This window comes from Peromyscus eremicus, chromosome 8b, assembly GCF_949786415.1.
Source record: "Peromyscus eremicus chromosome 8b, PerEre_H2_v1, whole genome shotgun sequence".
Lineage (NCBI taxonomy): Eukaryota > Metazoa > Chordata > Mammalia > Rodentia > Cricetidae > Peromyscus > Peromyscus eremicus.
In genome coordinates, this window is record NC_081424.1 from 27,545,892 (window position 1) to 27,690,070 (window position 144,179).

A 144,179-nucleotide genomic window follows, 5' to 3' on the forward strand; every position below is an offset into this window, starting at 1 on the left:
CAGCTGTACAAGAAGAGCCAAGGGAGCTCCCTTGAGTTCCCTTCCCTGCCAAACCCCAAAACACAGAGGGTTCTAAGAAATCCAGCAGACTCTGCCCTGTGTCTAGGGCCAAACACTTTCTTGGTTTTCTGTGCTATTGTCCAGGGCTGCTTCTTCAACAGTGTGTTCTCTTTGACTCAAGAACTGTTGGCAAAATTTAGATCAGAACAGAAGCCAAAAAAAAAAGCAAGTGGGACTCCCATCTAATATTGTTCTAGACTATTAAGGTCCAATACACCAAACTAAAAGAATCTTTGAATGGTCAAGTCTTACTGAACCCATTGGAGATCTCCATGGGAGTGCGAACCACAGAGTCACAAAGTATTATCATATTTGTTTTTATTTCCATTGAATACATATTTTCCTTGATATGTGGAAATGAGTACATGTTACGACAAAAAGATGCTCTATCTTAGTTAGCCTTGTCTTTGCATAAAAATCCTCTTACAGCACTCATAGGTTCACAAACACACACACACACACACACACACACACACACACACACACACCCCTTCATGTATTGTACCAAACTAAATCTATGCGTGTATGTGTAGGGTATGCATATTAAAATAATATAATCAAAAGCAGATTGGTTTTTTTCCCCCCATAAGAAGTCCTGAGATCCCCTTAGCCAGTTTGGGTATCTGTTTTGCTCTGGTATTTTTCAATGTTCTTTACTATGGCCCTGATAGTTTTACCAGGCCAGCTACACTGGGACTTGTGCCATTCTTATTTAAAAGCCCTCATTACTATTTTCAGAATCATCTTTTTTGTGTCTTTACATGTTCAAGTTTTCAGTATTGGTTCATTTCTTTAGGGAGTTGACTCCTCCTCTAAGATGTTACACAACATACTTTCAGGCTGATGCATTTCCTAACCTGGAAATTCTTTCCCTCCTCTGCCTTTTCTCAGATAGGTGGATGGATAGAGGGAGGAGGGCAGGGAAGAAGGGAGAGGGGCCAATGGAGGGGAAGGAAATAAGCAAAAGAGAGAGATAGCAAATTAGCAATTTGTTGCGCAAATTTGGCAATAAAGTTATTTCCAGATGGGCCAAAAACTGTTCCATGGACTGAAACCTGACACCTCCATGAACTGGTACCCCTAGCTAGGAATATTTTCTAGCATATGTGTCGCTCAAAAAAAAAAGTAATTAATTAGTTCATTAAAACATATTGAAATCCCTCCATAAACCCAAACCTGGATGAGGTTGTTTTCTTTTACATATTATACTTGAAGAAAAAAAATATAAAGACAAATTCCAGGAGGGGTGGGGCACAGGACTTTTGGGGGAGGGGAGTATAGATGCATGTGTGCTCCCTGTGTGTGGAGGCCACAGGTCAAGGTCAGGTGTGCCCTTCAATCATTTTCTACCTTGTTCTTCGAGACAAGGCCCCTCCCTGGACCCATAGCTCAGCTAGACAGGCCAGCCAGAAGATCCCAGAGATCAAACTCTCCCCCACCTCCTCAGCACTAAGACTACAGGTTTGCTTCCACCATGCCTGGCTTTTCACTTGGGTGCTGGGCAACAGACTCAGGTCCCCATACATGGGCAGCACCCGCTGAGTCATTTCCCCAGGCTCTTTGTTGAAATTCCTAAAAGAGTAATGGATCACAACAGACTTGTCCTTTAAAATTAAAAATGGTAATATTATAATCTATTCATTTAACCAGAAGATAACACAATGTCTACATCCATTCTTTTCGAATGTGAGAAGTGAAACGCGGAGAGATCAGGATAGTGACAAAAAAGTCCAGTGAGACTCAGAACTTATAATGACAAATAATGCTTGCAGCATCCTTGTGAGACAACGGTCATTCTTGTACACGCGCATGTGTACGTATATACATAGACACACTTGTAAGTGTATGTATGTGCATGCGAGTGTTTATGCACGCACTGATTTGTCAACTCAGTTACTGACCTATCTTCTTTACCACAGGAGATGTAGTCTGACTCCACTACCCCCAAGTCACGGCTTGAAACTGAAAATAGTCATAAACTGTATGTGCACTGTAGTTTATCTCACATATACATATCCACGATGAAGTTTCATTTACATATTAGATGTAATAAGATATTTATAACATGCAATAATAAATAGGAAATTATAGCAAAATATTGCAATAAAAGTTATGGGAATGGCTTCTCTCCTTTTTCTCCTAAACTTTATGATTTACTTTCACGTTCTTGTTTAAAGGAAGTATTTTATGGCTTTTCGGTGTCATATCTGAATTCCCTAGCATTACTATTCTTGAGCTTTAGATCATTATTGAGTAAAATAAAAACACAAGCATTTCAATACTTCAAAGGTCAATGAGAGGATGGCAGTTGCTAATGAGTAATTAGCAGGTCTATATAGAGCATAGATACACTGCACAAAGGAATCATTCGTGTATGTGGCAGGGTCAAGCAAGATAGCATCAGAGTTCTTCCTGATGATCAGAACTGTGTAAAGGAAAGCTCATGAGTTGTTCATTCCTGGAATTTTTTATTTACCACTTTGAGAACAGAGTTGACTGTGGAGAACTGAAATTTCAAAAACCAAAGCCGCAGACAGACAAAAGGACTAATACACCATTTTGATGTTTCATTTGGTGAAGCTGCAACCGCACTGGAGCATTAAGAAATTTGCCCAACGTTGTCCCATGGAAAGGCAGATCTGAAACTTATCCCTCACAATAAGGTTTAAGGACCTGCTGCACTGCACTGTCCTGGATTACTTGACCTGGGAGAGGGTAAGAGAAATTAGCAGGAAGAGGCAGAAAGAAACAGAGAAATGGAAGGTTAAGCACACAAAAGTTAACCCACAAATAAATACAAAGCACAAGAAAGAAAGTTATCAACTGATTAACGTGCACACACACACACACACACACACACACACACACACACACACAGCTGGAAGTTTTCCTGTGTTCCACCCGGTCCCCAGCTGCTCAGACTCAAGTAAACACACATAGGCCTATGTTAATTAAAGCTGCTCAGCCATTAGCTCAGGCCTACCACTGCCTAGCTCTTACACTTAAACTCAGCCCATTTCTGTTCATCTATATGTCGCCACACGCTCCGTGGCTTTACTTGTGTGCCATTACGTGCTGCTCACTGGATGGTGGGCTGGCATCTCCTAACTCAGCTTTCCTCTTCCCAGAATTCTCCTTATTTGCTTATCCCACCTAATATATGCAATAATTAGTATATTATTATTCCATACTTCCTGCCTGACTACTGGTCAATCAGTGTTTTATTAAACCAGTGCACAAAAGCATTATCCCACAGCACACACACACACAGACACACACACACACACACACACACACACACACACACACATACACACACACACCTTCCCTAGAGGCCATGGGAACTGACATGAAACCTCAGTCATGAGGATTAAGCCATTGATGACATCATAAACGCATGTGTTATTAGGACCTAGGGACTAGCTGCAAGACAAGTCACTGGGTACATAAGTCTCTGTGTCCTCCTGCTATTTCTTGGTTGCCATGAGATGTGCATCTTTCTTGTACCATGCCCTCTGTCAAGATGCTCTGTCTCACACATGCTCAAAGCAATGAAGCCGAGCGATCACGCCCTGTAGCCTCTGAAACTCTGAACCAAAACAAATTTTTCTTCCTGTCAGCTGATTCTCACTTCCAAGGCTCTCTCAGCAATGGGCAGCTAAGACAGGAAATTGGTACCCAGAAATAGAGTTGTTGCTATGACTACACCTGAGCATGAGATTTAGAAACCTTTGGAACGTGTTTGTGAGAAGAATGTGGAAATTAGAAGTAGGCTAGAAAAATGCCTAGAATGTGCTGTAAGTAGAGCTTAATAGGTGATGTAAGTGATCATGCTCTGAACCCCAAAGACCAGAATGCTGACAGGAATGTGGACAGAAAAGATTATGCTCAAGAGGTTTCAGATGGAAATAAGCAGTCCACTCGGGATTGACAAGTCCATTCATGTTACATTGTGGCAAATAACTTACACCAGACGCATGCCATGGACTTTAGAGAACTGTGTAGAGAAAAGGGACCAATGAATCTGGTGGAGATTTCTAGGCAGACTATCGTTCATGCTCTTAGACAGATACTGCTGGCTAGTTTGAGGGAGATTTACAGTGAAATTGTAAGCAGAAAGAGTATAAATATTTGAGGGGATGTGGTACATCCAGAAAAAGAAGTGTGTATAAAGTTGTAGTGAAGAAGGGAGTGATTGCTACAAATTAGTGACATTATAAAGAAAAGCTAAATATTTTGCAAAGGCACAATAGAAGAGATGGCTTGAGGGCATCTCAGGAATTGATCAGATTTTGCCCGTTGTAGGCTCAAGGTTAAAAAGTAAAATCTCCTTTGAAAGACATTGGGGAAAAACAATTCCAGAGCAGCCTTCTTGCAGAGTCTCCTAGAGATGCATCTGCTGATGTGTCCAACTCTACGAATACTCAAAAGACACTAAAGCCATGATTCAAGCAGACTTTGTGACTCCATGAGCTGGTGGTAGACCTCGGCCTTATCCACACGATGCTGGGTTTGCAGGCATACATAGTGTTAAAATTTGTAGTCACAAACGCTTCCACCCAGATTTCAAAGGAAGGACCATGATCCAGGCAATGTGCAACAGGGTCAGAGTACCTACTGGATGCCCCTGAGAGGGTGATGCATAGAAACTATGAGGGCGATCTCTAAGCTACACTGGAGATTCCAAGAATGTGGAATGTGTGCCAAAGAAAGAGGAATGCTGTGTATAGAGTATACATCAAGATTAAAAAAGAGGTCTTTCTGCAGCCAGAAAGATCATGATGCCAAAATCTCTGGAGCTCACATTATGCCATCATGTGCTACTAATAACAGACATAGAAAGGCAAGCTACAATATTTTCCCTGCTGTGATTTGGTCTTACTTTAGGTTCATCCTTTCTCTGTGTCCCCATCACCTCCTTTTGAGATGGTAATGCTGTAGCACACGCCTTTAATCCCAGCACTCGGGAGGCAGAGCCAGGCGGATCTCTGTGAGTTCGAGGCCAGCCTGGACTACCAAGTGAGTTCCAGGAAAGGCACAAAGCTACACAGAGAAACCCTGTCTCGAAAAACCAAAAAAAAAAAAAAAAAAAAAAAAAAGATGGTAATGCTAATCTGGTAATCCCCATCACACCATTGTACTGATAGAAATACATGTAAAGCTTTTTAAAATACAAGTTCATGGCTAAGAGTTTGGAGTCTTGAGTCTCAGCAAAGAGTTTTGAACTTGGACTTTTGAACCGTGCTAGAGTTCCTAGATTGTAGGGAGCTATGCAGACAGGCTGCATGCATTTTGAATTTTGAGATGGACATGAGCCTCTGGGGGCAAGTAGTGAAGTACAGTAGTTTAGATATGCACTGCCCCATGTAAAAGCCCTTATGTTGAAAGGTTGCTGCATATCTGGTGGGACTAGCAAGATGTGAATGGATTATGAGAATAATAACTTCAACAAATGAACTTCTTGTGACAGTATTTAAACCACGTCCAGTTCAACATCATCACACTGGCCCTGTTTTTAAGATTTTTAAGTTCTGGCCCATGTTGCTGTCCTTTATGTTTCTGGACAATTTTCAAGCTGTAAATCTATCTGAGTACCTACATTCCACCAGTGTCCTATTTGCTAGTTTACAAAGGTGAGAATGGATGCATGCAGGTATATGACTGACAATTAACTAATTTTATTAGTACTAATTCCCCATCCTGAGCGAAGGCACACGAATTCAAAACAGAAGAGATAGTGTGGGTATTCATTGTGTAGTTAGGTAGAAAACTGTAGCAATTGCAAGACTATAATTTGCTTAAACAATGCTTAATAAAGGTTAATTCTACTATCTTCCAGGGTTTTGAGGATTATTCAGTAAAGTATACATTATGTACATAAGAGACATTCAACAAATCTCAGTAATCATTTTGAATATCATACCACAGAACATTGTAAGCAGAGAATAATAATGAAATAGCACAGACTGTAGATATAGTCAAATCTGTATATTCCAGATGTTTTAGTTCATAGATAAATAAAATAATATTCATAAACTTTTGTAATGGATTGTTAAACTTAGCTGGTCACTACCTTTCACCAACCTTACTGCTAAGAATGTAGTTACATTAGAAACACAGATTGCCCCATTTTGATGCAACTCACCTACATGATACCCCAACAACATATTTGCTAAAAGAGTAGATTCATTACATGTATTCTGTGACTGCAACTTTTTCCATAGTAGGGCTTGTTGTTCAGGATCATCTGAATCCATGTTCTGAGGCCATCTCTTATCACCTTGAGAGTTAATAGCTGTGTTTTATGTTAATAAACCAAAACTCAGCTTTGTGCATAAAAAAAAATCAACAAAAGGATGAAATTTCATAACCTGCACACAAAATCCAACCATGTGCTCCATTAACCTAGAACACACCTGAGGTACTAAGCAGTAAATGCTAGCTTTTCTACACAAGTATTTCTACATGACTGGCACACAAAATTTTGTGCTCTACTATTTTAGACAACAAGAATTACTAGAGTATTTCTAGTTTTCTTCCAAAAATACATCATCTAGTATCTTAAGACAGAATTACAACTAGATATCACATGGTTTCTTGACCCATGTGACCACAAAGAGCAGCACCAGGACCTGGAAATGAAAATTCCTTGACTCCACTCCAGATACACTGAAGGAGAGTCTCTAGGATGCTGCAGTCAGAGATCCATGTGAACAAACTCTCAGGTAATTCTGGCCAAGTTAGAAGAGAAAGTGGTAGCCTTTCGTGCGTGCGTGCGTGCGTGCGTGCGTGCGTGCGTGCGTGCATGCGTAATTATTCTAAATGAGACTTAGACCCAGAAAGACAGTGGTGTAGCTAGAGTTTTCCTGCCTGGCCCAAAGTCAGAACAAATCTCTGTCACCCGCCAGTCCCACAGCCGCTCAGACCCAACCAAGAGACTTATATTGCTTACAAACTATATGGCCGTGGCAGGCTTCTTGCTAACTGTTCTTATGTCTTAAATTAATCCATTTTTATAAATCTATACCTCGCCACGTGGCTCATGGCTTACCGGCATCTTCATATGCTGCTTGTCATGGCGGCAGCTGGCAGTGTCTCCCTCCCCCTCCGCCTTTCTGTTCTCTCAATTCTCCTCTCTGTTAGTCCTGCCTATACTTCCTGCCTGGTCACTGGCCAATCAGTGTTTTATTTATTGACCAATCAGAGCAGTTTGACATATAGACCATCCCACAGCACAATGGCATGCTTTTCTCATTCTTGAATGTTAGCTTTGAACTTTCAGACATATGTATTTCATGTGGAATACTCATAGAGGTCAGGGGATTAGTTAGGGGCCACAGAAAAAGGGGTGTTTACGGGAGAGGAGATAGAACACTTTAGTACGAAGGGTTAATGGGGAATAGTGGAACAGGAAGTGATAAATTAGGGTTTGGGAGGGCAGGGTAAAGTAGGGAATAGTAGGATACATCACACTAGGAACCTTTTGAAAAAGTCCTGGAAACCCACTGCTGCAGAAGATGAGAGACTTTATTTGATAAAAGGCTGGAGCCATGAAAAAGTATGGTAATTTTCTCAGTGGCAGAACCAAAATCACATGAAATTTTAATTCAGTATTCATTTTAACACTCCTGAGATCATGTCTTAAGCCAAAACAACAAAACAAAACAAAAGAAAAAAAAGACTGCTAGGTAGAATTTGGAGTCTAAAATATAGTCAGCATTTTTTTCAAAGTGTAAATTAACCAAAAGCTCCATAATTAAAGGGTTTGTGGAAAGGTTGTGGCTACTGGAAAGGAATCTTTCTTTCTGTCTGTCTCATCCTTCAGCTATAAGCATACAGACCACGCAAACTCACACACAATTATGCACAGGGGAAATTCCACTCTGGATGTTTGATTCTTACAATAGAATTCTTCTTGCCCATGCTGCGTCTTGCTCTTGACCTTGGAAAGCACCTTTAATAATTAATCCCATTACTTGAAGGCCAAGGGAGACAAATATCTCCTGGCCTACAGAGCTAGTTCCAGGACAGCCAAGGCTACACAAAGAAATCTTGGCTCAAAAACAAAACAAAAATAAATAAATAAATAAATAAACAAACAAACAAACAACAAACAAAAAACAGGTTAAATATGGGAAGGACTGGTGTTCGTTCTGAGACAGGGTCTCAGGCAGCTCTGGTTGACCTCAAACTTGCAGCCAAAGAGGACCTTAAACCCCTGATCCTCTCACCCTCTGCCCCAAGTTCTTTAACCTCTATGCTAGGTTCTCAATCTGTGGCTTGAGACTCCATTGACAAACCTCTGTTTCCAAAAACATTTACATTACGATTCATAACAGCAGTAAAATCAGTTATGAAGTAGCAATGAAATTAATTTTATGGTTGGGGGTCACCACAACATGAATAACTGTATTAAAGGGTTGCAGCATCACGAAAGTTGAGAACCACTCACTGGCTTAGGGATTCCTGTGTTCCTTCTTGGTCAGTTTTTTTTTTTTTTTTTCAGGAAAAGATCATAGGATTGTGCTTTTTCTAGGTTCACTGAGGTATGTTTGAAGTATGTTATTTTTTTATTAGCCTGCAATATAGAGAATGTTTTGATTCATCTTCTGTTAAGCCAACCCATTGCTTCTAAGATAACTTGGTTACTATGCATTATATAATTAAAATATTTTGGGCTCAGTTTTCTACAATGTGTTTGGAATTTTTATGTATATGTATATAAAGAATATTAACCCATATTTTTTTTGTCTGGGCAGTTCTTTGTTTTGGACATTTTTACTTGACCAGTTTTAGTAACAGTTTTAAAAAATAGCCTCATAAAACAAATTGGAAAAGATTCCTTGTTTTATTAAGAGCTTATATATGTTTAATATTATTTTCTCTTAAATAACTTTATAGATTAGTAGGTAAGCAAGTTAGGCATAAGTTGACTTGTGAAGAATTATATAATAAAATTTTCACTTTATTTAAGAGATAATAGGGAGATTCAGACTACTCATATCTTCTTTAATCAGCATAGATGATGAATAGCCTGGAAAGTCTTCCAAGGCATTGAGCTATGAAGATCATAGAATTACCATATCACTTCTCAGGATAATTATTCTTGAGACAATAAAGTAAGGAACTACTTTAGCAAACCGGGACACCACTTGGTTCGAGTTATGCACACAGACATGTCTTCTAATAATAATTCATTTCACAGCCAATGACTATTACCTGCACACACTGTACACACACACACACACACACACACACACACACACACACACACACCTATGCCATACAACACACCTACAACCTGTTAGCAATCCAGGAGCCCCACCTGTACCCCATAAACATTCACTCCAAAAATTGGAGTAAATTTCTCCTCTTAATGACTACCAACTTTGGACAGTTTTAATTAAGTTTATTATGAATATATTGGTTGAAGCGTTGAGAGTATGCTCTGGCCTCAATTGGTTCTGAATACATGCACAATAGGATTAAACTGTGTCTCCTAGTAAACTTTTAGAGAGAGCCTACTACTATTTACCATCTTATGCCTGTTCATAACTGGGCATGAACATGGTGGATAATGTACTATGAGAAGGGACATCCACAGTAATGTAATAATGTAACTTGTCAATCAACATAGAAAACCACTCCCCTTGGCAACTCTTCTTTCTCTTGAAGCCCATAAAAGTAATCCTTAAACAGTAACAAGGGTCCTTGATACCTTCATTCACGTGGCCTACTGTCACTCTTGACAGTGTGTTTCTGATTTGTTCTATCACCTTGTTTTGAATAAAGGTTTTTCTTACTTTGCATTCTCTGTGAGCTTTTTTTTTTTTTCTTAAATACAAAGCCAAAGACCTGGAAACACCGAGCCCAGCTCCTAACCACTGTCACACCTCTCAGAAATAACCGATGCTTTATAACATTTATACATGCTTATGTTGTTTCATTTGAAAAGTTAAGTACCATTTCTGTTTCTTCTTGGTAACCAAGGAAAGCCATCCACCAGTCCTTCAAGTAGTCTTTCCATGGTATACATTATTCCATGGTGTGTTCCCTCCTATGGTTTTGTTGCTCTGTTTCTTCCTATTTAAACTCCCTATCTTTTTTAAGCTTTTTTTTTTTCATTTTTATGTTTTCATTATATGTATGTGTGTCTGTGTGGGGACATGTGCAAATGTAAGTACAGATTCCTGCAGAGCCCATATGAGGGCATTGGATCCTCTGGAGCTGAAGTTATAGGCACTTGTGAGTTGCCTTGTATAGGGGCTGAGAACTGAACTTGGGTCCCTGAAAGAACAGTATGAGCTCTTAACCACTGACCCATCTCTCCAGCCCAAACTCCAAGTTAATAAATAGCATAGATTTTGGCCTGTTTCTTTTTCCAAAAAAAAATCTATCTGAATCTCTCTCTCTCTCTCTCTCTCTCTCTCTCTCTCTCTCTCTCTCTCTCTGTATACACTCCTGTGTGTTCTTGTTGTGTAGGTGCACATTCATGAGTGTGCACGTGTGCGTGGAGGACAGAAATAAAATTTGTGTGTCCTCCCTTAGGAGCTGTCCACCTTGTTTTTAAATACGGGATCTCTCTTTGGCCTGGACCTCACTGGTTAGGCTAGGCTGGCTGGCCAGCAAGCCTCAGGGATCCATCTCTCCCTGCCTCCTCAACACTGGAATTGCAAGCCCACACCATCATTTCTGTGTTTAGTTTGTTTGTTTGTTACATGTGTTCTAGAAATCGAACTCAGATTCTAATGCTTGAACAGCAAGCATTTTACCAAGCTATCACCCCAGCACACATCTCTAGCTTTTAACTAGTTTATTAGGCCTTTTACATTTAGTGTAATCATCTGTGTGCAGAGGTCAAAACTATCTGATTAATTTGTTTCATTTTGTTGGTTTTGTTTGGATCTTTTTTTTTTTATGGGGGTTGAGACAAAATCTCCTGTTGTCCCAGCTGGCCCTGACTTTTCTGTGTAGCCAAAACTGGTCTTGAACTCTTGATCTTCTACTGCCACCTCACAATTTCTAGGAATACAGCTGTGAACCGCTATGCCTGGGAAACTATTTGCTTTCTAACTGTCCCACTTAAAATTCTATTTTTTTGTCATTTTTTTAATTATCATTTTACTCTATTTTATTCCTATTATTGTTTGTATATATATATATATATGTGTGTGTGTGTGTGTGTGTGTGTGTGTGTGTATGTGTGATTGTATATGTATGTATATATATACTCATATGTACATAAATATGTTGCATAGTAATATATATGTGTGTGTGTCCGGCAATTGTAGCAACGGTGTCTATAATTTCAATATTTATGAAATAATGACAGTGCAACTTTAACCAATATATTTTCCTCTTAAAATATTTTAATTACCCTTTTATTTTGTGTTTGTGTATATGAGAGAGTATCCCATGACATATGGGTAGAGGTAAGATGACCACTTACAGTCATCAGTTCTCTCCTCCTACTGTGTGGGTGTAGTTGCTCAAACTCAGGTCATTGGGCTTTGGACAAGCAACTCCATCTGCTGAACCATCTCACAGGGTCTAGTGTCCTCTTGTGTCACCCAGATGTCCTTGAACTGTTGAACCTCCTTCCTCAGGATCCCAAGTGTCTGTGTTACAGGCATGTGTCAACACTGGAGGGTTTTGATATGTTTAAGCTTATACACTACCTAAAGACTATGAAATATTAAGTCCACATTCCTCTTCTTTCTTTTGTCCCATATCCAGTTCTGTCACATATTTTAATCCACAGCTGCTCTCAGCACCACAGCCCATTGTTACTGTGTTTGTTTTACCCAGTCGCTCTTTAAACTTAATGAAAACTTATTTAATCATGAAATACTCATCTTCTGTTTGCTCTTTTAGGGGCTTTCCATTTCTTAGATTAAATCCAAATTTCCTTCCAATGATATTTTCTGTCTGCCCAAGGAAGTGTCTTTTATAATCTTGGTGCACATGTCTGCTGGCAAGGAACTTCTTCAGCTTTTTTAGTCAGAAAAGCATTTTATTTTGCTTTGGCATTTGAAACAGTTTTACTGACTTACAAACTGTGCCTTGAGCATGTTCATTTCTGAGCTCTGATGCTTTTGCTCCACTCCTTCTTCAATCAAGAAGAGTCTACTGTCCCTTTGAAATGTTCTTTGTAGTGGGATTTCTTCTCTGATTGTTAATAGGATCATCTTTGTTTTTTTTTTTTAATAGATGAATGATGATGTGTTTGGACATATTTTTAATGATTTCTCTTGAGCTTCCTGGATCTTTGGGTTTATAGTTTTTGTTAAATGTAGTCGGTCATATTTATGAATGTGTTTCTAACACCTCCTCCTTCACTCATTTCCTCTAAAATTTCAACTGTATGCACTTTCGGTTACTAGATGTTGTGCTACTAGACACTGACCTCTGATGAATTTTAAAATCATATTCTGTCTATTCTGTGCTTCCTGGTGGATCTTTTCCACCACTGCTTGCATGTTCACCAAATTTCCTTCCAAGGTGCCTCCTCATCTTAATGCCATGTAGCATGTTTTTCATCTCAGCTGTAATTTTTCATCTCTAGACATCTCCTGTGGGTTATTTTTACATATTATATTTTACTCATCTTTCCATGTCATGTTCTACCTTCATAAACACACAAGTCGGATTTGCAAGAGTAGTGTATACAATATGACTGATCTTAAAAGTATTCTTTCTGGATTCATTTTAATTAATTTATTTTTCTCTTAGCTGAGTCAGGTTTTTCTGCACTTTGTGATAAAGTGTTCATCTTGATTAGTAATAAATATTGTGGGGTTTATACTATTGGTTGTTCTCATCTTTTACATTTCTTAAAATTGTGGTGGCTTTGTTCTGAAATGTACCTGATAATGAATAAGCTATAAAATAGTTAAGATTCTACTGTCAATTGAGTATGTATGTGTGGTGGCTATTGTGTTCCCCAAAATATTGTGCACCCTAATAAACTTATCTGGGGTCAGAGAACAAAACAGCCACTAGATACAGAGGCTAGAAAATGGTGGCACACACACCTTTAATCCTAGCATTCTGGAGGCATGGATCTCTGTGAGTTCAAGGCCACACTGGAAATAGCCAGGCATGGTGACTCACACCTTTAATCCCAAGAAGTGAGGGCAGAAAGCAGAAAGGTATTTAAGGCGTGAAGACCAGAAACTACAAGCTTTTAGCCTGGTTAAGCTTTCAGGCTTTGAACAGTACAATTCATCTGAGATCTATTTGGATAAGGATTCAGAGGCTTCCAGTCTGAGGAAACAGGATCAGCTGAAGAACTGGCGAGGTGAGGTAGCTGTGGCTTGTTCTGCTTCTCTGATCTTCCAGCATTCACCCCAATAACTGGCCTCTGGGTTAATTTTCATTAATAAAAACTTTTAAGATTCCTGCTACATGTGTGTACAGTGTAAAACCTACATGTTCAAGTTCTGCCTCTGAGCCTCACAGTACCCCGGGGACCAAGAAGTAAGTTTCTCTTGTTCCCAATAGTAAAACTTCTACCAGTGAAAACTGAGTGTCCCTGCTAGCTGCACCCACCCTGTCTTCAACTTAACATATCTTACCTCACTGTCAATTCAAGAATCATTCAAAGTAACCAATCACAATCTGCCTTGGGAACTAATGGATGCCCCTCCAACCTTCCTGTTATTGCAAAGCCTGCATTTTACAATCCTTTTCCTGTTCCTTATCCCCATGCGACCCTTCTGTCATCCTCCATGGCAATCAGTGTCCACTCTTGGTGTGTGCAGACATGTGACCAGTAAACCGTTACTACCATCTTCTATCTAATATCAGACATCAGTGTTTGGGGGTTCCTCTTTCACCAATATAGTAGATATGAAGTCATAAGAATAACAGCCAAGCCTGGCAGTGGTGGTGCACGCCTTTAATCCCAGCACTCAGGAGGCAGAGGCAGGCAGATCTCTGAGTTTGAAGCCAGCTTGGTCTATAGAGTGAGTTCCAGGACAGCCAGAGCAACACAGAGAAACACTGTCTCTACAAACAGAAGAAGAAGAAGGAGGAGGAGGAGGAGGAGGAGGAGGAGGAGGAGGAGGAGAAGAAGAAGAAGAAGAAGGGGAGGAGGAGGAGGAGGAGGAGGAGGAGGAGGAGGAGGAGGAGGAGGAATAGCAGTCAAGTCATCTTCATTCTATGCCCAACCCCCCACTTAAATAACACTGCTGGGGATGTCTTTCTATATGCTGTGAATATATGTTATTCCCACTGGTTAATAAATAAGCTGATTTGGCCTACGGCAAGGCAGCTTAGAGGCAGGTGGGAAATCCTAGGAGAGAGACAGGAAAGAGAAAAGTGGAGTCTAGGGAAATGCCAGCACCACCAGGAGAAGCAAGACGTGAAAGTACTGGTAAGCCACGGCCACATGGCAAAACTTAAATAGAAATAGGTTGAGTTATAAGAGCTAGCTGGCAAGAAGCCTGCCATAGGCCATACAATTGGGAGTTAATATAAGCCTCTGAGTGATTATTTTATAAGTGGCTGGGGCACCACGGGGCCAGGTATGACTGGAGGGCAGAGAAACCATCAGACTGCATGACACTCTTCTGAGAATTCTATCCCAAGACACTTTGATTATAGGGGCTTCACGTATCTGCTTCTAGAAACTTAGAAAATGCCCATTCCTCTGTAATACTAGGAACTGCTCTGTCAGCTCTCTGGTACCGGTTCACACTGTCATGTTGTTTTTCATTCGATACAGTGGCTGCACCTTCAGCCACTGGTGTCCCAGTTGGCAGTCGTAACTCCGCAGCTGCCAGCAGTGGTTGGGCTGCAAGGTGGGAATTCTGTTCCCTCAGGCTCCAGCTCTGTCACAGCCAGTAAAGGAAACTTTACCTAGATCTCTATCCCTCTATAGAACTCAGAATTCAAAGGTGGACGTGAAATTCTGCTAGTTCAGAGAGGCTGAACAGCAAACAGCTAACTTTCTCTCCTTGCTGTCTCTAAAAAGGGGCCGTCCTTCTGCTCAGGCCCCACCTTAAGAACCCTCACTACACTTAGTTCCTCCCTACCACTTCCTTGACTCAGCCTCCTGACCCCAGGTTAATTTTATTTAATCGAACAAATGTCACACATTTTTGCATCAACAAAAGCACCAGAAATAAATGTAACACACCTTTGCACGGTTAAAATAATATCCCATTGCCGGGCGGTGGTGGCGCACGCCTTTAATCCCAGCACTCGGGAGGCAGAGCCAGGCAGATCTCTGTGAATTTGAGGCCAGCCTGGGCTACCAAGTGAGTTCCAGGAAAAGCTCAAAGCTACACAGAGAAACCCTGTCTCAAAAAACAAAAAAAAATAAATAAAATAAAATAAAATAAAATAAAATAAAATAAAATAAAATAAAATAAAAAATAATATCCCACAACACTGATCCTGTCACTGTATGTGGGTCACTTCTCAGCTGAAGACAAAGGATTCTGAAGAATACACAACTCACTTTCTGTGACCTCACCACCCAGAATGACTTTCTTGCTTCCTTTTCTTTTCTCTGTCTCTTCAGTTTGGCAAAACCACGGGGCTCTGTTTGCATTCCTATTACCTTTCCCATGAAAATTACCTTTTATTTTGTTCTATTTTTTAAAAAACATAGCCACAAGGGTAAATATTAACAACTGGACTGTCCTTTATACCTGCTAGGAGAGGAAAAAAAATCAGTTTACTCCAATGGAGAGACACTGGGTCTATCAGCCACTCCAGGACAGGCCTCAAGTTCAGGAGTAGCTATCCACATATATTTTGACTTTTTTGTGTGTGTTCTTTTATTTGATTACAGTTTGTAGGGCTTTTTTTTTTCTTTTCTTTTTTAAGTTCAGAGGTTACTTAATTTTGTTATCTTAGTTGGAGGGGCATGTTTGTGTTTTTTTTTTTTTTTCAAAAATAACAAAGTTGAGCAGGTATGGAGGGGGAGAGAATCTGGGGACTCGAGGAGAATATGATCAAAATGTATTTAAATTTAAAAAAATTGTTTTAAATGATAAAAAAACATAACAAATAGAAAAAAGAGCTAGCAATGCACAATGTATTTGTTTGAATTTGTATCAAATGGGGACTTAGAGTAAATATGTATTAAAAGAGCCTCATTTGATTTTAAAGAGTATTTCATTTTACTGTTTTTCATATTTTAAAGTTAGACAATATGCAACAGAAAAAAAGGTCATTTCCACAAATACACCTCTGTGGCTCTTGAAAGCACCCTGCTACTCTTTCTCCCTGTGAACTCTTGAAGGAATTTTGGGTATAATTTAACCTCTTTGCTTTCAGTACCTCATTTACTCCATTCAGTATTTATGCCAGGAGGATTCTGGCGGGAGGGGAGACACAAAGAGAAAGCATAGTCTTTGGTCCCTAGATGCTTAGGATGTCAAATGAAAGTAGACTTACTGACTGAGCTTTAGGTGAAAATGTGTAATTGCTGAGGCAAGGTGAAGTAGGTAAGAAGGTAGAGATTTCCAGGTAGTTGTTTGTGTCCGTGGTTCTTTTTTGAGATGTACATGTAACCTTCATATATCCAAGTAACACTAATACACGAGTTACCCCTTATCTACCCCATATGAAGTATGACTCAGATAACACGTGTATAAGTAGCAATAATTTTATCGTTAATGTACCAATAATACATAACACCATGAAAAAAATTACCTCCAAGCAACAACCTTATAGAATCAAGGATCTTCTCGTATTTGCCTTCTCTCAGGGATCCTCATCCTGCACTGGCTGTTACCTAGTGTCCTTCACAACTCTTTTCTCGTGTATCTGTTTTTGTAGCTGTTTAGCAATGGATGTGGGTAAAATCTGCTCCATATTAGTTCATCTTGAACTATTTTGAGTTCACCAAAAAAGAAAGTTCCAATTTAAACATTTAACTATATTTTAAACAAAATATGTTCATAGATCTCTTAAAATATTTATTTTTCAAATAGAAGTGAAAGCTAATCTCTCCTAAGAAGCTCTCAGATACTTTCATTCTTTTGTAAAATGGCTTATCTTTTCTTTTAAAGATGCATTCTGAGGTGTTGATAAGGTGTGTGTGTGTGTGTGTGTGTGTGTGTGTGTGTGTGTGTGTGCGCGCGCGCACACGCACAGGGGTGTATGTACACATTAATGTGTGTATAGGTGTGTGTGGGGGGTGAATGTGCATATGTATGTGCATGAATATGGAAGCTAGAAGTCCATCCGAGGTCGATGTCTGGTGTCTTCCTCAACCTCTCCCCACCTTACATTTTAAGGCAAGGTCAGTCACTGAAACTGGAGTTCAATGAACTCAGGATCCCACCTATCTCCGCTACCCAGTGCTAGGACCACAGACGCACGCTGGCATCCCTGGCTTTCACATGTATCCTGGAATGTAAGCATAGAGCCTCAGGCTTGCACAAGTACATTACCAAGTGAGCCGTTTCTCCAGCCCTCATGTGCTTACTTTTTAAAAGACTGATATTTTCACCTACCTCTGTTATTCTTAGCAAACTCTGTATCTGTTTTTCTTGGCAAATTCTCTCCTTTGGTGATTATGTTTCTTGATATTATATAGCACCACATATATATCTGTTTCCTATAGTTCCAATATCCATTTCATTTCAGATATGAGCTCCATGAACCCAAAGTGACTATTTTTTCTTCTCATCTTTGCCAAAACATTATTTTACTCAAAACTAAAACGTATCACCCTAATGCTTGCAATCTTACCAAATAAAAACCTAAACAATTTGGACTATGTTATTATGTATGCAAAAAGACAGTACTTACTAATATTGTTTTATTCTACCTCTGTTTCAAAATGCTACAGAATTTTTCTTTCTTTTTTTTTACTAAGAAACTTTTTATTCATTTTACATACCAACCACAGATCTCCCTCTCTTCCCTCTTCCTGACCCACCAACCCCCCCAGGTCTCCCACTCAACCCAGCCCCCATTCCCTCCTCTGACAAGGTAAGGCCTCCCATGGGGAGTCAGCAGAGCCTGTTATATTCAGTTGAGGCAGGTCCATGCCCCTCCACATGCAGCAAGGCTGTGCAAGGTGTCACATCTTAGGTAATGGGCTCCAAAAAGCCAGCTCATGTACCAGGGATGGATCTTGATCCTACTGCCAGGGGCCCCTTAAGCAGATCAAGCTACACAACTGTCTCAATTGTGCAGTGGGCCTAATTCAGTCCCATGGAGGCTCCACAGCTGTTGGTATAAAGTTCATGAGTTCTCACTAGCTTGGTTTAGTTGTTTCTGTAGGTTTCTCCATCATGATCATGATGCCCCTTGCTCATAGAATCCCTCTTCTCTCTCTTCAATTGGACTTCTGGAGCTTGGTCTGGTGTTTGGCTGTGGATCTCTGCATCTGCTTCCATCAGTTACTGGATGAAGGCTCTATGATGACAGTTAGGGTATTCATCAATCTGATTACTTGAGTAAGCCAATTCAGGCACCCTCTCCTCTATTGCTAGTAGTCTAAGCTGGGGTCATCCTTGTGCATTCCTGGGAACTTCCCTAGCGCCCAGTTTCTCCCTATCCCCATGATGTCTCCCTCTATCATGGTATCTCTTTCATTGCTCTACCAATCTGTCCCTGTTCCAGCTCGATCATCCTGTTCCCTCGTGTTCTCATACCCCATCGCCTTCCTTCTACTACCCCCCCATTCCCAGTTTACTCATGGAGATCTCATCTGTTTGCCCTTCCCAAGGTGATCCATTCATCCTTCTTAGAGTCCTCCTTGTTTCCTAGCTTCTCTAGAGCAAATCCCTACAGAATTTTCTTATTTTCCATTAGTAATGTGAGCCACAGACCCAAGGTTTTTATACTGGGATGTGGTTTACATAATATCATTTTTGTATGTGAATCTTTTTATAAATTTGCATATTATGTTTACATTATTCCCCTCTCCTTCAAATTCTCCTGGGCCCTGCATCCCCCTCTAAAATTCCAGGTTCCTTTCTCTTTACATATGTATAAATGAATAAATATATAAATACAATGTGCTGAGTCTACTTGGTGTTGCTCATATGTGTATCTTTTTAGTGTTGATCACTTGGTATTGGATAACCTAAAGCAGTGGTCCTCAACCTTCCTAATGCTGTGACCTTTTAATACAGTTCCTCATGGTGTGGTGACCCCCAACCATTAAATTATTTTGTTGCTACTTCATAATTGCAATTTTGCTACTTTTATGAATTGTAATATAAATATCTGACATGAAGGATATTTTATATGCAACCCACAAAGGGGTTGTGACTCACAGGTTGAGAACCCCTGGCCTAGGGTGACCATCTCCTTGGTGAGGTTTAAGAACTATATTCATCTATGGATATAAGGGTAATTATTTACAATGCACTTAGGAATATACTCTTTTAGGAATGTGGTATTAGTAGATTCTCCTCTAGGGTTTATGGCCTCAATAGTTATGAATAGTTGGTTTACAGTAATTATATTTAACATATTATTTTAAATCTATTTGCCATATATAAATTCAGCTTCAGGAGATAATGCTCCTCATTTTTTAACCTGTCACTATTTGTCAAGTGCTATACTATATATGTTACAGATACACTTTTTTTTTAGTTCATGAATAGTTAAATAGATAAAAGGCTTTACCTACCTTATTAATATCCTGAGTAATAAGATTTACTTAATAGCTATGCATTGACTAAATTCTGCAGAAGTGATATCAACTTTTCTTCTTTCTTGTTATGTAAAATTTAAAGTTTGAGAGCATGGTAGACTTGAGCAAAACCTCAACCAATTTTAAAAAAGAAACATAAAACAAAAACATAAGACAGACGGGAACTATGAAAACAGCATTCAAAACATATACCCCTCCATCTAAAAAGTCCATACAGAGAAATCAAAAGTATTAAGCACTTTTATAAAATTAAGTAAGAATAAGAAGAAAATTATGGTTCCAAAATAAGTTATAAGAAACAAAAGAATTGCATATGAAAAAAATCAAAAGACACAGATGAAAAGAATGAAGTTGGGCATTTTATGTAGTATAGAGCATGTAGCAGCAAGACTGAAAACTACAGCAAGAGCTGGTGTTTCACTGGTGCTCACTGCTCTTTGGGGAAAAGTTAGCTTAAATGCTTTTATAAGATGGCTAATAGAATTGCTAGCTTGAAAGACAGAAAGAAAGCTCGAGGACCACAGACATAGAAGCGAAGCTATTAAAAGGAAGGGAAGCAAAGCTGAGCTCATGGTCCATGATGAATTCAACCAGCTATACCAGTCAGGGAAGAGATTCTGATTCACCCAAGAAAAACCAAGTATCAAAATCTCAATACACCTCACTCAGAATGTGATAGTTAAAGCAGACTGTTTTCAGGACTAAGGAAGTTTGAACAAAACTTTCACTGGTTTAGAGACCCAAGGAATGCACAGTCTTCTCAGGCTCAGGTAAAACCTTTGAAAAAACCAATTCCTTTCCTAGCCAAAAAAGAAGTCTCAAAAACTGCCAAAAACAAAAAACATATATCCCATGATCATTTCGCTATGAGATAAAAAGCTAATGATGAAAAACAATAGCCTGAGAATGCACACAAGCAGATCCTGATCACATTTACAAGTATCTGGACATGGAAAAAGCATAGTACTAGGTAAGCTATGAGTGAGCACTGATAATTATTAAATATTAACTTATTAATAATTATTAAATTATTATCTACAGTTAAACTCCTTTATGGAAAAACTAAAAAAATACAATTATGGAAATTTACAGGATAATACAGTCTTGGAACATAGAAGTTGATAATCTAAACATCCACCAAGAACTTAAAAGGTGGGAAAAATTCAAAAACAGATACTAATAAAACTAAAATCAAATATAAATTAATGGGAAAACAAAAAACATAAAATAATTCATTAAAAGTTTTATAAGATCATAAAATTGGAATATTTGTAAGAAATCTTATAGGAGAGAATGGAAAACAAAAACAATTAGCAGGGATGAGAGAGAGAGAGAATTGCATTGGAAACTAGCTCTTTTTTGGGTGGTGGGTCAGCTCCTGTTATAGAGGCTCTGATTAATATAGTTTATTGTAGCTAGAGTTTTCTTGCCTGGCCCACAGTCAGGACAAATCTTTCTCATCCACCAGTCCCACAGCTGCTCAGACCCAACCAAGTAAACACAGAGACTTATATTGCTTAAACTGTTTGGCCTAATGGCTCAGGCTTCTAGTTATCTAGTTCTTACAACTTAAATTAATCCATTTCTATAAATCTATACCTTGCCACATGGCTCGTGGCTTACTGGTGTCTTCACATGCTGCTTGTCATGGCGGTGGCTGGCAGTGTCTCCCTCCGCCTTTCTGTTCTCTCAGTTCTCCCCTCTGTTAGTCCCACCTATACTTCCTGCCTGGCCACTGGCCAATCAGTGTTTTATTTATTGACCAATCAGAGCACACATTTGACATACAGACCATCCCACAGCAGTTTATATTTTCCTGTTGCTACTGATTCTGATTTCTTTACACTTGGTGCCACTGTCCACAGACTGGCTAGTAGTGATACACAGATGCTTGGCTCTAGGCAGGTATAACCAGACAGCTCCAACACATCACTGGAGAGATCTCAAAATACATAATAATAAAACTGAAATTATGGAATTATAATGCAGTAGAGACGTAAAGCGTTGTAATGGGGTCATTGTCCATTGAAATGAAAAGTGAGACAAGATGGACAAGTTGTTTAAAATATATCTGTAATCTGCCAAAATGGATGTCAAATGTAACAGGACAGAAAATGAAACATGAAGATAGAGAATAGTTTAAAAATCTATGCATTATTTATCAAAACAAAATAAATAGCCCCACATGATTTATAAATAAATTTTTACCAACTTTTAGGTGGGTTCCTAAAGTCTAGGTCCTAGCACAGAAGCATCAGTATCACCTGAATGCGTGTTATAAGAAAATTCTCGAGGCCTGATTTGTACCTACTAAATTAGAAACCTGAGTGTGAGGCTGATGAATATGCATAAAGACTCATGCTGGAGTCTGAGGATTACTATTTCAAGGAATATATCAACCCAAATTTATACAAGCTATTCTAAAGAATAGAAAAATAAAAGAAGCCCTAGCATTGTCTCATTTTATGACAATATAGTATCCATTCTGGAATCATACATAAAATACTATAAGTAAGGAAAAAATCTTAAGTTGGTGTTACACATAATATGAACTTTCTCAACCAAATATTAGCAAGTGGAGCCTCCAATACTCAGTGTGTGTTTATGCGTCTGCTTGCCTCTCTGTCAGAGTGTACAATGACTGTTGGGAATGTCCCATAGGGCGTTTACTCATAATCGGATTGGAGCTGTCTATATAAAAAGGTATTTCTGTATCAGAAAATATACTATTGCAACAATAACCAATTAGAAGTGAAAAGTCACATGATAATCTCCATAAATGCAAAAAAAAACACTTTTATATTACAATATCCATTCGTGATAGTATTTTCAGCTCACAGCAAAGAAGAAATAAAAAGTATTAACTTGATCAAAGCTACCTACTATAAGCCTTCAGCAAGCACAATTTAATGAAATCATAGCTGTTACTCCTTTAGATCAGGGATGATATGAGTCCTCTACATTCATCCTTGTATTGCAAGTCCTTATTTGTGTATCAACATATTAAAATGAAATAAAATGTATATAAGTGTAGATGAGAAATAGATTATGTATAAATCAGTAAGTTCGGTGAGGTTTTTATGATAAGATCCGCATATAAATATCAACAAAGGAAGAAACAAGAGGAGAAATGTAGGCATGGTCTGCTAGAGTCTCCAGAGGATAAACTGAGGAAAGTTGGAGAACGGTGCTCAGAAGTGGATGATGGCCAAAATTATCTTGTTTAATATGAAGCTTTACAAAAAAGAATAGGAAAAATATGCTGAATCTATCCTGGAAGGAAAAGTAGGTCTAGGCACCTCCCTACTTCCAGTGATAGAGAGTGCATAGAGATGTAAATTAAGACAGAGAACATCAGAAAATCCACATGGTACTAAAAGTGAAAAACAAAACAAAACCCTGAAGGAAGGGAGATAAAAGTGTCATGTGGCAAAGGTAGACAGAGGAGATATGCCAGGAGACTCTGCTCCTCATGGCACTGTCCTGGATCAAATGGCAAGATAGAGTTACAAAGACCTCTGCTGAGTGTGCAGTTCAGCCAACATTGACCCTCTGAACGACATGGTGGGAACCTGGAGCAAGCATCAGCCTGAGAAAAAATCATGGATGAATGAAGGCTATTCAGTGAAAAATGAATCGGTGATTATTTTTGTCAGGATAAATGGTAAGACATTTAGCTTATTTGGTAGAGAATTTGTGCTAGTTTTCAAAGACTAATTTGAAAGAGTGATATATGCAAAAAAAATACCAAATTTGCTGTAAAGATAAAGCAATTGAACTGAATAAATGTCTGTTTTCTCAATAACTTAAATGTTTCAGTTCAGACTCTGTCATAAAAGCTAGCTGTGTGGCAGCGTATCTAATAAGAAAACTATTGGAAGCACTTGCTGATGGTGAGTTTATGAAACAGACCAAATATAATATGATCTGAAAGAGTGAGTTTTCTGTCTTTGCCTTGTTTTGTTTTTGTTTTTGTTTTTTTGTAATAAAGTTCTCCCATAAGACTATAATCAGATAAACTGAAGACACTGAAAAAACTCTGTCACTCTAGATCTGATAATTTTATGTCTTGATGAAAAATGACAATACCATGCTGCAAATAAGGCTCAATTTGCCATTTTCTTAAGAGGCATTAATGATATAATGTCACTGAAGAGATGGCTTCTCTAGGGTCATTCAAAGATACAACTAAATCAAAATATTTATAGAAAGTAGTAAGAAAATGTTAAAGCAATTTTCTTTGTCTGCTGTCAGTATTTCTGATACAGTTACTGATGGTGTTCCCATAATGGTAGGTGAAGGAGAAGACTTGTACAATTAGTAGAAGACAAACTCATGTTAGAGGAAGTATCGCTGTATAGTACAACAAGAACATGTATGGTCATACGTGTTAACAGTGGGTGATGCTGTGTGATCGTCATCAAAAGAGAATTTACTAAGGGCCAAGAGATGAAATCATTGCCAATTCCAGGAAATCCTTGAAAATGTTCACGATGCTGCAGACTCCCCATGGGAGACCTTGCCTTGGAGGAGGTGGGAATGGGGCCGGGGGTTGGAGGGAAAGTCTGGGAGTGGGAGGAGGAAGGACAGGGGAATCTGTGGTTGATATGTAAAATGAATAGAAAATTTCTTAATAAAAAAAATTTTTTAAAGAAAATGTTCATAATGACTGTGATGAAATTACTTACTCTTCAGAAAGAATGTGATTTACAAACTTGGTGGTATTTGTGTGTATGTTCACACATTTGTGTGTGTGAATGTGGGCATGCTCCTGTTGCAGTGTGTGTGTGTAGGTTAGAGGACAACCTTAGGTGTCAGTTCATGCCTCTTGTTTGTAAAATGGGACTTTGTGTTTGTTTGGGTTTTTTGTTGTTGTTTTGTTTTTTCTTTTTCTTTTTTTTTTCTTTTTTTTTTTTTTTTTTTTTGGCTGCATCTTCCAAGCTAGCTACCCTTCAGGCTTCTTGGAATTCTCCTGCCTCCATCTGTTCTGTGACACTATTCCTGGAGCAACCTGAAAAAAATATCTACTCACCTGAAATAGGGAACCAGTGTTAAAAGTAAGGATAACACCGAAGTTCATTGGGGTACTAATGACTTTTACTTGGGGTAGCTTTCAGACGTATGGGTGAAGGGTTGCTACAGGAACAGAAATCACTTAAAAATAACAAAAGCCCACCACGGTAAATGGCAGCTCACAGAAGCTGTAGCCCTGGAGCTCACTCCATAACTTAAAGGCATCTTGACAAGTCTCTCTTCCAAGCAGTTCATCTTGACTGCCTCTTCTAGGAAGCCTGGCGTATCTGAAAGTGTCACCCAGCAGACTTGACTATTTATCTAGTCTTGGAAAGAAGAATGTCTCATTTATCTGGTCAGTTTCAGGGACTTCCTAAAGCTGCTGAGTTGTTTACTCCCTAAGTTTTAATGAGTCTCCCTTTAAATACCCCCCTGAGTCTTAAAGATCTTCCCCGCAGGATGGAATATTTCACTTCCCTTACATCCCTAGCCTTAAAACACTTTGTCCAAAATAGAATGCATCATCTGAGAAGAAATTAGCATATAACACCGTCTCCCATCTTCCCACAGTGGCACTAGGATTATGGTCATACTATGCATAGGGCTTTTCATAGGGTCTTGAGACTTCAACTCAGGTCTTCACACTTACATGGCGAGCACTTTCACACATAAACCATCTCCCCAGCCCAATCTGTAATGTGTAATAAAGTCTTTACAGTATCAAGAACAAAACTGGCACCAGATTTGGAAATGAAAACTGGCTTATGAACTCACAGAGACTGTGGCAGCCTGCATGGGGCCTACATGGGTCTAAGGCAGATGGGGTAGTAGAGCTGAGAAGGGAAGCAGACAACCCCATTCCTATCCCAAAATCCATCTCCAAGTAAAAACCACTAGCAAAGGAAAAGTTAGTAGAGTCTTCAGTGGAGTCTCACAGTATACAAACCACACTCGAAGGCAGGTCTGCTGTGGGATGGTCTGTATGTCAAGTGTGTTGCTGATTGGTCAGTAAATAAATCACTGATTGGCCATTGGCTAGGCAGGAAGTATAGGCGGGACAAGGAGAAGAATTCTGGGAAGTGGAAGGCTGAGAGAGAGACACCAGCCGCCACCATGACAAGCCGCATGGGAAGATCCCAGTAAGCCACGAGCCATGTGGCAAGGTATAGATTAATGGAAATGGATTAATTTAAGATATAAGAACAGTTAGCAAGAAGCCTGCCACGGCCATACAGTTTGTAACTAATATAAGTCTCCGTGTTTACTTGATCGGGTCTGAGTGGCTGTGGGACTGGCGGGTGAGAGAGATTTGCCCTGACCATGGGCCAGGCAGGAAATCTCTAGCTACACAGGTCCCATGCCCAACACAAAATAAATTCAGTGTTATTTTTGAAGGTATTTTTGTCTCACAATGCTTCATCTGGGCTTTATTTAATTATTTATTTACTTACTTACTTACATGTTTATTTATTATGTAATTTAATCTATTTTTTTAATCCTTACATAACTTTTGCCTATCTATTATGGCTTCCAATTTTGTTTCTATAGGTTTTGTGTGTGTGTGTGTGAATTTGTGTGTCTCAGCATCTGCATGTGTTTCTTCTCCTTTTTCTTTGGCTCTTTTTTAATGTTTGTTTTTATTTTGTCATATTCTTATCATTATTATTATTTCTAGATGCCTGTTTATGTTCTAGTGAGAGAGAGAGAAAGAAAGGGTGTGGATTTGGGTGGATGGGGAAGTGGGGGAAATTGGGGAGGGGTTGGAGCAGGGGAGACTGTAATCAGAATATATTTATGAATAAAACATATTTCCACTTAAAGTAAATAAATAAAAGCAAAAAAGATGTCAGCCAGAAAACAAAACAACAACAACAAAGAATAACTAGAACAATTCAATCAATAGGTCAATGAAATAAACTAACAGTTTTCAAAAGAGAAAATACAAATGACCAATCACCTTATGAAATACTGTTAACTTCATTAGTCACTTGAGAAACACAAACTAAAACAACATTGAGATTTCAATCTTACCCAGTCAGGAAGGCAGTCATAAAGAAAACAATGAGCCAGGAATGGTGGTGACACACGCCTTTAATTCTAGCACTCTGGAGGCAGAAGCAGATGGATCTCTGTGAGTTCAAAGCTAGCCTGGTCTACATGGTGAGTTCTAAGCCAGCCACACAGAGCTGCACAGTGAGACTCTGTCTCAAAGTAAATTAATTCCGTAACTACATTGAAGCTCTTTAGAGAGAACAAATGATATTGGCGGAAGAGGTGGCTTGATGGTGAAGAGCACATGCTGCTCTTGCAGAGGACTTGAGTAGGATTCCCAGCAGCTAAGCTGGGAGGCTCACGACTGCCTAAAAACCCAGCTCCAGGGGACCCAATGCCCTCATTTGTACTCCAGCAGCCCTGCACTCAGCCAAACCCACACACAAACACACACATATCCACATAATTAAAAATAAAAAGAAGTCTGTAGTAGGTCCACATACCTTTAATTCTTGCACCTGGGAAGCAAGGCCAGGTGGATCTCATGCATTCCAGACCAACCACAGCTACATAGTGAGACCCTGTCTGAAAAAAAATAAATTAATAAAAAATAAAATTGCAATTTTAAAACAAATAACAATTGCCATTGAAGATACAGACAAAAGACTATACTTATACACTAGTGGTGGAAATGGAAATTAGTCCAGAAATTGTGGAAGTCAGTGTGGAGGTTTCTGACAAAACCAACAATAGATATTCCATGTGCCTCAGCTATAATATTCTTATGTATTTATCTAAAGGATTCTAAGTTAACGTGTCACAGAGACACTTGCACATCAACATCTATTTCAGCAGGTAAGTTATGGAACCGACCTAAGTGTCCAACAACAGAGAAGAAGGAATAGAAAAAAATATAATGTATAAATGAATATTGGAAGCTTTTCAACCATAAAGAAGAACAAACTTTGCAGAAAAAAAAATGTGTGCAACTATAGGTAGTTATATACCAAGCAAATTAAGCCAGCCTCAGAAAGACAAGCATATATGTTCTCTTACTTGTGGCTCCTAGATTTATAGAGATACAAAAAGGTATGTGTGCATATGATGCGTAGCAGAAACAAGACTGTACTGGACAAAAAGGAGACTCACGTCCTAGAGGAGCAGCAGAAGAAGTGTGGACAGAGAATATGCTTGAAATGACATACACCAACCAGTCTGAGAATGTTCTCATGTGACACAGTGCACAATGAAACCTGAAAAGCTATAAATTACAATAATTTTATAAGACGAGGCCATGAACATGAGAGAGGGGTGGGCATAGGAGAAGTAGCAGGAAGAGAAGGGGAGGAAATGATGTAAATACAGTGATCATGTGTGAAATCTCAAATAATTATTAATTTAAAAAAAATCAGTAGGTGACCAGTACAACGACTCATGGGTAAAGACACCTATCATCAAGCCTAATGATACATACGTGTTTGGTACCTAGGATGTGCATGGTGGGAGGAGAAACTGACTCTCCCAGGTGGTCCTCTGACCACCACACATATGCTGCGCATACTTGTGCTCACACTCATACACACATATACACACACAAACTCCAAACACACACACACACACACACACACATACACACATACATACACACACATATACACAAACTCCAAACACACACACACACACACATACAAACTCCAAAGACACACACATACACACACACACACACACACACACTGAACACACAAATTAATTAGTTAAAATTTATCAATCAAATAAATCTATCAAAAATTAAAATATAATTTTATTATATTTAAATAAAAATATATTATATAATAAAAATATAATTTTTAAATGAGCAAGAAGTGTCTGCAATAGCAGTAGATCTTTTCAAAATGCATTTAATCTTTTTAAGTCACTTGGGAATACAGCTAACAAAATGAAATAGCATATGCACCTCTAGCGACTTTGTATAATATGAACCCTAAGAAGCAGCACATCGTATTTATGAAGAATGATTCAGCACTTAAAACTTTCATTTATTTTAACATTAGGGTTGCCAGATTGGGCAAATAAAAATACAGACTGCAAGCTAGGGATGGTGGTGCAAATCTGTGATTCTAGCACTTGGGAGGTGGTAAGAGGTGACCATCGTGCACATAGGGAGAAAATAAGATCATAGCAAACCCTTCCCCAAGCCAATAAAATAACTGCCCCCCCCCTCAAAAAAATCCACCCAACCAACCAAAAAACAAATAAGAGAAACCCAACCCAAACAATGGGGGTGGAGGGGGAAACCGACAAACAAAAGGAAAAATCAGTTACATTTTAACTCAAGGCTAGTGAGATTCAGGGCTAGCTAGTTCAGGTACCTGCCAGCAAACCTGTTGACCTTTGTATCCCCAGGACCTGGACTCTCGTGGAGGAAGGAAAGACCTAACTCTTCCATGTCATCATTAGATCTCCATGGAAGCACAGTGTCACTGCCCACACAAACTACACACACACACACACACACACACACACACACACACACACTCATACACACATGCACACACACACACATACACACACACACACACAAACTCCAAACACACACACACATACACACACACTCATACACACATGCATACACACACATACACACACATGCACACACATACACAAACTCCAAACACACATACACACACACACAAACTCCAAACACACACACACATACACACATACACTCATACACAAACTCCAAACACACACACACACTCATACACACATGCACACACACATACACACACATGCACACACATACACAAACTCCAAACACACACACACACAAACTCCAAACACACACACACATACACACACACACACTCATACACAAACTCCAAACACACACACACTCATACACACATGCACACACACATACACACACATGCACACACATACACAAACTCCAAACACACACACACACAAACTCCAAACACACACACACACACACACACACACACAAACTCCAAACACACACACACACACACACACACACAACTCAAAATTAATAAATGTAATAAAATTTTAATTGAGTTTCAAGTGGGCAAAGAAAATTTTCAGCATTTCTGTCTCCTCCAAATTGAATTAGTTCCTCCTGGAAGGAGACTCACATGAGTCAGGAAGTAAGATCATTAAGAGGCTCAGGAAACTCAACAAGCTTACAAGACTCATGAAGCTCAGAAAGTTATGACTCACAAAGCCACTGCCCTAGGCTATGTTAGCACTGAAAGTTTGATGGGGCAGGGAGGATTCCATTCATTTACTTCTGTCTGCACGCTAGACAGGGAGCCCGAGAGGCAAGTCAGTGACCTGTGAGTAACGCCTCACCCCTGCCCCTGTGAGTGACCCTTCACCCATGCCTCTGTGAGTGACCGCTTACCCCTGCCCCTGTGAGTGACCACTCACCCATTCTCCTATAAACAGCCACAGTGAACTCACTGATTCACCAAGGCAGACTTGGGTGGAATTCTTTCTTAATTCCATTTTTATTACTATAACTGGGGTAAATAGACATTAGTTCACATCTTCCCAGGCAAAGTCACATAGCATTAATGTAAGATTCTATCTTGGTATAGAAATAAAACTCAGCAACAGGAAAACTTGGGGAAAGACCATATCTATAGAAAATAAATCTTCCATGGTGATAACTTGCATCAGTTAGGATTATTTGGGTGCAAGAAACAGAAATCAATCTAGCTCAAGAAGCACAAGAAATACATAAGATTGAAGAATTTGGGCCCCTAGATGCAATCAGAGAGTCATTCTTGAAGTCAGGAGCCAACATATGTCTAGAGAGAAAAAACCAAAGGACAATTATAACAGGCTGGAATAATTAATGCCAACTGCTTTTTATACCATTCTCCACATTCCTTGTGAGTTCTAGATTTCGAGGAAAAGAATGCACTGAATTGGTATAGTTTGGGCTATGTGTCCATCCCCTGACTGGAGAAAATGAGAACATCGTGTTTAACAATCTCATGCCTGTATACATAGGGAAGAGGCGTCCTTCCCAGTGTGAGTTTGGGGCACAATTTCAAAAGAAGGGGAAATGGATTTTTGGCAGACATAAACAGCAGATGTCCACTGCGTGACTGAAAAACACAGATTATAAGAAACGTGCCAATGTACCACAGAGTTGTGAGTGCATGCTTGGTGCAAGATCTTTTTTTTTTTTTTTTTTTTTTAAGTAAAAAGTTCTGTTGAGATGAGTCATTCTGGGAAATCATTAGAGGTAGGACACAAGATGAAATGGGCACACATCTTGATGAGGAAGAGTCAGTCCTTTCTTACTCTCTGTGGTTGGAATAATCAGGGTGTCGTTCTCAAGCTAGCCCTGCTCATAGTGGCGACTAAGAAATCTCTACTGGAAAATAGTAACAGTTACCCCTTTAAAGCTTGGGGTATTCATGACTGATTGCCATGTCTTCTCAAGTCAAAGAAGGTACCTTTGCATCAATCATCAGTATTTGGTTCACAGCTAAGCAACGTCCATCCTTCCAAAACAAGATATGAGGAAATATGTCCTCTGTGTCAAATGTATATATTACAACAATTAAATAAAGAGCGACCATGAATTCAAAAGGAGGGGGCATGGGAGGGTTCAGAAAGAGAAAAGGAAAGGCGGAAATTATGTAATTATAATCTGAAAAACTAAAAAAAAAAAAAAAACTTTAAAAAATAAAAGCAAAGAAAAAAAACAAAGCAATAAAATGTCATTTGGCCTGCAGATGAAAGGCTTGCTTTGCCCAAGATCAAGATGTGGCTTCTCCAGGGGTGACCACAAAAGTATCTGTGCCCAACAAAATAACTGTCATGACAGTCAACGGTAAGGGCTTCAGTGGGAAAGCTAGAGCAACAGGCAAGGTTTATGCCTGTGTTCCATGTGAACCCTGCACATGGAGTGAAAATTATCTTAGTCTATCCTGTTGGCTTGCTTTTCGTAGTGCTGGGGGCTGGATGCATGTGTTTTACTACTGAGCAAGTGCTACTGCATCTCCTATGCATTTACTACACGCACGTACTGCTGAGCTACATGCTCCAAGGACCTTTAACTATGTTGAGACAAGGCCATACCACTAAGTTGGCCAAGCTGGCCTTGAATTCACTGTGTAGCCCAGGTAAGCCATGAACCTGAGATTTTCCAGTCTCAACAGCCCAAGTAGCTCAGGTCACAGGGGTCCCCACCAGGCCTCACTCAATTTGGACATTCTTGTATAACTAATTAGCACTAAAATATTAAGAGAAAAGCAGAAACTGAGTATGGAAGCCAATATGGAATTCCGGCATCCTGGAGATTGAAGTAGGAGGATCATCAGTTCTGGGTCAGCCAGGGTACACAGAATGAGACTCTATGGCAAAATAAGAAAGAAAAAGAGAAAAAGAAAACAGAAAAATTATATTGTTTGCATTGCTTTATTATATATTATATATAAAGCCTGGTATAGATTTCACTTGGGAAATATTTGCTACTAGTATTTTCCAGAAGCCTTTAATTCCTCTTTCAATGTATGAAATCTTAACTTTTTTTTTTTTTGGTCAAACATATTATCTTGTTCTTCTGCAATTGGCTTCAACTGTTTTATGCTTGGAAAGTACTTCTCTACAGAAGACCAATGCCTATAATTCACTTTTATCTCTTATTTGTTTCTGTTTTTGTTTTTTTCAATACAGAGACTTAAAGCCAGGATCTTGGGTCTGCTAGGCATATGCTGTACCACTAAGCAACATGCCCTATTTTATAATTTGCTTTTCCAAATCTTCCTATAGAGAATGTGTTATTATGCTTGAGTCCTTGGCTCCAGGTTTACACAAGCTCTTGAGTCTTAATCAGGAGTACTCATACAAAGACTGATTAGCTTGTATTTTCATCAGAAAGGCCACGGTATAAAGACTGAAATACTGCTGCTAATCTCTACTAACCATCAGAACCTTTGGTAATTGGTATATGAATGATGTAAAAAGATTTTGTTTGGTGAAACAGACTTTTATTAGTGAAATTAATAGTATCATGCACACACACACACACACACACACACACACACACACACACATATATATATATATATATGATTAAAACTTTCAGGGATATGAGATACTTCCTGTCTTTGTATGAGCAGTATTCAAGAATCCTATATCCTGTTCACCTCATAACAGCACCAAGACTTGACTCTAATGCGATTGTCCTGCCTGATTTCTAGCAGTTCCTTGTGTGACTGACTGGAGTTGTTCAAGAATCGCTTTTGTGAACAACTCCAGTCTACTAAAAGGATTGTTATTAATATTTGCCCTCTTCAAAACTAATCAGCATGAATAACCTAAGAGCTGTACAAAAATCACATGATCTCAGGCCAGTTAAACATCCACCATCCACAGTTAAATGTGTCGTTTAATTTGTTTCATGGTTTATCTTTTAATTTAAAAACGACAACAACAAAAAACCCTCTTAACTTCCCTGGAAATTTCTATCTCAAACATCTACTGGAGGAGAGCCATTTACATGAAGTGGTGAGGCAAACTGACACAAAACAGGAGGTCAGAAAGATTGTGCCAAGTTACAGAGGCCCAGGAAGACTACCACTCCTGCACTTGGACCAGCTATTACCATGTGGGAATGTGGGTCCAGGATTGCTGTTTGCATGGACTTCCTTTCTTCCAAAAATTCTTGAAGCATTTATATTTTGGTGCAAATACTTTTAACTTATCAAACACTAAGGAACAAACTATGCATTTGTAGCCCAATAACACTGCAAGGGCTGCCAGTTTATCTTCAGTTTATAATGTAAGATATATGTGTATATATATATATATATATACATATATATATATACATATATATGTATATATATCTTTCTCTGTGTTTGTGATTTTTCTCCAAAACTGTCTGCGGAAAAGACCATAGTCCAGCTAAAATCTTATCCTGTAGCGATTAAACACTCTAAATGCGTGTTCCAGGAGCTATCTTCATGTTGAGTATTGCCTCAGTTAGGATTTCTATAGCTGTGAATAGACACCATGACTATGGCAACTCTTATTAAAGGAAAACATTTAACTGGGGCTGGCTTACAGTTCAGAGGTTTAGTCCATTGTCATCATAGTGGAAAACACGGCAGCACACAGGCAGACGTGGTCCTGGAGAGGTAGCTGAGAGTTCTACATCTGAATCTACAGGCAGCAGGAAGCGAGAGAGATGGGGCCTGGTTCCAGCATCTGAAACCTCAAAGCCCACTCCCAGTGACATATTTCCTCCAACAAAGCCACACCTACTCCAACAAGGCCGCACCTCCAATAACACCACTCCCTACAACTCTATGGGGTCCATTTTCATTCAAGCCACCACAAGTATATGAATTCCTTTAACATTTTCATGACAACCATACAATACTGAATGCTAAATAATAATTTTACTATGATTAATTTTTTAGCACTTATTAAACATGAGACAAAATATACCCATCTACCTCAAAACCAACATCTCTTCATGGATTCTGTTTTCCAATATTATCATGCCTCTTACTATTGGCACATTGGGGTAAACTCAAAAATATATTTTTTTTCTTCTCCAACAACCTTCTCTGATATTTTGATGTGAAATTAATTTTCTATGTGGTTTTTACTAATATGTAAATATGCTCCTGTATATTTGTTGTTCATCTGGCTATTTGACTTAAGTCTCCTCTGATTATAAAATTTCAATTTATTCCTTTAGATTCTCTAATCATATAACTCAGTATCTGATGTATTCAGTTTCTGAGCTATAAAAAAAATGAAGAATTTTCATTCATTGAAAACTTTAACATGCTTAAGAGTAAAGAGTTATGTCCTAGAACTATTTTGAGGTAATTCTATGATGATTGGACATGTGTTTTGCAACTCTAGTCAACTTTGTGTTCCTTAAAAATTAATATACCCGCCAGGCGGTGGTGGCGCACGCCTTTAATCCCAGCACTCCGGAGGCAGAGCCAGGTGGATCTCTATGAGTTCGAGGCCAGCCTGGTCTATAGAGTGAGATCCAGGACGGGCACCAAAACTACACAGAGAAACCCTGTCTCAAAAAAAAACAAACAAAAAAAATTAATATACCCAAAGCTTCTGTTGATAGCAAAGGTATGCATCTGCTTTGTGTGCCGTGATCAATAGATACACAGGAGCCTGGCTGCTCGGAAGGGAAGGCAGAAAACAAACTGAATTAGTAAGGTGTTACCTAAAACTGTCAGCTGCCCCACAGCAATATTGCTATCTCATTGCTCATACACAACGCTTTTTTGTATCCCACACTCTCTTCCTGGTGAAATTTACCAAAGACTTCCTGTGATATTGTACATTTATTTATTTTTAAATATATTGTGTTTAATGTGATGTGTGTGTGTGTGTGTGTGTGTGTGTGTGTGTGTGTGTGTGTGTGTGTAGACGTGCCACAGTCCCATGGTGGCGGTCAGAGAAAAACTTTTGGGAACTAATTCTCTTTCTCCATTATGCATTTGGGGGAGCAGGCTTGCTCAGCAAGCACTTTCATTTAAGACAGGTAAAAACATGCAAGATAGTTCAGCCTGAGGCCCTGCTTGCTTTTAACTATGCATAGCCTTGCCCACCCCTTTCTTTTTTATGGTGTGTGTGTGTGTGTGTGTGTGTGTGTGTGTGTGTGTGTGTGTGTGTTGCATATAAGCTTCACATGTGTAGGCATGTGTGTGAGTTCACATGCATGTAGGTATATACACTTATGGAGGTCTGAGGTTGATGTAATGAATTGTCTTTGATTTCTCTTCCACATTAATCACTGAGGCAGGGTCTCTGTCAAACCCAAACTCTCTGCTGAGGCTAGTCTCCACAGCCATCTTGCTCTGAGTTCACGGTGTCTCTGTCTTCCGAGGCTGGACTCACAAGCAGGTAACCATCCGCCCGGGATTATAATGGGTTCTGGTGATCTGAACACAGGCCCTCAGGCTTGTGCTGCAAGGGTTCAGCCACTAGGGATCTCCTGAGCCTAGCTACCCTCTTGTAACAAGGCTCTTGGCACCTTGGATCCTTCACCTGCACATGCTATACACATAAACCTCTCCCCAAAGAATTCACCTCGATATATTGGACCCCTACCTGCACGTAGCTGCTCATTTCTCTGCCCCTAGTAACAATCAAATTTAGACACTTTCTAGTCACGTATATTCCCAACATATCTGGTAGGAAGAATGAAGAGGCCCATCTGGTCTGGATTAGTGGTTTTTTTGTTTTGTTTTGTTTTTTGCTTTTTTTTGTTCTTGTGCAGCAAGGCAAAACTGTGTCCTCAGAGGAACTTTTAGGGAGAATGCTCTATTTACCATCCTCTGCCTATGAATAATGGACATGCATTTATTAAAGTCAGGGAAGAGACATTTGAAGCAGAAATAAAAAAAGAAAGAAAGAAAGAAAGAAAGAAAGAAAGAAAGAAAGAAAGAAAGAAAGAAAGAAAGAAGAACTATATGCCCTAATCTATCAGTCAATATAGAGAACTACCCAAACTATGCCCCTTAGTAACCAAACTCTTCCTCTTGGATACAATAAAATGAACTTTGAACAATAATCAGGGCTCTTGAGTACTTTCACTCATGTATCATGTCAATCTGGATAGCATAGCTCTCTCTAGTCATAACTGTAGCACAGTTCCAGATAAAGTTATCACGCTGCATTTTGCAAATCTGTGTGCATCCTTATTTTCAATTCTCTGGATAAGTCATGAAGGACTTGCAAATGCCCCAACCACACATAACACTTTACCCTGCTGAGCAATCTCACTAGCCCTGTACCTTTGTTTTTAAATCTAGGTAAAAGGATTTGAGTTTTCAATTCTACTTTGATTTCTATATTTAGGTTTTTGTTCCTCTATTCTCTTTCCTTTTATTTTTTAACTTTCATCATTTTTTGGTAATAGTTATAGCACTATAACATTTTATTTGAGGTTAACTTTTGCCCACATTTGAAAACTGCTAATGCCCTCTGTTCTTGCTATTCTTGTTTTACTATCATCCAAAATTATAATCTTGATTTGATTGTTGGCTCAGAGTTTGACCTTAAACTTTGAAATAATAACTTTTTTCTAAGTCAATAGTTTGTGATTAATCACTAACTAGCTAAGAAGCACTGTGGTCGGAATATATGACCTGACAAACTTTTGACTTGTGAAGTATCTTTGTACATGAATTCCCTCCCTCCCTCCCTCCTTCCCTCCCTCTGTCCCTCCCTCTCTCCCTCCCTCCTTCTAATAGATCACTTCTATTTCTGTCTGTTTGGAGCAACTCTTTCATAACAACCTAAATATATATTGTGTAGCAGGAATCTTAACAGGTCTTATTAATAAAATCAAACCTGAGGCCAGATATTGGGGTGAATGATGGAAGAGCAGAGAAGCAGAACAAGCCACAGCTACCTCACCTCACCAATTCCTCAGCTGATCCTGTTTCCTCAGACTGGAAGCTTCTGTGTCCTCATCCGAATGGATCTCAGCTGAACTGCTGCTGGAAAGCCTGAAAGCTTAACCAGCCAAATGCTTAACCAGCCAAATGCTTCTAGTTTCTGGTCTTCACGCTTTATATATCTTTCTGCCTTCTACTATCACTCCCTGGGATTTAAAGGCTCCCTTTCTGGGATTAAAGGCATGTGTCACATGCCTGGCTGTTTCCAATGTGGCCTTGAACTTACAGAGATCCAGAGGGATTTCTGCCTCTGGAATGCTAGGATTAAAGGCATGTGTGCCACCATTTTCTAGCCTTTGTATCTAGTGTTCTGTCTCTGACCCCAGATAAGTTTATTAGGGTACACAATATTTTGGGGAACACAATACCACCACAATATTGTTCTACTGTGGATAAAAATTGAATCACAAGTCTGTGGGTTTAATTCTAACTTGTGCAGTTTCCTCTTATTTCCTTTCTTTCCTACATTATCAAAGACCAATGGAGATGCATACATCTCTTGAAGTAGGGGTTTTCCTTGTTTGTCTCTCACTTCTACCATTTTAGTGGGACTGAGGATGTAGGGGAGCCAGGGATGTGCTAGTTTGTGACAAGAGTATGTCTTGTTTTGAGTCAGGTGCAGGAACTTTACAACATGCACCAACCAGGATGTTCCTTGCAGCAAATTCTGCCCAAGTGACCCCGAACTCACATAGTGGATTAGCTGGCTTTCCATTCCTACACAAACTCCAGGAGGGAAAAAAATCAGCTTGCAAAGACAAGTTTATTTTGGCTCCCAGCTTTGAAGGTTTTGGTCTCGGGGAGTGGTTTCATCCCTTGCCTTTGGGCCTGTAGTAACACTTCCTCACAGAGGAGTGTGACAGAGAGCAATCCATGTTCCTCGGGGCCAGGAATGAAAGAGAGACCAGAGTCTCAATTGTTCTTTGCGTAGCAGGCCTCCAATGACCTAAATCCTGCTAATAGCCAGCTCTTTTTAAAGGTTTCTACAACCTTCCAATCATACCAACCTGAAGCCTTACCTTTAACACATTCTGTTTAGAAGGACATTCCAGATGTGAACCATAGCATAGGTGACATGACCTCACATAACTGAGACTCAGAAAATAAACAGCCTTTAAGAAGCGACAGTGAGGCCTCTTTTTTTTTTTTTTTTTTTGGTATTAATTTCACCTTTAAGCTGGTTTTCCTCACAGTAGAAATATGAATGATTCAGCTGCAGGTGTGACACACGTACCAACGGAGAGTTTGTATCCTATGTTCTCTTGCAATGATAGTCCTTTCTTATCTCAAATGCTCACATAATCTTTACAGTCATTAGCGCATTGGTGTACATTCACTGGCTTAAACCATTTCATAGGCTCCACTTACAAAAATCGTGTTTCCTAGAATTTCAAAGATCCCTAGCAGAAATAAGGAACAAGGAGGTCACAGGGTTCTCCAGAGAAAAGAACCAGTGGGTATCCATAGCTGCAGAGAAAGAGATATGTTATGCAGCAATAGCTCATGTGTGTATGCTGGCTGTGCCGTTCCGCAATCTGTCATCTGCAAGCTGGACACCCAGGAAACTGGTGTCATCTCAACCTAAGTGTCTGAGAACCAGAGAGTCTCGTGGTGTGACAGTATAACCGTGAGAGCTAAAATTGTCCACCTCTGACAAATTAATGGGTAGTGGTAATAGCTTACCTCTGGTTTAGGGTAACACGCAGGAAAAGTGAAGTTGACATATTTTATATGATCAAACTGCTGTTGTTTGTTAACAGCAGCTCTGATCCCAGGACTCTTCACGTCCTTACTGCCTTGTGGTTGACTTGTGCACACTCTTCTCAGCCAGGCTCTCTCACCTGCCCTGGATTCTGCACTCGACCATATCCGAGCACTGGTTCCCACGTTGAATTTCAGATGTTCTTCAGTGAAATTATTATCATAACAACTTCTATGAATGGATAAGAAAAAAAAGACAAAAGATAATTTAATGCATTATCCCATTAGGTAAAAGAAAAATGTGTGATGGTATTGTGTTCCCTAAAATATTGTGTACCCTAATAAATTTATCTGGGGTCAGAGACAGAATAGTCACTAGATACAAAGGCTAAAAAATGGTGGCACTCACACCTTTAATCCTAGCATTCCAGAGACAGAAATCCCTCTGGATCTCTGTGAGTTCAAGGCCACATTGGAAACAACCAGGCATGGTGACACATGCCTTTAAACCCAGAAAGCAAGTCTTTAATCCCAGGGAGTGGTGGTAGAAAGCAGAAAGGTATATATATATATATATATATATATATATGATGTGAGGAACAGAAACTAGAACCATTTGGCTGGTTAAGCATTCAGGCTTTCGAGCACAGTTCAGCTGAGAGCCATTGGGATGAGGACACAGAAGCCTCCAGTCTGAGGAAACAAGACCAGCTGAGAAGTTGGCCAGGTGAGGTTAGCTGTGGCTTGTTCTGGTTCTCTGATCTTCCAGTGTTCACCCCAATACCTGGCTCAGGTTTGATTTTTATTAATAAGACTCTTTAAGATTCATGCTAAAAGAAATGACTGCCTAATTATTCCTGACACCGAGCTAGAATCATTGGATGGTGGTAAGACAAGGAGCATCAAGCCATAGGGTGGGGACCACGCCGCGGATTGGCGCTGAGAGTCATGCTTTAATGAAAACTGGAAAAGTTGCCTTCCCCAGATTCCTGCTTGCTTTATTCCTTTTCATCTGCTAGCTCTAACGACTGATACATTCCTGAGTCTGTTTTTGTTCTGCTTCCAGACAAACGAGAAAGCCATGTCCACAGCTATCAGAGGATTGCTAGCATGTGGAAAGAAATCTCGCTCACAGTTACTTGGTACTTGACAGGGTTCCAGGTCGGCACTCCTTTAAATACTCAAAAATTACACAGGACCCTAAAGATGTTCTATTTGTGTGTCAATATTTACCAAATAAGGAATCAAAACTAAGGGTGGTTTAAAATGTATTAATTCACTTAACAGTCATGTTATTGCTCTAAATATAAAAATAGCATGTTATGAAAAGTAAGTATATTTCCAAAACAAAGATAATTGAATAAGAAAAGTGGCACTACTTTTCATTTTCCAAATCTCTTTCATGCCTCACTTAATAGACACAAATTCTCACATCTGCTTCTACATTTACTCTTTTGCTACCTCCTATATTTTGTAGATTCTGAGAAACACTGGATGTTTGACAGAACTGAACAAGGCCACTGCAGTTGCTGTATTATTAAACAAATAACTCCCCCCCCCCCTGTACACCCTCTACAAGTGTCAGAAGAAGTTCCAGGGTTCATTAAGGTTTCTCAAACCATGGCTTTCCACCACCGCAAGAGTCATGATTTTTCTCACGTACATTTTATGTGTCTTTCAGAGGGGAGAAAAAGTACACTTTATTCTTAAATTGAACCAACAATGTGAGAAAATCTGGTGCTCAGGGAGAACAGCACAAAGGACGGTAACCGGGAGATGTGTGGTATCCATGACAAGCTTCCGTGAACTGGTAGGAAGAAGGCAAGAACAAATGCAGGCACTTCCTAGAAGCAGCTGCATCTCCTTTATCTTTAATTCAGCGACACAAAGCAGAATGCCAACGACAGGAACATTATCACAGAGATGTGTTCAATCTGTTAGGCTCTAATTTTATTCTTTAAGTAACTGATTTGAATGCTTCAGCCTTTAATAATGACTGGGAGCTAAATACATTAAAAAAAAAACCCATTCCTGATGATTCCGAAAGATGTCATCCTGCATAATACAAAAATGGGAACTCACCCATCTCTTTCAGGAAGTTGGGGATGTGGTAAATGGTATTTAGTAAATTCAATGATTGTCTACACCTACAATTACTGACAAAGAATAAGTTCATTTTTTTCTTTTATGTATGTATGTATATATGTATGTAAGTATGTGTACCTACCCACACGAACATTTTCTCATGTGTGTACATTCATTCATCCATTAGGCATTTTTGTGGGGAACTTGTCTAAATAATGGCAGGCATTATTCCTGGCAATTGGCATATGTGTTTGTTATTTCTCCTGTTGCTGTGATAAAATACCCTAATAAAAGGGACTTAAGGAAAAAAAGGAGTGGGGGGGTGGTTTCGGCACACAGTTCTAGGGTAGAGCCCATCAGGCAGAAAAGTCATGGCAGCTGGAGCTAGTCACATTGTATCCACAGTCAGGAAGCAGGGCGGGTGAATGCTGATGCTCGGCTCTCTTTTTATTCAACCTAAGCAGGCATCAGCTCACCAAACGGTTCCACCCACATTTAGGCAGTTCTTCCCACTTTTATTAACCTAATCTAGATAATCCACAACAGGCATGCCCAGAGATTTGTTTCCATGATGACTCAAAACTCGAAGCAAGTTGACAAGATCAACCAACAACATACCACACAAATAGAACACAGATTCTTGCGGGTGTGAGTTCTATGCTGTGGCTCAGGGAAGAACACAGTAAACAAGGCTAAGTTAAATAATATACTTCTACTGCAGGATATGCTGAATGGTTGCTCCTGGCGGTGAGGCAGACAGGAGGCACTTAAAAATGTTTACTGAATGAAATAATTACATGTGAGACAGCCAAGTTTCTCTCTTTAGCTGCTACCTTTTGTTTGTTTGTTTTAATGATTTCATTTTTATCTTTACTACTTACTGAGTATAATCTAAAGAAACAGTGACAGAGAGCATGAAGAGCCAAGCACAGGATTTGGCTGTCGAAGGTCTTTAATCATCCACCTCCTTAGGTGATTTGTTCTAGAGCAGCACCCCCAAATAATAGTGCATTATATCAGTTACATTAGATGTACCCATACTGCTGTAAGTATGAAAGAGAAAACGGAAAGGAGAAATATAAGCAGAAATTTACTAAGAAATGTTAGTAAATATGATGATTTAAAATAGAGAGGCAGGGAAAGGGCTGCAAAGATATTTGAGCACAGAAGGAGAGAGCAAGCCATCATGGGAAAGGGTGCTCAAATGGGGGGTGGGCAGCAGCCAGCAAAGAATGTGGTTGGGAGTTCGTGTAGGGTATTGTGGGAACAGGAAGCTGGTTGAGAGGTCTGGGAGCTAATAAAGGAGGGCGGGCACACAAAAGAAGGACTTTTGATTTTTCTTTGTGTTGGGAAGACAAGGAGGATTGTGAACAGAAGAGTGGTGTGACCTCATATCTTTTTAATAGGTTTCGTTTAGAGATATTGTGATTGAAGTCAATGTAATAAATAACAGGATCCCGAGGGTTTTTTTGAAGATGGAAAGAGGCAACAAATTGATATGGATTCACAACACGCCCCCACGGTTGGGCGTGGTTGCGCATGCCCGGCGGAACCTAGTCACTTCGGCCTAGTCATTTCCGGGTCAAAACGTCTCGGGTGACGAGGACCCCGTGGCTTTGTGTGGTTGTGTCAAGCACGCAGCGCAACCATGGGATCTACGTGCATGCGTGGAATAGCCACATAGGCCTGTGTGCGCAGGCATGGCCCAGCCTTTATAAGCTGGCGCCATGATCCCCTGCTCCATCTTTATTCACGTGTCTTTTCCACAGGGCTGTGCACATCTGTCTCTCTCCCTTATCTTAATAAAACTCTTGTTAGTGGATTCTGTCGTGTTTCCTGACATTTCCTCTCAGGGTAAGAGCGCCGCAAATAACCAACACAAATTACTTGCAAGGAAAGATAAAGAAACTAAAGATGGGTTGAGACACAGATACATAGAAGCATTTATTGAAATGACAATGATTGTGGGCATGGGGGGAGGGGCTTAATCTGAAAGAGTATTCTAGTTAGGTTTCTGATGCGTCGTTTCTGTCTTATGTGTTTCAGTAGGCAAACAGAAAGGACCTCTCACCACTTAGAAAATCTATGCCTCATATGCACCCAGGGAGACTGAAAAGGCCTTTTCCTAAGAGATGTAGGGGCCAGGCAACATATTTATGTTCTGATTCCAGCTTTCTCAAACTAGAATTTCTTCATGGAAGTCCTTTCTTAATCCAGAAAATGAATCGGAGCATGCATCCTCATGGAGCCTCTACCTGAGTTCGAATCCCAGCTGTGTGCCCGTTCTGGAAAATGGCAACAGCAAAAGGACCCACAGCAGATGATTGTGGGGTTGCATGACTGTAAAACCTGCAACCCAGAATAATGGGTAGTACTGCTACTGCTTCTTCAAGCCTGAATCGTGATGTAAGCATCGAACTTTTGCTACTGCTATACACACGGATTGTAATACCACAGGGGTTAAAAATAAAAGGATATGACAAGGAAGTAACCTTAAAAGTTAGATGACATGTCTCCCAATATTTGCACATTCATTAAAGTTACAAAAAATAGTATTACTTAGAAGAAAACATATTGAAGTAGCTCACTCCAAGAGACTTTAACACGTGTGTGTGTGTGTGTGTGTGTGTGTGTGTGTGTGTGTGTGTTTCCCTAAAGAAGCCACACTTATGTGGAAGATCCCGTGAACTGATTGGCTGACTAAACTTTGTAATAGTGGTACAGGAGAATGCTGCAAACAGGAGCCAAATATTTGCCCCGCCCCATATCGTCACCACAGTAACCACTTGCTCTTAATTCCTATGTCATCTGACCTAACGTCTTTGTGACTGGTATGTACTGTTAAAACCTAGCTGACCAGTAGCTTCCATTAGTCTTTTTTATTCCCTGTTTTTCCCATGTGGTACTAGGGATTGAACCCAAATCCTAAGCATGATAGGCAAACACCCTACCACTAGAGACCTAGTTCATTTTCAACTTTGAAACTATGAATGTTATAGCATTCAAACCTATAGATAAACATGCTTCCTCAGTCACCCACCTACACAAGATGTCCTATCCCTACCAAAATATTTGGCAAATACATTGATGTGTACTTGTAGCACAGATCCTAAGTGTTTTTAATTAGGTCCTAATTCCAGACCCTTAGATAACCCTTACACAAAATACTAACTTTTTATTAATATTTTCAGTATTGATATTTTTAGTATATTTAGTATTAGTTAGTAATACCTACTAACTAACAAGAAGCTTCCAGGAGACTCCAGTTTTCTCTCTCCCTGGCTTCTCCTCCTCCCAGTCATGTGTAGTAGTCACATCTCAACCTTTAATGGTTTCCTACTGTATACATAATCCAATAGAAGTTCCTAAGCATAGAATTTCAAGATCATTGATACAGACTTTTATAGCACAAATTCTAATTGGTCTTATAATAAAAACCCAGAGTTTTTTAACCAGAGGGGTAAATGCTGAAAGATCAGAGAAGTAGAGCAAGCCACAGGCACCTCGTCTTACCTCAACAACTCCTCAGCCTGAAAAGAGCTCTAGTTCCTGTCTCCTTCTGCCTTCTATTTCTCTCTCTGCTCAGCCATATCACTTCCTGTCTCCACCTCCCTAGTGCTGGGATTAAAGGTGTGAGATCCCAAGTGCTGGGATCAAAGGTGTGTGCCACCACTGCCTGGCTCTGTTTCTCATTTAGACTGGATCAATCTTGTGTAGCCCAGGGTGGCCTTGAACTCACAGAGATCCTTCTACCTCTGCTTCCCAGAGTGCTGGGATTAAAGGTGTGTGACACCACTGCCTGGTCTCTGTGGCTAACTAGTGCATTAGCTCTGCACTCTGACCTTCAGGCAAGCTTTTCTTGTTAGATCACAAACAAAATACCACCACAAAGAACCTTCTCTTTTTGTGGCTATAAAAGTTCATGAAATACGTCCTAGAACAACAGATCGAGTATCCTGAATCCATGCTTGGGGATTCATGCCTGGATTCACAGTTACTCATGGTTGTCTTCATATGAATAAATTCTTCCTCCCTTTGGAGCAGGGGCTGTGCTTTGTAGCTATCATATTAAGCACTCGAAACACTTTCTGTCCTGAATTGAAACAGTTAACGAAACCTCAAAATGCAACTTTGTTGCAAGCACAATGCAACAGTTACAGAATGCGGAAATACTTTCAAAGATGAAAAGGCCCGGCTAGTCCACCTTGTTTAACTACAACTTGAGAAAATTCACTGGGTTCTGTAAAAGACCATGTTCGGGTTAAAATTAACGACTAGATTTTGATGTTTAAAACTATAAGTTTGACATAAAACTAATCCACGAAATTTGTCTAGATTCTTAAGACGATTGCTTTCTTCTTCTAGCCTCCTACGCTGTTGCTGTTAGGGTTCAGAAGACTTCTTGAGACCCCTGCACGCTCCCTCCCCCGTTAAATTTCCTAGCTATTTGTGAGGTGAATAAATCAGAGCGTTCCAGGGGACCCTCTAGTCCACGCAGTGCCTTGCTGATGTTCTTGATAAGGAACAAGCAGTACTGTGTCCTTAAGGGCACTTTAAAATGAAACTCAGGACTTGGCCCATGGGCTTCTTGGGGGGTCAGAAGGCTAGAAGATTTCAGGGAAAGCTCCCCTTCCTGGTCCTGAACTTCTAGCTTTCCTCCCGCAATGCTCTCCGGTGAGACCACCACGTCCACGCCGTGTCAGAGCCAAGCGGTGATAAGATACGCCATGCACACGGCATAAAGAGGGAGGGGGAGAGGGAGGGAGGGAGAGAGAGGGAGGGAGGAAAGGAGGGAGAGAGGGGAGGGAGGGAGGGAGGGGAGGGAGAGGGAGAGAGAGAGAGAGCCGCCCCACCGCAGCAGAGGGCAGCGGGGTGCGCGAGCAGAGCGGGGACGGCGGGCCGCGGGCGCGCGCCGGAGCTCGTCCTCGCGGCGGCGCGGAGTGGGGGGGGGGGGGGCGTGGCTTCCGCCGGCGCGGCCCCGCCCTCCCCCCCCAGCGCGCCGGGCGGTCACGTGGCGGCCGCGCGCGCGTCCCCGTCGGCTGCGGGGCTCCGAAGCCGAGGAGAAAAGGCTGCGAGGCGGCTGCGGCGGTGGCCCGAGAGGTGGGCACAGCGGGCGGGACCGGTGGGGAGCGCGGGTGTCCGAGGGCTGCGGGGCCTCCTCGGCGGGCGGCGCTGCGACCGCGCTCGGCCTGCGGGGCGGCGCCCGGGGTCGGCGGCGGGCGGCGGCGGCGGCGGCGGCGGGTCGGGGCCGGTAGGACAGGGACGCCCTTGGCCAGCGCGGCCCGGACGGGCGCGCGGAGGGAGGGAGGGAGGGAGGGAGGCCGAGCTGGCGCAGCCGGGACCGTGACGGGCGCGGCCCCGGCCATTACTGCGCAGGCCGGGCTGCGGACAGCGGAGGCCGGCTCGCCCGGGCCTCGGTGGGCCACGGGCGGCTGCTGCTGCTGCTGCTGCTGCTGCTCCTGCTGCTCCTGCTGCTGCTGCTGCTGCTCCTGCTGCTGCGAGCCTCTAGGTCTTGCCCAGCGCCCGGAGCCGTCCCCTCCACCTCGCGCTGGCGGAAGCCGCTGAATGTTCTTGTTTTGATGGCTACCAAAACCTGAAACCACCGGGAGGTGTCGGAATACGCGGCGGGGCCTCCCAACCCGGGTGCATCTTGAGAAGCCCCGGCTGTCGTCGCTTTGTTCTGGTTGCTGGGCGTGGGGTTCTCTCTCTTTACCCTCCACCTCGTCTTGAGAACGCACGGGATCCCCATTGTTGTCGCTGTCTTATTTTGCTGAACGTTTTTTTGTTTTTTGTTTTGTTTTGTTTTGTTTTTTAAGAGTAAGGCTGTGTTACGTTGTTGTTGTTGAGGATGGGGAAATGGAACCCGTCCTCTAATTAGGTAAGATATTCCGGACTGTAACTTAGCACACTCATTCTGACAACTATATTTTGTCTTTTCTCCGAGTGCTGTTTAAGCACTTCTCAAGTTTTCAACATTTTCTTTTCCTTTTACGACACCGAAATACTGGAGAACTTAGGGAAGAAGAAAGCCAAAAGGAGATAGAAAAGGGTTTGTTCTTTGATTGACATTTCAGGTGCCAGGGTGTGTTCACCCCGGTGTGTGTGTGTGTGTGTGTGTGTGTGTGTGTGTGTGTCCTGTTTTACAAACGGGATGTGCACCTGGAAGTTGGGTATTGAAAGCTGTCTATCGTCATCGACTTTGAACACGTAGAACATTGTAAACGATCTATATTAGACTTTTAAAGGATTTGACATGCTGGAAACAAATGAAGAAAATGACCCATATACAAACTAGCAGTAAAGCGTCTGGGTGCTGTAGAAGAAACACATGAAAATAGGTCAAGTAAATCTCATTTTTAAAGAGAAAACTCAAGAGTGACTACCGCCACACTAAAGATGAGTTTCGGGTGTTTTGGGGTCTGGGATATGGTAGAGTGGAACACTTGGGTTTATGTCCCAAGTGGGTTTGTGTTATGTGGGCAGAATGAAAACCTTTATACTTAAACATTTGAAGGTTTCTGTGTTTTGTTGGTTAAGAACTGAGTAGAGTTGCAATTATGGGAAAACGTCCCAAATAGCTGGTCATTAGATAAAGAGGAATGCAAAACAAAACAAAACAAAAACAAAAAAAAAATCTTTTAGATGTGTCAAGTGGTAACGTCACTTTTGAGTTGTTTTGTTTTTAAAGGATCCAAGATGATTCCTTGACTTGGAGGAAAATAGTAGGAAGAACTTTTTCGTATTCACCTGTTTCAGACACATTTTCTGTTAGCCATACATGTGTTTGAAGGATTTAACCAGTTGCTCCTGGTTCTTGCACCCATTTTTCTGCCCATATTAGAGATGGAAGGTACTGTCTTTTTCTATCCTCCTGCGGGATTGGGTTCTTGATAACAGAGTGAATTTGTGGAACTGGCTGGATTAGAAACAGTCTTTTTGAGATAGACACTGTGTTTACACTGGTCTACAGCCTCTTTTGCTTATTGGTACAGTCTCATGTAGCTTTCTAGTTAATTAATACAAAGCCTGTTGCTAAGGACTTGTTCATCAAAACGTTTAAATTGTAGAATCACAGAGAGGAGGGTGACTTGACTAAGAGCATGCAGAAATAGTTGCTGGCCATGAAACATCTGTGTTTGATGAGATTGAAGTTTCTATTGACATTCAATCTCGTGAGGTATTGAAATAAATGCAAAGCCCACTTTGCAGAGAAGAAATTTAAAGGTTTACACTTGAATAGGAAGACTGTGAAGGCAGTCAGTAGAATTATAGGATGATGCTTGTTAAATTTAGCTGAAGTGAGTTTTGACAGAACGCTGCTTTCCAAGTGTGACTTAGGCTTTTTTTTGAAAACCGATTTGATGATCAAGTGCAAAATTTGATACATTGTAACAATTACATACCTGTGAATTTGGGAATCTTAAGAAATTTTAAGATGTGTCTGTTAAATCCCACCTGACCTCTATTCTCGTTTCTTGTGTTCATAATGGATACATATATGTAAGTACATATATGTAAGTAGTCCTCCTATCAGTGACGCCTTTTCTGTACAATATATCCTGTTTTGTGACTTTTGAATCAAGAGTAAACTTTCACTAAACCTTAACTTTAAATAGAAAAAACAGAAACTGTTCAAGCATATATAACTTGATATTTATATTTTTAATTATTTATAATGTTTTATGTGTTCATCTTTTTCTTTGATTTATCCTTTTTTATTAAAAAAAAAAAAGGGCCAATATTTTATTCAAGTCTGTTATCTAGGGATAATGGACTTTTAAAAGGTTTTAACTGGCTGGGCAGTGGTGGCACTCAACTTTAATCTCAGCACTCAGGAGGCAGAGACAGGCGGATCTCTGTGAGTTTGAGGCCAGCCTGGGCTACCAAGTGAGTTCCAGGACAGGCCTCAAAGCTACATAGAGAAACCCTGTCTTGAAAAACCAAAAAAAAAAAAAAAAAAAAAAAGTATAACTGACTTGATAAATGGAATTGCTATTAATCCTAAATCTTTACATTTAGGAATTAACAGTATATTCAAGTAATGGTAGTTTGAATTTGTTTAGTGGTTACAATTGTTAAGTAATATAGTATGACATTTTTGTATTTAACTGGGTTAATTGATAAAGATCTGAATTCATCACTAATCTATAAACCTCTTTATATAAACTTAGTCTGTCACTTTTTTCTCCACAATTGCTAAGGGACAAATAACCTTGTTTCTTTTTCTGTTTTCCTATTACTTTCTTTCTTAATTTGTATTGAGTTTGGTATATAATTTTAAAATTATTGTAAAAGGAATTATGTATATTTGAATCATATATGTTTGCTAAATTGTTTCTAGTACATAGTTTGAAATCATCCCTTCCGTTTTAAAAAATCCTCTTTATTTAAATAAAAACACCTTTATGACTTTAAAAACATCGTGTTTGAAATAACGTGAAAATTATATATGCCTCTTCTGAGTGTTACATGTGTGCCCTGCTTTTTACCTTTTGACATTGTCCTTTGCAAGGTTGTAGTTGATGGGTCAGTTTGGCAGCCTCACCTAAACCTGTCTACTTTGATCAAAATAGAATACATACAGTTAGGTTTTTTTTTTATTGTTGTTTTTTAGTCTGTGTTCAGCAAAGTAAACTATCATATAGAGTTCAGGTTTTCTGTCCATTGATTATTTTAACAGTTTGGTCAGCTTCTTCCTTTAAGGGGGGTGTGTCAATACATATGACATTGTAGGTCCAATTTGATAAGGATGGGACAGACTCATGAGCCACTTAGAACTCAGCAGCTCTGAGTTGTGCTGTATATAAAGTGTATATGAATTTCAGAGTATATACACACAAATGTAAAGTATCCCATTAGTGATTTTATATTGAATATGTATTAAAATGGTAATACTGTAGATACATTGAGTTATATAAAATAGATTTTTAAAATTAATTTAACCTGTTTCCTTTTATTAAAGAAATAATAAGTGTAATGTAGCTTTACTGTAACTAGTAGAAAATTTGAAATTAGATACTGGCTTGTTACAAGTTCCTTTTAGATAATGTTAGTTTTCCTAAGAGAAAGCTTTTGTTTCTTTGTGGTGCCTCCTTTTTCATTTTTCTTTCTTTTTTTCCGAGAGAGAGAGAGAGAGAGAGAGAGAGAGAGAGAGAGAGAGAGAGAGAGAGAGAGAGGAGTGTTTGTTTTGAGATAAAGCCTCATTATGTAGCTCATGCCGTCCTGGAACTCCTGGCGATCTTCCTGCTTTTGCCTTTCCAGTGCTAGGACAGACAGCATTTTTTACAAAGGTGTAGTATGCTTGAATTTGACTCTCGTCTCAAAGTGTCACCATTCTCTGTAAACTGTGGTCCAATCCCAGGGCTGTGTGAGGGTGCACTGACAGAATTGACCCACCAGTGCTTCCAGACCTGAGTGTGCACATAAGTACTGGGAGAGCTGACTCCTGGCTGGGATTCACACAGTCGTTTCCAGGGAACCTCCCACTAGTGCCAGTGCTGGCCTTTGGGACCTAGAGTTCAGTGGGCATTTCAGTTCGTTTTCCTCCCTCAGTTTTACTGTCCATTTGTCTCAATTTGGAAATTCCATCTGTGAGATAAAGAAATTGGAAAAGTCACTATAATCTGCAACGTTTTAGAAAGTGTGTGTACTATGCCCTCAGAGATGCTATGGAAGTCCTGTCTGCATCTGTAGAGTTACTTCCACTTGGCTGGAGCCATGTTTGGTGATGGGATACTTTGACATAGTTTGTCTACGGGAGCCAAGGATTTCGAAAATAATGGCATAATTGGAAGTAAAATTTTAAGAATGCGCTGAATAAATATGGTAAATTAGTGTAGCGTCTGAGTTTATCCTATTGTTAGAGATCCTTGAGGAAGAAGTAAAATCCGTATTTTAAAAATTGGAGAAAAGAATGTCTGAGAGTCTTACCTTCTGTTCTTTAGGCCAGAATAAAAATGAAAAAAGAGTGTAAAGGAACATCAGGCAAAGTAAATGTATTTTAACTGTGTTTTGAAAAGCGCACACATTAGTTGGTGGGAATCACACTGGAATGTTCATTTCAGTCTCTTAGGAATACTTTTTTCACTGCAAATCCCAAGTACAGGAGATAGTGTGGGAACGGTGAGTGTGTTTTAATAAAGGAGGGGATAGGATTGGGACGAGCAAGTGGCTTTGTCTGTAGTAGATGCTCCTGATGGTATTGCTGAGTGGCTAGTTCTTTTAAAGACTACAACCTACTAGGTGTCCAAACGCAGGATTTCTTAAAGACTTGTATGAGTTATTTGAAATGTATTTACTTCTGTTTACTTTAAAGTACAAAGCAATTGTAGAGGTAAAATATTCATGGACAGGACTAGAATAGATAGGGAAGTGAATAGGCAGGAACAGTGACTTATTAAAGAGGCAGAATATGTAAGTAAATGCATGGAAGAAGTAAAGCATTAGCAATGGGAACAAAAGTTTTTCTGTGTATTTCATTAGGAGGAAAAAGGCACTTTTTCTACTTTGAAACGATGACCTGTCAAGATTTTTATAAGAAATTTAACACCAGCCAGGCAGTGGTAGCACACATCTTTAATCCCAGCACTCAGGAGGCAGAGGCAGGTGGATCTCTGTGAGTTTAAGGCCAGCCTGGTCTACAGAGTGAGTTCTAGGACAGCTAGGACTGTTACATAGAGAAACCCTGTCTTAAAAAATAAAAACAAACAAAAAACCCCACATTTTACAGGTGAGAATTTTACCATTCAACCATATATGTGCCTGGAATACATGATTAAGATGACTCAGATGATTGGTTCTATTTTAAACAACTTGTAAGACAGACGGGAAGAACATACAAACCGCAGATATCCAACACACACACACACACACACACACACACACACACACACACTCGTCAGAATGTGGCTGAAGTATAAATTGACTTCTGAGTCATGGTCCAAAAACATGATGAGTGAGGCACAGCATGTCTGTATCCTTTATTTTCCAAACCAAACACTCTTTTTCAGGAGACAAAAGACATACAGAGTCTCCTGTCCCCTCTGGTCATCCTTACCTTTATTCTGTACCTTTGTCAAGAAAAGCCTTTTTGTTGCTATCTGTCTGTATTCCTAGGCTTTATCTACTTCCTGGAGAATCCTTTAATAGTCATTAGCCAGGTGAATTATGTGCTTACCAAATGATAAAAAGATGGCAGGTTCTGGAGCTGGAGCTGTAGGGCTAAGTTACGCTGTAAATTCTAAGGATTTCTTATCTTTATGTATTTGGTAGTTTCTGGAAGAGTGCCTTCTTCTCAGATGAAATGCAGATATTTTATGTGAACAGATGACTTAAGTATTGTGGTTTTTAAACAAATTCCAGTTGAAATCAACACACATTGATTGGTAACTTACCACTTAGAGATATAAAATTTGTCCTGTCTAAATGATTCAGCAGAAAGTCAGTGCATAAATTAATAATGCCAATATTCATGATTAGTTCAATAGTAGAAAAATATAAAATGCAGGAGAGGGAAATGGTTTGTGTGATCATTCTTGCGCAGTGCAATGAACTTTGTTAGGCATTTTATAAGCTGTTGAAGAAGAAGACTCTTAAAGGCAGGAGAATTATCAAGGGCTCTTGGGAGTGCTCATTTGGTGTACCTACAGTATTAATCTGGAAGGCTGGTTGTCATGGGTAAATATGAAGCAGTTATGTATTTAGGGCTCAGAGACCTAAAGCTTTTGTTTTCCTAAAGGATTCTGTCTTTATTGTTTAGACTGAAAAACTAAACTTGGCCTTCTGGTATAGGAGGATCATGGTCCATTTTTATAGATGTATCATGAATGAATTTAAGGCTGGTTACATAATACTACATAGAAGTAGACTCCTAGAATGTTCAGGATAAAAATTGAAAGACTTTGGTGTGACAGGATGTAGGGCCAGAGAAGGTAATAAAACTGTTTTCTCTTTTATTCTGTGAGCCTTAAGTGGCTAAGGCATGGAAAATGGCACACTGCGAGATTCATCAGAGATAGGTGTTTATGTAGACCACAGAGGAGATAAAAATATGAGGTTGCCAAACAAGGGTTCTGTTAAAGAACTTTCAGATGATTCTAGATTGGGCAGGAAAGGAAATGACATCAGGAACTGTATAGAGGAAAGAAGATGAGGGGGTGGCCAGAAGTCTCCATAACTAACAGCAGGTATGGGAATGCGAAGTGAGCTGGGAGGACCAGCCCTTGGGGTCTGAGAATGGGATTATGTCTTCTGACTTTAGGTGACAAGGCCAAATGATACTTTACTGCTAAGAGGAAGTAAAGTTCAAAAGTTGAAAATAAAGGACAGTTAAATACCTTTTAGACTCACCTTATCAGTATCTCTAGCCTAGCATCTACAGTGCAGGGGTCCCCAAAATGCATATTTCTAAGAAGCTAGGTACTTGTTTCCAAGGAATGTATATTGGAGCAAAATTTAAGGACTTCTGGGAAGCTGGGCTCTTCATTCTTGGGGACACTTAAAGTAGGTCTGTGGTACTGTCAGGAGACAACATGAAGAGGATCCTGTGTGGTGACGTCAGCACAGCTGGTGGCAGACGTCTCAGAACCAGTGGTGCTGGAACGACAGGATGTTTACCTCTCACCTGCAGATGGGGGCAGATGGCATTGTGAGACAGTGACAGTGTCTGGACGTGCGGTGAGAATCCTGTGATCCCACTGAACGTTTTGGCACCATGAAGGCAGTGAAAAACCTGGTAGGAAGAAGTAGAATAGTGTATCCATGTTATCTAAAGCCAGAGCAAAGGGAAGCACATTTCCTAGAAACCCTAGTTAGCCAGTTACTTGGGACATTCTTTGGCTTTGAAACTGATTCTTTGTTCTCTTAACATTTGATGGGGAAAGGTGGCTTGTACACGTGCTCCATTTATCTTTAGCCATTGAAGTTTTAATAGGTTATCGAGATCGTTCCAACCGTGAGAGGCTTATGGAACAGAAAGACAGGATCCAGGTCTCTCTTCTGCTAGGTTTACTTTACTGTGAAGTTGCTCATTTCTTCAGTGATCATGTGCATGATTTGAAGTAAGCTTTACATGAGATGATGTGCCCTTGAAGTACGCATTTAGAAGCACAGGAAGGAATACTATATGAGAAGAACTAGAGGCTGATGGTGTTTGTGGATTCCCGGACAAGAGGTAGCTTGAGAGGAAGATGGCATAAAGTATCGATTCCCCAGGTTCCAAGGGGGCTTTGCTATGTCCGGCGTGCGATATCAGGGGGAAAAAAAAATCTACATATACTATGTTCTTATGTCTGTTAACTTTATTCCTCTAAGACAAAATTCTATCAATTCAGCTATAGCTCCACCAGGCATTCAAGGCAGGAACAACTCTAGACATACCAAGCTCTATATCGGTCTACTCTATTTCCCTGGGATGAAATCCTGTCTCCATAACTACAGTTCCGTCCAGTTCCCCAGCTCATAGTCCTGCTGATGACTAACTCCTATGCTTCCAGCCTCATCTTCGTCCTCTGTGTCCTCTTTCTCCCGCTCTGCTACTCTCTACCCTGGCACTCAGAAAACTCTACTGGAGACCCACCCTCTATGGAACCTCTGTCATCCTTTCTTCTCTCTCAAGCTGTTCAGTCTTTGTCTACAGAAAATGCCTGTCCTTTCTTTCCCTGGGCACGTGGTTCCCTGCCTCCTCAGGAATGTTGTTTTATCTCTCACCTTGGTATGTAAAAACCTCTTTTGTTCTCAATCAAAATTCTCTGGAGAATCTCTAGGACTCCGCAAGGCCAGGGGATGGTCATTAGCACAGGAAACAAAGCTAGGCATCTCCCGCCAGCTTGTCTCCTAAGCTCAGCAGGGGAGTTAGTAACTTAGTAGGTTCAGCAGGTCTAGGGAGCTGAACTGTTTACCAATAGGTCTGGGCACACAAGGATTTCATAGCAGAAGACAGCTGGAATATTAAAGGCTGAGTAACACCAAATATTCATAATAAATGGCTTTGCCTTTTGACAGACCCTTGGCCGGTCAAAGTTCAGTTTTAATATACAGCTGAATTTCTGTGATATATTCTTGCGGCCCGCGAGAATAAAGCTTGTCAAATTGGGTGTGTTGGTGCATGTAAATAGCAGAACCCTTCAGTTAATGTGCTATACCGCTTGTGTAGGAAGGCAGTGATGCTGACTCATTCTGTATTAAGGAGAGCCTGTTGCCATTTTGACTTGTTCATACAGAACTTGTTTATTTTACTTAAAATATTTATTGTAGTAGAATGTAAGAATTATGACACACACTACTCTTTAACCACTTTTAAATGTACGACTCAATATAGCTAATTTTATTACAATGTTGTATAGCCATCCTTATTATGTATTTCTAGAAATATTTCATATTCCAGACAGAAAATATATACTTTTGAGGTAGTGGCTCCCTATACTGTCTTCCTCCTGGTCTTGGTAACACTTAAGTTATCTCTATAAAGTTCCCCATTCATTTAGGACTGTATACAGTCTTTGTGTCTAGCTTATTTTGTTTTCAGGGTGCATCCATATTGGATGAACTACATTCTTATTTTGTTCTGAATAGTATACTGTTAAATGCCATGTTTCCTTTATCTGCAAACAGATACTTTGTGTCCACCTTTGACTTATAATTCTGTTATAAACTTTGGTATATGAATCCCTATGTGAGTCCTGGTATTCTTTTGGTATGTATCTGGCAGTGGGATTGCTAGGGTGTGTTACAGTTATCAAATACACACAGGAAAGACACCATCAAAGGCCTTAATTTTCCTGCATCCTCACCCACACGTATTTCTACTCTCTCTAGACACATAGCTGGGAGTCTGATTTACATTCTACTAATGACTACTAGTACTAAGCACCTTCCCATGTGCTCACTGGTCCTTTTCTCCCCCTAAAAAAGTGATGTCTCATGCCTGGTGCTTTTTTGTTTTTGTTATTCATTGAGCTATGAGAGTTCTTTAAGTAGTCTGAATAGTAAGCCTTCATTTTCAAAATGGTCGTCTTTTCTATAAGTTGTCTGTTGTTTTCCTTTTTCTGATAAGGTCTAATGTGTATATTCCTTTTGTTCCCTATGTTGTTTGTGTTGTGTGTTCCAGTGCTTGAAGAGGATTTGATTATGATATTTTGGTCATTGATCCACTTTGAGTTCATTTTCATGTGTTGTGTGAAGTATGGTATAAATTGGTTGTCCCAACATTTATTGAGGAAATACTCTTTCCCCATTAAACAAGCTTGATATACTTTCCCAAAGATTATTTGGTTATATGTTTATTTCTGCATTTAGTGAAAAGATTCATTTACATATTTTAATGTGTGTGAGTGTATGTGTGTACCTGCATTAGTTTATATGTATTACATACATGTAACAGCCTGTAGAGGCCAGAAGAGGGTATCAGATTTTCTGGAACTGACATTATAGGTGGTTGTGAGCTGCTGTGTGGGTACTGAGATTCCCAAACCTGGGTCCTCTGCAAGGACAGTAAGGTACTCTTATTAACTGCTGAGCCATCTCTCCAAGCCCATTTCTGGATTCTTTTAATTTCATTTTATTGACATGTTTCTCTATGTATAATGCCAGTACCATAGTATCTTAGTGTCCAGATTTGTAGTAAGTTGTGACATTTGGAAGTGGTAGTTATTTTTCAGGATTTTCTTAGCTAATTCCATGTGAATTTAAGGACTCGCTTTTCTATTTATGCAGAAAGACTGTTAAGATTTTAATATATTGAATCTGTAGATCACTCCAATGAGAATCATTTGTCTTCTCGCATTCTCCAGTTTATGAACACTGTTTCCTTTTTTACTTATTCAGCCCTATTTTATTTACTTCAGTAATATGTTATCATTTTCAAACAAGTCTTGATTGAGTCAATCCAAAACTAATATATTGCTTTAGATATTGTTATAAATGGATATTTTTCTTTGATTTCTATATTGTTGATTGCTATTATATAGAAACAATACTGGAGTTTTGTTTTATTTTTGGTTGGTGTGTGTGTGTGTGTAACTTATAATCTACAACTTTGCTGGACTTAGTTATCTTGGTTATTCAACTTAGAATGCCATATAAAGAAAATGTTTTTTTTCCTCCTCTCAGATGTACATTTTAAAAACGTATTCTCTGTTAATCTGTATGCCTTCATTGCTTCTTCAGTCTAATTTCTCTGCTAGAGCTTCCATTATGTTAACAGCAGTGGTAAAAGAAAGTATCCTTGTTCCTTGTCTTTATTTTTTTAAGATTTATTTATTTATTATGTATAGTGTTCTGTCTGCATGTATGCCTGCAGGCCAGAAGAGGGCATCAGATCTCATTATAGATGGTTGTGAGCCACCATGTGGTTGCTGGGAATTGAACTCAGGACCTCAGGAAGAACAGTTAATGCTCTTTAACCTCTAAGCCATCTCTCCAGCCCCCTTATCTTTATTTTTATTTTAATTTTAAAATAAAATTTGCCACTATATTTTGTTAAAGGATCGTACTTGACTAATTCTACTGATCTTAATTTGTGGAGTGGTTGCTATTGATACTGTTTTTCTTTTGCAGTACAGAGAATGAACCGGCTGTGGAAGAGAAAACCCTCTACGTTGGCTGACAGCTGGTAAAGAAGATGTTTTATTTTTGTGACAGGTGCCTGTGGGATCTGTGATAGAAATGTAAGTACAGCATCTACAGTGCCATGGCTTTCGCACACCTCAAATTGGGCAAGGAGGATAAATGCAGAGAACCACACTTGTGTTTAGTTTTAGTTATGCAAAATGAAATTTTGTATTAACTTACCAGTGCCTTATAGAGTTAGCAGCCCTAGTCACACTAATGATTATTATCAAAATTTCTAACTGTGTTCACATAAGGAAACTATGATAAGTGAAGGCTGAAAAGCTGGATCCCACTTTCACTTTGCATAGTAATTTACTTGAGAAAGATTTCCGAATTTTAGAACTAATTACTAAAAGTTTGTTTTTGTGAAATTTAAGGGTTTTTCATATGATTTGAAAATTAGCACATCATTTTTTATTCATATCAATTCACTCTACTTTGTAGTCTCATTACTTGTGTTTTCCTGTCATTTAGGCTTTGTGTAACATGTCTTCAGGTGTTTGACAATCTTAAACCTACTCATAGTAAATTTCATAATAAATTTCATGAAACATTTCCAACAATCAACACCCTAGTTCTAGATCATGGAAAATGAAAACCTTGTTGACTTTCAGTCTTGATCGTTACAGTACTCAAATTCCTGGACCAGAAGGACTCTTGCAGATACTGTTTCACAGTTTCCAAGTTTTGACACAGAAACTAGTTTGTTACCTCCTTAATCAGTATGTTAACGCTGACATTAAAAGTATGACTATATCATTCTAAGTCAGTATTGAGAATTGGATAAGAGAAAAATGATGCCAAAAGTTACTTTCTTTAAAATTGGAGCCAGTGAATCTTGTATATTTTGTATCCGCCTGTTCCCTAACTCATTGTACACACACACACACACACACACACACACACACACGCACGCACGCACGCACGCAGGATTGCGAGTCAAATTCAGGGCCTTGGCCTTGTGCTTGCTAGGCAAACTCCTACCACTGAGACAGATTCCTCCATCCCCCTGCACTCCCTTACCCCTGTGTGTGGTAGTGGGGTAGGTTTAATTTTGTAAATATTTAAATGTTGATCATCAAGGAACACACTATAGCCTAGTAAATGAGCTGAGACAAATATATTACCAATTAAGTGGTAGTACAGATACTATATTGAGATAAGAGTAAGAAAAGCTGTGTTTGGAACTGAGAGGAAGAAGAAAGTAATGTCATGTAAAGGATGGAGAGTGAAGAGAACAAGAAAGGGGTTCAGATCCTGACATCAAGGTATTTTAGATCATTAGGAACTGATAGCATATGCAAGAATAGAGTGGAAGAAAACCATCAGAATTAGAGGAGTGAATGTTTATTTAGTAGTTAGTATATTAGGTGCCTGGTGAGTATTTTCCTTGAGCTGTTGAATTTAACCTTTAAATATGAGTAGCCTTACTTACTGTTGAAGAAGCAGAATTAGAGAAATTAAGTCATTCCCTTAGAACAGTGTTTACCAAGTTTCTCTGAAAATAATCCCTTGAGGTAACTTATTTAGAAACACAGACTATTGAGCCCAAATCCAGACCCCTAGGTTCAGATTTCTAGGAAAGTGCACACTAGCTAATTCCTATCTTTAAGCAAGTTTTAGGAAGTGGTAACATAAAAATAGTATGGCTAAGATTTTAACTGTTTTAGGGCATGTGGTAATATTTTGTTATGATCTATCAAAGCTTGCCTGAAGATCAGAATGCAGAGCTAAGACACTAGAACCATAGAGACCAGGCAGTAGTGGCATACTTTTAATCCCAGCACTTGGGATCTCACACCTTTAAACCCAGCACTTGGGAGGCAGAGACAGATGGATCTCTGTGAGTTCAAGGCCACTCTTGGCTACACAAGATTGATCCTATTTAAAAGAGAAACAGAGCCAGGCAGTGGTGGCACACACCTTTGATCCCAGCACTTGGGATCTCACACCTTAATCCCAGCAAAAGGGAGGTGGAGACAGGAAGTGATATGGCTGAGCAGGGAGAGAAATAGAAGGCAGGAGGAGACAGGAACTAGAGATCTTTTCAGGCTGAGGAGTTGTTGAGGTAAGACGAGGTGGCTGTGGCTTGCTCTGCTTCTCTGATCTTTCAGCATTTACCCCTACATCTGACTCTGGGTTTTTATTATAAGACAATTAGAATTTATGCTACAAAAGTCTGTATCAATGATCTTGAAATTCTATGCTTAGGAACTTCTATTGGTTTATGTATACAGTAGGAAACTATTAAAGGTTGAGACGTGACTAATACACATGAATGGGAGGAGGAGAAGCCAGGGAGAGAGAAGACTGGAGTCTCCTGGAAGCTTCTTATTAGTTAGTAGTTATTACTAACTAATACTAAATATACTAAAAATACCAATACTGAAAATACTAATAAAAAGTTAGTATTTTGTGCAAGGGTTATCTAAGGGTCTGGAATTAAGTTCACAGGTTTTGGAATGAAGAATCACACTAAAGGAGTTGTGGCCAGGGGTTAGGTGAGCACTAAGAATGGTGATTTATCCAAAGTGGAGAGCAAAGGTAAAGATCCAGGACTTAGGGAGCAGGAAAGTTTGTTTTCAGTTGTGTTTATTTCAGATGTCTAGAGTGTTGAGGTGGAATTTTGGAATACAGAGTCAGAAATACAGGCTTGAAGTGGAGTATTTCCAGATATGAAGTGTGAGGAGTCACATTGACTCAAACATGTGAGACGCTCAGAATACCAATTAAGCATTTAATGTGTACAACAAGGAATACCTGTAGTCTTGAGGAAGTACTGACATTGAAGAGGTCCTAGAGAAAAGGGAACAGAATGAAAGAGATGAATTGAGAATGTGCTGGAGTCCAAATGAAAAACAAAGGGATTGAGAAAAGAAATGGGTGCAAGTATATTAAGGCTAAAGGAGGTCATGAAATTAATTTGAGATGCTGGTCAGAGTTCTAGAGGAGTTAGAGCATTGTTTGATTACAAAAATTAAGGGCTAGTTTTGGAAACAGCTGGCAGAACCCCATCCTGAACCAGGAGGAATGGCAGTAAAGCAGAGTACAAGTACAGCTGTGTTTTGCTGATGATTCTTTGGCTTGTGTAAGTGGTCAGTGATAACAGGAGTCAAAGTGTTTCATCATAACTGAGAGGGTTGAAGAAGTTTTATAACACCCTTTGGGGCAATGGGAAATAAAGATGTTTTGGCTACTGCGTTACTGGGAGCAAGCTTGGTGGTCTCTGGCAGTCAGAGCAGCAAGGTAGTATGTGGAGCTGCAGTTTCTGCGCTAACTTGCTTTGGTAGACATCTCCCTCCTGCCCTCTCCTGGGGCGGGGGGATGTTGTCAGTTTCCCGTCTTCCTCTGAGCACTCTATAAATCTCATGCAGGCTGCTTATGATTTGTAAGTGTTGGGTAACCCAAGGTTGTTGCCTGATTTTCCTGCTCTTGCTACAAATTTAATTTGGTCATTTACCCATTTGGCTTTAAGAACCATGTATGTGTTGATGACTCATAACTGGATGATTATATATATGGACCAGTTTTATAAAGATCCTTAACCTTTTTAAATAAGAGTTCATCACATTCTTAATAAGATTGTGACGTAAAATCTGTTTTAAGAGCCATTAGCATTGAGAGTGAGTGTCTGAACTCATGTGCCCTTCCCTGCAGGTGACCACTTCCTCCTCCTTTTTGCTCCCTGGTGTCTGTTGTGCTCAGCTCATAAGTGTTTGCTGTACAAATGTAGGGACCATAGTTCAGATCCCTGGCACCCACATAGTCACAAGGTGGGCAGGACAGCTTGCAGTTTCAGCACTTAGAAGGCGGAGACAGCATCCTCAGAGCAAGCTGGCAAGCCAGACTAGCCATTGTGGTGAGCTGTGGTTCTATTGAGAGATACTGCCTCAATATCAAAAAGATGGGGTGCAATTGAGAAAAACCAGAAGTCAACCTTGGGTCTCCATGCACACAGGACCACACACATGGACCCACATGTGCTTCACCCACATGCATATCACACACACACACACACACACACACACACACCACACATACACGTGAGGGGAAAATTTCATTAGAATTAATTTCTTTGATTTAAATTCCAAGGAGTGAAGGTTTTTGAGACCTTAACGAAAGGTGTGCACAGTCAGTTCATTTGGGTTGGGCAAGGAAGGGATAGATGGCACTGGGGACGGGTTAATTAACAAACATGCTTATACTTGTGAATGTTCTTGTTTCAAGTTTGAGTTCTGAAAGCACAACAAAAACAGCTTGAAGCTCTTATAGTGAGAAGCACATTAAGGTGTATTTGCTTGATTTATGTGAGTGAGTTAGAAAGAAGTTATACTTTTCTGATTTCTGTAATAGAAAGTTTCTGGTCGAGGTCCTTAGTTGGTAATGTCATTAAGGGTTGAAAAATAACGAATACATTATTCTATGATGATTTCCCATAGGTACAGTGTTGCAGTCTCCTTTACAGATTAGTATCATTTTGAACATGTGTCTTTGGAGAAACTAGTGTTCTAGGAAAAGGCCGACTTCTAGGATACAAGATTGAGTGGGCTCTGAGGAAAGCCAAAGGATACTCTTCCTCAGTTTTAATGTGTAAACTACTTTTATTAGCTATCCCTCGTGTAGCCGCTGCATCTAGTTTGGAGTATCTTGGACAAAAAGCCCAAGTCCTCATGGTAGTTCAGCTTGAAGTGGTTTGTTTAGCCCAGCAGAATGAACTGGTAGAGGCTGTCCCTCATTTCAGCAGCAGTTGATTAATGAGTTCTAATCTCGGGGACTGTGGGACTCGCACCTGTCCTCTCCAGTCTTTGTTCCCCTCTCTAGTCAACTCTGTTCTCTTCCTTTTTATCTGTGGTTTCCTGTGTGGAAATTCCTGGAATAACAGTTAAGTCCTGTTTGTTTAGCTTAGTAAAATAAGGCTTTTATGATTTGTTTTCTAGGTGACCTTTTAGCTCCACTCCTGTCACTCATTGCTTACTTGATTCAGGACCTTGTGTATGTCCCTGTCTGAAATCCCTACCATCCAACCCCCCCACCTGCCCATCTCAAACTTCTTACGTCCATTCCGCTTATTGCTTTAGTATCTTAACACATTTTCACCACTTCATATTGTGAGTTTTCTGCTTGCATATACATTTCCTTATTTAACAGACTACACATCCTATTTGTCATTAGATTACAACACTGTTAATGGACTGGTAGGTGTTTAGTAGACGCTTTTCTTAATAAGGCAAAAGTTCCAAGTGTCCAGACTGGAGAGAGGGCTCAGCAGTTAAGAGTGCTTGCTGCCCTTGTAGAGGGACAGAGTTCAGTTCCCAGGAGTCACATCCCATCTGACAGTTCACAGCCACCTGCAACTCCAAGCTTCAGGTGATCAGGAGCTCTCTTCTGACCTCTGCAGGCACCCCCAAACACATGTATGCACATACATCTACAAAAATAAAATCGCTTTTCAAAATTCCAAAGCTTTTACGTGTGTTAAGTTCACTACAACCAAGTTGGCAAAACTTTTCCTCCACCTCCTCATTTTCTTTCATGATTATGTGGAACTTTCATAGAACTTTAGAAACTAATTATTATTATTATTATTATTATTATTATTATTAGTGATTTTTACCTGAACCTTGTAATTTTCAAGTAATGAAATTTAAGCTCCCGGTTTTCCTGGATGACTAAAACCATGTATTAATAAAGGAAACTGAGACTTGGATTATTAATACTGGTTTCACTGTGTCTTGCTTCATGTTATACTTTCCATTGTTGGGCTTTGTTGTGCTTTCTCAGCACTGAATATAAGTACACTGACAGAACTTTTTCATACTGACAAGGTATGTACGTGTAAGTGTCTTGTATTGAAAAAGTTTTGAACTAGCTATTTGAGCTGAATTAAAATAAAATGAAACTTAAATATTTATTTTACAATATGATACATTCATGGTTTTGCTTTTAAAAGTGTGTTTTCTTTTCACAAACATTTGCAAGGTCCTATATCGAAATACATAAATCACACTGGAGGTAGTCCACAGGATGGCTAGATGCCTGATTAGAGGGAATTTCCATAGGACATGAAGATGGTGTGAGACGATTTAAGGCATTTAAATGAGCCAGACCATTTAAGGCACCCTTAGAGATGAACGTGTGGCTGAATTAAAAGGCATATGCAGCGGTTTAATAATCGATGTTTGACGACTTGGAAGGGTAGGATGGGTGGTGGTACATGGATTTGGCAGACAGGAGAGATGATATTAATATGAGGCAGAAGGGCAGTTTAGGAGCTAAATTTCTGACTTGTATAAACATCTAGTATCGTAACCTAATTGCTAAGTAAAAGAAAGGCTGTAAATTGCTCTCGTCTAGGGTTATGAGGTTGAAGGACCTAGCTGTTTTTCTGCTTCTCTTCATACTGATTCTGAAGTCAATTTGGAGTAGATTTCATGTTTTTAAATGTTTGCATTTAGTTATGTCTTACAAATTCTGTGGCTGGGTAGAAACAATATTTAAAATATACTGATGTGCCTTGCTCTATTTTTGCTTTTTTTCTTAATAACTATACTTTTTATTGGTTCCTGCTAGTAAAAACTGATGAGTGACAGCTACAAATGAAAAGGGATTGTTACATATATTGAGTTTTTCCTGTTTTCTTTCTCTTTGTCTCCCATCTTGTGTTTGAGATAGGGCATTATGGAGCCATGCTGGCTTTGAATTTGCTGGTCTCTCTTCATTTTTATATCTTCCTTGTATAGCATGTGGTTTGCATAGAATAGATGCTTATTGGGTAGTTTCTGAACTAGTGGCTTAAAATCTTAGAGAAGTTTAAACCTGATTTCCCTTTGTTCTTCTCATTTCCTAGGATGGCTGGCTGTGGTGAAATTGATCACTCGATAAATATGCTTCCTACAAATAAGAAGGCGAGCGAGTCCTGTTCTAGCGCTGCACCTTCTCTAACAGTTCCCGAGTGTGCCATCTGCCTGCAAACGTGTGTTCATCCCGTCAGTCTGCCCTGTAAGCATGTTTTCTGTTATCTGTGTGTAAAGGGCGCTTCATGGCTTGGGAAGCGATGTGCTCTTTGTCGACAAGAGATTCCTGAGGATTTCCTGGATAGGCCAACCTTGTTGTCCCCAGAAGAACTTAAGGCTGCAAGTAGAGGAAATGGTGAATATGCGTGGTATTATGAAGGAAGAAACGGGTGGTGGCAGTATGATGAGCGCACTAGTCGGGAGCTGGAAGATGCTTTTTCCAAAGGTAAAAAGAACACGGAAATGCTAATTGCTGGGTTTCTCTATGTTGCCGATCTTGAAAACATGGTTCAGTATAGGAGAAATGAACATGGACGTCGCAGGAAGATTAAGCGAGATATAATAGATATACCAAAGAAGGGAGTAGCTGGACTTAGGCTGGACTGTGACACTAATACTGTGAGTCTAGCAAGAGAAAGCTCTGCTGATGGTGCGGACAGTGTATCAGCACAGACTGGAGCTTCTGTTCAGCTTCCAGTGCCGTCTTCCTCAAGACCACTAACATCAGTTGATGGTCAGTTAACCAGCCCCGTAACACCATCCCCGGATGCAGGCACTTCTCTGGAAGACTCTTTTGCTCATTTACAACTCAGTGGAGACAGCATAGCTGAACGGAGTCACAGAGGTGAAGGAGAAGAAGATCGTGAATCACCATCTTCTGGCAGAGTACCAGACACTTCCGTTGAAGAAACTGAATCGGATGCCAGTAGCGATAGTGAGGATGCCCCTGTGGTGGCTGCACCACACTCCTTGAACCAGCAGAGACTTTTGGTTTCAAATGCAAACCAGACAGTAGCTGAACGATCAGACCGATCGGGGACTGACCGATCAGTAGCAGGGGGTGGAACCATGAGTGTCAATGTCAGATCGAGAAGGCCTGATGGACAGTGCACAGTGACAGAGGTTTGAACACCGTCTCCAGTGCCACACTCGAGGGTGAGATGGATACCTGTAAATTTCTGCCCACATAACATTATACTCATCCTTAGTAGTGCATTGTGGGAGTTGGGGTGGGAAGGGATATGGGAAGGACAGACCTGAAATTAAAATGTCTAACATGTCTCTGTTGAAATTTATTTAATGTGAGGAATTGGGGTGTTGATATTGGAGAGCTGTTCAGTAATAACAGAGTTTTCTTGACCTCTGTTTACTTTATAGTGTATTGTTTTAAGTCTTTAGTTCTTTTGGCCAGTGTGTACCTGTGCATTAATGGTTCTCATCTGACCCTTGCACTACCTTATTTTTCTGCATGGATTGGTATAAAATCATTACTAAAACTTGGCACCTGTGAGATATTGGATGTCATTATGAGCAGGAAGCTTCATGTGGAAAATAGATGTGGATTTGGGATTTAAAAATAGATGACTAACGACTCCTTTATAGTTGGTCTTACTGCAATAGAGATGTGAAGCCGCAGCTAATAAGTTGTTTCCGGATCTGTAACACACTTCATGCTGTTCCTTTCCATAGGACTTGCTGTCTTGTCCTTGTACTTTGAGGTTTCTCTTAGTCTGCGTTTTTCTTTTTGATTAAAAAAAAACTTTATAATTTAATAAATACTAGAGTTTATCAAAAATAATGTTTCTTGTTTGAGTCTGAAAAAGGGATGGGGGTACTTTGGTATTTGTGACTAAAGAGCTTTTTAAAAGGTGGGGTTTGAATTGATTGTATTCGCTCAATTTGTCCCTACCCAGAAGTCTGATTTCTTCATAGGAGAATGTGTACAGAGCAGCTATCTATGGCATTGTGTTTGGAATAAAAAGATGTGGAAAAAGACCCAAAGGCCGTGAGATTTAAATTTCTCAAGCAGCTGATACTATTAATTTTACATTTCCTTTACCAGTCTCTATCAGTGATATTACTGTCTGGGATCCACAGAAAACTTAGAAGCATGATGTTATAGATCAAATAAGCCCACTTTCTAATGGCTTGGCAAGGTAGGAAGTATTGGTGAACACAAAACGGAGAATTTGTCTCTGGAAAAATCATGTCTGTCTGTGTTTCCTTTACAAGGTGGGATCCTGTGGGTACATACTTCTGAATTCTCTTTATTAGGATTATCAAGTTAACTGAGTGCTAAAACAAACAATAAAAAAGCCACTACTTTAAATATCTTTTACCTCTTGTTGAGACAGGTCAGAAGAACTTAATTCTTAGACATACATTTTAAAGAAGTGAATTCTGGGTTGAACATAATGTTTCAATTACGTGTTTTTATTAAATTTAGTATTAAAAGACAGCTACATAAGAATTAAAGTTAAGTATTATTCAAAAATCTGGTAAAAATGAAAATTACTGTTTACGGATGCTTCCTGATTCTTTAATAATTTCAATTGTAAAACACCATCAATAGTACTATTTTACCACTGGCTTGAGAATTCCAGGGAACAATGCAAAGCTACTTTGTACGGCCAGTCAGTGCTCTGTGTAGTGGCTTTTACTGTTTAGTGGGTCATTTGAAATCGGGTTAAAAAGACCAACTGAAGCTCCAAATTCAGCAAAAATGCACTTTTTTCTTTATTGAAGGACCATTTCCATCAGTATTTTAAGTGTACAGAGCAGAACAAGTGACTAATATTTCTTGCATGCCTCTAATCCTCTCTGCTTTCTGCTTCATATGACACATTTATTGAGATCTTGTTATTTTGTTTTTAATTTTATTTTTGTAAATTACATCAACTTAAGAAAGAACAAAATGGCCAGACACAATAGTATATACCAGCATTTGGGAGGTGGTGGCAGGGGAATTAGAAATTCAAGACTACCCTTGGCTACATAAATAAGTTTAAGACCCAGCCTTAAAATTTAAATTGTAAGTATGTTACAAAAGATAAGCCCAGGGATAGGTTTCCTGTTTGAAAATTGACCTTTGGTTCTAGGAGAATTACTATTATAGGAATGTAGAAATTGGTAGAAGTGACTTTAAGCAAATGTTAAAAAAGAAAGACGTTAACTTCTAATGAACTCTGCCGCTCATTTTTCCTATCATCACCGCCCTCCATCTCAGGCGCATCAACTTGTAGTACACCCACATTTTAAACTACTTAGTATGCTTCCCTCTCTTGGCAATAGCCTCGAGGTTTGCAGGCCCACCCCACAGGGTGCCTAAAACATCTCTTTCATTCTGCAATGCTTCTTCTAAGTACAGCTCTCTGCCTGAACAAACAGATGTCTTTAAACCTCTAATGACTTCTGGAGGCCCACTGACAAACTGCTCTAGCCACTCCTGGGCCTCTTCTAGAGCCTTAGATTCATCGGAAGACTGTAAGACCTCATCAGCCAAGCCTATATTTAAAGCTTTCTTGGAATCCAGTTTGAAGGTCCCACTTAACACTTTGAGAGCTTGTCTGCTGCCGATGATTTCAACCAGCCGGCTGGCACCACCCCAGCTTGGCACTATCCCCATCTCCTTGTGGACAAATCTGATCACGCTCTCCACAGTCATTAACCTGTGGAGACAAAGAGGAAACATTGTAACTACATGTATATACTATAACCATAACGTAGTAAGTGCTCCTCTTCCAATAGAAAATTGATCTTTTTAGGCAAATATAAAAACAATGTTGGAAAATGTCACCACGTAGTATTCAACAAACATTTGCTTTTAAAAACATTCTGTTTCGGCTTTTCCAAACTCTGAAAATAAGAACTCAGGCTTCACATTTGAGGAACTTTATGTTAACAGATTCGGAGAGTAACTGAGATAAATACTCTCATCTTCTGGTTGAATAAGCATGCAATGGAAGCACCACGACTTGACCCCAGATAGTTGGCCTCAATGTCTCAAGGCCGGAATCACAGCTAGACCAGAGCAGGAGCAGGAGCAGCAGTAAGGCAGGTGGCAGTGGCTTAGGTTGGACTAAGAGCAGTTAAACTCCTGTACGAGGAGTTATATCCCCCAACTAGTGTTTTTATGATCAGGGTAATTCATAAAGATAATAAACGGAGTTAACATTCTAATTGATGAGTGTCGAAAAAAGCTTCACATCTAGTTACTTGTATACTCTCAGCATACTATAAAGTTCTGTAGTGTTTAGGAAGTGTTGCCTGTGGACAGTTTTTGTTGGCATGTATCAACAGAAGACTTACTATGTTAAAACCTAATTTGACCTAACTAAATGTCAAAGTGCAATTTACTGTTTTTCTTAGGAATAATCGTTTTCAAAACTATTTACTATAAGAAAGAAAAGCTGAAGTGTTGCCTTTCCACACACTGTACATTCAACTGTGGAGGACTTCGTTCTTTTAGTGCCAAGGCTCTGACTGCAGCCTGACCTTCCGTCAGCAAACATTGCAGTGAGAATTTCTGCAAGGCTCTGACTGCAGCCTGACCTTCCGTCAGCAAACACTGCACTGGAGAATTTCCTCAGAAGCTACTAATCCACTGGAAAACTTTCTCATCAGAGAAGAGTTTCCACCAAGAATATGTCACAATGATGAACAATTACTTCAGCAGTCAAATACTATGGAAATGGCTTCAACCAACGGCTTTTAAATGGGTACGAGGCAGAGCAAGTCTAACTGTCAAAAGAATCTTAATCTAACCCCACAATAGGAATCTGCCAAAATTTGGGAAGAAATTAAATTTGCAAAATATAGTATCTAATAATTGTGGAAATAGAAATGATAGTTACTCTTGAGCCCAGTCTAGAACAACCTAGTATGCCAGTCTTTCAACCAAATTCTGGAATTGGAATGTGCTGGTTTAGCTATTAGCACAGCTGAGAGAGTAATGACGTCAGGAATAAATTCATCTAGAACTGAATAAAAATAGTGAGACACTGGGTGTCGGTGTAACGCAGATGACATTGCATGAGTGGTCACAGCGGCCATCCATGTGTTGTTATAACCTAGGCAACCACCCTTATGTGCTATCTCCTCTTTATTTTCAAGGTCAATTATGTATGTTTGTTTAAAAAGTTTTATCACATTCATTTTTCATGGACATGTGTGGGCACATATTCCATGGCAAAAGTATGGAGGTCAGCTGGTTCTCTCTTTTTTACCACGTGAGTCTTGGGGATGGGACTTGACTGGGTTGCCAGATTTGGTGGGAAGTGCCTTTACCCACCCAGCCATCTTACTGTCCCAAGTATGCCCTCTTGAATCCTATTTTACAACTAACAAATCCTCAAGTAATCTTTGTAAGAGCATGCATTATAATCTGACATACACTCTTTATAAATTACATAGCTAGTAGTATGCTTGTATTGACATACCTTTTAGTATGCATTAAACATAATTTTAAAAATCCACTGGTGACAAGAAAACAGGGCATCTCGACAGGGAGAGACATACCTAGCTCTCAGCAGGAAACCTTTCACAAGATCTGTCATAGGCTCACAGAGTTAAAGTGTAAAGTTTCCAGTGTTGGAAAATATAATTCAAGAGGAAACGACCCAATCAATAAGATATATCTCAAAATGGGAACATATAAAATGGGATTATACAATAATTGTAGAGTTCATATGAGTTATCTAGTACCACCTGCAATGCTAGGGAGAATCTATGAACCTATATAGAAGACTTATCCCTTATAATTATAAAGTCATAATGTTCAATTTATTAAACTATTAAACTCCCTGACTTTGATATAGGAGTTCTAAGTGTATCTGACATAATGGCGAGGAAGAGATGAAATTCATCAGATGTTGGTATGTTTCTTACTATTTGGATGGAACAATCACAGGAAAAAACTACCCACAACTGGGTGAAGACTATTTATGTGTGTAAATGCACACACACCACAGCACACATGCACAGGTCTCTAGTTTGTGGGTGGTGGTTCTCTCTTTCTGCCATGTGGGACGCAGGATTGAATTCAGGCCCCTTTACCTGCTGGGCTGTCTCTGTGGCCTGACTGTTACTCATGAACGGGGACGCCAGATCAAATGCTGACTGCAGGAAAGGGTACTCTGCCCTGCTACTGATTTCTGATGAGGGAACCCTAATTTTCAGGGTTAGCAAACATGGCCAAGAACATTGTTAAATGAACTTAAAACTTTACTAAACAGGAAGTTTTTTTTATAAAATGTATACAGTAAAGCTGGAGTTTAGAAGTGCTCAATGATGAAGAAAGGTACTTACAGTGACATGAAATAAAAAAGAATATGTGTCGAACCAGAAGACTACAGAGCTTTCTTGTGCAGTACATGGGGCCGCAGCTAGACTGTGAGGCTGGAAATCCTAACATGGCCTCTCTGGCTGCACACTGCACCCCATACAGTGCAGCCAACAAACAGGACATACAGGGAAGAGGAATATCATATTTAGACCCTAAGAAGTTACTTAGCCAAGGCCCTGAGTTTGCTTGTCTATAAAACAGTAGCTATTCAATAGTACTCATGCCAAAGAACCAAATGTGTTCTTATATAACAAATACATAGAACATGTACTTTATAAATAATATTAGAGGAACTGTATGCTTTATTTAAAACCTCTGATACTGTATTACATTGTATTTTTATTTAGAAATATTAAAGTTGTATGTTTTGTAGTCTCACACATAAGCAGCTTTGTGTATTAGCTTTTACTATGTTAGTAGAGTCGCTAAGCAGGTCAGTACTGTGTCTGCTAGAATTCTAAATTGTTTCCTTGTCTAATATTACATAATCCTTAATGCATTCAAAACTAAAGCAACTATATTTACACAGTGAAACCCAGTAAATGAGTAATTCTCAACCCTGTGGGTCGGGAACCCTCTGGAGGTCAAGCAGCCCTCCCACAGGAGTCACCTAAGACCATCAGAAAACACAGATATTTACAATATGACTCATAACTAGCAAATTGACAGTTATGGAGTAACAACAAAATAATTTTATGGTTGAGGGTGTATTAAAGGGCTGCAGCATTAGGAAGGTTAGGAACCACAGCAGTAAATGGTAGTGTGCTGTCTGTCCTTCAGTGGTGGTCACATGAATGGAGACAAGAAGACAGATGCATGTTTTTGTCTTTCCAAATAATGAAAAATAAAACTTTGTTCTACTACACACGGGGCTGAAGTAGAAGACTGAAACTGATTATGAAAGAAAAAGAACAGACATGTATGTCTTTAAGGTTTATAAATTATAGATTATAAAACTAGGCAATACAGGTTAACAACAAATATTTAAAAATTTTAAAGCAGTGGTATTATAAAGGTTAAGTGAAACAGGACAAACAATGCATGACTAGTATTTTTTCTTGAAGGAAAATTTGTTAAGAACTAATGCTAACTTGCTACTATTCATTTAACTTTTGATGCAATCTCACTACATTCTGGAATGTATTCTTATGAGATAGTATTAAAAATACTAAAAAGTATACTGAGTTATTCATTATTACAGTCTGCATATTCAAAACATAAAACACGGAGGCTGGGAGACAGCTTACTATATAAAGTACTTGCTGAACACACATGAGGACCTCAGTTTGGATCCCCAAAGCCCAAAAAAGCTGGGCATAGCAGCACCTGTCTACAGCCCCAAGGCTGGAGGACAAAGACAGGGTGATCCCAGGGCCTTGCTGGCCAGCCACAGTGGTAGAAGAGGCCCTATCTCTAAAACTCAGATGGAGAGGATTAAAGGAAGATTCAACACTGCCCTCCGTCCCTCACATGTGTGCACGTGGACAAGCGTGCACACACAGACACCCCTCCCAAAATAAAACATAAAATTCAGTAAGGATGGTAAGAAAAAATTCATGTAAACACTGAATGTATATATGCTTTCAAAGTAAAATCACACCAAAGAGGGAAAAAAAAGAAACTATTCTAAGTAACTTTTGAACATTTTGACTATTTTACCTTTAGTCCAGAAGGGAAATAAACACACAAACACACACAATGCAGAAAGACCAATCAAAGCAATGTTTAAAAAAAATAAATAAGTGGATTTTTATGAATGGTATGGGAAATTCCTTGTATCATTCTTACCACCTTTCCATAAGTTTATATATAATTAAAATGCTTACATGTTTTTGACTGTCAAAAGTAGATGCCTTAGGTGGCTAGACTAAAGTTTTGTGTGTGTGTATGTGTCTGTGCGTGCGAGTGCACAGATATGTGTGCAGATGTTGTGTATGCCAGAGATCAACTTCAAGTGTCATTCCTAAGGAACCATCTTGAGACAATTTGTCATGAGAACCTGGACCTCACTCATTAGGCTAGACTGGCTGGCCAGTGAGCCCTAGGGGTAGGCAGAGATTGTATCCACAACCCCAGCAATGGTACAAATATGCACTACTAGGCCTGACTGTTTATGTACATGCGAGAGATTGAACTTGGGTCCTAATGCTCATACAGCAAGCAGTTTAATAACTGGGTTATTTTCCTAGGCCTCAGTCTTTTTGCCTTTATCATCATCATCACCCACCACCACCATCATCATCATCTTTTGGTTTTTCAAGTCAGTGTTTCTCTGTGTAACCCTGGCTGTCCTGGAACTCTCTCTGTAGACCCAGCTGGCCTTGAACTCAGAGAACTCAGAGATATGTGTGTGTGTGTGTGTGTGTGTGTGTGTGTGTGTGTGTGTGTATAGTGTGTGTGTGTATATATATATATATATATTTTAAGGCCATTTTCTCTTGGAAAGAACTAGAAAATTTTAGCTTAAGAGAATGTCTCTGACACATGCACACACTAAATTTATTAACAGCTGGTGACTGCGAGGTGGTGAGAAGGGTTATTGTTCATATTAAGTTATTCTATCTGCGTAAGTACTTTTCCCCTGGATAGAAGAGCTGCTTAGATAAAAATGTCAGTTGCATGAATTCCAGGCAATTACCAGGGAAGTTAAGTAAGTGAAAAGGGGCCAAAATACATACTTTAGATGGGAACTTACCTTTTTAGTACAAAGCTATGAAAGTTTTTGCTGTTTGCAGACACCCAATTAAAACCCTTCATCACAGAGATACCTGGTAAGGCACTGAAGAAAATATCAACTAGCATGACTTGTATTGAGTTCTTTCTTCCTTGTAACCAGAGCTAGTTATAAAGGTCATTCAGTAGGGAATCCTCTCTAGTACTCCTCACTTTTAATGCTACAGCTGCTCTTGAAATGTGGACTTTAAAAGGGCACAGTAATCCAGGATGGTACTTTTCAAACTTCTATGGTGAAGAATCAATTTCTTTTTCGCTTAAACAAAAATTGTTTCCATTATCTCCCCTTTCACTATAGAAGATAAGACACCTAGCACCAAATACTATATATATTTTCCCTAAACATATATTTTCCCTAAACTTACTAACTAGAAAGTTTGATTTAATGAAGTACAGTTAAAAGATTAAGACCATTAATAAAATAGACTAATTTTAACTGTATACTCTAATCAAATTCCCAATATCATTGTGCTTGTATTCTACAGCAATTATTAAGTAAAATAAAAATTGCCTGAATACAAGTCCTGTGATACATTGGCAAACGCTCTGATAACCTAGACAGCTACTAATGAAAACAAGCAGGCACCAGCATTTTACTAGACAAGGGGACAGTTCACCTCTGAGCAGACCGAGTAATGACATCAGACTTCATCAGGCCATTCAGAAGAGCATACAATCTAAAACTGAAAAAGTCCTTGCTTCTGGGCCTTTATGTTTAATATTTCTGATTGTGGATGACCAAAAGCTTTCATAGCTTTGTACTAAAAAGGTAAGTTCCTATTTAAAGAATGCATTTTTTTGTCCCTTTTAACTTACATAACTTCCCTGGTAATTAATTGCTTGGAATTCATGCAACTGACATTTTCATCCAAGTACTCTTCTCTCTCTAAGGGAAAAGTACTTTGGCAGATTGAAGTAACTTAGTATGATAACAAAAAATGCAAAATTTTGATTTGGGAGGAGGGATACTATAATTGGCTATGGGTAAATTCTTTAACAACAAATACATACTACTAGAAAAAATTTCTAGAAACACAAGACATATGTGTTTTATAGATGGCTATACCTGGCATCTATGGGTGTAAAAATGTTCAATTAATGATGAGATGACTTCCATACAAACAACCATGCTTCTACTGGGAAGCTGTTCTAAAAGTGCTTCGGGTACATTATTGTGTACATCTGAGATAAGAGAGTTATGATCATCAATATCCTAACAAATATTCAGTAAGATTCTAATATGCATTAAATCTAAAAAAATGACACAGTATCTCAAAGATTAAGTAGTTTCTGGTGGTTTTATCTGATATTTTCCTTCTTATTCTAATCCTAACTTCCAAATTATGTAGAAAAAAATTAATATGAGAGATGGATACAAAAGTCTAGCAAATGGTTGAAGAACACCACCAGATATAACACTAAAGGATTTTTATTTTCTCCAGTGAACATCTATAAATTCTTAACTTGTATTCTTATGGAAGAAAATTAAGTATATCAGTACCTGTCAGCACATAGCTTAGAACTCTTTAAATATATTTTATATTTATATAATTACATATTTGAATTATATACTCTATACTTGTATTTCTGGGTAAAATAAACCAGCATGTATCACTTTATACAGAAAGCATTTCCTATTTAGTCTCACACCCCCACAAAGCCAGTGTGACTGCTTCCTCAAAGAACAAAACAAAGCAGCAACCTAATGCAGTCTGAAGTCCTGCCAGCAGAGGGTGCTAAGATAGAACTGTTTTTTTTTTTCCCCACTGTATCCATGGAGCCACTCACTTATACTGGTTTTCAAAGATATTGAGAACGTCTTGGTAAATTGTCTCCTACATCCAAACAATTTTAAAGTTTCTGAGTAATAAATAAAACTGTTAACTGAAACAAGTCCTTAATTATCAAATAAAAACAAAAACTTTTCTTATGAGTTTGCTGACTCATCTCTCTCATTTCTATTAATCTATGTTATTTATAAGAAGTTAAAATGGGAAAACACATTTATTACAGAACATTTAGTTTGTAAGACTGGAAGTCATAAAAGACATCATGATAATATTCCCTGTATTAAGTTAACCCTGCATGGAAGTGAGAGGCTGTGATGCAGAGGGGAAGCAGGGGACTGCAAAGGTGTTGCTAGGTGCCTACTTCTGACTGAGTCATGATCTCCTAGGTTCTGATTTTGTAACAGCCATGAAACACAAGATTTGTTTGATATCAATAGAACGAAAATGATAGACTGTCTTATTAAAACTTACTTTCTAAACTGGCCAAATAACACAGAACAAAATAAACAATTTTAATGTCATAAAAATTCCTTGTTAGGGGAATTTTCATCTTTATTTATGACATTAAAGAATACTTTACAGAAATCCATAGAGTGACTGTGTGCAATCTGTGATAGTTTTTCATTGAGATGTCAAAATCCCTGACAAGAAACAAATTAAGGAAGGTAGGCTTTATTCCGGCTCAGTTTATGAGGGTACACTCCATCATGACAAGGAAGGTCTGCCATCAGGAACGGGAGGGTGCATCCCATCATGGTGAGGAAGGTAAGGTACTGGGAATGGGAGGGTGCAGTCTATCATAAAACATCAGGAGTGGGAGGGCAGTTCTACACACTGCATGCACACTTATAGAAAGCTATATGTCCTGGTGCTCCACATTCATTCCTTTTTTAATACAGTCCAGAACCCCAGCCCATGAAACCGTGCTGCCCACATTTAGGGTGGATCTTCCAACCTCAACCTAATTTTGGTAATCGCTCATGCATATGCCTAGTGGTTTGTCTCTGAAATGATTCTAGATTCTGTCAGGTTGGTAATCAATAAAACCCAGCATAATGTACCCAAATATTTCTGATGAAAATATAATTAGCATGGCAATTTACTTTCACTATATGTATTTATTTAAATGATAATTGACTAAAGCAAATAAACAAAAACAGCATAGTAATCATGCCATTACAATGCATAGAAGCAAAATAAACATTAATAGACCCAAAGAACAGGATACAAGAAAAAGATGATGTATAATGTAATATCCTAACAACTTACATGAAAGAGTTCATTATTTGATGGAGGGCTATGACCACTTTAAGATGCATACTGTTAATTCAAAACTAAAGGAAACTAGTTTCTTTGTCTCTGTCTCTGTCTTTATCTCCTCTCTCTCTCTCTCACTGTGTGTGTGTGTGTGTGTGTGTGTGTGTGTGTGTGTGTAGTCAATAGAAGTAAAATGTAATTACACTATCTACAATGAGGCAAGAAAAGAGTAAGAAAGAACATGCAGAATCCAGTCATTAGAAACAATATTAAGATGATAGACTGCAAGGGCAGGAGAGATAGTTCAGTGGGCTTAAGAGCAGCTTCCGCTTTTGGAAGGGACCCAGGCTCAGTTCCCAGCACTGAATAATGGCTTACAATCGTCAATAACTCTAGTTCCAGGGGATCCAATACCCTCTTTTGCCCTCTTGAGAACACCATAAGGTACACATATATACATGTAGGCAAAACACTAATGCAAATAAAAATAACTTTTTTTTTAACAAACATGACAGACTGAGAAATCAGTATGTCAGTAACAATGAGTGTAAAATAGTACAAATCCACTAATTTAAAGGCAGAATAAAAAGAGTATGTCCCTAGTCTAGCCTGGTGTGCAGATCACTAATCCCAATTTAAGAAACTGAGGCAGAAGTAGGAACAACAACTTCAACACTTCCCTAGGTGACTTGGTAAGACCCCATCTCAAAATTAAAAATATAAAAAAGGCAAGGGATGTAGCTCAATGGTAGGTGGATTGCCCAATGTGTCCATGAATTCAGTACCTCAGACTACCAAAAAAGAAGTATGATCCTAATTCATGTGACGTACAATAACCTATGCTCAGTTATACAGCAGGTATACATAAAAGGCCAGAAAAGATAGCAGAAAAAGGCAGGGGTGACTATATCTATATCAGACAAAATAGATTCTTGATTGGATCCCAGACGAGAAAAAGGGATATTAAAATGGTAAATAATAGAGAAAAACTGAATAACATCCACAGATTAGTTAGAAGTATTGCATCTCTGAATTTCTTGATCTGTAATTATACCCTGGCTATCTGTTACTATCATCCTAGGAGTCTGACTAAAAGTTTTCAGACAGCTGTAAATATTTTAAAATGAAAATCTAAAAATACTTTAAAAACTACAAATTTCTGCTCATTGAAAACCAAGTGTGGAGAGATACAATCCTGTAATCCCAACACTTGGGAGGATAAGGTGGAAGGAATCCCAGTTCAGAGGCACTTGCCTACACAGAAAGATCCTATCTCAAGTAACAACAACAAGACTCAGTGTTGCGATGCTACTAAGAAGAAAGCAAGACATGGGATGACGGTGAATCAGGTTTCACATTTGGGACTCTGAATGCGCAAAGTGAAGAGGACAGGAGGACTGAGGAAATAGAGAAAGCAGGCGCTGGCAATCAGCGGAGCGGATGCTCCAGCTAGGATGCTCCAGCTAGGAAGCATGCTGAAACATCAGACAAACAGAAATAGGACAAAGTCTTCATTTCATCCCTGGCAACCCTCCCTCCCAGGTAGAGGAGGAAAAGTAGATACCATCTCTTACTTTGCTCAAAAATTAATTGAAGATGAATCAAAGACCTTAATTTAAGACCTGAGACTGAAACTCCTAAGGAAAAACACTTCAAGATACAGGGACAGCCAATGCTCTTCTGCATAGAACATCAGTGGTCTGGGAAATAGCAAAACCTGATGGGCAGGACTGCATTAAATACAAAAGCTCGGTAATGCAAAGGATGAAGCTGTCAGGATGAAAAAGCAATCCACAGAACAGAGTAAAATCTCCTCCAGCTATTCATCCATCTGACAGGAGACTGGCAATCCAAAACATACACAGAACTCAAAATTATACTTCCTTAAATAAATAATTCAACCACTCAATGAACCAAACAACAGACAATTTTCAAAATAACTATAAATGGCCAAAAAGCACATAAAAGAATATATTCAACTTTCTTTACCTGCTAGAAAAATGCAAATCCAAACTACATGGAGCCTCCATCTCACCCTGGTCAGAACAGCTCTCATCAAGTCACAGAAAAGGGACAAATGCCGACGAGGATGCAGAAAGAAGAAACTGTCTACACAGTTGGTGAGATAGCAACCAGTACAGCCACTATGGAAATCCACAAAGATTCTTCCAGAAACTAGAAAGAGATCTACCACATGATCCAGTTGTATGCATCATTCCTGTGGATACACCTCTGGGATAGAAGTCAACGTACAGCAGAGACACCTGCATACTCATGCCTATTGCAGCATTATTCACAAGTGTATAAGGAAAAGAAAAATGGTCCACATCTTAATTGTGGTGGTTACATGGGTATATGCATCATCAAAATTCCTTTATACCGCACAATTAAGATGGGTGCTTCTGGCTACATGTAATTTATATTTGAATATAAGATATTTCAAAAACCTTTATAACTCTGATCAATGTAACATTGAAATATTCAGAATGCTATTTATCAGAGCAGAAGGGCCAAAATTTAACTGAAACTTTTCTCTTAATGTACATGCCAAGATTTTGAAGGATGAAGTGTACATCGTGAGTAGAAAAGAATGAACACAATCAGAGAAAATGATTTTCAGGAGCTGGAGAATGGCTCAGCAGTTAGGAGCACTTAATGAGAACACAAGTTCTATTCCCAGCAGCCCATCACAGCCCAGAACTGTCTTAACTCCAGTTCCAGGGGATCTGATGCCCTCTTTTGACCTCTGTGGGCACAGGTACTCATACAAGTAAGAAAAACATTCATACAAAAGAAAAAAAATCCTTTTTAAAAAGCGATTTTTAAAAATTTAATTCTGTGGGCAGGGTTTTAAAAGCTAAAATTGTCTTATGTTTAATATATGAAATCATTTAATAAGCGTTATTCAATATGTAAACCATATTGCTATGAAGTACTTTAAAAAAATGTAAAATGAAATCAAGATTAGCCCTACGGCAGAAAGTATGCCAAACAAAGAAAATAGTTTTCAAGTATGACAGATCATTATTTTATTGACATTTCCGTTAAAAAAAAAAAAAAAAAAGTGGTAATCTTATATAATTTTAAGACTCAAAATAATAATTTGTGTACATTAAGGATGAACATTATGCTATAATCTATATATTCGCGACCTCATTGAGATGTATCTAAATATTTAAGGGAGACATAAAAGTTGTAACAGTTGCTTCCTCAAGTCAGACAGAGTAAGTGGAACACAAAGTGAAGATCAATAGTCGTGGTACCAGCGCTCAGGCTCCTTGCTGCCTCTCACTGGAGCTCCAGTTACAATACACACACCATTTTTTGAACACTTAAAAGGATCAAGTATATTTTTAAAAATAAAGCATCTAACTTTCTTGCAAACACAGTTCTTTGCTATGACATAGTCAAAGCTCCAGGGACTTCTCAAAGCTGTCAATACACAAGAGCTCAATGTGATACTGTCTTACTCCAGGTTTATGGATCTCAGAATAAGCTTACAACAGAATACAGAGGTTTCCTCAGAGTGGTTCCTTGGGACAGTACTAAGAAGGCAGCCTCAAGCCTGTGCAAAGCAGCAGATTTTTATGGCCTCTGTAATCACACAGCTACCAAAAGCTGGAGATCATTCTAAGGGGGAAGAACTACCAGCTCCTAGAATTTCCTGCAACTTTGTTCTCTCATTTATAAAGCTGCTGTGGATCATAGATGGTGGAGACATGGATCTCAGAAAGAAACGGGTTTCAGGAAATCTCTTTCTTGAAGACAGGCACAGGGGAGACTTTGTGTCCATTTTCTTCTGTTTTTCTTATGTTCTTCAGTTGTTAACTCCTTCTGAATAATTCTCTTGGATTTTAGACTTTCATATATTTCCTTGACTTTCTAGTATGAATTTGATTTATTAAGTCACTGTTTTGTTGCTTTTTAAAAATGCATAATTAAACAACAGTAACTGTACTAAACTAAAAAATTATCTACTTTAATGACGACAGGAAATACTGATTATCTTGTTTAAGAATATATGAAATATTGAAATTAAGGCAAAATTATATTCAAGCATGTGCTAACTGTGTTTATGCCTGCAACAATCTCCCCCGCAGGAAGCGAGCTTGCTTTATTTATTTACCTATTCATTTATATATTTTTGCTGTTTAAATAAAACATTAAACCTGGAGAAACGGCCCAGCAGTTAAGAGTACTGACTGTTCTTGCAGAGGATCCAGGTTTGGTCCTAAACACTCACATGGTGGCTTACAACTCCACTTCCAGGGGATCGAATAGCCTCTGCTGGCCTCTGCAGGTACTGTCTATACATGGTACATATACATACAGCCTGCAACAATTTTTATCTTACCTGAAATCACATGCTGTAGTAAATTCTGCTCCTCCACCCATTGCCCAGCCTTGAACCAGAGCAACGCTTATTAACGGTAGTCTGTATATTAAAGGAAAATGGATGTGAATAAATCTAACCTTAGGGTTCATTTCTATACATCATGTTAAGGTCTTCAACATTTCGCAGTGTTAATAACAAGAGCCATCAAGGGTAATGAATCCTTGAACCTGTGCACCATCAGAAGTAAAGTGGCATACGGCCGAGCACATGGCAGCTCACACTTGTGCTACCAAGGGTTAGCAAACCACCTACCTGAACCACTGCCTGCTTCAGTGGTGGTACAAACTGTAACTGTCTTCTAAACACGGACCCTATGATACACCTTTAGCACAGGGACTCTCTACGCTATCAATCCAGCACAGTCACGGTGAAACTGTCTGCACTACAGTCAGGGTACGGGGATTATGGCCATATCTGAAGAGATAACCTGGTCTGAAACACAGAGCTACAAAATCAAGTATTTAAGATTCCCACCAAAAGACTTACCATTGCTACTTAAACGGCCATAGACTGCTCGTATATATAAGTATTATTTAGTGTTTAAAGTAAATCTTACTGTTTCTGCTTATAAAGAATGTGTGGGGGACATTGGTAAACACCTTCAATCCCAGCACTTGAGAGGCAGAGACAAGTGGATCTCTAAGAGTGAAAAGGCCAGTCTGGTCTACTCCCTGCACAGCCAGGGATATATAGTGAGACCTTATCTTAAAAAAAAAAAAAAAATTAAATAAAAATAAATCATGTCACAACAGTGTGAGAATTCTATCAGATAGATCTAAAATGTTTTCAAAGTATTCATTTTTTATAGGTTCTAACCAAAATGTAAAGCTATTGGTCTAATGTGACTAAATATTTCCTAATAAGCCCTACTTCCAAATAGAAAGGATCACTTAAACGAGAAAACCTTTTTAGCCAGATGTAGTGTTAGACACCTATAATCCAGACTTCAGAAGATGGAAGCAAGGGAATCAGGAGTTTAAGGCTGGCCTTGACTAATAGTAAGTTTGTGTGTGTGTGGCCAAACTGGGCTACATAATACCCTGCCTCATAAATTAATAAAAATTACAATTAAAAAATCTAGAAAAAGGGGCCAATGGCTCAGTGGGTTAGAGTGCTTGTTGCTTTTGCAGAGGACCCAGGTTCAACTCCCAGCCCCCATACAGCAGCTAATAATCATCCACAACTCCAGCTCAGAGGATCTGATGCCTTCCTCTGATCTCTGAAGGCACTAGACACACATGTGGTGCACAATACAGACACCCAGGCAAAACATTCAGACATATAAAGTAAAATAATCTAAAATAAAAAAAGTTTTAAACTAGAAAAAAAAAGTCAAGAACGATGTGGTAAGAGAAACAGTTAAGGCAATGGTATTTAAAACAGTAATGTTATATCTCTATTATTTTTTCTAGACTCTCAGATGAGGACCAAAAATACAGAAATGTCTAATTAATAAGCATGCTTAAATATGATTTTCTTAGTTTTCATCATTTTAAACTGCTTATATTTACAAGAAAATCAGGGATTCAAAGCATGTCAAAATCTACAATCTGAAATGCAGATTTTTTTTCTTCCCTTTTCCTTTATCTAGATACAAAGTACTCCCATTTTTGTCAGATAGCTGTAAAAGTATTTGCCAATCTAGTTTTCTCTCATCTGGACGCAGTCCACCTCGCTCCATTTCTACCGCTCTCCATCCTGGAGGAATCTCTGCATGTCACCTCCTCATCAACATCCTTTCTCTGTCTGGTGTCAGTATCTGACTGTCCCTACAGCTGTTCCTTGTGGTAGCTGGTTATGTGGGCACTGTTTCTTAAATTACTTTCCTCTTTCTCCTGATTTACAACACTGTTCACACCTCACTAACATTTCACTCTAATGACTGTTCTCTATGGCACAAAGAAATAGTCCATCATTATAGCAGACACAGTTTGAAGCTTGGCTAACTTTTTTAAATGTACAAATAATGGAATAATAAATTATTAATTCTGGTATTTTAAAAATCCTATTTTTAAAAGAAAGATACATTACCTCATAAATCTTGTTAAGGTGTTCTGCATGAACATAGATAAGGCCATTCCATTCTTTAAATTAAACAAAAAAACACAAAAATGAGTATATTACATAAGAAATACATTTAAAATTCAGAGTTTGAAAAGAAACAAAGCCAAACTGTTTGAAAATCAAAGTTTTCATTTCACACTCTGTGAGGCTGAACGGAAAATGATACTGTGTGTGTTGCTCTCCCAGAGCTGGAGCTCAGCATTGCACAAGGCGAGTCAGACGGTGGCCTGAACTGCTGTTCTCACTGATGTGGCAAAAGTTCTAAAACAGGGGTTTGAGGAAGACAGGGCCGACTTGGCATCCTAGTTTGAGATCTAGTCCATCATGGCGAGGCAGGCATGGCAGCAGGACCACGGGGCTGCTAGGAGGACTGCATCCTCGGGCAGCAGGCAGGGGTGAATGTGTTGCTTAGCTTCCTTACTTTTCATTCAGACCAGGACCCCAGCCTATGGAATAGTGTCACCCACATTTAGGGTGTTCTTCCCATCTCAATTAACCTAATCTGGAAAAGCCCTCCACAAGAATGCCCCAAGGTTTATTTCCATAGTGACTCTTCAATCCCATCAAGTTGACAACCAAGACTGACCATTACAGCTTCCTAGAACAGAGTCAAGCGCCACTCACGGTAACCTGGGAGAAACCTGAGCGTGACTCCCCACCTGCTACCTCCAGGAAGCCATGTGTAAAAGAAAGGAGTTATGATGAGCTCTGGGATTTTGCACACCAAGGCTGTGATTCCTAGATTTTTTTTTTTTACAAACTATATATTTTCTCATAAGAGCCATACCTTCTTCAATCCAGTATAATCTGACTTTCAGCCTTGTCCCCAAACATTGTAATACCCTATTTGTCAAATTAAATGACTTGTCCTTATTCTCTATCATCTGCTCTTCAACTTGACACCACTTCCTCACTCAGGTCCTCTCTTTCTAGAAGTTTTCACTCCTGATTGTTTGTCTGTTGCTTTGACTGCTCTTCTCCAGTTTTCCCCTTGATTCTTCCCACTCAGCCAATCCCCTAAAGGCAAGTACTCTCCCAAACCCACCCCATAGCTTTCTCTCTCTCTTCTTTATTTGAACTCTTTTCTTTGAAAGTTTAAGCCACTCCCACTGTTGGTTTTGTGTGAAGCATTAGAACCTACTAGATATTTCCACTTCCTGTACTTCTCTGGCATTGCTAATAGGACCTCAAACTCAGCACTCATAACTCCCAGGAGTAAACAGGCAGTGTGAGTTCTAGTGCCACCACTTAGGAAGAGCGTGCACAGGAGCAAATCATGACTATGAGTTCAGTGTTCTCACGCAGAGGAATCAGGAACACAAACAGGAATTCTGGCTGATTTACAGGATGGCAGGAAAGGTAGAAATCTGTACATTCTGTACAGGCTACTTAGTTACTAGAAAAGTTAGTAATGATCAGCAGGCTCGGAATGTTGCTGTTGCCACTAATTTCTCTAGTTTACAAAATCCTCATTATCAGGACTTAAGTGTATCTTTTTAGTTCCTCCTCTTTAATATTCCCAATATTTACTTTCTTTTTTCTGGTTTTATTCCAACTGAGCTAATCTAGACCTGTTTATCAGTTCATGGGTTGATTAGTTTAAAAAAAAAACAAAAACAAAAAAAACAAAAACCAGCTTTACTTCCTAATCAGAATTTCTGTATTTAATTTATTTTTCTTAGATATACTTTCCATCCTGCTGCTTGGTAAAAATCTTCCTGTAGGATAGCGCTTTCCTATCAGCAGCAGAATAAAGTCTAAGATCTTGGAAAAACCAAATCCCACATAATCCTAAAGTACATTACTGACATTATTAACTCCATACCCTTCAACTAAGAATCTTAACTTCAGCCACAACATACCAAAATATCTGGCAACCCTCTAAATATCATATACCTAGTATTATATATTATATATAACATATAACACATATAACACACACACACACATGTTCTGTATTTTGTTCACACCAGCCCATCAATCCATAGCTGTAGCAGCATGTTCTTGTTCTATTTCAAGAAATCCCTGGGTCAAATAATGTGATTCCATCACAACTTTCCAAATGCTACAATAGTTTCCTCTTTTGTGTTTCACAGTACTTTTTTTTTTTTAATTCCTGCACCTTAACTACAGTACTTATAAACTGTTTTGTAAACTGTGTGTTTGAATTCATTATTTGACACATTGCCTCTACAGGATGGGGGCTAAGGAATGTAACAATGAAGTCCTCAACAATCTTGGAAGAACAACCCTTAAGGTACTGTATACTGTTGCTTTTTAATGCTTGAACTAACTGAGCAGAACACCAATGAAGAAACAATCCATCTGCACTGTAGTGCAAAGATGTGGTGGTGGCAGAAAATGCTAGGCTGTGTGATACCTTCCTTGAGGCTGACAGCATACTACCAATACTAATGGCAATTCTGTAATGGAATGAGTGTGTTCTGACCATAATACATCATAAAGCAGAATTTAAAACTGGCCCCAAAGACCCAGGGATAAGGTTTAATTTGGCCAAGCATGGGAGCACACATCTTAATCTCAACACTTGGGAGGCAGAGGCAGGAGAATCTCTGAGTTTCAGGCCAGCCTGGTCTATACAAAAAATGAGGAAGTAGATAGAACAGGAGGAGGGAACGGAAGAAGAATTATTATTAAGTCATCACCCAAAGCTACATAGTCAAACACTCATTTATTTCCCTGAGTTGAAGGAGGAAGAGAAGTCAAGGGGCTAGAGGCATGACTCAGCAGTTAAGAACATGGGCTATTCCTCTAGGGACCAGGGTTCAATTTCCAGCACCCACACTGTAGCTCACCACATCTGTAACTCCCATTCCAGGAGATCAAATACCCTGTTCTGTCCTCCCTGGACAGGCAGGTGATGCATAGGCATACATGCAGATAAAACACCCATACACATAAAACAAAATTTAAAAAGGATGAAAGGAAGGAATGGGGAGGGGGGTGGGGGGGAGGGAGAGCAAAAAACAAAACATTACCAGGAGGAAATAATCATGGAAAAGACCAACCTGCCAATGTTTGGGTATAGGCAGCTGGGAAGTACTGGACAAAGGCGTGGAGAGCCGCCACAGATGTTTCCTTTGTCTGTACCCTGGGATACAAGTTCACCTTTTTAGCTCTTCCCAATAACAACCGTGACAAAGCATGTGCAGAACTCAATGTGCACAAAGAAACCATGAGCATCGCACTATGCACTTGCAACCATCTTGAGTACAAAAACTCCCATCTGCAAAGCATCTTATTCTATGACCATAAGAACTAGCTTTATGGATTGATGAACTTCTTCCAAATACACTGAAAGATATTTGGAAAATAAGTAATTTTTCTATATATCATTATGGCTAAAATGAAATTGTACAAGAGTAGCAACAAGCCCTAAGCAGTTAGACAGAAATTGGGGGGGGGGGGGGGAGTCGCAGCAGACATTTAAGCAACGAAGACCCAAGCAATACATTGTCAGTAGAGTAACAAAAGAGGTCAGGGATGAAGGAGGACAGTATCTTCAAGCTAGGTGAAGACTCTGAAGCTTTCTAAGCACCAAACCTTTCCTTGACTCTTTACACCCACTGCTGTAAAGTAAGCAATTCTGTATTTCCCTGTACACTCAAGTTTACCACTGTGGACTTTGATTCCTTCTTACTTCTTTTTTTGTTTTGTTTTGTTTTTTGAGACAGGGTTTCTCTGTGTAGCTTTGCGCCTTTTCCTGGATCTTGCTCTGTAGACCAGGCTGGCCTCGAAATCACAAAGATCCACCTGGCTCTGCCTCCCGAGTGCTGGGATTAAAGGTGTGAGCCACCACCGCCCAGCTCCTTCTTACTTCTAAAAGGAGACTTCTTAGGGTCTCCAGAACATTCATGGCATAAAACCTCGCTCTTGTAATTGAGTAATATTTCCACCCTTTTTTCTACCTTTTGCTATCCTCCTTTACCTAACTCTTCAGGGCTAACCCTGTGTCACATTCATCCATCTCCTGGCTTCCACGTCTTCGATTAAGAACCAACTGTGTAACAGGGGCAACTGGAGTTCCTTTCCTCATCAGGAAACCAAAGACCCCAAGAGAAGTCAGCTTCTTAAGGGATCAGTCACACATGAAAGGAAAACGTAGGGAAACAGCTTAGGAACACAATATTGCCAATGTTGGCACTGTCATGGGTATGTGAAGGTTTCACTGGATTTGTCTGTTTCTATGGACATTTGGAAATTTTCTTCAGACTTTTTAATTGAAAAATTACAGTGGCAAAACATCAACATAACTACCCTTTAAAGACAAGTCATTTAATAATCATACTAAAGCGTTTTATTAAATTTAGAGGACAATGTAATCCACTTACTAAACTGTCATATATTTCAGTTACTTCATCATTCCCAGAAGGCAAATTCACCAAATATACAGATGCTGCTGACACATCTGTAACACAAACACTCAGCATGCTGGACACAGAAGAGCTTCACTGAGAGAAAACACATTCACAATGTGAGATCACAGTAGGTCTCATTGTCTCAGCTGCAAGTGTTAGATGTATTCGTACATCCAACTGTGAAGTGCCTGAGATTGCTAGGCTCCAAGATTGCAAATTTCATGTTTACACAAACACAATTACTTCTCAGGTGCAGAAGAATACAGACTATCTGGAAAAAAAATGGCTCAGGAATTTTATATACACCACTTCTACTTGTCAATTTTAAAATAATCATGTGATAAATATACCCTATACGTGACAAATGCTATTGTCACTCTGAATATTACCCACAAAGAAGTTGGTATAGTGGCTCATGACTATCAGCCGAGCTCTCAGAAGGCTGGGGTGGAAGGATTTCAGGGACTTTGAATCCAGTCAAGAATACAAAATGTACATAATGAGCTCTAAGAAAGTCTGAGCTAGAGTAAGACTGTACACACACACACACACACACACACACACACACACACACGCACAAAATTTGAGGAACTTTCACAGATGGGAGATCTAAGGAATCATGATGACTCCTAAATAGGACTCCAAAGCAGAAAAGGACACACTAGAACTACCAATACCAATAATTTATGGAATTCCTTTTCTCTCTTCTCTTTTACACTACTCTGACAAGTAAAAGCAAGTACATATCTAATGTGCACAACTTGAGATAATCACCAATTCAACTATCAGCACCCATTCACGCTGCAGATACACCCATCATTTCTAGTATTTTTCTCCCATCCCCTTTATTATCAGTGTGGAGCGTGTGTGTAAAAACATTCAACATAAGATCCACCATCTTAGGAAAGTTTATGGATATACTCTCATTATAGACACTATGCTAGAGAACTAATTTCTAGCACGAATTTACCTGGGTAATAGAAGCTCTCCTTTCCCTATTCCCTCCTCACTACTGTCAACCACTATTTTCCTCCATGCTTCAATCTCACTATTTGAGATTCCACATATGAGATCCCAGAGCAGAGATTCATATGCTGATTCATTCATTGGTACATACATTTTTGATGAATCTTTAGATCAAAGTAATAGCTAAAACAAAGGGCATAGGGTACACATATGGAGGACTCTATACTAGTCTTCCAACTTTTTCACAATCTTAAAATTATTCTAAAATTTAAATTTTTTTTCTTTAAAAATAGTCAATCAAATTAGAAAAGAAAGAGACCCAGGGGCATTACTGGAGGGGGAGAAGAGCATCAGGATCAACACTGAAGACAAGAGACACTCATTCTCCAAAAACACCAGCACAACCAAGAGTCCTCCTCTTGGACCACAAGGATGAGTCATTCCAGCATGTCAACCAAAATGTCTTTTATAGATACCCTGTAGGTAAGACCTTAACATTTATTTGTTTTTCTGTATTATTCCACTTATAAATCTTTATAATTTCTCATTAAAAATAAACAAAACAAAAACCATTGTTTGAAGGCTATTAAGGAGTACGAATGAATTATAGCAACCACCACCCAGGTTAAAATACGACTTTTTCAGCCGTGTCTGACGGGAGCAACCTCGGTGCACAGCCCACATACTTGCCTCTGGAGTGGAGAGTGCTTTCACAGCATTCAGATCAGATCCTGAGCAAAAAGTATTTTTTGCCCCATGGACAATGAGGCCTTTCCCTTCTGTCCAATTTTCCAATTCAATTACCCTTTCCAAAAGTTGTAGCATCATGACACCTACCAGATGAGAGAGTAAAACATGAACACATGTAATAGACTGATAAAACCAGAAATAGTAAAGTGCCAAGCAAGACCACTAGGACATACACTTTACAAATATTGACTGTATAGCTACCAAATGCCTACTGTGCTATACAATGCAATATACAAGCAAGGTATATAAAACAGCCCCTACCTTAAAATTTTAAATTCATTAATCTATGTATCTTAAGAAATTGGACAAATTTATTTGGAAAGAAAAATAAGAATGTACCATACAGGTCCTAGACATAGAAAAGTTGGGATATACAATATTGGATACAGTGATAAGGAAAAATTACTCCTTATGGTAAACATAGCAGCTCAACAAGTTTTATGAGCATAGATAACTGATATTTTATGACATACAGTCTATAAAAAATATAGGGCAAAGTGAGAGTCTAACTCTCTTCCCAGCAAGACTAACAAGATTTTAGTTCGGTCTGGAAAGGGCTAATAAATATGTAATAAATTAATGACATAGTTGACAAACTGACATGCCTGAGGGCACACTATGAAAGTGCTTCACAGGTCGACCAGCAGTCAAATCAATGATTTATATATTAGATAGTTATGGTGATATGATTACAAAATCCTATGCAAGCGTCCTTTAACAATAAATTTAAAATCGGAAACAGCAGAAAACGTTTCGTGAAGTTCTATTGAATAATTTGTATCTATGCACATCTTTGGTTATCTTCCAAGGTCATGTCCTCAATATGCTTAATTTTACTTTCCTAGGTAAATGGAATTAGAAGCCAAAGTAAAGATCATAACTGAAGGTCGGAACTTCCAGAGAATCTACTGTTTCCAAGCCTTACTACCCAGATCCCATTAAAATATACAGACTTATTTTTGGAAAAAAAAAAAATCCCACAAGGTCAATAATCACTACTCTGCCATTTTTAAAGTAACCAGCGGTGATGAGGTTCTGCAGTAAATGTTAGATCAATGTTATAAATTCACAGATAACTAATGAAATCAACCTTTCTAAGTATGATCTACTGAAAATGGAAACTTCTTAAGAATATCCTGAGTGCTTGAAAAATATTATTACATGACAATTATTTATAGTTTGGGAGAAACCAAAGATCCACACATTTAATGTAAAAATAAATCAAAACAGACAAATATGCATCTTCAATCATGCATGACATTTAAGTGCCAAAACAATAATAGTGGCCATGAATATAAAACAACAAACTATAGTACTAGTTAATTTTAAACTCACTCTTTTGACTTAGTGCACTAAACCTTAAGAGCTGGAGAAGACCTTACACAATAATGGGCCGTAGAGTATCTGACTGGACTGTTTTTAAGAAAAGGCATGGCAGCAGTTCACTCATCTCCCCATCCAAGCTAACAAAACACCAAGACTCAAAACATCTCTGCTTTAATTGTTTTGCATATTATGCATCAAACTAATATTCTCCTACATAATTGAATATATGGAGCTACTACCATTAATTACATGCAAATTTTGAACACTTGAAAGTGGGTGGTCAACTGAGATATACACTAAATGTAGTAACAGATTTCAAAAACATACTATAAAAACAAAAAGGGGAAAAAAATCTCACATGTGACTTCTTATAGGAGTTATTTTTAGTGAAAATATTTTTGAAACATTTATGTTTGATATACACAGAATCAAAATGTTAAACTGCCTAATCAAAATTTAGTTTCTAAACTAGCCAAATAACATACAATAAAATAAATCTAATTCCACAAGGATTTCTTGTTGGGGAAATTTTCATCTTCATTTATGACATTAAAAAGTACTTTACAGAAATCCATAGAGTGACTGTATGCAATCTGTGAGAGTTGCTTTTCTCACTGTAATGTCAAAATTCCCGACAAGAAACAAATTAAAGAAAGAAGGCTTTATTCCAGCTCACACTTTACAAGAGTACATGCCATCAGGGCAAGGAGGGTATAACATCAGAACAAGGGTGCATTCCATCATGGTGAGGAAGGTAAGGTATTGGGAGCCTATCATAGGGAAGAAGGTATGACATCAGAACAAGGGTGCATTCCATGATGAGGAAGGCATGGCATCAGGAATGGGAAGGCAGCTCTATTTGATTTTGCTTTCTAAATAGTGACTGCTTAGAATATTTAACACTACACATGAATTCATTTTTATCAAGATTTATACTCACGATTTAAAAAAAAATCAACATATGCATAATTACAAAAATAGTTCTGGTTCACTTTATAGAAAATTGTTTCTGTGTATATATATTCTATAAGGAATACCGAGACTCTCAAGAATTCTTCCACCAGGAAAAGGCAAGAAAAACTATGACAGCAGGCTATGACTTAGTGTCATTCTTTAGCTAGAGAAGGCAGACCTCTCATACCTGAGAAGGCATTCATTTTATTGGGGTTGTTCAGAGTGAGAATGCCAATGCCATTCTGTTTCTTCTGAAGGTCAATGGATCCACCAGGAAACTGCTCCAGGATCTTTTTCACTTCCTCCTCGTGGAAGCCATGAGAAGTATTATAAAGCGACACTCCCGTTTGTAACAGCTTCATCCTTGCAGACAGAGACGGAGTCAAAAGACTTTTTGCCATTTCTAGAAAAGAAAGAAGTATGCAGTTGTCCCAATAAAAAGAGATTAATTTTTAATTTTCTACTGTTATGTCTGGATATAATAATAAGCCTTTCTCTTGAATTGTAAAAACCTCTCCAATGAAGGTAAGCTCCATCAAAAAAAAAAAAAAGAAAGAAAGAAAGAAAAAAGAAAAAAAAAAAGATTAAGACACAGTCTGGCTAAGTAGACCAGGGTAGCCTACAACTCATTTTCCTTCAAGGTTCCTGTAGTAGAAGTTATCTACAGTCCCACCAGGGCCCGCAGCTATTCAGACCCAAATAAACACACAGATGCTTATATTATTTAAACTGTTTGACCTAATGGCTCAAGCTTCTTGCTATCTAGTTCTTATATTTTAAATTAGCCCCTTTCTATTAATCTATAAGTTGCTACATGGCTTTTGGCTTACTGGTATTTTACATCTTACTTCTCATGGCGACAGCGGCCGGCAGTGTCTCCTGACTCAGCCTTCCACTTCCCAGAATTCTCCTCTCTCTTTGTCCCGCCTATACTTCCTGCCGGGCTACTGGCCAATCAGCACTTTATTTATTAACCAATCAGAGCAACACATTCACAGCATACAGATATCCACAGCAGGTTTCAGCTTTCTTAAGGGTTTGCCCACGCTGGGTTGGGCTTTCAGTGATGTACCTGCCTTTAAGTCATTCTTCTTCTTGGAAGTAAACCAATAAAGGCACTAAGTTCACCAAGGTGGAACTGTGTGGACTGTGATGTCGGTCTGTCATTGGTTCTCAGTTTGGACAGAACAGACACTTGCTTTGTATCTCCCCCAGGAACAGTGTACTGCAGCATTTCCTGTGTGTGCATTTTTTTTTATTGACTGTTACAGATCTTTTATTCTACTGCCCACAGCTTTCCTAAAGTCTGTAAGGTAACAAATCTCACATTCCTAGCTCTGATTCAGGACTCATTTACTGGATGTCCCTATAATTCAACTGGGATATTCTGAAATTGAGATATTTTTAATGCCACTTTACCAACAAAAGAATTGTGTCCAAAGCTTTCTGTGATGTGACCTTTACTTAAAACTTTTATCTCTTCTCTCATGACCACCCCTCACATAACACATACATACATACATAGATACATACATGGACCCAAATAACCAGTCTCACAAATGTAACATGCTATATTATTTCCTCCCTTAATTTTTTCTTTTTCTTTCTTTTTTTTTTGACCTGGTACTTCAAAAACAGAATTCCTAAGTTTTCCCTGAATGTGATTATTATTATTATCATCCCATATTAGCATGTTACACATATCAGTAATTTTCATTTCCTCTCACAAGGCAAACGGATGTTATGGGTTAGGACTAATATACTCTTTTAGATTTAGAGGTGATTTACCAGTAAACTGCAAAAAATGATTAGCAAACTTAATGGAGGGAACACAGGCAAGACCTATGTGATCCTACTCATTTCCATTTCCAGAGACTGACTGACTTTGAGCTCTCTGTAGGAGACAACCAAGTGTGCCTGCCTCTATTGGTACTGCTATTTTGACTTGGATTCTCTTTCATTTCCTCTCCACTGGCCAGTCTTCTTCCCACAATATCCTTCATATTTTGGGAAGACACCTGAAGCTACCTTTACTCTCTCACAGTAAGAAGGCCACACAGAGCAGGTTGTCATGGTTCTGCTGGATCTGCTTCTGCTATAGAAAAACAAAAGATAAGCTCTCAAGATCACACACAAACTCAATTGAGAAGTTGAGTAGCCTACACAGTCAGAAGGAAACCTAATGAGTTTATCATTTTTAAATGGGCTGTGTGTGCTCTGTGAAGTTTTGGTTTGCTCCTGAGTATGATCCAGTATGAAGAGATAATTAAGAAATTAATTTAGGCCGGGCGGTGGTGGCGCACGCCTTTAATCCCAGCACTCGGGAGGCAGAGCCAGGCGGATCTCTGTGAGTTCGAGGCCAGCCTGGGCTACCAAGTGAGTCCCAGGAAAGGCGCAAAGCTACACAGAGAAACCCTGTCTCGAAAAACCAGAAAAAAAAAAAAAAAAAGAAAGAAATTAATTTGGAGCAAAAGTTCTGATCTTCTCCACACTGGTCATAACTCCAAATGAAAATGCTAAGTCTGATTAGGATTTAGATGGCTATTTAAAGAATACTATTTTGTCTGCATTTTTATAATGCTTTGTTTAGGAAAAGAACAAGAAATTAATATATAAAATATAGAGTAGAGGATTAAAAACCATTGGCATTTTAATTGTTACTATAGGTTAGTAGAATCAGTATTTTTTGTTTGTCTGTTTGGTAAGGGATCTGCCTACTTTAAATATATTGTCTCATTCTCCAACATCTGGCAACTCTAGCATGATTAGTATTATTGCTATCAGATCATGCCTCTTTACCTTCAAATCACTGAACACTTAAAATAGTTAGGTAATGCATTGCTTTGTTAGAAAACCTTGATTTGTGAAATGGACACTTTCCCAAGAAAGGCTTCTCTTAAGACATGTACCCATTCTACTAATTCCTTATTTTTCTCTTCTTCCTTTTATTCTGTGCCTTCCCCAATACTGACCCTTGTTTTCTGTACTCCTTTGAGATTCCTTGTCTGTACCCGAGTAATTCAAAGTACAGCTTAAGCCCGCTAGACTCACTGACCCAAACCTTGGGATTCCAATTCTAACAATTTGATAATAGTATATTGTGCATACTTTCACCCCAATTCTAAATTCACAAGCTAAAATACACAATGGTCTGGGCTGGAGAGATGGCTCAATGGTTAAAATTGTTTACCCTTCTTCCAGAGAACCTGAGTTTGGTTCCCAGCTGGTAACTCCTGCTCCAGGAGACACAGTCCTCTTCTGACCTCTCACTCATGTGCACATAACCTGGCCACTCCCCCATATGCATTATTAAAAAGAAATCATTTTTAAGGACGCATGATGGCTGTAATGCTAAGATGATAAGATGTCAGACATTAGTGAATTAGTGTAGAATCTGAAAATACAAGTAAAGAATTTGAAATTCAGGGGCTGCCACGGACTAGACACATATAAACAACCTCTATTTGCTTTACTCTTGGGCACACAAGGCAATGAAAAGGTTCTGGGGCAGTTACAATTTTATAAAACTTTCTTCAGTGCAAAAGAACTATCCAAACTGTGTCATGCAGGGTGCCTTGCTGTCCTACCAGGAAACAGATTGTTCCAGCTGAGAAAGCTAACCGTCAAACCACTGGAAAGCTGAAAAGAATACCCCTCTGGCCATCTGGGACCAAAGGTTCTCCTCTCTAATTCTTATATACTAGTTCCTCCATTGAAAGTCCTTTTCTATTTAACACCACGCTGGAAACATTGAATTGTGCTAGAAAATTAACATAACTCCATAGTAAGGAAGGAAGTCAACAATGAAAAATCAGAAGGCATTTTAGACTGAAATATATAACCTGTTTCTCTGGTTTTCAATTTTATACTCCTTAATTCTCAGGTTCCACTACATGCCACCCACACTTCTCCCTACACACACAAAACCAAGTAAGTAACTTTCATGTCCTCAAATCTTGCTTTCTGTCGTCTCAAATTTCAGCACGTGTGATGTTACAGTCTTTTGCATTTCAGGCAGTAATTCCAAGTCATCCACTCTAACTCCCCAGTCTGCATAAAATCCCATCTCCACTACCAACATCTGTGGTCGCATCAAACACTATCATAACTACTTCTTTTGACAAACTGTCCTACTAAACTTAGTTGCCAAGCGGGCATCTGGCGTGCTGAGAATAGTTCCTGGAAAACAGTAATTTCCAATCATTTCCTTAAAACAAATTCGTAGGCTTAAGGACCTGACCACAGAGCTAACTCACCATCTATCCGGTTCGTTATTCTAACTCACCCTGCTGCCAACTTTGTTTCTTCACAAGCAGGTTTGCCTTTCTGGAATGATGATCATTGCTCTGTGCGCACCAGCTAACCATGTGCTAATCAGCTGTCTAGTCATAGTCCAATAAGGTGTCCCAAAACAAAACCAACCCGTTTGTTACCATGTTCCTTCTTCCTCCACCCCTGAGATTTCACAATCTACCTGTCCCTGCCTCCAAGAAAAATGCTATTTCTCCATCGATTAGTCTTGCTCGTTTCTCTAAACCCGTAGCATCCAGAACAAGAGACGGTCACACGTTATAGAATCGGACGTGGAAGTTAGGAAAATAAGAAGTCTGACTTTGACGTCCTTCAGAAAGTCTTTCCAGGCAGTAACTCCTCTGGAATTTGGACAAAAGTGGGGGGGGGGGGGTCGATACCTGCAGTTACACCCGCCAAAGTTGGGTGGCTTTTCTTTTGTTGTGAAAAGGTTGGCTTCACGAAGCAAACACGCAGGGAATGCTTAACATAAGCAAGATAAATTGAGTTCCTAAGTAGGCATTATAGAGATCCAACGGAACGTCACCTAAGTTCTCACGGGGTCTCCAGAGCACTCAGAGGTCAACGCAGAGAGCTGAACTCCTATCTCCTCGGTCCTCTGAAACTGCTAACGTCGCGATTTTCCCACGCCCCCTGCAGCACGTCCGGAATCGGCCCAGGGACCTGCAGCACCCCACGAGACCCACGGGCGCCGGCGCCTGCACTGCCTGCGAGAGCCGGCAGGGGGCAGTGCGCCTGCGCGGACCCTCGCCGCGCTCGGGATTCGCCGGAAACGGCGCTCCTCCCCCATCACGCCACACCGGGTTCCGGGGGGTTCTCCGGGGACGGGGCGCGTCCCGACGGCCGCTCTCCAACGCGTAACACCCCTACAGCCCCCGGCGCTGACTTCCCCTTCCGCTTTCTTAAGACCCTCTTCCGCTCCGGGGACCTCACCCCTCTTCCGCTGCGCGCGACCCGCTTCCGCTGCGCGCGACCCGCTTCCGCTCCCACACCGGCTGGTTTCCTCTCGCCGGGCCATCGGAAGGAACGCCCACCGCCCCGGAAGTCCCACCCCTTTCCCATCAGACTCCCCCTTTCAGGAACTTTCTCCCCCAAATGTCGCGAGCTGGAGGAGGGGCTGGCTTGGGTTCTTCTGTGGTTGACAGTTCGTGGGTGTAGGGTTCAGGCTAGGGAAAGGAGACCACCTAAATCCTTCCTACCCTGTTTGGCTGCTAACCTGGAAACAAGACAAGGGGGCGAGAAAGGTCAAGGACACCGTGCCATTTTAGGTTGAAGAGTTACTGTGAGCATCATTACGTCATCTTACCAAAAATTAAATACTCAGCACATACTTGTGACATGGCCATGGCATGTGCTCTTTACAGACACCAAGCTAAAAGTCTGTACAGACTTCTGGTTTTATGGCACCGGCTCTAAGGAAGTACTTTGGAAGACAGCCAAAAGGAGGGGCCCTTTTACTCCACATTTTATTATTTATCGTTTTATCGCAGAGAAAGAACTCAGATTAAGTCTTGGGTAGACGATATCAAAGACAGATGAAAGCGGTTGAAACTCTTTAATCAGTAACTTCGAACAGTAAAGGGGATGGATGTCTGTTTCTAGTTGAGCAGATGCGATTTGGATGTTTTAAGAGGACTATCGCAGCTCAATAGTCGAGAACTGGAAAGTTCAGCCTCTTGCCAAGTGTGGAGGGGCTTCGTCCAGCAGTTTGTGAGTTTGTGTTTCCTACAAGATCTAATACAGGAGCTGAGGAGAAAAAAGGCTTCGCCTTTCTTCTAAGGTGTGCTTTCTTGGGTCCTTGAAAGTGTCCAGAATTATTTGTGTGGGGTGGGGGTGGGGGATTGATTTACAACTGTAAAGTTCTTTTTTTTTTTTTTCCTAGTAACTCTGTTAAGATAGGAAAGTGTAAACCAAGCTTGATGTTGCGCACCTGTAATCTCAGTATTTGAGGAAGTGGATGCAGGAGGATCAAGAGTTCAAGGGCACCTCCAGCTATGTAGAGTTGAGGGCCAGCCTGGACTACTTCAAATCTGGCCATTGTGATTTGGATCTGATTTATCATTTCCTCTGTATTTGCATAACATGACATATAATGGGAGCAACACGCCTAACATTAAGACCGTGGCCTAACAAAGTGAAGAGAGCAGATGAGGGAAACAGATAATGGAACCAATCAAATGGTTCTTAGATAGACTGACTGTATGTTTTTCTCCTGTATGTAGTTACTTGTGTTCTAGGAATGATTTTATATTAGGAGTATTTAAATACATTGACTGTCCTTTAGTTTCAGTTTTTCTTTTGGTCAGCCTAGTCTCCAGTTCCTCATGTGGTAAACTGTTCTACTGTTGGACAGAAAAACCTCTTGACAATAGGGACTTGGCAGAACTCATTTGTCACTTTGCACCTTGACTGGTTGTGGTCACTGTGTCCCAGGCAGCCTTCCAAGATTGATAGTCTTTGTTATTTTTTGTGTAACCCTCTGATACTATCTTTATTAAGTAGAAACCTATGTAATTTGGATATGATACTATCCCATCCTTTGTCAATTTTCCAAGTGTTTCATGAGTTGCCAGGTCTCAAAAAATTTACTAGCAACTTGAGATGGAATGGGTAAAAGGGAGATAAAAAGTAGAGTTTAAATGCATCTGAGGAATTTGGGGTAGAGAAAAAAACTGAACACTTGGTGTTAGTGAACTAAAGTAAAGAAATCATTGTTTATATTTCACATACAGTCTCCTCTGTATCCATATGTATGATTTAATCATTGTCTTGAATAAATTGGAATAAACTTTGAGACCAAACCATGTAAAATGAGGTTGTAAGTGCCTTGAGAAAACAGGAAGGTGAGAGATGAGAAGGTTGAGTCCGAATACCTAGTTTGTACTCTCTATAACCTTGTAGAAAGCCAGAAAGCTTGCTACTACTCTTCTTTTCTCACCCCGCCCCCCCAGAGTAGCCTACTTATCACTATATATGGCATATCACTGTAGGTGTGTATCTTTGAAGACAGCTTCTACTCTAGTAACTTTTTGCTAAACAAATAAATGCTAGGGCCTGGAAGAGAGTTCATTTAGTCAAAGTGCTTACCTCACAACCATAACAGACTGGGTTTGATCCCCAGGACTCACATAAAAACACTAGGCATGGTGCTGTATGCTTGTAATCCTATCACTGGAGAAACATATTTGCTGGCCAATCTAGCTTAACATGAACTGTAGGCCAATGAGAGATTGTTTCAAAGAAAGTGAATGGTGTTCCTGAGGATGACACTTGAGGGCATTCCCTGGGCTCCATGTACATGTATACTTGCACACTTGAACATGCATACACACATGCATAAAAAGAATTTAAAGCACACTTTCATTGTTAATGAACTATTTTATTATCAAGTCAATACCTGTTCACATGTTAACACTTGATTCAATTGGCAAATAAGTTATTTTAGTTTTCATAAATACAGATCTAATTATAACCCTTGACCCACTGTTAAACTTGTTTTCTCCCCCTCTCACCTACACACCCTTTTGTAGCCAGAATTTTGTATTTTTTACTTTTTAAGAATTGGGATTTCATCCTGGGGCTAGACAAGTACTGTATCACTTAAGTACACTCCCAACCATATACTCAAGAGTTTTTCAATATCTAGTCTTCTTAAGAAATGACTCAAAATAGTCTTGAATCACGAGGCACAAAATTTATTATTATGAGATTTTCTGCTGTGAAACAATCCTTTTCTACACTATGAATATATATTACTCTCATTGGTTAATAAAAAGCTGACAGTCCCATAGCGGGATAGGAAGTTAGGTGTGAAGCCACTGAGAATGATGGGAAGAAGGAGGGTGGAGTCAGGAGAGATGCCAGCCAGCATCCCAGGAAGCAAGACATACTAGAGGACAGGTAAAACCATGAGCCATGTGGCAATACATGGATTAATAAAAATGAGTTAATTTAAATGTAAGAGTTAGCTAGTAACAAGCTCAAGCTATCGGCTCAGTATAAATAGTACGAAGTCTCTGTGTGATAATTTGGAAGCAACTGCTGGGACAGGGAACAGGCCTATTCAGCCTCTAAGTCAGTTATTTGGGGCCAGGCAGTCAGGACAGGAAATGTCTGTTTACACTTTTCTACCCTTATCTTTCACTTTTACCATCCCTCGCTTTCTAGAGAAATAAAGGGCCTTTGATAGTCTCTTTAACTATTATAAAAAGCTTATGATTTTCTGCTGCTTTAATTTTTTTCTATTTAAAATAATAATGTGGTGCTAGTCACAATAGCTAAATTATGGAATTCACCAAAATGTGTTTCAGCAGATGAATAAAATCTATAAATGCACAATGAAGTTTTGTTTATCTCTAACAAATAATGCAATTATGTCATTTGAATAAAAAACAGAACTAGAGATCATCATACTAAGTAAAATAATCCACACACACCACGGAAGAGTAAAAACACCACATTTTCTTATTTGCTAGGAGATAAAAGGACATGCAACCAAAAGGGGAAACCTGGGGATTAGAAGGAGGGTTAAGAATGAGTGGTGGGTGAATAAAAGGAAGGCATATTATGTGGACATATGGAAATATCATCAAGAAACCTCTTCTTGTATGTAGTTAATATATGCAAATAAAAAAGAAAGTTTAAAAACAATAAAAAGCATTCCTAATGCATCAATAGCCACATGCTTGTGTATTTTTAATGTAGTTTGATATATTCTGCCCATAGCAATCTACACACCTATATAAAAATCTGTATTGGTCTCGTTGCCACCTGTCTGCCATTGGGTGCTCAGGCTGCTTCACCATGCTCTTCCACCATGATGTTTTGCCCTACTACAGGCCCAGAAACATGGAGCCAAGCAATTATGGGCTGAAACATCAGAACTGCTATGATAATAATGAAGGCTTTGCTCGGCTCTGTGTCAGCTGAAAGGCTAAGAAGAGAAACTGAAATTATACTCTCTTGTGCTTCGTCTCAAATGGGGGGTATTCACACAACTGGAGCTGGAAGAAGTGGGCTCTCAGGCATTTTGACATTGTTATGTGAACTGGGGAGCCCTCTCCAGGACAATGGCTGCTATGGAGACAACTAAGACTTTGTTTTAAAATGTGCAATGGCCAGGGTTAGTAAGGAGCCAAGAAGCTCTACTGCTGGTGAGTCTAAATTGGCCAAGTTGCTTGGGCCAGCAATGTGGCAAAAGCAGATAATTGTTAAATTTTAATTACACTGTATGGAGTTTATACATCAAACAGAAATGGAAGTTCACTCAAATATGGTGCATAAAAAAGTTCACTAGGTAGTTAATTTCACCATTGTGGTGATATTGTGTTCCCCAAAATATTGTGCACCCTAATAAACTTATCTGGGGTCAGAGAACAGAACAGCCGCTAGATAGACAGAGGTCAGAAAATGGTGGCACTCACACCTTTAATCCTAGCATTCTGGAGGCAGAGATCCATCCCGATCTCTGTGAGTTCAAAGCCACACTGGAAACAGCTAGGCATGGTGACTTGTGCCTTTAATCCCAAGAAGTGATGGCAGAAAGCAGAAAGGTATATAAGGCATGAGGAACAGGAACTAGAGCTTGGTTAAGCTTTTAGGCTTTTAACAGCAGTTCAGCTGAGATCCATTTGGATGAGGACTCAGAGGCTTCCAGTCTGAGGAAACAGGATCAGCTGAGAAGTTGGCAAGGTGAGGAAGCTGTGGCTTGTTCTGCTTCTCTGATCTTTCAGCCTTCACCCCAATGCCTGGCTTCAGGTTTGTTTTTATTAAGACCTTCTAACAATTGGTGATACACACCATCATTTGTGGGAGTTTGGGTATTTATTTTGTTACTATTTTTCTTACTTTTTGGTCTTTTGCAACAGTGTGGCATGTAGCCCAGACTATCAAGAATCCACCCTGAAGCTAAGGCTGTCCTGAAATTCCTGATACTACTTCCACTACCCAACTTCTGGAATCACAGGCAAGCTTGGGATTTTCAGGATCTTTGAGAGAGATGTTTATTTTTCAGGCGGCCTTGGAGTAACATCAGGAGAGTTCAGCAAACCTACCAACAGACCATTGTAAACATGTAATTCAACCTTGACCTAAGAGTCTTTTCAGATGTCCTATGAATAAACTCAGAAGATTCAGATGGCTCTTATTAGGCATATTCAAAAATACTAGTAAAGAGCCTGACTTGACTGTCAACCCTAGCACCAATTCCAGAAAAAGAATCTTGGGAGATCAGAGATCAGTCCCTAGAGGAGAAGAGGAGGCTGGATATTGTTGACCAAATAGAAAGAAAGGTTGGAAAACTTGACATAGTTCCTAAGCATCAGATTTTTCCAGCATGAAAAAGAAAAGAAATTAGAATCTTCTCACACTAAAAATGCAAATTCATTCAATATGGGTAAAAATATAAGGCACAAAATCCTAAGACTACTAGAAAATAAGAACACAAACAGGTTCTTGACATGGATCTAATAATTTTTATTATGATCCCCAAAGTATAGGCAACTGAAGAAGAAAAGTAGACAGAATTACATGGAACTGAAAAGTTTCTTTATAACAATGAATTAATGGAAGAAATGAGAGAATATACATTTTCAAAAGAATGTATAGAGTTCGGCACAGGGTCAATGACTAACCCTAGTACTCAGGATGTGAAGGCAAAATGATCTCCAATCAAGTTTCAGGCCAGCATGTACTACATCATGAGACTACCTCAAAAGAAAAGAAAGAAAACAACAAAACCCACAAGCAAAATGAACAAATACAAATAGCCAAAAGGTAGATAAAAAAAATTGTCAGCTCCACTAATTCCTAGAAGAAGGTTAACTAAAACCCTACTAAGTTATTACTTCACACTGTTCAAATTGTTATTACCAAAAGACAAAGACAACAGGTGTTGATGAGAGTGTGAAAAAAGAGAGCCCGTCAGCAATGTTTGTGAGAATTAAATTAGTATGCTGTTTGAAAAATAGCATAAAAGTACACTAAGATATTAAAAATAATCTACCATATTACACATGACTTATACTTCTGGGTTTAAACAAAATCTCTTGTAGATATACAAAAGGAAATGAGTATGTTGAAGAGGTGTCTGTTTATTTCACTGAAACACTAATTTTAAAATAGCTAAGATACAGAATCATTCTGAATATCTAATGCAGGATCAATACCTAAGGAAAAATTATGATAATTTTAATGTAGGATTTTAATACTGGGTTTTGTTATGTAATTTAGGCTGGCCATTGTGGTTGTCTGAAAGAAAATGGCCCCCAAAGGGAATGGCACTATTAGAAGGCCTTGTTGGAGAAGTGTGTCACTGTGTCACTGTGGGGGGTGGGCTTCAAGGTCTCTTTTTCTCAAGCTTCCCTCAGTGAGACAGTCAATCAACTTCCTGTTGGCTGCAAGATGTAGCACTCTGGGCTCCAGCACCACACTGCCATGCTCCCCTTCATGATAATAATGGACTGAACTTCTGAAATTTTAAGCACGCCACCCTCAATTAAATGTTTTCTTTATAAGAATTGCTGTGGTCATGGTGTTTCTTCACAGCAATAGTAAACCCTGACTAAGACAGCCATGAAAATAGCTGCCTCTGATTCTTGTGTGCTGGGATTACAGGGGTATGCTGCCACATCCAGTTTTAATGGGACAGTTTACAATAGCAGTGTTTTCAATAAATAATGCTGGAACAATTGAATGCCACATTCAAGAGATCCACAGCCAAACCAGGAGTCCAGTCAAAGAGAGAGAAGAAGGATTCTATGAGCAAGGGACATCAAGATCATGATGGGGAAACCTACAGAGACAACCAAACCAAACTAGTGGGAACTCATGAAATTTAGACCAACACCTGAGGAGCCTCCACAGAACTGGACTAGGCCCACTGCATAATCAAGTTGTGTAGCTTGATCTACTTAAGGGGCCCCCTGGCAGTAGGATCAGGATCCATCCCTGGTGCATAAGCTGGCTTTTTGGAGCCTACTACCTATGGAGGGACACCTTGAACAGCCTTGATGGAGGGGGAGGGGCTTGGACATGCCTCTACTGAATGTAACAGGCTCTGCTGACTCCCCATGGGAGGCCTTACCTTTTTGTAGGAGGGAATGGGAGATGGGTTGGGGAAAAGGCTGGAGGAGAGAAGAGGGGGATCTGTAATTGGTATGTAAAATGAATAAAAAAATTTCTTAATAAAAAAAAGAAGAAGAAGAAGAAGGAATAAACCCACATGCTTCAGGAAAGTGCTCTGATGACAAACTTCGGACCATAGAAGTTGAATGAAGAAACAGTTTCTCCTTAACCTAAAACAGGCTACCATGGAACTAGGAAAGACAAGACAAGGGAAAAGTAAACTTTGAGATCTCTTTGGAAGAAACAAGAAACAAAACGTTGAAATTGAAGCAAAAATTACAAGAATCTTCCATGATCTAATCAGGACTATCCTGGTCCATACAGTAAACACTGGGCATTTTGAGGAAAAACAAAGATTGTGAGCTTGGCACCAATGGAAATAGGTATACCCAGGGCTAGCCTGAAGAGTAAACTAAGTTAAGGAAGGGCTAATGTGTTCCAGTGGTGTAGATAGATTAAGGAAGCCCAGGTGACCTAAAGGAACAAAGAGAGCAGAAAGAATGAAATTAGGTGCTGATAGAGACTTGGAAGTCATTGCTTAAATTGAGTAGTTTAGAGCAGTCAGGTTAAGATGAAATAGAAACCAAAGGTTTTAAAGATAAGGAGCTTACAAAATGCTGATAAGACATGTGACAAAATGAAAAGAAATTTCTGACATTAGCTGATAACAAAATAAAAAGAAATTTCTGACACTAGCTGATAACAAAATGAAAAGAAATTTCTGACATTAGCATTGAAGATCAAGCAGGAATAGCACTTTGGTCTATATAGTAAGGTGTTATTGTGGGTAACCCTGACATATAGAAAACTTCTGAGTCTACCTCCATTTACAATTTCCAGCTTGTTTATGGCTTTCAAACTGTCATGGGTCTGGGGTTACTTAGAGATTCACCAGCCTGACAATGAATAAATTTTAATAAATAAGAGGCTTTTAAAAACATTCGCCAGGACTGTAGATACTGACGAGGTGCATACTAAGACAAATGCTCAGAATATAGCTCAGAATTACATTAGTCTTGAGCTTATAAAGGCAAAACTCACAAGGCTACATACATACTTCCTGCCTTCATGCAATTAGTTCAGTTTCAACATTTTAAATTGTTTCTTGTTTCTTCCAAAGAGATCTTAAAGTTTACTTTCCCTCATTTTCTGTCTCCCAGTTCCATGAAGAGAGATAAAGGGCAAAACTCTAAAGGCTATGTACTCCCCGCCTACATGTAATCAAGCACACACACACACTCAGGGCAATCAAGCTTGTTTACAGCATGTTATTTTACATGAACAGCAGCCCCCAGCATTCCAGGAAGTTATCTGTCCTTGGGCAAGTAGTCCTTGCAGGTTACAGGCATTTTTGTTCAATCTATCATATTGTTGATCTCTTAAGCACAATGATTTACACTTAAGACTTAAGACATGTTAACCATCACACAGACCAGGAAGAAAAAGATGTAAGGAAAGAAGCCAAATCCTAAACTATCAGTAGGCACCAACTTATGACAAAATAATACAGTTATACACTGAAAATTTTACACTACCATCAACATGTGATCTGCAAATTCTTTCTAGAGAGAAGAATATATCATAAGATTTAAGTAAAGTGCATTTTCCTCCGGTCTCCAGTGTGTGTGTGTGTGTGTGTGTGTGTGTGTGTGTGTGTGTGTGTGTGTGTTTGTGTGTGTGTGTGTTATTCAACTGAGCTAGCTGTTTTTAATTTTCCCTTTGCAGGCTCCTATGTGAAGGTCCAAAGTACAAAGAAGGGAAGTGGGCAGTACTGTTCCTCCCTCAACAGCAATATTCTTTTCTTCTTTTAAGGCCCTGCTCCTCGGCTCTTCCATATTTAGTAACATCATGGAATCATCCTGAGATGCATTAATAATGCTGGCAGGTTTATATAGCAGTGCCTGAAGGTACAAATTAAAAGGGATAGAGTGAGCAAGCATTTTAGTCAGCCCACAGGAGACTTTTCAAACTTTTATCTGAAATTATTTAGACATCATTTTCTAATGTACTCCTGACTATAGCAAATGTTAATTTTCATTTTATGAAACCTGTGGCTTGATCTGCTTCTGGAGAAGGTAGCTGGCATGGCTTGAGTTCACTTTGGCATCTTTGGCTGGCTTACCAGCAAATAGGGAAGGGAGATGTTTGGCTTTATTTTAATAATGCACATGCCTTTCATGTGGTCTTGACTGTGTAGCAAGTCTTGGAGCTGCTATACAAACAGCATGTGTGCAGAGTTCAAGGAAATTCAGAGGAGCTGGGTAAGTCCCAAGCCTGGAGTTAGAGCAGTAGTATCCAGCACTCAGGTATTCGGAACCTAGGAAGTAAGGCTCTGATCCTCAAGCCTCCAACATATAGTGTGTTATTTTAAACACAAATAGTCTACAACTTGTGTTTTTCTTAAAAGGAAATAGAAATAAATTATTATCTGTTGATTCATAGAATCATGAATATCCTTAAATCTCTATGATGAGAAAGCAAATTCTGTACTAATGTTAATATTTGACACTAAATCTATTAGACACCAGAAGCTGAACTCTTCATACATACTCCAAATGTCTTCTCCTGGCATGTGGTTCATTTTCAACTGCTTAAATAGGTTAAACCCTTTGGGTATGAGTACTGTGCCTCAATGTATCTATGCATGTGCACCACGAGAGTACATTGTGTCTGTGGAAGTCAGGAGAGGGTGTCAGATCTCCTGGAACAGAAATGACAGGCAGTCGTAAGCTGCAACGTGAGTGCTAGAAACCAAAACTTGTCTTTAGCAAGAGTGGCAGGTGTTCTTAACTACTGACCCATCTTTTCAGCCCCTGAAACAGGATAAAACCTTATGCATTCTTGTGCAGCTCATGTTTAGAATAGTCATGTTGGTGAGACTTTATGGGTGTAGCTTCTGACATTTCAGGGAGACATAATCTCACAGCAAACTCCCTGATCCTCTGGCTCTTACACTCTTTCTTCTGCCTCTTCTGCAGTGATCTCTGTGCCTTAGCTGCAGGAATTGTATTATACATGTATCCATTGAGACTGGGTTCCACAACTCTGTACTTTGATTGGTTGTGATTTGCTGTAATTGTCTCTGTCTATTGGAAAGTGACATTCCTTGATGAGGGGTGAGGATTACATTTATCTGTGGGTATAAGGACAAATACTTAGAATATAGTTATGATTATGTTGGTTTAGTAAAGTGGTGACTGTAGATTCTCCTCCAAAATCCATGACTTCACTAATCCACAAGGTGTCGTGTACCAGGCACAAGTTCCCCTTGTTGAGCAGGTCTTAAATCCCAGTAGAGAGCTGTTGGTTACCACCAAGGCATGTGCACACTACTGCACCCTTAGGGTTTCTGTACCAGGCTGGCCATTGTTGTAGTTCATAGGCAGAATATCTGGGTAGGACTATTAGTTGCTTCCATCCTTTGGAAGCTTATGTGATGCCTTCTGGCACCATTAAAGCTGGTCCTCAGGGAGGAGGCATTCAGGTGTGTTCCAACTAGAGGGCCTCTGAACCCTGTGCTGAAGTCCATAGAGTCTTCAACAATAGACATGCCTAAGTGGATGGGAGAAAGCCCGTGAGACCTCAACTACACAAAAAACTAGGGCAACTAAGAAATGCTGAAAGTGGAAAATACAGTCTCCCCCAAAGAAGAGCACAACCATTGGACAGCCCTGAAAACATACACACAAGTAACCACTATACAGACTGAGCAAGTTATATTTAGGAATAAATATGAATATACATGCATGCATTTAACAACCATTAATAAGAAAAGAAGCCACGAACTTGAAAGAGTACAAGGAGTAATTTATGGGAGGGTTTGGAGGTAGGGAAGGAAAGGGAGAAAGGATATAATTATATTAATCTCAAAAATAAAAAACACAAACAAAAAGCTTATGCATTCTTTATTGCTCAAAGTAATAAAGCAGCATCTCATCGTTTCCTAAATTTTGCAATTTATTATATTTACGAATTCAATCTAAATGATGACTTTCAAGTATGCTATGACATATGGATACTTTTTATACATATAAATAATTAGCACCAGTTATTGAAATGATCATCTTTTTTATACTGTTTGCCTAAACCACTAATTATATATGAAGTTGCATTTATGTAATTATTTATAGGCTTGCTACTGGGTTGTGGTTTTTATTTGCTCTAATAAAATACAATATTTCAGCTATGACTGATTTATAATAAGCATTGCTACATAACTAGGCAAACTCTCCTATCTTATTCAAATTCTTCTTGGCTTTTCTTGACTACCTAAGCATTTACAAACCAGTTTTTCAGGTTCATAATGAGCTTAAACAGGATTTTGAAAAAATTCAAATTGTAAATACATGTATGTGTGTGAAGCTATTTTAATAGGCATCATTATATATGACTGTCATCTCATGTATTTGATGATTTCTTTAATATATTTTAACATTTTTATTTTCCGAACTAGCACCATGCATTCATTTTATTAGGTTTAATTCTTGATGTTTTGTAATTTTCAGATGTTCTTATGGCTGAGATCTTTGAAACTACAGCCCTTGGTTTTTGTTTTCTTGACATAGGGTCTCATACAGCCTTAGCTGGCCTCAAACTCACAAGGTAGCCAATCTATTTTTGAACCCCTGAACACCTCTACCTTCCAAGTTCTGAGATTACAGGTATATGCTTGGCTAAAACTATTGTAATTTGAATGTGAAATGCCCCTTCCAGATTGGTTTGCTCTTCAGCTGCTGACACTAATTGAGGATAATTTTGGAACTTGTAGAGATGGGACATAGGAGGAAGAAAGTCACAGGTCTTTAAGGGAATCTTGCCCCTGGTTTGCTCTCTCTCCTCCTTCTTTCCTCTCTTCGTCCCTCCCCCCTCTCTTCCTTCTTCTCTCTCTCCTTCCCTCATCTCCTTCCTACTTTTCATAAACTGAAGTTCTTCTGCCACATGCTATTCAACCAAAACACATGTTTTACGCACACACATGCATTGTTAGGATTTAGCAGTGGCAGGTTGGGCCCAAGGTATGCTGCAAAGAGATCACACCACACAACAGATCTCACATAAGAGGATTATTGGGGAGGAGGAGTGAAAGGTTGTCTTAGAGTGAGGAAGAGAGAGAGAGAGAGACAGACAGACAGACAGACAGACAGACTGGAAGATGGAAAAAAACAAGAGAGCAAGAGAGTGATCAGTGATAGCAGGGACCTTTTAAAGGGTTGGCAACTTTTGATTACATAGCTGCTGAGTCTCTGAGGGCACACTGCGGGAACACCTGGTTTCTAACACGTGTACCACACACACACAGATACACACACTACACACATACATGCACCACACACACAGATACACACACAACACATATACACACACATACTACACACACACATATATACACATACATATCACACATAGTACACACACACATATATATACACTCACATACACATACCACACACACACACATGCACACACATATATATACACACACAACATACACATACACACCACACCTCCCTCACACACACACTGTAGGTCTATGCATGTTTCCTTATTTTATCCTTCTCATTTCTTTATCTATGTATTGTTCATAAATAATCATATATATGTAAATCATGAAAGTCTTAGTGACCCAGTTATTGAATCCATGATATTTTGTAGTGTAGATATGATGTAATTTATCTCTACCCTTACTGGAGAGCTAATTCTAACTCTTATGAAGAAAGCTGTGAAGAAAAATCCCTTGTGGGATCTTCCTTGCCCCTTTATTGTTTATCTGAGCATAGGCAGCACATCTAAAAGTGGTGTCTTTAATCAGGCTTTCTAAATTTGAAAGAAAATACCTAGGTCTGAGAAATTCAGCAGTTTTTGTGGCCCCTGGGTAGGTGGCTTGGTGGGGATCCAAAACCAGTCACCTTCTCAGACTTGCTGGTCTGCCACCTGGCAACATCCATAGCCTTGTTTGTTCCCTGTGACCAGTTTTCACTCTGCCCAGTCAATCTCACCTGGCCTGTATTCAAGGCAGGCCACTAAGCAGGGGCCCAGCGGAGCTATCGAGACTTGAAGATGCTCCCCTGGTTCTGGGACCACTTCCTGGGTGGTAAAGTCAGCCACTCTGTTGCCTCTGGCGTCTGAGGAATCTCCCCTCTTGCTGCATTTTGTGTTGGACAGTTGGCACCCTCTTGAGTAACCAGATAGTTTCCAGTAGGGCTAAGATTTCGTCTCTATTTTTTTTTAAATCTCTTTTCCTGCTTGAGTTAGCAATACTCTTTCCCTATATAGAACGCCCAAGGACATGGGCCATGGTGAAAGCATATTGACTCTCAGTGTATATGGTTATAGCCTTGTCTTTTCCCTCAACAGAGTGCCCAAATCAAAGCTTAAAAACTTAGCTCCTTCAGCTGAGGTTACCCTGCTTAAAGATTATTCCTAGACAGTCCTATCTTGGGGCACCACCACTGTCCCTGACTACCTGAAAGTGCTCCCATCTGTGGACAATACCACATCTGATGTTGCCAGTGGGATGTCAGTCAGATCAGGCCTGATAGAATGGATTCGGTCTGTCACCTCAAAGACAGTCACGCAAGGGTTCCTGCGTTTTGTCGTCCAACAGGAGACTCACAGGGTTGAGGGCTGACATCTTACAGAACCGATTGTGAGGCCAATCCAGAAGCAGGCCTTGGTATTGGATCATCATATCTCTCATATGCCCCACTCAAGAGGGCCTCAACAGAGGGTGGGGCTGTGAGAAACAGTTCCTGTCCTAAAGTTAATTTGTCAGCTTCTTTACTAGCATGGCAGTGACAGCTAGGGCACTTATACATGCTGGCCATCTGGCTTTGACTGGGTCAAGTCTCTTGGATACATGTCCCACTGATCTCTTTCAGGGTCCCAGGGTTTGCATGAGAACTCCCCGGGCAATGCCTCTGGATTCATTCACACACAACTGGAATGGCTTAGTAATGCCTGGAAAGGTCATCACTAGGGTATACAATACACTAGAGCCCTTTTCAAGGCCCAGAAGGCTCTCTGCTCAATCTCAGCCCATTCCAAAGGCTATGTGTCCTGGATGCTGATCTAGAAGGGCTTGGCTAGCTCAGCAAATCCCTATCCATAGCCGGCAATATTCAACACCCCCTAGGAGTACTTGTACTGGTCTTTTCGATGTGGGAATGGGGATGCCAAGGATGGCTAAAATGTGGTCACAGGAAAACTCCTCTTTCCTTCCTCTAAGTTGGAGCCTAGGTATGTGACCTGAGGGAAGCACAACTGAGCCTTTGCAGCTGAGACTCTCTGTTCCCCAGGGCTTGCAATATTTCTAAAAGGCTTTCTGCTGCCTGTCTACATTCCTTCCCAGTGGTCAAAGCTATGAGGTCATTTACATCCTGGAGCAAGGTGTTTTGTGGGTATTTTTTATCTAAATTCCAATAAATAGATCTGCACTCAGGGCTCCATCAGACAATGTTGGTGAGCTTTTGAAACCCTGTAAGAACAGAGCCCAGGCCAGTTGACCAGTATATCAACCCTCTGTGGTGGTCTATTCAAAAGCAAATATGATGGACTTGGGCAAATGGAAGGCAGAAGAAAGCATCTTTTAGATCCAGGACCATATATACCTTCCTTTTCGAGGCAACAAGCTTAGAAAGATATTTCAGTACTGGGGGTAGATGATTTCCACTCATTTGCTAACTTCCCTGAAATCCTGTACTGGCTGGGTGTTAAGTGTCAGGCTTCAGGACAGGGAGTGAGGGAGTGTTCCATGGGGAATAGCAGGGGACAAGGATTCTTGCCTCCTTCCACTGTTTGATGTGTTTGACAATCCCTTATCTGGCCTCCTGGTTCTTGTGGTATTGTTTGACCGGTACTGGTGTTTCAGAACTTAATAACTAAACTATGATGAATGGCCAATGTGCTGCTAAGCCTGGTGGTTTCCCCTGGGTCCACACATCCGGGGAACTTGCTTTGAGTTCCTGCAGGTAGCCTGAGGATAACTCTGCCTTCGTGGTGGCCAAGTCCTTGTATAAGAGGTACTCCTCAGATAAAGAACAAATGATCAGAATATTGGAAAGAACGTGGCCAGAGTCCACAATTAGACTAGCCAAGTTCCCCCTGAAGAGATGGTAGCTCTGGGTTTTTGTAATAAGTCCTTTCCAATCAATGGGTGTGGGCAGTGTGGCATAATCAGAAAAGAATGATTCCCAGTGCCTTGTCCTAGGTCTGTGGTCCATTAGGTTGTCCATGGAAAGTATGTGGTTTGTCCTGTTGCTCCTTGGACTGCTGTCTTCCTGGAGATTAGGAATCTAAGGAGATCTGTCAAGACAGAGTGGGCTGCTCTAGTGTCAATGAAAAAGTCAACAGTTTTGTTCCCTACTCTTGCTGTCATCCTGGGCTCCTAGGGACTCAGTCTTAAGGAGCCCAGCCAGGCCCCATCAATTTTCAGATAGCTGGAGGATGGGGTGGCTGTCCTCTTCTTCTTTTCTGCTAGGGCAGTCGTTCTTACGATGACCCTTCTGCTTACAACAGGCACATTGTTTCTTTTCCAGACATTTTCTTTTCCTTTCTTCTGTGCTGTGGGATGTATGGCAAATGTGTTGCTTATTAATCAATAAAACACTGATTGGCTGTTGGCTAGGCAGGAAGTATAGGCGGGGCAAGGAGGAGAATAAAGCTGGGAAGTGGAAGGCTGAGTCAGAGAGACACTGCCAGCCTCCACCATGAGAAACAGCTTGTGAAGATGCCGGTAAGCCACGAGCCATGTGGCAAGGTATAGATTAAAGGAAATGGATTAGTTTAAGCTATAAGAACAGTTAGCAAGAAGCCTGCCACGGCCATACAGTTTGAAAACAACATAAGTCTCTGTGTTTACTTGGTCGGGTCTGAGAGGCTGTGGGACTGGCAGGTGAAAGAGATTTGCCCTGACTGTGGGCCAGGCAGGAAAACTCTAGCTACACTCCTGGTCTAGTTTCTCTATTTCCTCTCTCGTCTGTTTTTCTAAGGGCAGCGATTACCACTCAGGGAGAGTTTCTTTCCCTGTCTGTCTTTGGCTGAATCTTGGCTATTCTAACCTTCCTGAACAATTTCCAAAAGTTGAGACCTATTCATCCCTTGAAATCTCTCTAATTTCTGGAGCTTTCTTCTTATGTCTGGGGCTGAGTGCATGACAAAGGCCACATTAGCGGATCTTTGGTTCCTAAGGGCATCTGAGTCTATGGGAAGAAACATCTGGTGTGACTCACAGAGCATTTCCGGACACCCCACCGGCTATTCATCAGACCTGTGAATTACCTGATTTACCTTGGACCAGTTGGTGTGGGCATACATGGGCTGCAAAGAGGGTGCTGAGAGGAAGTTAGACAAATAGAGCTTAAGCTTTAAGCTGTTTAGGAAGAGAGTGGATAGAAATGGTACCAGAGGAAGTTAGCTTAAGCTGTTTATGCAGAGAATAGATACAAAGGATGGCTAAGAGGAAGTTAGCTTGGGTTGTTTGTATGGAGATTAGAGACAAATGGTGAGGAAGGAAGTTAGCTCAAGTTATTTATGCTAAGATAAGAAACTAAAAACAGGGGGCTGGAGAGATGGCTCAGAGATTAAGAGCACTGACTGCTCTTCCAGAGGTCCTGAGTTCAATTCCCAGCAACCACATGGTGGCTCACAACCATCTGTAATGAGATCTGGTGCCCTCTTCTGGCCTGCAGTCATACATGCTGTATAACTAATAAATAAATAAATCTTTTAAAAAAAAAGAAAAAAGAAAAAGAAACTAAAAACAGGAGATGATGTCAGTGCACAAACAATTTGTAAATAGGGTGACCTTTAAAATGATTGGTTGGTTCCTTCACCCCCTCCTAGGGTTCTAAGGTTTTTGCTATAAGAGAGGCTTACTGCCTATCAATAAATGAGTTCTTGCTTGACTTGACTCCCTGCTGTGTCTGATTGTCTCCGGGTAAGAGGGAGGCTGGGGAACAGGCGAGCAGGCGAGCAGGCGTGCACTTAACCTTTCCTCGTTTCCAGGCCACCTCTTCACAGGTGACCTAAGTTCCAGGTGGGGCAGGACCCCACAAGTTGGTAGATTTTCTGGCTGCCACTATTAATCCTCCCAACAATGTTTGGCAAGATGTATCCATTAACCTATTGTAACCTATTAACATTCATTGGTATCAGGATCACAACTGGGGTGGGTGGATCAGAAGATCTGCTCTACCCAGGCCTCTGCATCAGGCAGTGTCCTGCTGCCTGGCCTCAGAGCCAACTTCCAAAGTTCTAGCTGGATTCGGTCCTCACCCATAAATAATGCGGCCCAGAGCTGCTGCCAATCATCCCAAGTCATCTGATGTATATAAAAACAGTTTCCAATGGGCTGATAAAGGCCTGCAGCTTCTCTGGAAAAGGAGCGTTTAGGGTCTTCTAATTATACAACACACCGATGATGATGATGATGATGATGATGATGATGGGAATATATACCATAAATGGGGGTGGGGAACATTTTCCTTTTCCCCTTGTGTTTGACAGGGTCCCAGTGCATCCCTCAAGGAGAGAATGAAGGCTGGTCTTGAAGCCTCAGACAAAGCTTGTCTCTTGGCTTTCACTCTGGGGAGAACCATGTCCTTGGCTCCCTCTTACAGTTCCTGTTGGTCCAGTCAGAACATAGCTGAATGTGGATCTCTTCAGGCCGAGCAGGGAGAATCTGCGGTACTTTGGGCTTCTCCAATCATTTTGGCTGTACCACGAGGACCCTGACCCTCAAAGAAAGAACTTAAGTTTTCAAGCATGAGAGTGCTTAGGGCAAGGGCAAGGGTTAGCCAATGACCAGCATAAGGGAAGTGATCAGGATGATTAAGAGAGTGGGTGACAACATTCCAGACTACCCTGACTGCCTGGGGATCCAAAGATCTCTCAGGTGGCCATCTCACCTTCAAAGAGGGCTACTCATGTTCTCAGAGTGTAGTGTCTCCCTAGGGAGAAATGGATACCATATCGTCCCCATCCAATAAGATCCTCTAAAAACTTTTTAATAGAGTTTAATTCCCTCCACAAGGGCAAATGATAGGCTGACTTAAAGAGATAGAGACAAACAGTGAAGATACATTGACAACAAGTGTTTGGGGTCTGGGGTCATTCAGAGATTCACCAGTCTGACAATATGATTTTAATAAGAACAGGCTTTTATTTTCAGATACTGGCCAGGACCGAATCAGACACTGGAAATTCTCTAGATAAGGCCCAGTCTGTCATTAGTCCAAGAGTTTTAAAAGCAAAACCCACAAAGTTACAATTTAGGGGAATTGCATTAACTCATATCCTGTCTGGGTGCAGCAAAGCTTAATTTCTGTAACATGTCAGGCAGATGCCTCAGTTATCCCGAGCAAGCAAGCGTTATATACAAAAACAGAACTAGCAATTAGCCTGTTAGCCTTGTGACCCATCATCTTGAAAGAACAGCTGAAGCAGTGTAAGATTTTACAAGATTGTGTAGTTTCTCAGAATGACCCAACTATTCCAGGAAAAGGGAAGTAAGTGTAGCTTGTACAAGCTAGGGGCTTAGATGCTAGAGGTACTTTTTTGTTATGTAGATCTATAAAGCATAGTAATTAAAAGCTTAAATGTAATATTAACCATCACATGACCAGACAAATCACAGATGGCCACTGAGCATCCATTCATCCAACAGATGGAGTGTGTGTGAGGGGGTGCATCCTCCTGGTAATATCTCACACAGACCCTGGACACAGGATCAACAGTGGCATGTGATGCCCCCGCATTTTGTGTCCTAATCACATTGATGCCTTCTGTAGAACAAACTTACCTCCTGAGGTGTTCAGACCAGATGACTTTCCACTTATCTTTTGAGGAGGTGGTGTTGGGGTGTCAAGGCCCCCAAGTGTCCAGTTCCAGTCTCTGGGATCTTGGTGGGACTTCCAAAAATATTTCAGAAAGTTCACTAGAGATTACCACTCAGATACAGTTTATAGCCAATTGAGTCTTTATTCCAGTCAGCTGGGACCACACCCAACTGTTTGGGGACCTGGGTGTGACTTCAAACGTCCAGAACTCGGAGGTTTTAAAGGCAGAAACCATGTGCTGGCATCTTGCTCAGCAACTGAAAGGGAGCTTCACAGAAGCAAGCAGTTTAACAGAAGCTAAGATAAGCAGTTAGCTGGAAGGGATGAGGAGTGGGGTTCTGCAGAAGCAAGCAGTTTAACAGAAGGTAAGACAAGTGAGCTAGAACATCCTAACCTTAGATTTCCTAGAATGGAGTTTGGTTGTTTTCCATGGGATACTCTATCAAAGAGATCAAATTCTAGTTAAATATGAAATGGCCTCAGCAAGAATCCAAGATGGCCGGGCGGTGGTGGCGCACACTTTTAATCCCAGCACTCGGGAGGCAGAGCCAGGCGGATCTCTGTGAGTTCGAGGCCAGCCTGGTCTCCAAAGCGAGTTCCAGGAAAGGCACAAAGCTACACAGAGAAACCTTGTCTTGAAAAACCAAACAACAACAACAACAACAAAAAAAAAAAACCAAAAAGAATTCAAGACGGAGGAACCACCACATTGTCTTGCCCTGTCACAGAATTGAAGATCTCAATAGAAAAATCTAATTTGCTTTTGTATTGTCACATATTTAGGTATTTGTTACATAATAGTTACTAAAAGCATCCAGATTAAATCATCAAATAGTTATTGTGTTTCTTGACCTCAGATAAGTAGATAAAAGTTTGTATTTATGTTTCCAGGACAGCAATACTATACTTGTTAAAATTTGTCTTCTTCAGGCTCTTAACTGATGGTCAATTTTTTTCTCCCACTCCTATCACAAGACAGTTTATAAAAGTTACAGATTACTAAATAAATATAAGTATGCATGGCATTAACAATTGAGGCCAAATCTTAAACGGACTGAGGTATATGATGATCATGCTCTGAGAAAAACCAGTAGTGTGCTGAAGTTTATTCGTACAAGTTAATTACGGTCAAATGACAAATTTTCAGGAATTTTGCGAACTGATGAACGTCACGTTTGTTTCTGGAAATTGGTCAGGATAGAAACAGTATATACTATGGAAACTGGCAAATATTACCACCATATGTATTTTATTGTTTCGTTTTGTTTTCCCTTCCGAGAAAGCCAGTTGTGAAACACTTAACAGCACCCCATCATCAGAAATCTGCCGATAGGTCAGATGTTTGCACGTGCTAGATCATAGAAGCAAAAAATGCAAGGCAGGAGCAGCTGCTGTACAGTTGTCCGAGTGCAGAGGCCGACCATCCACCACACCAAGTGCACAATGTGGGTGTTCAGGTTCTAGTGCTTTGCAAACTGCATTAGCTACCCTAAACACCAACAGAGAGAGCTGGTTTTCCACTGACTCAGGGGTTCACGGGGTCGTGTTTTCCTCTTATGCAAAGTCAGAGGAGACCAGAAAGACATTGTGGCAGCACAGCTGCTTGCATTTCCTGCCAACTCACTTGATTTGTTGTTTTCTTTTCATCAGTCTGCCTTTCACCCTCTTCAGTTTTCATACGTAAATCTCAGTTGCTGAATGAAGCTTTGTGTTGTTGTAAGTCCAGAATAAACTTATTCTTCAAAACAAATCGATGAACCCAGACCCAAGAGTTAGTATAAGAAAACAAAACAAAACAAAACAAAAACAAAAACAAAACAAAACAAACTTGTAAGGTAATATAAATGAAAATCCCAAATTAAAAAGACAACACTATTAGTTTTATTGCAGAAATTAAAAAAAAAAGGGGGGGCTTATCCTATTTTCAAAAGGTACCATAGTAAGTATGGGAAGATATCTGTGCCACTAATTCTTTTAAACAATAAAATATTGCGATCTGTTAGGTCCCAATCCTGGGGCAGGGGCAGGCAGCATCATGGAAATCTTCCAGAATGACAGCCTGGCCTCAACTCAGGCTGGACTATATAAGGATGGCTGGCAGATAGAGGAAAGCTCACCAGCAGCAGAACCCCGTGAGTCAGGTTGGTCTGGCCAAGAACAGCCCCCTCCCTCATCTCTTCTACCTCAAGCAAACAGGGCGTCTGGCTACCCATCAGAGCCCCACACCAACCTCCAGTCTCCTAGGTTCCTCTTAACAGGTACCTGTGATGCAGCTTCTGACCCACTCTGCACCCCCTGCCCCCATCCAGGCAGTGTGGCCCATTACCCTACCAAGTCCCCACACCACCACCGGGCAGCCTTCCCATTCCAGCTTTCTGTTTCCTCTCCCTGCAGCTACCCAGTTCTCCTTTAAAAACCAAGAAGGCTTTTCTCCTCTGCTGTGCTTCCTTCAGCCCCTGAGAGGTAGCCATGGCAATTTTGGGTTCCGCTAAATACCTCTGACTATTCTTTCTCCACCCTAGAGCCTCATGGCACTTTTGTATTTATATTAAACTTTTGCTTTCAAACTATGGAGCAGTCCATGGTTTCACTGTGCCCTCCCTTACAGTATCCTAGTTACTTTTCCTGTGCCTGTAATAAAATACTTTGACAAAAGCAATTTAAAGGACAAAAGGGTTACCCACAGTCATGGTGCATTCCTTTAATCCCAGTACTCTGGAGGCAAAACCAGGCAGATCCCTGAGTTCAAGACCAGCCTGGTCTACATAGTGAGTTCCAGGACAGCTAGGGCAACATGGAGAAACTCTGTTTTGAAAAATAAAACAACAACAACAAAATAATAAAACAAAGCAACAACAGCAAAATAATAAAATAAAAGCTTTTATCTGGGCTCAAGTTCATTTTTCTCCTCAGGAAGTCCTGGTCACAGGAATTTAGGTCAAGTTGCACCCATCATCAGGAAGCAGAGAACAATAAACATTTGTTACTCAGCTCACTTTCTTCTTTATGCATAGCCTACGATCCCAACCCAGTGAACGTTCATTGCAACCTGCAGTGTGTGGTGGTTCCACTTCAGTTAATGACTATAACCTCAAAGAGATGCCTAGAGGCGCCTCCCACAGACAGTTCTAGATCCCATTAATTTGACAGTTGAGAGTAAGCATCACAGCTGATACACTTCCTAAGTTCCAGACTTTGTGCTATGTGGCAAATGTTGCCTTTTTTTTCCCCCATGAAGCTTATAATGTAGTGAGAGATCCAAGAGTAAAACAAATATTCTGATAGATCAGTACACAATTAGTGGTTCTGCTAGCCACTCAAACCAGAGTGTACCATCCCCACCATGTAACCACCTAGAAGTGTAACTTCAGATAACTTCAAGTTTAAGAACATTCATTCCTTTCCAGAGCAGTTCTTTGAGAATAAACTCCGACTATACTACATAACACCAGGGAATTTGTTGGAAGACTATAGGCAGATTATAGAAGGAACACACACACACACACATACACACACACACACACACACACACACACACACACCACACACACACACATACCAGCATACAAAACATTGTAATCATTTTTGTAAAATTCTCCTTGTTACTCATCTTTCCTAACTCCCATTGGCCTTTCTTCCTCTTTTGATCAACTAGGTCATCATTAGCAGAAGCACAAATCATTTTATACTGTTATATTATTTTATCCTTTGAGAGTTTTGAGTTTCATTCATGTTTTGACCATATTCACCACCATTCCCCAACTTTTTCCAGATCCGACCCTGCTGTAGGATGTTCTGTATGGCAAATGTGTTGCTGATTGGTCAATAAATAAAACACTGATTGGCCATTGGCTAGGCAGGAAGTATAGGCGGGACAAGGAGGAGAATAAAGCTGGGAAGTGGAAGGCTGAGTCAGAGAGACACTGCCAGCCACCATGATGACAAACAGCATGTAAAGATGCAGGTAAGCCATTAGCCATGTGGCAAGGTATAGATTAATGGAAATGGATTAGTTTAAGCTGTAAGAACAGTTAGCAAGAAGCCTGCCACGGCCATACAGTTTGTAACCAATATAAGTCTCTGTGTTTACTTGGTTGGGTCTGAGAGGCTGTGGGACTGGTGGGTGACAGAGATTTGTCCTGACTGTGGGCCAGGCAGGAAAACTCTAGCTACACGACCCCCTCTCTCTATCCACCCAATTTTGTGTCTTTAATAAATAAAGAGAAGAAAACCCTTCAAAACAGCTTGTGCAGCCCACATATTCTTGGAAATGGGGTTGTGTAGCATGGTCAGCTTGTCGGGGGCCAGATACACTCTTAGAGAAAACTATCTCTGTTTCTCAGCAGCTAACAATTGCTATTCACTTTTCTAGGAATGGGCCTTCTTGTGCAACTCTTGTCTCTAGGCTAGGAGTTGGCCTGGATTGAGATTGGACAGGTTTTGCACATGCTGTTGTCACAATCGCTTTTGATTTCATGTGTGCAGCTGCTCAACTGTGTCCAGAGATCTTTCCTGATAGTTACCCACCACTTCTGGCTCTTTCTTACACTGTTTCCACCTCTATCCTTCTGCAATGATCCCTACATCTTGGGAAAGTATGTGTAACATCTATGTTCCTTTAAAGGCTAAGCAATCTGCTTATTCTGCTCACTTTGACCAGTTGTGGGCAACTCTGTGTTAACACCATCTTCTGTACATATAAGTCTCTCAGATGAGGGCTGAGCAGTGTGCTGATCTGTGGGAATCTGTAAGTCCTTTGGACTCAGTGTACTACTGTGCCATTTATAAGTGTAATAGCAGTAAACTCTCCTGTAGGGTCTATATCCTGTCTAGCCACTGGATCATCTTTTCAGAACTGCTCACCATCTAAGGCTTCCATTCTTACCTCTTCCTGAAAACTGTCCTTACAGATTGCTAAATTTCCTGTGGGATTTCTGTCCTGCTACTGAAAACTTAAAACTTAAAAGTCCCCAAGGATTCTTGACCTGGACCAACAGGTAGTTCTTCAGTGACAAGGATGATGAGGAGTGTATGAAGAGGATGAGGAGATCATCATCCTGAAGAGGCAGATGACCAGGGGATGAGAAGATAAAGAAAATATGGAAGTTTGGGATCATAAGGTCTTAAGCTGATTGCTCATGCAATCAAGTTTATTAAGAAATACAGCACTGTGTATACTCTTTGTGATGGGAGAGGATGAACAGGTGAGTGAAAAGCTATTGTACAATGAAATAAAGTCGGCAGGAAGCTAGTCAACGTTGCACAAAGGAACATCACAGAATGAGCATGCAGCAACCTTGGTGACTAATAAACACAGCCCCTTAGGGAAGAAAGAGCTGGGCTTTCAGAATCTGAAGCTGTAGCTCGCCAAGGTCATGGTCCCAGATCATTCCTGGCTCTGCCAAGCATGTACCCTGGTTTTATATAATGAAGTGCATTCTGTCTCCATACATCAAGTCTTCAGGAGAAGCTTTGAGTCAGTCTAGCCCTCAACAGATTCTTATACACAAAAGGCTACCATGCCCTTTCTTCTTCATTTCATTGATATTTTAAAAATTTGTTTTATAAAGATTGGATATATCTATAATGTATGTGTATAATGTATGTGTTTTAAAATCTCTCAGTTCATTGAGCTAATGAACTTATCATTATATCACATAGCTGTAGCTGAAAGTTTTCCTGTGTCCCACTAGGTCCACAGCCACTCAGACCCAAGTAAATACACAGAAGCTTATATTATTTTTAAACTATGGCCATGGCAGGCTTCCTGCTAGCTAGCTCTTATATCTTAACCCATTTTTATTAATCTATGTTTTGCCACGTTTTCTGTGGCTTTACCTACATCCCATTACATGTTTCTCTTGGGTGATTGGCTGGCATCTCTCTCTCTCTCTCTCTCTCTCTCTCTCTCTCTCTCTCTCTGCTTTCTTCCTGACTCTCTAGTTAGAATGTCCAGCCTAACTTTATTCTGCTTCACTATTGGCCAAGCAGCTTTATTTATCAAGCAATCAGAGCAACACATATCCATAACATACAGAATGATATTACCTTCATTTCCCCCTTTCTTTCTGTTTAAAAGGTTTGTTTTGACTTCAGCATAGTAAAATTATGTATAACAAGACAGTTATCAAGCAAGAATTATAGCTATAATATCTAGTCTATTTGTATTTGACAAAATTAAAATATTCTATCTATCCTATGTTTGTGAGTCTAAAGATTTTAAGATTTTTTTTTAAAGGTTTAAAGGTTTATTTATCCATTATGCATACAGTGTTCTGCCTGCATGTGCCCTTGCAGGCCAGAAGGGGGCACCAGATCTAATTGCAAGTGGTTGTGAGCCACTATGTGGTTGCTGGGAATTGAACTCAGGACCTCTGGAAGAGCAGTCAGTGCTCTTAACCACTGAGCCATCTCTGCAGCCCCAAGTCTAAAGATTTTAAAACATTTTAAATGCCATATTCTGTAAGTCTTTGAAGTATTTGAAGATTACCTATCTAATTGAACTTTGAAGTTAAGAAAACTTAACTAACATGACTATAAGTTTTATTATCATGGATGACTAATTATTAATCTGTATTTTTAATTATACATTAAAAATTTAAATGATCTATAGAAGCATAATACCTTAAACAAGAGTAGAAATATACATACAGTATAACAAAATTAACTTTAAATTTGTATCAATAAACTAAAATCTATACCAATGTGAAACATTTTAAACAAGTTGCTTTTTAAATGTAGGTTCAACAATCTACCCTTTTATCCTATCATATTTATAGTCTATATTTCCATATCATATCCCCCTTTCTTCTTTTAGAAAGATATTGACTATAACCAATAACAACTTGTAAACAACAAGCTTAACAAAGACAAACATCCATAATCCATTTTTTGGGAATGTGGATGTAGTTTTCCAGGCTACTTCCTGCTAATAAAGGGCACTGTATTCTTATGGGGACACAAAGAAAATTTTAGGATTATGGTCAAGTCCTAACTGGAGTACTCTGTGAAACTGCATTCTCTGAGCCAATTACCTTGAAGTTGATTTTGGATGTTGAATGATCTGGGCCATGGTGTCATTGGAGACCTTTCAGGGATTCTTGGCTGGTCAAACCATATTAGCCTGGAAGCAATCCACAGGTTTTCATCTTCTGTGGAAACAAAAGCAGAACGTCTTTTCCAAAGCCATGTATCCTTAGACACAGATTTTGAAATCAAGATATCTTTAAAAATATATATATATATATATTGATTTAACTCAGCAGCTTTTACAATGTCTTTCTGCAGTTAAAAATCCCAAAGACAACACGATCCAGATTCTCTGTGTAATATCCATCTTTACCTGGCTTATTTTTTTATATTATCTTTATTGTCTCTTTAAAGACTTTATTGTTTAAAACTTTCTATTTCTTTATATAGCTGTCTATATTCCTTTTCCTCTCTCTTCCAAGCCTATGTACATTTTTACACACACTGTAAACTGTTTAGGGTTTTTCTCATCTAAATCTGTCTTATTGTGAATCTATTGCTTTAAACTGCAGCATTACTAGGACTGAAATAGCAGCTTTGGCTGCTGGCTCCACCCACCTCAGCTTCCCAACATGGCCTAACTACATTTACCACCAGCTTTGGGGGAACCATACTCACCAATGGGCTCTGGGAGGCAGTGGATCTATGCTTCCATCTAGCAACTTGTAGCCAAAACACCTCTCTCTCTCTCTCTCTCTCTCTCTCTCTCTCTCTTTGGTCTGAACTAGCAAAAGTTAAATCCATTATACAGTGCACTGCCTGGCTCTCAGACACCACTGTGTACAGTGGCAGGAATCTGTCATGCTGTACTCAAGGCCGATAAGCTGTGAACCTGCCATACTGTAGCTCAAGCCTACAGGCTGCGGCATCTCTATATCATAGCTTTCCTGAGAGACACAATTAGGAATCTGCTCTTGACTCCATTTTAGGACCGCCCCCTCCCCCGCTTCCTCAGGTTTTAGGTGGAAACTCTTGCCCCACGTTTTGGTACCATTTGTAGCTGTAAGTTTTCCTGTGCCCTGCTCAGACAGAAAATAAGTTATTAGTGTTCCTTTAAGGAAGAATAGGGAAAGCTGTTATCAACACACATCTCTTCTATTTAGCTGCCAGAAAGCGAGAGGATCAGGGGCCCAGGCCTCTGCCCATTTCCACTCATGAGTGAAGGCTGACGTTCAAGTGGAAGAAAACAATAAAAAAACCTATATAATTCATACATAGATGACAATGTAATGACTACTGCTCCTAATTGTAACTTGGATACCTGCTGTTCTGTCAAAACACAGTTTCTAAAAGAGTCTTGAGTGTTTTATTTCTCCCGTTTATTTCTGAAGCAAGTGTCTATCTTATTACAACCAAAAAGAAATGATCAGAATACTTAAAAGGCTGAGTACGTCGAAGGGAAGCCAAATGCTGCTGTAGTAACGTAGGGCTTATTTTTCAAAAATTTATGTTTTAAAACTTAGATAGTATCACACTAAGGAGTAAATCACTTTGAATGGATACTCTACAGTTAGTATAAGCTTTATATTTCAGGAAAAGCCCTGTGTGCTACAAGCTTCTATATATACAGATGACACACAGTGAGTTGACCCAACCCACCGATGGCTTTTGATGTATATTATGGGTCCAACCAAAATCTTCCTCTCAAGTTACTCTAAAATGCTTTGTAATGTGTGACAGGACAAGACAGTGCTGAGGTTCTTCCCTCTTGTATTTTTGCTGAGGCCATTTTAGGTTTGACTAGAATTTGATTGACTTGATGAGAAGCTCTATGGAAAATTACCCAATTCTATTCTAGGAACCTGAGGCCAGTATGCCTAAATTAGCTTATCTTAGCTTCTGTTAAATTGCTGCTGTTGCAGATGCCAGGATGTAGTTTTTGCCTTTAAAAGCCCTTACTCTGGACACTTGGTGCTACACTTGTGTCCTGAAGAAATAGTGAGTGACTTTAACATATAGGCATAGGTAATGTTTTTTTTAAGGTTTCCTTTTGAAGTTTATTAATACTTGAAAGCTTAGCTTCCATTCCAGTTTTTATGATTATTTAAAATTTTTTAATTTTTTAAAAATTTTTCTTTATTAAGAAATTTTCTACTCACTCCTCATGCTATTCACAGACCCCTCTCCTCCATCCTCCCACCTGCCAGCCCTCTTTCCCAAGCCACCCTGCATCCCCACATCCCCAAAATCAAGGTCTCCCATAGGGAGTCAGCAGAGCCCAGCTCACTGAGCCTAAACAGGTCCAAGCCCCTTCCCACTGCACCAAGGCTGTGCAAGGTGTCACACCACAGGCACCAGATTCCCAGAAGCCTGCCCATGCACCAGGGACAGATCCTGATCCCCCTGCCTGGGTGCCCCCCAAACAGTTCGAGCCAAACAACCGTCTTCCGTGTCCAGAGGGCCTAGTCCAGTCCCATGGGTGCTCCACAGCCACCGGTCCACAGTTCATGGGTTTCCACTAGTGTGGTCCGTCATCCTGCACAACCTCCCATCATGATCTCGATGTCCCTTGCCTGCAGTATCTCTCCTCTCTCTCATCAATTGGATTCCCGGAACTCAGCCTGGTGCCTGGCCATGGATCTCTGTATCTGCCTACATCTGTCACCGAACAAAGGCTCTATGATGACAGTTAGGTTATTTGCTAGGCTGGTCACCAGAGTAGACCGGTCCAGGCACTCTCTGGACCACTGGCAGCAGACCAGGGTGGGTCAACCTTGTGGATGTCAACATGCAGAAGATTGCAAATAGATCTATATCTGTCGCCATGCACAAAACTCAAGTCCAAGTGGATCGAAGACCTCAACATAAGTCCAGTTACACTGAACTTGATAGAAGAGAAAGTAGGAAGTAGTCTGGAACGAATTGGTACAGGAGACCACTTCCTAAATATAACACCAGTAGCACAGACACTGAGAGCGACAATTAATAAATGGTACCTCCTGAAACTGAGAAGCTTTTGTAGAGCAAAGGACATGGTCAATAAGACCAAACAACAACCTACAGAATTGAAAAAGATCTTCACCAACCCCACATCTGACAGAGGGCTGATCTCCAAAATATATAAAGAACTCAAAAAGCTAGACATCAAAATACTGAACAATCCAATTTAAAAAAATGGGCTACAGGTAATGCTTTTTTTAAAAGGGACTCCATTTGTATAGGAAATAAAACGGTTGACGAATGGGATCTCATAAGGTAGAAAGCTCCTGTGTAGCAAAGGAAACTGTCAGACAAATGAAGAGACAGCCTTCAGAATGGGAGAAAAGTTTACCAGTTACACATCTGATAGAGGATTAGTGTCCAGAATATGTAAAGAACTTAAAAACTCTGAACACCAAGAAAATAAACGGCCCAATCAAAAATGGAGGCTATAGAACCAAACAGAAAGCTCTTAAAAGAAGAAATACATATAGCTAGAAAGTATTTTTAGAGTTGTTAAATATCCTTAGCTATGAGAAAAAATACTATTAAAACCACTTTAAGATTCCATCTCACCCCACTCAGAATGGATATCAAGAATACTAATAACAAGAAACACTGGTGTTGGTGTGGGGAAAGGTGGATCTTAGACACTATTGATGGGGCTGAAAACTAATACAACCCCTTTGGAAATCAGAAGATTTATCAAAAAAAAAAACCCACTATAATGTACATGATCTAGCAAACACTCAAAGGACTCTATATCCTACATCAGGGATAATCACGTTCGTTATTACCTTATACACAATATCTGATAGACACAGCTTAAATACTGATGGGAGAATAATAAAGATGTGGTATATATACTCACTGACATATTACTCACGTATAAATGGAAACTAAATTATGAAAATTTCATGGTTATAAATAGAAGTGGGAAAAGTATTTTAAGTGAGGTAACCCAGACCCCCAAAGGACAAATGCTGCATGTTTCTATGAGGATATTAGCTTCAGCTCTTGACTGTGGTGTATCTTAAATGGAATGCCTGTGAGATCCAAGAAACAAGGAAGGAGACAGGTATGAGAAGGGACGGTAGAATACAGGTGAAAGAGAAGTAGAGGAATACTGCAGCTAGAAAAGTTTAGGCAGGGAGAAACACTGGAGGAGTGGGCAGATGAAAGCATAGGGTTGGGAAGGATTATCACAAAACAAAACCAATAGACAAGAATAAGTGAGAGACATTTGTAGCGATGGTGGACGTGGGTGGTGGAGAGATGGGAGGTAAGAGTTATCAGTGTGCCAAGTGTGCATATATGAAATTGAAAAAAGCAATAACAACATCTTTAAAATTTGAAGGCCACTAAGGAAGAAGGAGGAGTAGAGCAGAAAGTGGCTATCTAGTAATGTCTTCTCTGACCTAGTTTTTTTGTGTTATTACATGAAATCTTCAGAAACGTATTTTTCAAATATATTTTAATGAACTTATGAAATACTAGGTTTCATCCTAACATCCTCAGAGTTAATTATTTCTCGGGGTGGTTAATCCTCCTTCCAGAAGGCATGGATAGTAAAACAAAACCCCCAGCGCAGGAGTGAGCTACTTCTTTGAGTTGTTGGTCAAGGAGTAATAACAACAGCCCTAAACATCACAGCCTGAAGCCACTGCTCTGAGTTGCCCACCAAAATTTAAGGGAAGATCCTATTGCTAAAATCACTTTGGTCACAAGATGTGAAGAAATTTCTCCTTATCACTCAGTGTTTCAGCTTTTGTGAAATGAGGACAGAGGCAAGCCAGAAATTGACTTTGAATGTGAACACGTTGTTCATTGCTTACCCTTTGACTAAGATCAAGTGTGGAGGATGCACTTTCCCAGGCCACATGGTCTCTAGACGCTTTGATACAACTAAATTAGGATCAGAGGTGCCAGCTTCAGAGAAGGGAAGAAAGAGAGTACCAAAGGCTTTTGCCATGCTTCTATTTCCACAAGTAAGAATGGTGGACAAGAAACCCTCATTTACATTGTAACTGGCAGAGTAAGAGCTACATTGCAGTGATTGTAAGCTAGCCAAGGAGATAGAAATGTCACAGCAATATTGCAAATATATATATATATATACCCCAGCTCACAAACATCACACTCATATTCATGCCTTCTCAATATAATGTAACTACCAATGAGTGCTTCAACCCTGGCAGAGCCTGAGGCTCTATTTAAGTAGTATCAAGAGGGGACAATGTAGATAAGTAATAGTCAGCCATTTTGTCTATGCAATGTCAATCCCATAGGTATCTTTTCCTCTTAATTTTTTGTTTTTACCAAAGGTTATTTATTGGTGTGTGTGTGTGTGTGTGTGTGTGTGTGTGTGTGTGTGTGTGCATGTGTGTGTGCGTGTGCGCGTGTGTGTGTGTGTGTGTGTGTGTGTGTGTGTGTGTGTGTGTGAAGCATGGCTTCATCCTACTCCAGGCTGATCTGGAATTTACTACAGCAAGGTTTAGCTGGAGTACTGGGATTACCGGCTTGCCTCAACATACATGGCTTTAAAGTTTTCTTCATATTTGGATACTTGAGCTCACTTTAAGTATGATCCAGGACTTAATACATGAAATATTCATATTACCTCAAATTTTCCAGTTGGCATTCCATCCTGGATATAAATAATGGACATATCAACTATCTTGCTACATCCCTCATATAAGGCAGATGACAAACTCCTACCTCTCCTCTCTAGAGAGAGGCTCATATTTTGGTCCTCACAGTTTCTGGCTTGTAAAAATTTTAATATACAACATTGTTTTATTTTTGCATCTGTGAGAACTGAGACAAGGAGATAGAAGGGTTATCTAGGACACTTGTGCCTTGCCTGTCAAATTGATTCAAGGGCATTTGAGAGGCTCAGTCTTAGGCAAGAAAACTTGGCACAAGGACATCACTGTGACTTTTCTTGGCTCTACCATTTAAGAGTCCCAAGAGCTCTTAGCACCCTGTCTACCTTGAAGGTCTTCGTTTCTAGCCTACTGGTCTTAGCTGGAAACTCCCTAGTTAACCTGCCTCATCAGAGTTCCTCTATTTAGAAAAAAGAAAATGAGAGGGAAATGCTAGAAGAACTACCAATTCTCCCATGAACGGAGATGAGATAGATTTTCCAAGCCAGGAATGTCAGGTAGTCTGAAACCTGGGTAAGTGAGAGCCGTGGAATTCTACACAGAATAAAGCCAGACAATTTCTAGGTATATAATTCAGTGTAGTGAATGAGGAATAGAAACACTGTACTACAGGAAGAGAATTGTAGCAAGGCCAAATATAGCTTATGGTGAGCTGTGCACAGACCATGCTATCTCTAAGAAGATAGTCCTACAGTAATCTGATGACCCTGTTTCACCTTTTTCTTTTCTTTTCTTTCCTCTCTCTCTTTTTTTTTTTTTAGTTTTAAAAATTATATTTATTTTGTGGAGTTGGGAGATATGCGTGTGTGTATGGGCATGTGTGGAGTCAGAAGTCAATTCTTTCCTTCTGTCACGGGAGTCTCAGGGTTCAATCTCAGGAGGCCAGGCTTGGGGGCAAGCTCCTTTACTCAACAAGCTATCTCACCAGCCCCAAACAGGCCTTTTCTTTATGTTCCAGAGTTCTCACTGCATGCATGTTTCATCTTGTCTTCCCAGTTTTCATTTTCTTACCTTTCCCTTTCCCCGAGGATTCCTCTACTTTTGAAATCCTTCCCAGCATCAAGGGATCATTAAGAAAGCCAAGCAAATGACTCAGGATTCCCCAGCACTTAATGGGTCTGCCTGATTTTTTTTTTTTTTTTTTTAATAGCACAAGTGATCAGCAGCCTTTCCATTCCCCTAAAGCCGACGTCACAGATGGGGTGGCAGTAGATAGTTTGCTTCCTGTGGATCTTCTGGTGGGAGCCTACCACCAAGGATGAGGACTCTCCCATTGAAGTACTGGTTGGGCTGATTTCTGAAGTGGAACTTGAGGTGGGTTAAGAAATAGGTCTTTTTGGTAAAAACTCTGAAACAGTGAGGGCAAGGGATCTTTCCTCATGAGCTCATCACTGGCCTAGAGTTGGGTCTGACATCTAGGGATGAGGCTTTGCTGTTACTTGCCTTATTTCTGGCCACTGGTGTAAGCCCCTCAAGCCACACACATGGCCAGGCCCCTCCCCTGAGGACCTCCAGCTGGCAAGTTCCACCCACAGAGCACTCTTGCCTGCCCTAACTGCTATACTCCGCCCCCACCCTACAGAGTAAAAAGCCCATTCTCTGGACTTGAAATCCCATTAATCTCCACCTTGGAAAGCTCACCCCAAAAAGCTTCCAACCCCCTCCCCAAGAAACTCTATATAAGTCCTGGCTTCTGCTCAGTTCTCTGCTGTTTCTCGCCCAAACACAGGCAGATCTTTTCCCTCCCAGTAAATCTTTTATGTGAAATTTGTTGTGTGGTGTGACTTTGTGGTATTCCTCCCTCCTGCCAGGATCCCTTTCCATCTGAGCTGTAATGCCTGCACTGGTCCCTGGATCACTTTCACATACCTGAGTATGGGAGCTTGGGATCCAATGGTGTAGGTGGAGCCTTCACAGCATGTTCCTGGCTGCCAGCCACTGGCTTCCTGTTTTGGTGTACCTTCAGGTGGCATTTGGCCTCAGACCGATCTTGGAAACACTTTCCACACTCAGGGCACAAACAGGGCCTATAACCTAAATAAGCACACCAGTGAGGGCTCAGTCCAGAAACATCACAGTAATTCTTGCCCCAGAGATTGCGAGAGAAAGACCTCTCTTCACAGTGCCAGGGCTTGTAGCCAAGGGCTTTGTCACTAGTAGTCTGTCACCAGAGGGAACCGGTGATTAAAGAGGTAGATGTCCTTTTTGAATCATTTGCCACAGGTCAGGCAGAAATAGAGCGGTCCACTTTTGAATAACCCTGTGCAAGCAAGAGAGGCCTTCCCTTCATCACCACTCTTCTCATCTCTCGGGTGTGGGCTAGGTTCTTGAGGTTTCTTCTTGCTTCCTGTTGTCTTTGGGGGATAGAGCACTGACCTCCTCTGTCCCGTGCCTTTGTGCGTGGTGTTCTGATCCACAAATGTCAGGTTCCTGAAGGTTTCCGACAGCACATTCTGGTAAAGGGCTTTCTACGAGGCAGTCAGATCTTCCCATTCTGTCTGTGTGAAATCCACTGTCCTGACCTCCTAAGTGACTGCTATCTGGAATGGCTGGGCAGACTGACTCTTAGCTGCCATTATTTGGTGTTTCCAGGCTGGCACTAGGTGTTTGACTTCTATTCCAGACTGCTTCTAGCCACTATTGGTTTGTGCCCACTTTTAGAAATCTCTGATTGTGTTTTCCTGGTCTAGGAGCCTTGACTCACAGTCCCTCTACTTCTGCTCCACTCCGATCTATAATAAGTCTTTCTCTGTCCTTCCAGCCAGCTCTCAAATAATGACACAGAGACTTCTTATTAATTATGAAAGCTTGGCCTTAGCTTAGGCTTGTTTTCAACTAGCTCTTATAACTTAAGTCAACCCATTTCTGTTAATCAATGTTCTGCCACGTACCACCCATCCTGCTTCTTCGGTGTCTCCTGGCATCTCTCTTGCGTGCTTAGATTCCTCCTCTTATTTCCTTTCTCTCTGCCTGGAAGTTCTGCCTATATTTCCTGCCTAGCTATTGGCTGTTCAGCTCTTTATTAAACCAGTCATAGCAATATATCTTCACACAGTGTACAGCTATTCCACAACATGTACCTCTTTTTTGTCTAAATAAAAAGAAAAAGCCTGACTCTAATATAGTAAAACTATATACAATAAGAATAATTATTAGGGAAGAATTACATTTATAATGACCACTCTATCTGTATTTGACGAATTCAGAGAAAATATTTTATGACCTATCCTACCTGGTGAGTCAAAAGTTTTATACCTAAACCATTTTCTATCATAACTTGTATTATCATCCTAAAAATATCTTATTAGACCCCAAAACATCTTCTTAGTTAAACAACTTAGACCTTTTTGTTTCTTAATCTTATAAACTTTAAATCTCTTTTGTAAGTTCTTTTTTCTTCTGAATTTGGTAACAAGAAAAACTGTAACTATAACTATCTAGGCTTCAATCCCCATCAGAGATGCAAGAAGAATATAATATTACCTGAGTAAACAGGAAGTGCAGAGCAAGCAACTTCCAAAACTATAAAAATGACGGAGACACCTAGTTGCCTAGACAGTCACCTAAGGCTTGTCTGTAATGTTGGGGCATCCACCTACAGCCTACAGGCCTAGAATAACTGACAGACTTTTCTGTGAAGCAGTAATTTTGAAGGACTCTCCTACCTTGTCTTGGCAAATTCGGCAGTCACCTTTTTTTGTGTCCTGCTTGTCCAATATGGACAGCATACTGTTAGCAGTCAAGGAAAGAGCAGTTTCTTGCCCAGTGACTAACTTTGCCACAATAAATGCAAACTCTGTGTAAAGGTTCTTTGATGCTCATCATCCTTTTTTGAAGTAGATTGGTGCTGCCAGGAGCAGACATGTCTCACTGTCACAAAAAGCCTTGTGTTATTACAACATCTTAAATGCTATATACTGTAGGTCTCTGAAGTGTTTGAAAACCATCTATCTATCTAAAATATATCTCTGTGTGACCTTGAAAACACACCTAATATGACTACAAGTTTGTTATAGATGACTCATTACTAACCTGCAGTTCTTAATTGTCCTAAATGGTTTACAATAATAGCTTTCAAGGACTAGAATTTTAAATTTTCAAATGATCTGTATAGGCACAATACTGTGAGAGTAGGAACATATATATAGTATAATAAAATTATCCTTATGTTTGTTTCAATATATAAAAATCCATAACAACGTAAAATATTTTAGACTAGTGGTTGTTCAAAAGTAGACTCAACATTCCATCCTTTTATCCTATCATTTTTATACTATATTTTTGTTTTCCCTTCAAAAAGAGATCCCTGAATCTAACTTCCTTTATTCAGATTTTCTCCTAACCATGACCAATAACAACTTGTAACCATCTCCCACTAAACAATAACAAACATCCATAACCCACTGAACGAACAAAAGCCATTCATACCACTTCTTGACAATGTGGGCATCATGTTCTCTAGACTGCTTCTTGTTGTCTGGGAGAAATGGCATCTGAGAAATTGGGATAGGGCTCAAGTCCTGGGAGAGATATCAATTATTTTTTGTTTAGTTTCTATGTGATGAGAAAGTATAGAGTTTATCTGAAGTCTGGCTGCAATAGTGTGTGAAGCTTGACCATCTCAGCTAGCAGCTTTGACGTTGTTCTGGATACAGAATTTTGAAGAAATTGTAAGAGAGGCATTTTGAGAAGTTGGATTACCTGGACTACTTGTCTTCATTGGTGTTGGGTCATTTTTTCCCCTGAAAACACACAAATTCATTAACACAAATATGGAAGGTGTGGTATGTACAAGTCAGTTAAAGATATTTTTTTGTTTTATGTTTGAGCAGGTGAAAGGTATCTGTCAGCTTTATAACTCAGTTTAGACTATATAACCAAACTGTAATATAAATATTTATCCATCCACATGAAAGGATGGCATGTAATAATAAATCATGAGGATTCTGTAGCCAACAAGATTTATCATATTTTATCCAGTCTCAGAACTGTTCCCATAAGTAGAGGGATTAGCATATATGTCACCTGTACTGTAGTCTTACTTAGTTTCTTTTTTCTTGTCTGTAGTCAAGATTTTTAGGAGGTCTCACCCAATCAAATTTGATCTTCTTTAATTTTGAAGAGAACTGTTGTAGAATACTATTTTAAGATGTGTTACATTTGTTTGTGCTGTGGAACATTTGTTTAACGATATAAAAATATGTTGCATTTTTTCATGTTGCATTTAACTCTGTGAAGCTGTGTTATTGTGCCTGTCTAAAAACCTGATGGTCTAATAAAGAGCCGAATGGCCAATAGTGTGACAGGAGAAAAGAGAGGCAGGGCTGGCAGGCAGAGAGTATAAATAGAAGGAGTAATCAGGCAGGAGAAAAAGAAGAAAAAGCAAGAGAACAAGGAAAGGAGGATGCCAGGGGCCAGTCACCCAGCTACAAAGTAAGAAATAATGAAAGATATACAGAAATAGAAAAAGGTAAAAACCCAAAGGCAAAAGGTAGATGGGCTAATTTAAAGTTAAGAAAAGCTGGCAATAAGCAAGCCAAGGTAAGGCCAGGAATTTATAATTAAGAATAAGCCTCTGTGTCATAATTTGGGAGCTGGGTGGTGCCCCCTCCAAAAGAGCAAAAGAGCAAAACACAACCAATGACAGAGAACCATAACTTTTTATTTCCTGCGAAACACAGACATAACCTCTCCCCAAATGCAATATACTTTTTTGTTTTTGACTTCCATTTTGAAGTTTAGACATTTTTAAAATATATAGGTTTGTTTAATTTAGCAGTTTTCATAAACCAATGTCTCTCAGCAGCTATTTTTTACATTAGCATTTAAAAAATTCAAAACCAACAAACACCATATAGAAACCAGAAGCCCTGTGTGTTTCCCATCCTGATGTGTCTTATTGTTTTTATATTACTTTACTGTTTCTTTAAAGACTTTATTATTTATTTATTTTTATTTATTTATCTTTTTGCTGAGCCATCCTCCAGCCTCTACTTTCTTTTTCTTTTTCTTTTTTTACTATTATTTTTAAACTATTTATTTTTTATATGACTGTATATACCCATTTTCATTTTCTTTATTTAGCATCTAAGCACATTTTAAGCACATTGTGACCTGTTCAGGTAACCTGTTACATATCAGCCTAGACCTGGCTTTTTTTTTTTTTTTTTTTTTTGGTGTGTCTGCAGCTTCCTCTGACCTCTCAAGCATATGACACACAGGTGACTGGCTCTGTGCCAATCAGTTCCATGAGAGCCTAGTCTCATGTCAACAGGTATCAGCCAGGGAGCTGCATTTACCCAACCTAGCTCTGGGAATTTGTTGTGTATGACGCAGGAATCTGTGTCCAATGCCAGGTGCTCAAGTTCTTGGCTGTGCAGCAGGACCTCTTAAAAGAGCTTAGCCTCTGTACACCAAGCTTATCCTAACGACCACTTTCTCAAGCCCTATGTGGGTATTCAAGCCCCATATGTAACAAGTCTTTCTCTGTTCGACCATGCAGTTTCCAAATAGCAACACAGAGAATTATTATTAACTATAAAAGCTTGGCCTTAGCTTAGGCTTGTTTTTAACTAGCTTTTATAACTTAAATTAACCTATTTCTATTACTTTACGCTCTGTCCATGTACCACCCATCTTGCTTCTTTTGTGTCTCCTGGCATCTTTCTTACATGCCTAGATTCCTCCTCCCTTCTTCTCTCTCTGCCTGGAAGTCCTGCCTATACCTCCTGCCTACCTATTGACCTTTCAGCTCTTTATTTAAAAAAAATCATGACAATATATCTTCACATAGTGTACAAATATCCCACAACACTGATCTACAGGTAACTCAGCTCCCTGTTTCACCTTCTAAAACAAGGATCTCGGGTCTAGTTTTTGCCATTAATTTCAGCTACTGCTAAGTTTGATCTAAGCTCCTTTTTTTGAAACTAGAGATTTTCCATCCAAAAATAGCAATATTTGTCCATATGTTGATACTTGGTAAATTTCTTCTTAAATCTTGTTTCCTAAAATTGGTGCTATTCATCCAATGGAGATCAGCTTTCAAATTGCATTTCATGACTTTGCATCCAGGTGTGTAGTTTTCCTTCACTGTTTCATTTATTTCTGCACACTTGTTGGACGTCTGCTTTGCTAAAGAAAAGGATTAGGAGGCTACTGTTTTGGATTCAGCTCCTTACTAGACTCCAGCAGACCAAACCAAAGCAAGACATTGAAATGACTCATGCTAATATTCCACTGTGGGAAACTGAAACTGAGCCATTGTAGAGCCATTTCAACGATTCCCCCCCCCACACCTTTTTTTTAACCTTGAAGGTATAACTTGTGAACTTACTTTAGAATTCTCATGTATTCCAGATGTGCCATTGAAAAAAATTAGAATGTTCTTTTTGCAAATAGCGTGTGTGTGTGTGTGTGTGTGTGTGTGTGTGTGTGTGTGTGTGTGTTTTACTATGGATTAAAAACTAAACACTAAAAGATCAGGAATAAAAATTGTAAATCTGTGATTATTATGTAGACCAGAATTTTTTTTCTGTCTCTAAGGCTTGTTAACAAGGACTTGGGTGTAAAATGTATGAACAGTATCACTGAAATGACAGGAACAACTGGAAAATCTCTGTCTGTCCAATAGCTACTGTTCATAGTGTAGATGCTAATTATGGTGACACACACTCTTTGCATATTGCAGCTGTCACCAGTAAAATCTTGTTTTCATCGTGGACTTCTACACAATTTTATCTACCAATTATTACTTTTCTTTACCCCTTTCTTTAACCTTTTTTTTTTTTTAAAAAAAAAATCACATTATTCAGTAAGAACTTTGTTCTTCTTACAGAGAAATACTGGATATCTATCAATCATCAGTAATCTTATTGAGGTCATACTATAAAGGAAAAGTGGGTAGTTTGGGGAATAAAATAAGTAGATCCAAAACAAGATAGTAAATAGTGAACTAAAACTTCAGACTGAGCAAGATCTTGCAGCATCTACTCCCATTGTCTCTGTCTTGTTTAGCCTATCTCTTTGACCACCTCAAGTCACACTGACTTGCTTTCAGTTCTTAGTTTAGCAAGCTACAGGGCAATATGGAGGGTAGCCTTATAACCTTTTACCTTTGGATTATTTCTATATTCATTTAAACTTACCTCACTCCTATACATCTTCTACCTGTCACCCAGTATTTCATTAGGGAAACTTTTCCTGATACCCAAAATTAGGCCAGACTTCTCACTGTACACCCTCAGCACCCTATTTGTTTGATATGGAGTCATAGGTGCCACAGTAGAGAGAGAAGCTCACCAAGGTGCTTAACCTTTACTTTCTGAAGGCACAGAGGAGTACAGCCTTCTTGGAAAAAAATGACACCCAGCTAGCTTCCTCCAGTTACTTTATTCAAACATATGCAAGTGCCAAACATATATAGTTGGGGCTGGGAAATGTTCCAATTATCAAAGCCATCTTGTTCTTGCTACCCATGAGAACAGACAACCCACACAATTCTCAGTCCCTTTTGATTATGGCTTGCTGTAATCAAAAGTAAGAACTCCAGGTTTTCCTGGAGTGTCTTAAAACCAAGGTCAGTGCAGCTGCACGCTCTCATGTAGCACCAAGTGCACATTCTCCAGAGGAACAACATTTCTTCAAAATTTAAACAGCCTTAAAACAATTTCTCCGTCTCTACTGATTAACCCAAACATAGCAAAGGTTTTGCTGAAGCATTTCTCTCAGTGCCAGACACAAAGCCTTTACTATACATTTCACTGAAAGCCAGACATAAAAGCTTTACCTACACATCACTATACCACCCCATATTTTTCCTTTCTTCGTAGTATTTAAAACACTATAATTAAATAACAATCTATGTGACTACGAACTCTATGTATCTTCCCTAAGCATTCTTAGGACACCTAATATATGTTAGATGAATCAAAAGCATAAAAGTGCTGTGTGTGTTGCTACACCTTCTTGTTCCAATGAATGTTTTTGAAAGTTTTTTTAGGCAGCATGTTGTCCAATGTAGGCTCATTGTAGAGACAGTTCATGTCTAGAAGAGTTGACACCAATATCATCACTTGAGGTTTGTCAACAGGAACTTTGCACCATAGAGTTTAACCTCTTCCTCTTCCCTTTTCTAGAAACGGTTAGAGACCTAGAAAGAGGTTGCTTTCTCAGAGCACCAGTCAAAATTCTCTCTTCCACTGATGCTTCTCCATGGGAAATCAAACATATCCCCCTTTCCCCACCCTAATCGCTTTGCTCGTATGTTGGATAGTTGCTGAATTGTGCAGGAGACCGGCCCACAGTGTGCTTCTGTCCAGCCAAACTGAGCAGTTTGCAAGTCAAGCAGGGGGCTCCAGAGAGGCAGCTTTTGCGTGTCATCCCTTTGGTGATACAGCTGTCTTCAAATCGCCAGTGTGTAGCATGAATCTTAAAAGTTCTTACTAATAAAATCAAACCCGAGGCCAGTTATTGGGGTCAATGCTGGTAGATCCGAGAGACAGAACAAGCCACAACTATCTCACCTTGCCAATTCCTCAGCTGGTCCTGTTTCCTCAGACTGGAAGCCTCTGAGTCCTCATCCAGAATGAATCTCAGCTGAACTGTGTTGCTCCAAAGCCTGAAAGCTTAACCAGCCAAATGCCTAACCAGGCAAATGCTTCTAGTTTCTGGTCCTCATGCCTTATAAACCTTTCTGCTTTCTACCACCACTCCCTGGGATTAAAGGCTGCTTTCTGGGATTAAAGGCGTGAGTCACCATGCCTGACTATTTCCAATGCAGCCTTGAACTCACAGAGAGCCAGAGGGATTTCTGTCTCTGGAATGCTAGGATTAAAGGTGTGAGTGCCACCATTTTCTAGCCTCTGTATCTAGTGGCTGTCTGTTCTCTGACCCTAGATAAGTTTATTAAGGTGCACAATATTTTGGGGAACACAATACCACCACATTAGTGCTTCTGTAAACAGCTTCTGCCCACACTCCTGTAAGTGACTCTCAATAAGCTCACTGCTTCACTTACATAGACTAGCATGAAATGATTTCTTTAGCCTGTCATTCATGCTCTGTCTAGGGTGAACTTGTTTCTTCACATTTCCTCAGGAAAAGTTTCACAACATTATGTAAGGTGTGGCTTGAGAAAAGTAGATTTACAAGAATGAGATGATTTTAGGCAAACAGAATATAAAGCAATAAGACTATAGGTCAATTTGCTGGTTTCTTCCTGGGCAAAACACTGCCCTGATGAGGTGGAGAACCTTTCTTTATCTTGTACAGCAGCCCTGATAGGGAAGTTAAACAAAACTATTGGATTAATAGAAAGTAGTGATTTTCCCAGAGGAGTGTTATGAGCAGGTTTAAGTGGTCCACAACTTTCTTTTATAGTTTGAATCAACTTTAAGGCTCTGATCAACTCTGAGCCTGCGTTTTGCTCCTACAGCAGTGTCCCCAGCAGACCTGCAGCAGGGTCACTTTTCCGACCCTTATACAGAGACTCTATGTTCTTGTTACTTCCCTCTCCTGCCTCTCAGGCCTCTTTGGAGCTCCTTCAACTCTGCTGCAGCCTCTTCAACCCTTTGTAGTCTTTCTACAACCTCTATTTATTTCTATATGGATTCATGTGCTGTGTGATTGTGTGTGTGTGTGTGTGTGTGTGTGTGTGTGTGTGTGTGTGTGTGTGTAATGTGTGATCTAAGAGTTAATACCAGTTGAGTTTAGATAAAAGAACCCATGTTTGCTTCAGCCAGCTGTCAAGAAATGAGGACTAGTTTGCAAATTGCTTTCACTGAAGCCAGTGTCTTTACTGTTATAAATCTGACATTGTGGAAACCCACAAATATGTTCGTCTATGTTTCTGAACATGTGCTCGTGACAGTCATGTTTTCTTCAAGTTTGAAATGAGCTTTTATAATCTTCCTTTGAGACAGGGTCTCATATAGCTCAGTTTGGCCTTTAAACTTCTATGTAGCTGAGAATCACCTTGGATTTCTGATCTTTCTGATCCATCCTCCTAAGATGTAGATGATAGATGTGTACCACTGTGCCCAGTTTGAGGTGCTGGGGAGTAAACCCAGTACATCATGCACGAGAGGCAAACACTCTCCTAACTGAACCTCATCCCAATTCCCACACAATTACAAAGTCAGATGTAAGTTATGTAAAAAAAATTTCATCACAAAGACTTAGCAGAAGTGATTCTTAGGTGTGCTGAGCCTTGGCCTCCTTCTGGTGATATGAAGGATCTTTGTCTTCCCTCTTTCATTCCTCTTTCATAGTCATTTTGACAATTACCAAGCAAAATTTTGCCATGCATGATCATATAAATTATTTTACATTTTTTCTCTAAATTGTTCTGTTGGAATGAAGTAAAAAACAAACAAGCAAACAAATAAACATTCTCCATATTCAAAGGTTTCTAGGGCATGCAACTCTTTTGTCTTTTAGAAATGCTTTTAAAGGGTTAATTTTGTTACGTGGTTAAGAGAAAAGATGACTAAAGTTAAACTTTTTTATTTAAATTTTTCATTGCAATCCAAATAAAAAGCCAATGAACATTTGCAGAAAAAGTAACTAAAAAAGAGACAAATATCATCATATACTTCCATATTTGCCTTACAGAGAAGAGTAATAAACAGGTTCATTCTACGGTTATTGCCTGAACAACAGAAGGTTATAAAATATTTCAAGCTCTGCCCAGGCATGTCTTGAACATCTTGCTCTAGGCTCAAGCCAGGTGAGTTCACCTGATTGCTCAATCCATGCACCCTCCCCAACCCTCAGATCTAGCCCAGGTCCCACATCCAGTTCCCTGTTCTCATCTGGCAACCCCTGTTTGCACTTTCCCCAACTTCCAGGCTCGTGCCAGGATCTGCACTGCACACCTCCAACCTACATGCCCCTGGTGTATCACACCTAACTTCTCTAATCAGCCAATCAAACACACCATTTTTTCACAGTCTAGCCAGGTGAGTCTACCTTATCCTTCTTCCATACACCATCACCAAAACCCAGACTTATCCCTAAACTCCATACTTGGCTCAGGACATATATACAGCAGGCCAGCCCAACCCTCTATGTCTACCTGAATTTGTTCCACCTAAACCATATCCAAACTTTATGCTCATCCTGGTTCACGCATCCCATGCTCTGTCCCAAATTGTTACATCCATATCAGACACAACACTAGCAGAAGTAGTCCACATACCAGATATCATTGCAAACACACAAACAATATGAAAGATCAAGGCAGTATGCTCCCTGCAAAATCCACTAATCCTATATGTTCTCCGGTAAGAATCACCAAGATGAAAACCAGGAAACAGAATTTAAAAATATAATCACAAACTTCATCAAAGAGTTAGAGGAGTGTAAAGAAAACACAAAGAAATTAGCCTGATGAACTTAAAGGGAATAAATGCCTCAGTGATCAACAGCAACAACAAAAATACACAAACACAAAGTTGATGGAAATAGCAAAGACAATCCAGGACTTGGAAACAGAATTCAGTAAAGAGATAGAAACAATGAAGAGAATTAAAGCTGAAATAAAGATGAAATGCTATGAGAAAACTCAGGGGAAAGCCTTACAAGTAGAATGTATCAAACAGAAGATAGAATATCAGGACTCAAAGATAAAAATAGAAGATCCAGTCTGAATAAGCCAATAATACGAAAAATTAAGACACAGACGCACACAGACACACAGACACAGACACACAGACACACAGACACAGACACACAGACACATAGACACACACACACACACACACACACACACACACACACACACACACACACACACACCAGGGTGGGGAACATACAGGAAACATGGGGCACCATGCCAAGACCAAACCTTCAAATTATAGGAATAGATGGGAGTGAAGAATCCTAGTTTGGTGGCATAGACCAGATCTTTAACAAGATCCTAAAAGAAGACCTTACCAAACTATGGAAAGGCACATCTACAGAGATACAAGCAGTACACAGAGCACCAAAGAGAAAGGATCAGGAAAGAAACTCCCATGGCATATCATAGTTAAAACACTAAGCATAAGGAACAGAGAAAAGTACTGAAAGCTGCGACAGAGAGAGGAAAACCCACGTAAGTCACATATAGAGGAAAACTCATCAGAAAAACAGATGATTTCTCAATGGAAACTTTGGAAGCTAGAAGAGCATAGAGCGGTGGTTCTCAACCTTCCTAATGCTATAACCCTTTAATACAGTTCCTAAGGTTGGAATCACCCCCAGCCATAAAATTATTTTCGTTGCTACTTTGAAACTATAATTTTGCTACTGTTATGAATCATAATGTAAATGTCTGCATTTTCTGATGGCCATAGGAGACCCCTGTGAAACGGCTAGTCGACCTCAAAGGGGGCACAATGCACAGGTTGAGAACCACTGGCCTAGAGCAACACATTTTTTTCTTTCTTTTTCTTATAATTAAATCTTTTTAAAATTGAAACTAGATTCTTCTTTCATACAGTATATCCAGATCTCAGTTTCCCCTCCTTCCACTCCTCCTAGCCTCCCCCTGTAACAGGGTCCCAGACCTTAGCACAACTGACTCCATGATGGAAGTACCACTCAGGCTGTGAAACTTAGCATTGCTTACCAAAACTAAAACAATGTTCTAATCCATCAAAGTCCATAGAATTCTTGGAAAGTCTTAAGATGTACTAACCTTGCTTTACGGCTTCTGTATTTATACTCTGGCCAACTGTTCTTTTTTACTGAAGTATGTCAACCCAGAACATGGTTTTTGTGCTTAGAAACTCACCCTGAAAAAGGCTCAGGGCTACACTGGGATCCTGGACACCCAGTGTAGTCACTGGCCAGCTAATAAAGACTGTTTATTGGTTTAAACCCATGTCTGAACAGTCTTCTTGGGTGAATATCCCACAACACCCCACCCACTTCTCTCCTCCAGATCCACACCCCACTCCATTTCCTCTTTAGAAAAGAGCAGACCTCCAAGATACAACAGCCAGACAAGACAAAACAAGATACAATAAGACAAGCCAAAAGCCCTCATATCAAGACTGGACAGGGAAACCCAATAGGAGAGAAAGAGTCCCCCTAGCAAGCAAAGGAGTCAGAGATACATATGCTCCTCCTGTTAGCAGTTTTTGTGCTCCCACAAAAACTAACAGCCATATTATACACCTAGAGGACCTGGTGCAGTCCCTGTGCCTGCCACTTCAGTCTTTGTGGGCCCATGTGAACCCTGCTTGGAGGATATATGAGCCTTGCTTACCTGATTCAGCAGGACATGTTCTCCTTGAGTCCTCCATCCCCTCTGACTCCTACAACCTTTCCTTCCCATCTTCCGCAGGGTTCCTGATAGAGACCTTCAATTTAGACTCTCTCTCCTCGGCATCATGTCTGGCTGTGGGTCTTTGCACCTCCTCCCATCTACTGCCAGAAGAGGCCTCTCTGATGATGACTAGAAATGGTACTGATCTAGCGTAGACCCATGCCAGCTCCATGATTATACTTCAATCTCTGTGAGCCCCTGCTAGGCCTGCTGAGTTGGTTTTGTGGGCCTTGTTCTTCTGGCATTCTTAACCCCTCTGGCTCCTACAATTCTTCCTCTCACCCCCTTCTGCGGGGTTTCCCAAGCTGGTGGTGGTGGGGTGACTCAATGGAAACCTACAATTTGGGATCTCTGTCTGCCTAATGTTTTGTCTGTAGGTCTCTGCATCTGCTCCCATCAGCTGCCAGAGGAAGCCTCTCTAATGATGACAGGACTAGGCACTCATCTATCAGTACAGCAGAGTATCAGTAGGAATCATTTTATTGTTTTGTTTTTATGATGGCTTGAAAGAAAATGCCTCCCAGAGGAAGTGTCACTATTGGGAAGTCTGACTTCGTTAGAGTAGGTATGGCCTTGTTGGAGGAAGTGTGTCACTGTGTGGGCAGGCTTTAAGTCTTCTATGCTCAAGGTACAGCTCAGTGTCATAGTCCATTTTCTTTTTCCTTGAAAGATTTAAGACTCTCAGCTACTTCTCCAGCACCATGTCTGCCTGCACACTGCCATATCCCAGCATGATGATAATGGACTGAACCTCTGAAACTACAAGTGAGCTACTCCAATTAAATGTTTTCCTTTATAAGAGTTGCTGTGGTCATGGTGTCTCTTCACAACAACAGAAACCCTAACTAAGACAGTTTTTTTCTATCCTAGGTCTCTAAGCTATCTAGCTCTAGTTCCTGATCATCCTGGCAGTGTCAGGCACAGGCTCCCTCTTGTGGTGTGGGCTGGCTTTGAATTAGACAAGTCATTGGTTGGCCATTCCCACAAGTTCTGCGCCTCCATTGCCTCAGCACATCTTGCAGGCAAGATAGATTGTAGGTCTAAGAGTTGTAGCTGGGTTGGTGTCCCAATTTCACCATTGGAAGTTGCCTGGTTACATAAAATGGCTGGTTTGTGCTCCATATTCCCCATTACTAAGAGTCCTCACTAGGGTCATTCTCATATGTTCCTGGGAGATTCTATCATACTAGGTTTCCACAATGCTCCTCCCCTCAATGCCCTCCACTTCTAGTCATCTCTCCCAGTACTCTCTTCCTCTCCCTCTACCCCCATCCCTCCTCTTTCTATCTCCACCCACTCCCATGTTCCTACACAATCCATTTTATTTCCCCTTCCCGGGGAGATCCATGTGGCCACCCCTGCCCCGCTAAAGCCTTCCTTGTTATTTGCCATTTCTGGGTCTGTGGATTGTAGTATGACTATCATTTACTTAATAGCTAATATTCACTTATAAGTGAATACATTCCATGTTTGTCTTTCTGCATATGGGTTACCCTATCCAGGATGTTTTTTTTTCCAGTTCCATCTATTTGCCTGCAAATTTCATGACATCATTTTTTTAACAGCTGTAAATGTAGCACTTTTTCTTTATCCATTCTTCAGATGAGGGACATCTAGATTGTTTCCAGTTTCTGGCTGGAATAAAGTTGCTATG

At 39.9% G+C, this 144,179-nt stretch overlaps 2 protein-coding genes and 1 pseudogene across 2 annotated transcripts; 1 reads left to right on the top strand and 2 right to left on the bottom strand.

The window, feature by feature from the left end:
- The first annotated feature begins 57,501 nt into the window (after positions 1–57,501).
- On the top strand, positions 57,502–65,650 carry Rnf146 (ring finger protein 146). The gene is made up of 2 exons (XM_059272609.1): positions 57,502–57,632; positions 64,424–65,650. Coding segments are annotated over exons 1-2 (1,077 nt in total). The 5' UTR covers positions 57,502–57,630; the 3' UTR covers positions 65,499–65,650.
- Positions 65,651–67,082: 1,432 nt separating this feature from the next.
- On the bottom strand, positions 67,083–95,790 carry Echdc1 (ethylmalonyl-CoA decarboxylase 1). Its single transcript, XM_059272610.1, has 6 exons — positions 95,614–95,790; positions 91,516–91,731; positions 88,989–89,131; positions 82,921–82,973; positions 80,848–80,928; positions 67,083–68,038 (listed from the first exon to the last, which is right to left on the bottom strand). Exons 1-6 carry the CDS (start codon positions 95,693–95,695, stop codon positions 67,630–67,632), a joined length of 984 nt encoding a protein of 327 aa, XP_059128593.1. The 5' UTR covers positions 95,696–95,790; the 3' UTR covers positions 67,083–67,629.
- Positions 95,791–127,376: 31,586 nt separating this feature from the next.
- On the bottom strand, positions 127,377–130,787 carry LOC131918803 (zinc finger protein 57-like; annotated as a pseudogene).
- Positions 130,788–144,179: the final 13,392 nt, after the last annotated feature.

Excerpts from the sequence above, each read along its gene's own strand:
- Echdc1 (XM_059272610.1), bottom strand. The coding sequence starts at position 95,695 with ATGGTTAGCTGGTGCGCACAGAGCAATGATCATCATTCCAGAAAGGCA. Across the intron at positions 82,974-88,988 it reads AAGCACTCTCCACTCCAGAG|AATGGAATGGCCTTATCTAT; the intron begins GCAAGTATGTGG and ends TTTAATTTAAAG. Across the intron at positions 80,929-82,920 it reads ACCTTAACAAGATTTATGAG|ACTACCGTTAATAAGCGTTG; the intron begins GTAATGTATCTT and ends TTTAATATACAG.